Consider the following 144179-nt stretch of genomic DNA (forward strand, 5'->3'; position numbering starts at 1 on the left):
TCTGTCTAAAATAAATAAATAAATCTTAAAAAAAAAAAAAGGACAGAATTGATAATCTTGATTTTTCCTTTGCTTAGCTTCACTGTGGTTTGGTGCGGTATTGCAAACCATAGCATGCATGTTGTGGATATGGTCACGTAGTGGGTATTGTTTCTTTCTTATTGTTGTTGCTTTTAACGGTTTTATTTACTCATTTGTCAGGAGAGAGAGAGAGAGCACAAGCAGGGGGAGCGGCAGGCAGAGGCAGAGGCAGAGGGAGAAGCAGGCTCCCCACCCAGCGGAGAGCCCAATGTGGGACTCGATCCCAGGACCCTGGGGTCATAACCTGAGCTGAAGGCAGATGCTCAACCGACAGAGCCACCCAGAAGTCCCTCTTTCTTGCTGTTGAACAGAAATGAAGGTTGTCTTTTAATTCTCCTACCTCTGAGGATCACGGTTCCATACGTACCGTACTACTGCGCAGGGAAGCTGAAGCAAGGGTGTCAGCCTATGTGGGGCTTCCTTGAACTGTGGTATCGTGACAAGTTACTACAAGGGAAATATACGTGTTTGCTGAACTGTCCTGAGCTGAGCCCTTGCGGCATGAAACTTCGGGGGCACCTGGGTGGCTGTTGGTTAAGCATCTGCCTTCGGCTCAGGTCATGATCCCCGGGTCCTGGAACTGAGCCCCTGAGTTGGGCTCCCTCCTCAGTGGGGAGTCTGCGTCTCCCTCTGCCTCTGCCTCTGCTCCCCTGCTTGCTCACGCTCTCTCTCTCTCTCAAATAAATAAATACAATCTTTAAAAAAAATAAGACTTCCTAAGTTAACACTTCTAAGAAGAATCTTCCAAAATTTTATGCCTTCTCTCTTGGTTGTACCTTAATTATAGTTACTTTTAAAAATCCTTGTGAGATTGATTCACCAACAAATTCATAAGCAAAACATCATTTTTGGGAGAATTAGCCAACTCCTGAAGGGCAACTACTAGTAAAAACAAGTAAGTCAATTACAATTTACTTAAAACATGAAAAATCCATTATTTTTACACATAAAAGAGTAAAAATGGGATTTCCTTAGTTCTAAGATGTTACTATTATCAACAAAGAAAAGCCATAAAGAATAATATATATTGTGCTAACTGGTTGTTAAACTAAATTTTTAGTTGGTTATTAAGAAAATAGAGTCCTAAGTTCTGAACCCCATCTTTGCTCTATGTAAGATTTCTCTTATTTGATGATACATTTTAAAAAAGAGAATGGGGGACGCCTGGGTGGCTCAGCCATTAAGCGTCTGCCTTCGGCTCAGGTCATGATCCCATGATCTGGGATCGAGCCCCGCATTGGGCTCCCTGCTCGGCGGGAGACCTGCTTCTCCCTCTCACACTCCCCTTGCTTGTGTTCCCTCTCTCGCTGCCTCTCTCTGTCAAATAAATAAATAAAATCTTAAAAAAAAAAAAAAAGGGAATGGGGTGCCTGGCTGGCTCAGTCGGTAGAGTGTGCAACTCTCAATCGTGGGGTCGTGAGTTCGAGCTCTACGTTGAGCGTAGAGATTACTTAAAAATAAAATCGTTAAGTAAAAAAAGGAAATGGATATGGTGGTGATGAACCTAATGGTAGAATTGATTGAGTTAGACAAAATGATGTATTGTGTTCTCCATTTTTCATGACTGCAACGGTATATATATAAACGCAGAGACTTTTTTCTCCTATCTTGAATATGTTCACTTGGCACTGAAAGCCTATTGACTGTATTTCTCATCTTCCCTACACTGCCAACTTCTCTAAAAAGTGACCGATGCCGGCTCTTGCATTTCTCCAGTAGTCCGTCTTTTCTTAACCCACCGCAATCTCATAATGAAAAAATAACTATGGAGATCACCAGTGGCCTTCTGTTCACTAAATTTCCTTGGCTTTCTGTAAGACTTGTCACCTTAAACTTTTCCACATGCAGCATCTCTGACATTGTCCCTATCCTTCCTCTGGTTTTTCCTCATGTTTGCTTTGTGGGAACCATCTTCCTCTTTCTGGTCCCTATATAGGACTATTCCTTGCAGGTCAATTCTTGGACACCTTTTTATTAGTGAAGAACTGTGTGACACCACGTGACACATCTCGCAGTGGATCTCGACACCTCACTGAATTTCAAGACTCAGTTGAGAATTGCTGACTCTGAGATAAATGCTAACTCTTTCTCTATCCTGCAGGGCTCACCGCACTATTGGCCTAACTATATTCTAGTCTTTTCACAAACACCGCTTTTGACCTATGCAAGCGCTTGACCTTTACCTAGATGTGCATGCCTGCTGGCCTCATAGATGCCCTGTACATCATATCTTCATGATTAGTGGTGGTGCTGAGACACAGGTAGGATCAGAAATCAGCTGTGCAATAAATAGCTAAAAAAAAAAAAAAACAAAAAAAAAAAACTCCATAGTGTCTATCACAATACACACTGCCCAAGCTTTTTGTATTTAATGACTGGTTGGTGAATAGTACAACAGCCATCAACTTTATAAAATTGTTCTCTTTAATGAAACTATTACTGGTAATCTTTGCCAGTATAAAGTAATTTGTGATAAATCATAGTTTTTTAATTAAAGGTATGCAAAAAAAATCCATTTCCTGTAATGAGTCACGGTCAATGATTCTGCATAGATAGTTCTTTGAAATGTAGCCTACTGGGATGCCTGGGTGGCTCAGTTGTTAAGTGTCTGCCTTCTGTTCAGGTCATGGTCCCAGGGTCCTGGGATCCAGCCTTGTGTTGGGCTCCCTGCTCAGCAGGGAGTCTGCTTCTCCCTCTGCCTCTGCCCATGGCTCTTGTGCACACACTCTCTCTGCTCTTAAAAAAAAAAAAAAGAAAAGAAAAACAAGTCAGACACTTAACTGACTGCACTACCCAGGTGCCCTGGTATGATTTTTAAGAAGGAAATTAAAGTCAGGCTAAATAGAAGGGTATGTATATATGGCCAGTAGCCCTTCCCATTCCAGCCCCATCCCTTCTTTACCCTTGAGAGTGAGGGAGACTTGCAGCAAAAGAGCATCAAAATTATGCTTTGTAGGCCAGCAGAAGCAGCTGCAGGGAGTTTTTTCCTGGTTTATGGGTGCTCTACTCTGAGGAATATAAGTGTCCACTGTCCACCTCCTAGGAAGCCAGGGGTGGGTACCCCGAGGTTCTGATAAAAGGAGTGGCAGGATGGAGCTGGAACCAAGGAAGAGAGTGGAATAGTAAGCAGAGAGTGGAGGTGAGACCGAGAGAACTTTCATGTGCCCATCTGAGAAGCATGCCTTACACACTGGAAGGCAACCCAAAGCGGACAGGCAAGAAACATTTCGAACCTTTCTCAGGACTCTCGATGGTGGGTTCTCGGTTTGAATGGACACTCTCCAGTAATACCTGCACACCCTTCCGGACATAGTGACAAATTACATATGAAAGTCACTGGGAAACTGAGTGATACTGTTATCACTGACATAGGATTCAATTCAATATATATTTACTGAATGTGTACCATGTGCCAGGCAGTGGGAACCTAAGGAAACAATAATCATTGAGCCTTTGCAGCCACAAAGGGATGCTGTTAGATCTCCATATCATAGATCCCAAGGCCATGGACTCTTCTTATCACAATGGCAGTTTCACATATGTCTGTGATTGTTTCATTACTTGTCTCAGGCTGTAAGCTCTAGGAGAGCAGACAGCCCTGTCTTTTTCTTCTTCACCATCGTGTCTTAGAGCTAGGCATAGATTCTAGTATTGGACAGGCATCCAGTATTGTTGATTGAATGAGTGTTACCATGTAGTATTACCCCTTTGTGTGTGTATGTGTGTGTGTGTGTGTTGGGGGGGGGTATTATCCTGTTTTATAAGTGTGGAAACATCCACAAAATACGCAAGACCGCACAAAAGGGAGGATTCAAAAAATAGTTCAGGCTGACTCCACAACCCAGGGTCTTTCTACCACCTCGTGCTCCATTCCCGGGGTTGGAGGGACTCAGACTGGTGGGAGAGACAGACTGGAATGCCTGTACTGGGTAAATACTAGCGACACGAAAGTGATACGAACCGGAGGCGGTGAGGCAGGGAAAGGTGGGGGTCCCCAACTCTGTTTAAATCCCGCCCACCCAGAGGAAGCAAAATCGAGTGGATCGGCTTGTGAATCCTGCTTAGAATCGAAATTGAGAGAAGGTGGAAAGAGTTAGGACGCCCTGAGAAAGGAATGAGGGAGAAGGGAGGAGGAAGAGATGTCAAGAAGAGGGGTGGCGGCAGTTCCTTCTTGCGTCGTGTCTGTTGCGGCGCAGCACAATCCTTGGACCCAGCGGGGGCTGTCAAGGCGATTCATTAAATGGCACTTGGCAGCCGCGAGGCTAAGTTCACCTGCACAGGTGGGGCGTCAGCGAGCGAGCAGCTTACCAGACGGTGGCCTCATAAAATAGCTTCTCCCCAATCTGGAAGGAGGTGGAGGGGAGATAAATAACGCTTTCTTGTGGAAAAGAGCCTTAGTAAATAAGGAATGTGAGGGCTCGGAAGAGAATTACAGTGCAAGCACCATGGCTATTATCCTAATCAGGCACCATTTCAACACCTCTCCCTTCAAGTCAACCAGCCCTACAACAGGATTTATTTTCCAATAAGCGAAATCCCCGCCCGCCAACTCCGAGCCGCTTGGATGAGAGCTCTGTGGGAAACAGCAGCGACGAGGAGAGGCTATTTTGGGTGTGGGAACGCGGAGGGAGGAGGGGCGGCGCCGCCAGGCTGGGCGCGGGTGCGCGGGGAAAGCCTCCAGCTCGGGCTGCCACGGCAACCGCGTCCAGGCAACGCGCCCGGAAGCGGCTCGGGCGGCGCGCGGCGGCTCGCGCCCCCCGGGAGCCGCGAACCCGGCCGGGCCGCGCGCCGGGCCAGGCGGCAGGCGCGCGCTGATTGGACGGCGCTCCCCGCGGCGCGGGCCCGCAGCCGGGCGCCCCGCACAGCCCGCGCCAGCGGCCGCCGCACCCAGCCGCGCCGGCGAGGACATGGGCAGCCGCGGCGCGCCCGCCCCCCGCGCCGGTGAGTGCCGCGCCCCGGGGCCCTGGCCGGACGTGCCCGGCTCCCCGGCGGCTGGAGCTCCCTGGGACGGCCGGTGACCTTGGGGCAGCCGGCGGGGAGATAGGCTCGGGGGACAGAGAGAGAGCTGCGCGTGGCCCATGTGACGTGCTGCCGGCGAGAGGGTTAACTGCATGCTGACGCGAGGGGATGAAGTTGGGCACCGAACGCAACTGGCATTGCATTTTTGCGGGGGCCGGGGGGAGTTGCGCGCTAGCAAACCAACAGAAGCCGGGAGGGACTGTCTGGGGGAGCAGGGGTGGTGCACAGATTGCCAGGGGGTGGTGGTAAGTCAGCTGTCCCACTAGTCAGAGCTGAGTGACCTTGGACAGATTAACCTCTCTGCCTCCCCCTACCCCTTTCTCATTAGAAGGAGAGGCTTGGGCTCCTTGTGGTTCCACAGTGGTGTTGTACCATTGTGCTGTGAGCTGAGAAAGGGCCCCAAAGTACGGTTCTCAGATACAGGATAGACAGGACTTAATCATGGTTATTCGACAAGGGGTTTCCATTACTTGGCTCTCAAAGTGGCAAGAAATGTTAACGTTTTATGGAAGATTAGGGACAGAAAGCCGTGGGTGGCCCAGAGAGTGGCTTCTCAAGATGCCCAGGTTGAAACCTCTTGGGTGCTCTGAAAGTCATGAACAAAATCAGGGTTAATCCTCCCGAGTTGTTCTTTCCTGTAGTTAATCTCATAGGAAACTTTGTATTTGAACAGGTAAAATCAAAACCCAATAGTGGCAGGCAGCAGCAAATTAAGTGAGTCATTTCTTCAATATGCACGAGGTTGTGTGTGTGTGAGGGTGCGCGCGCGTGTGTGTGCGCGTGCCCGGCTGCGCTCACGCTCTCATCTTAAAGTCTGTGAATGTCAATGATAGAAATTATTTCATAGGAGTAACCAGAAATAATGCTAGAATGATTTGAGTCCACAGAAGTGCAGCTCTCTGGGAAGCAGGGGCAAGCATTTGCAGCTTGCTCTTTAAATAGGAGTTGGGTTTGTGAAAGTAAATAGATTCTTTACTGAGAACCATCCCTAGGGTTTGCCCATTGTGTCCGCGGTGGGGGCCTTGTCATGGAGTGTGTGTATGTGAGGAAGATACTTCTGAGACCCAGTAGGCTGTGACACCTGTTCTATTTTTAGCATCTGCTGGTGCTAAAAAGACACTCAGGCCCCTTTCTGTATTCTCAGTCCATAAACTTCTCTCTTACGAGGAGAGGGAAGGGAGGAAATGCCCTGTTCCTCTCATGTGTCCTTGGGGTTGCCTCTTTTGGCTTTCTGCTCCAAAGCCACCCTTAATAATGTTCATTCCAGTCTGATTTCATCTGTATAAAAATGTGGGTTGGGAAGAAAACATTTTCAGTGTTAATGAATAAGCTTCTGTAAGCTTGTTTACCTGATGGTTTAATAATCTTTAATGGTTTACACGTTAGAAATCTGATCGCATTCAGACAGAAATATTCTTACTGCAGGAATTCAGCCACTAAGCCCTACAAATCTTTAATGAGTCACACTTCATTACACTTGGAAACCTCGCTGACAAACTAATGCACCTTCTGTCTCTGTAGGCCACTGGCCTGTGTATGTCCAAACCTGCCTTTCAGTCTCTTGTTTCTCAAATCCTGCAGCCGTACTCCTGAATTTTCATTTTTCTGCAGCTGAGCCCATCTTCTGTCCCTCCCCTAGCACCAGAGCCTAAGTGAACAATTTCTCTCAGAATAGCCCTCTCCCGTCTCACCTGAGCAGGAATTGGATTTCCTGCTTCTCAGCGCTACTTCCAAACCATTAACCCGTCACTAACAAAGTCTTCCCTGTACAAGGTCATGCTGTCTGCTGGTACCCCGTACCCTCCTTCTTATGTTCTGGATCAGTGCTCGCCAAACCTGGTGGCTCCTTAGAGTCACCCAGAGTATTATGAAAAATGTGGCTGTTTAGACTCTTTCAAACACACCGAATGAGAATCATCAAGATGGGCAAGACCTACAAATCCTTACTTTAAAAACAAAGCCAAAAAGAAGAAGGAGGAGGAAGGAGGATGGGGAGAGAAAACAGAGTTCTGTGGGTGATTCTGATGTACACCCGGGTTTGGCAAGCACTTCCCTTGATGCTACAAAAAAGTAGCAGACAGATAAACACAAGCACCCGGCTTGGTTCTCTTCTCTACCTTGTCTCTTGCCCGTGACTTTGGGGTTTATGTGCAGGCTGTATTAACTCATTGACCTTGAACTTCCTCAAGGTCTTCAGCATCAACTCCTAGGCCCTTAATGTCCACTTTAGTTCAGCCACTCACATTTTGGACTTGGTTTATCTTGGGAATTTTTTCCACCTTCAAGATCTGGACTTCAGCCTGCTCAGCTGATTCTTCCCACTTACAGCACTGGATTTTAACCATTGTTGAGGACTCTGGTCCCTTAATTGCTTGCTGTTCCAATCCCTTTAGGGCTCCGTTTCTCTATTTGGAGTCTAGATGTTGCCAGCCATTTCAGTTCTGTCTGGAATCCTGGAATCTTTATTCTTAACATATTGGGCTTCTCATATTCCAGTCCTCCATCCAAAATCACCCTCATTATCTACTTTTTCTTCTCCCAGCCTGCCAAGTGATCTAGGAGAAAGTCACAAAGACCTGTGGACTGGTTCCATTGCAAATTTATGCTGGCCTAGGTCTTGCTTTTCTATGAAAAAAAAAAAAAAATCCATCTTTTATTAACTCTTGACGGCATTCCTTTAGAGGTTGTGCCTGATTTTCCCATTCCTTACACTTCCAGTCAGTTTCCTTCCAGCAGATAGCCTTTTGTCACTGAAGAGGTGAAGGATGTCCACGTCCTGGATTACGGCCCTCTGCCTCAATGTAAGCTCTCATTGTACCCACCTCGCCACCCCAAACATTTTTCTGTCTTTCTCTCTTTTTTTTAAGATTTTATTTATTTATTAGAGAGAGAGAGCACAAGCAGGGTGAGGGGCAGAGGGAGAAGCAGAATCCCAGCTGAGCAGGGAGCCCGCCCTGTGGGGCTTGATCCTGGGACTCCTGTCTCATGACCTGAGCCTAAGGCAGACGCTTAACCGACTGAGCCACCCAGGCGCCCCCCAAACATTTTTCTTTACCCATCTTTGTCCTTCTTTATTTCCTTTTTCTCTGAGGGGAAAAAAATGTCTACAAGTCCCCTCCCCATGATTAACCCACATATACTGCACACTGTCCATTCTCTGGACTTCTTGCCACATGTGGGAACTTGCTCTGTTATTCCCTTTCTTCAGTTTCTTTGGTCCTTCCTTACTCTGCCCAACTGTCACCCCACCATGTACGCAAGTCATCTTTCTCATAATAAAAGAAACTGTGCTAGGGTCCCAGCTCTGTCCACTAGAACTTTCTGTGATGATGGAAATATTTTGTACCTGTGCTGTCCAGTATGATTGTCACTAGCCACAATGTGACTACCGAGCAGGTGATATGTGGCTAATGTGACCGAGGAAGCCAATTTCTCGTTTTTGTTAATTTTTTTAAAAAGGACTTTTATTTATTTATTTGAGAGAGAGAGAGCGCGCGAGCACGTGCGCACATGTGAGCAGGGGCAGAAGCAGAGGGAGAAGCAGACTCCCCACTGAGAAGGTAGCTGGACAGACGTGGGGCTGGATCCCAGGACTCTGGGATCCTGACCTGAGCCAAAGGCAGACACTTAACCAGCTGAGCCACCCAGGCGCCCCAAGCTTTTGTTAATTTTACATTAGTTTCAAGAGCACACGGGGCGATGGCTGCGGTGTCTAGCAGCGGTGTGCGCCCCGCGGCTGTGTTCCGCCGTCTCGGGTTTCCCTCCTTTGACTGCCCACTCACTTGTCTGGCCCCACCCTCACCTTTGTGCTGAAACTGCTTTCTTGTAGAGCTCCCGCAGCAGTGTCCTGGTTGCAGAGTGGAGGCCTTTACTCTGTCTTTCCCTCCTTGATCTGCCGCCTGCTGCCCAGATCTCTCTCTTTCCTTGTCTCTGTGTCACTGGTTATCCACATGCAACTCCAACCTCATTTGTCTCCTGTTTCCGCCTGCTTCCAAACGTGGGATTCTGTGGGGTCCTGGCCTTGGCCTTTGTCTCTTCCTCTGCTGACCTCCTGCCTTCTCTCTGTCCCAGCTGTCAACTCACCTTGGAGCTGACTTAGTTGTCATTGGGTGGTTGCCCTATGCCTTACTGGGTGCCACGATTCACTTGTATCCTGTCCTTTGATCCCCGCTCCGCCTCTGTGAGGCACATACTCCCATCATTCCTGTTATTCGGGTGAAGAACTTGAAGCAAGAGAGAAATGAGAAGAACTTGAGTCAGTGACCAGTTGTGAAGGAGCAGACCCAGGAAAGGAATTCCGGCAATCTGACCTGAGAGCCTGCTTTCACTAGGCTTTCCCTAGACCTCCAGAGGCCTTCAGATTTGCGTTTTGAGCCTGCCATCTCCCAGATCCCATTCGAAATCTGATTCCCAGAAGCCGGACAATTTAGTCTCTAAACAGTTCTTCATCCTGGCTTCCGTAAATCACTTTCCCTTTTTAGCTTTTTATTTTGAAATAATTCAGATTTACAGAAAAGTTGTAAGAATAATTAAATAATTTGCATCTTTAACCCAAATTCTATAAATATTAACTATTTGCCCCACTTGCTTTATCCTTCTCTCTTTCATGCTCTCTCTCCACACGCGCGCGCACACACACACAGACACACACACACACACACATATGTTGTAGTTTTTCAGAGCCGTTTCAGAGTTAAATTGTAGACATGGTGCCCCTTTATCTACCTCCCCCAGTACTTCAGTGTTATTTCTTAAAACAAAGACATTTTCTTGCATAACAAGCATCCAAAATTGAGACATCGTCATTGGTTCTGTGCTGTCTCTGATCTACAGACCTTATTCGCGTGTCACCAATAGCCCTAATAATGTCCTTTCTAGTAAAAGAGGAGAAAAAGAATCTTAAATCTTTTGCTCCGTTAGTTGTCGTGCCTCTCTAGTCTCCTTTCGTCTGGATGGTTCCTGAGTTGCTCTTTGTCGTTCACGGCCTTGACGCTTTGGAAGGGTGAGGGCCGTTATTTTGTACAGGATCCTTTAACTGGGGTTTGCCTGCTGCTGCTTATGGTGGATTTAGGAAGGCACCCCACAGGGCGACATTGTACCCCTCTCAGCTGGGGTCATTCTAACTTCTCCTTGCCGCCCTCCCACATGAGGTTGGCCATTGAGTGTTGAGGTGCTCCCTGCACAGTCTCCCTCAATTGCTCACCTCCTTTCTGTTCCTCCTGCCTCCCTCCTGTTTCAGGAGTCGATGCCTTTGCACACGATCCCAGCGGCCCTCCAGCAGGAACCCCTGTGCCGGGAATTTTCACTAGTCAGCGCTTCCTCTGCTTTGCCTTCCCTCCGCCCTTCCTCATGTTGTGTTTCCTTAACTCATCCTTTTGAACGCCCAACTCAAATGCTTTTCTCGATGACCCAGTTCACACCGGTCCTGAATTCAGCCCAGCGGCGACGCAGGTACCAGCCTCTCTCCTCTCGCCTGCCGGCCTGCCTGTTTTATTGCCTTGACGCTCTGGAGTGTGGGAGCTGTGTCTTGTTCCGCACGGTAGAGGCTCCATGAGTATTTGCTGACTGGACTCGTTTCCTTGATTAAATCATCCAGCGAACCGCGCGGGATGATCTTAGAGCTGTCGGCTAGCATCTGGTACGTGATGGGGGGTGTGTGAGACCCAGGCCGTACTCCAGGAGTCAGGTAGATGGGGGTGCAAAATAGGGCCTTTTAGCAAAATGACAGGTCATTCGAAAAGGTCCTAAAGTGTTGTAAGTGGAGTAAGTGATTTTCCCCTGATGACACCTGAACCTTGTGTGTATGTGTCAAGACAAAGACATGGCACATTTGATTAAAAAAAAAAAGTAGAGAAACCTAACATAGCATATTAAAAATGGCCCATCTATTTCTTCACACCCCAAATGAGCAGCTGCATGTGTGAGGAGCAGTTTCTCAGGCTCGCATCCTCCCTGGGAGCCCTCGGACCACCTGTTTCTCTCCTCTTCATTGTCTAGCCGCCTCTCCCTCCTCTGCTCACCCGGCCGCGCTGCCTTTCTGCCTTCGCTCTTTCCCCCCTTCTCCCTGGTTTCTCCTTCTGCCCGTTCCTCTCTCTTAATAACTCTTCTGCTTTCATCCCTCTCTCTGTATGCGATACTTTACTTTTTGACTTCTGGGCTGTGGTTTTATGTTCCATGCGTTTTTAGTATAAAAGCAGGTAAAAAAAGACAAGACAATGTTTTTGTTTCTGTTTTTACTACCCAGTGGTCCTCTGTGGATCCCCCTCCCACCACCATGGCTCAGTGGTTCTTGGTATTTTAAGAACATAGCCCTGATACTAAAATGGCTTATTTGGTTACCTTCCTGGCCCACCAGGAAAGTTCCTGGGAATGTGCTGGTCGACAGTCATCAAAAGGCCTGAATTTTTCAGTCTCTGTTAAAGCAAAATTGGCATTTGAAGTCAGTCATCAGATTTTAGGGTGGTGAGTTGTTGAGATTGTTGGAATGACAGTATTTCTGCTCAAGGCGTGCCTGTGCTTGCTGGCTGTTGGTCAGCTTTTTTCTCATTCTTAAGAGAATGCTTTTGTGCAGATGACATCTTCTCTGGAAAAAGTAGCTACAGAAGTGAAGGCTGGAGATTCTGCTGCTTAGCCGAGCGGGGCTTACATACAAAGCGTGTTTATGTGGGAGAGAATGTGTGGGGGCTGCTTTCACATTATGGAATTCTTAAAATTGTTTAACCGGGAAGATGTTATTCAGAAACCCCTGGTGCCTTCAGCTTGTTTTTTGTTGATTTCAGATTTCTTTTTTCCCCATTTTTAATTATCTCTGGAAGAGCTCAGGAGTCCTCCCCTGCTCTCTCTAAAATAGTTATAAAATTAATGCACTGAAGTCAAGTTGTTACTCCAAATGAAAGAGTCTCTCATAGACTCCTGTGTGCAGCAGGGAAGTCCAGCCCCCTCCTGCTGTGTATGAGAAAAAGGGCAGAAGCTGGAGGCTGGATCTTTCTTCCATGGCCAAATCCTTAGCTTTTCAGTCAGAGATGCATGTAGGGTAGAACCCAGAAATCACAACTAGAGTTCTGTCTGCAGACAGAAGGCAGTCGTGCCTTCCTTTCAGTGGTCCTTGATGCATCTGGGGGTGTAGGTAATTTAGTAGGTAGAAAGTTTACAGCAGCTTTTAGTAATATTTTTTTTCTGTTCTAGCTGTTGCCTCTGGCAGATTCCCTTTTTAACATGTGGTAATGTGTCTTCTCTAATGCTAGAAAGAAAGTTGCCAAATATAGCTGTTGAGCATAATAAAACACCCTAAAAGTAATATTAAGACACTTCTTTTTTGGTGTGGGTGCCCGTGCACACTGCAGGGCAACCTGAAGGAGTCTGCCAAGCTCACAGCTGGAGGGGACCTTGAGTCAGCAATTGATATGTCACCTGGGCAGAGCAACTCAATAATTAAAACGATGGGCCTTACCAAATTAGAAAAACAACCAACGAACAAATATTTATGAGTGTCTGTGAGAGGTGCTGTGCTGGGCTTCACGGGGGCTACAGATGCCTGTGGTAGAATGTCCCCCAAAGTAGCTCAGCTGGGGAGACACAATCCATGAAAAGTTCAAATAACAATAGAAGATTTAAATAGTATTTCAAAATGGCTGTTATTAATAGATGGGAACAAAATCCAATCTGTCTCTGCAAGGGTTCTTCTAAAAACGTTAGCATTGTTCTAAGGTGTGGACACTGGATTAAAGCCACATCGGTGGCCGTTCCTTGGGTCCTAGGGGTTCCGATGATTCCAGTCCATTTGTGAATCCATCTGGACCCGAAGGAGCCCACGTGTATGTTACAGATTTCCTGGATCTCATCGGTTATGTAGCAATCCCTGCGCTTGCTGGCAGCCACCATCAATGTTTTGAGCATTTCGAAGTTTTGTTTGTTTGTTTCTTTTAATGGGTCAGCAATACAGCCACTCCTCACCTCAGCAGAGGGGAAAGAAAGCAAGTCTTGCAAAGTAGAATCAAGGCCATTTTCACGAAAGGCATTAGAAATAGTCGCCTTGGGACCCTGTGGAGGGATTCACATTATCACTGGAACCTAAGACTTTTGGAATGCTGTGCTCCCAGTGATGGCAGGCACTGGACCTGTGTACAACGCCTGATTCCCAGCATAAGGGCAATCCAGGGCTTTGATGAAGGCTTCAGCGAACGTACTGGGCTCAACCCTTATGATGTGCCCACAAGGGGATGGGGCTTGGGGAGTAAATCACGGGAAAATGGGAGTTGTCGTTTGATAAGGATAGAGTTTCAATTTGGGAAGATGAAAAAGTTCTAGAGATCTTTATATCTAGAGATATAAAGTTAACACTACTGTACTGCACACTTACATTTTTTAAAGATGATAAATCTTGTGTTACCTGTTTCTAACCACAGTAAAAAAAAAAAAAAAAAAAAAAAAGCCCATCAGCTTATTTTAACTAAACCATAGAATATCTTCTAACCCAGAATCAGGCTTGTCTCTTGGTTTTGATAACTGTACATGGGCAATTTCTGTTTTTTTGTTTTGTTTTATTTTTGCTCATTGGTTCATTCTTTTATTCAAGAAGTCTATATTTAGTTTTTTGTCATTGTGAAAATAGCATACTTATTACAGTATTTTGAAAATAAGGAAAAGTGGAATACAAATGTACCCATTGCCACTATTTGTATTTTGATTTATTTCTTTATGTTGTTTTAAAAAATATTATTATAATAGTACTTTTGGTACTGGAACCCCCGCCCCACTCCCCTCAGGACAGTTGAGGGACTTCTGGGTTGCTGGGGTTATGTACAATTGGAAAGAAATATCAGGGTGTGTCAGGTAAGATTCACTTGCCATTGACCTAAGGTGTCCAGAGAAGGACATTTTGGTATGAGGATGCCCAATGTCTTAGAGGCTGTGTAAGGCCTTATAACGTTCCCTCCTTTGGTGACTTAGCCAGATTTCTCCCAGGTCTCCCTCATAACCATATGCCATTTCCATCCCCAAATGTGCTAGACCAGTACATTTCTCGCAAGGATGACTCATCTAGGGGTGCTTGGGTGGCTCCGTCCGCTAAGTGCCTGCCTTCGGCTGGGTCATGATCCCAGGGTCCTGGGACCGAATCCCACGTCGGGCTCCTCTGCCTGCCACTCCCCCTGCTTGTGCTCTCTTGCTTGCTCGCTCTCTCTCCCTGACAAATAAATAAATAAAATCTTTAAAAAAATAAAAAAAAAAAAGTTTCTGTCCAGGTTTAGGGAGAGGGAGCTGTCTATTAAGAAGAAGACAGGGCGTGCTTATTTGTGCTGTTTCATTTTCTTTGCACATCATTTGGAGGGACTCCGTCAATCTGAGCCCTGTGGTTAATTTACGGGAAGCTCATGCTGTTATCAGTGGTGTCTCTTTGGCTGTCTTTATCAATCTACTACTTTGCAATTAGTCATCCCTGGCCTCAGTTGCACGGCCCTCTTCCTCCTCCTTGTACTGAAAACAAATGGTTTACCCAGACACCAGCTAGTCACATCACAGAGCGGTGCCAGCAATTTGGCACAGCAGGGGTTGGGGAATGGCATTAAAGGTAGCCGCAAGTCAAGCAAGTGTCCATTCATGGACGCAGAGCCCTGTGGTAGGTCAGAGAGGAGAGGGTAGAAAGACAGATAAGGGTGGCCTGTGTGCACAGAGGGGTGGTGGTTGTCTTGTCCTTGACCACTCTATCCACCTCCATGGGGCCAGGGTCAGGTGAGCTCCTCACCTTGGGGAAGAGGAGGAGAAAGAGAAGGGAGTATGGCAGAGGTAGACCTTAAAAATTGGCAGGTCCTTTAAACTCAAGTTAAAATGTTTGTACATCTAAATTGTGGTGCCAAGGAGCAAAGTTCTGGTTTCCAGGCTCTGATGATGGTTTTATATAGTACTGTAAATCATTTTTCAAATCTTGGTCTTTAAAAAAAAACTTAGCATTATGGCTAGTATATAAATATTTCCTATGTTACTTCATAGCCTTTGTAACCATTATTTTAAATAGCTATTGATATTCTCTTGAGTGGATGTGCCATGTTTTAATTTAACCAATAGCCATTTATAGAAATATTAACATTTAGAAAACATCACATATTATGTATGGATAAAATGCTTTAGGGCTAGAGATTTGATGAAGACTAGTTACTGTTTGAATTTCATTGTCCTCAGAAAGTCTAGGGCAAGGTTGAGTTCTGGGTATGTGTGCTGGAGATACTAACACTTTGACTTCCTTCTATCTCATGGTCTTTACATGATTGTTTGTTTGTTTAAAAGATTTGATTTACTTATTTGTCAGAGAGAGCGCACACAAGCAGAGGGAGCAGCAGGCAGAGGGAGAAGGAGAAGCATGTTCCCCACTGAGCAAGGAGCCTGATTCAGGACTTGATCCCGGGACCCTGGGATCATGACCTGAGCTGAAGGCAGAGGCTTAACCGACTGAGCCACCCAGGCATCCCTGTTTATTTTTAAGTAGGGGCGGGAAGAAGTAATTTTCTTTCTTTTTAATGATACAATGAGAAATTAAGTTTAGGAAGTAAAACGTCATACATTTAGTTGAAACCCTCTGTTTCCATATGTCTGATCCCTCCGTCTCTCACTCAGAGACAAAAATGAGTCTGATTTGGTCTCTTCCATGTCCATGCTCATATTTAGATGTTACAGATTTGGCTTATTATCTGGCATATTTTAAACCTTTATAAAAAGGTCATTAGGTGTCCATATCCTTCTTCCTCTTGCTTTTTTACTTAATACATTTGTGAGATTCATTCACATTGGGACTTGTAATGCTAATCCATTTATTTCCACAACTGGTGGTTCTTCCATTGCATGAATGTGTCATGCTTTATTCATCCTTCTGTCTAATGATGGGTGTTCAATCCACCCCCCCCAACCACCACCTACTTTTTTGCTGTTAGAAACAACACTACCTTGAGTATTCTTGTAAATGTCTCTTTGTGAACATGTTTGAGAGGGTTTTTTGGGTATTTCTTAGCAGTGGATCATTGGGTCATGGAGTTTGTGCCTCTTCAGCTTTACTAGATATTAAAGATTGCTTTCTGAAGTAGTGGTCCTGAGTCACAGTCCCATCTGGTGTTCCTGTTGTTCCATATATATTTCTGTCAATACTCCATCTTGCCACGCTTGATATTTGCCAATCTGATGGGGTGAAATGGTATCCCTTGCAATTTTATCTCTGGTGGCAAATTAGATTTATTTTTTAATCTGTTTCCACTAGCCAGCACAGAGCCAATGTTACGAAAAAACGTGTTAAAGTTCTTATTCTTTCTGTAATATATTTTTTGAGATTTTTGAAAGTAAAACATTTAGAAATGTATTAAAGGACTTAAATGTTAGATTATAAAATAAACCTTTTCCCAGTGAGCAGAACTACACCCTGTGTGACTTAGTATCAGAATCCCGGGTGACTACAGCTGCCGACTGAGGACAGGTGACTGCTACTGGACAGGTCTCTGCTGTATTCTGTTGGTTAGCAGCAAGTCACAGGTCCCACCACGCTCAAGGGGATACGGACTCCAGGAGGCGGAGATCATGGGGATCACCTTACATAGTAGTCTGTCCCCCACGATAGGTACCATGTTGTGATCATCAGGTTTCAGTGTTAAGTTTCACATTTCGGGTTTAGATGTTCAGCACCGCTATGGCAGTCAGAGACAGATTTCAGGAGACAGACTCACGCCAGCCTGGTTCCCAGCACAGTGAGAAAAGTAGCTGGCAGACTGGGGCTTGTGCTGCTTCTTGCACGTTCTCCTTTTACACACATCCACATGGGAAGCTAAATGATGTGCTCGGTGAACGTGGGCTCAGGGGAAGAGGAGTGAGCAGGACTATCTTAGTGGCTAATGTGTTTGGACCATGAGAACTTAATACATCGCTCTCCATCACAGAACCCTTCCTGTGGCCCCAGATTCTTAGGGTGTCGGAAACACTGATAAATTTTGCCTCTTCAAACTCTGCTTTTACTAGATATGCTGTGTATACTGTCCCCCTTTCTGGTTGCACATTCCTCCTCTGGTCAGAATATAATTCAGTTGATTAAAGTCAACATTGTGGGATGTCTTCATTTCTGTCATCTGTCCTTGAGATTCATTTATCCAGCAAACATTCGTTGATCATCACTGTGCCGGGTGCTTGGAATAAAGCTGTGGACACTTCAGCTCTTCACGGAGCCCGCAGTATAGGGCCAAAGACTGACCTTGAACCAGTAATCACAAATGTGATGACTGTTTGCCCTGTTTTAGTTGTGAGTGTCAGCAGTATCTTGGATTGTTCTTACAGATCTGCTGATTTCATCCCTTCTCGATTCTTCAGATTTCATTGTCAGAGTCTCACTTTATTTATTTTTAAGATTTTATTTATTTATTTGACAGAGAGAGAGAGTACAAGCAGGTGGAGCCACAGGCAGAGGGAGAGGGAGAAGCAGGCTCCCCACTAAGCAGGGAGCCCGACATGGGGCTCAGTCGCAGGACCCTGGGATCATGAGGTCATCCCAGCTGAAGGCAGATGCTTAACTGACTGAGCTACCCAGGTGCCCCCAGAGTCTCACTTTAACCTCAATTTTGGAAATAGGTTGCACTCTGCTCCTCAAACTTTTATACCACTTGCATCATCTCATGAAACAAAGGAAAGGAAAATAGGAGACCAAAAAGTTGAACTAAATCATGATTTAAAGTAACATTTCAGTGTAAATGTTCATCAGTAAGGGGCTGCCTAACAATTTGGTGTATCCGTTCACCGTAATATTATGCAGACATTAAAAATCATGATGTATCTTTATATATTTACATGGAAAGATGTTTGTGATAAAGTGCCAGTTAGAGAATGCAGGGTACACATGGTATAGAGTATGATTTTATTTTTTTCAAAAAGGAAACTGTATCCTGGAGGGAGCTCTTTAAAAAAATGTAAATCGATATATTAACATCAGCAATTTCTGAGTGGTGATTTTCACTTTATTCTTTACACCTTTATGTAGAGCTTAAGTTTTAATATTATATTAAACACAGAAGGCATTTTTCAGTTTAAGAAAAGATGTTTCTTCATACAAAATACGTGTGTTGCAAATTGTTCTTTTCACATATGTGCCTTGCTTCAAAAACAAGTGACAACATTGCTTCACTGTAGCTGTAACCTCAGCATGTGCTGATGCCAGGAGGAATAGCCTCGGCCAAATTAAAGGGTTAAAGCAGATGCCCAGTCATTCCCCCACTAGTCCCACACAGGAAACCATATAATATCTCCTTAAACAAATGAGTACTATTTGCTGAACCATTTATATAAGGTTTTATTTTTAAAAAGAGATGTATTTTCCATCAGACGTGCATTAGCCAGGGAAAGGAGAGGAGCCAGCCCTTCCTGCGAACGTGTGGAGTGCCCTAAGGCCAGTGTGGTGGGTTCCCCATACTCCTCCTGTGGGTAATGTCCGGTGAGGAAGAGGCGGAGGCCCTAGGTTCAAATCCCAGCTCCGTTCTTTCCTGGCCACGTGCGGTTGGGCCAGTTGCTGAACATTTCTAAGTCTCTTTCCTCTGGGTAAATGGTGATGATAAGAACATTCCTTCCCCGATTGAGGATGAATTCAACTAATGCACCTGAGTGTGCTCGGCGAGTGTCTGACACGGGTCAACACTTGGTGAGAGTGAGCAGCTATTCTTAATGCGGTCCCCGGCCCAACAAGCTAGGACCAGGCTGCTAAGATCCCACGGTTGGCTGGCGGGGAAGCCAGCATTCAAATAAGGGTCTTTCTGACCTCACTGCCTGCGCTTTCCATGCTAGGGAAGTGTGCTCACAGTTACACAAAGCAGGAGTGGGAGAGCCAGGGAGAGCACAGACTGGAGGAAGGAAAATGGACAGCGGGAATGGGAAGTTAAGAAAACGGAAAGGGCAAAGGAACAGGCAGGGAGAGCCGCGAGGGGTAGGAAAAGGAAGTGGAGAGGCGAGGGGAAGAGTGGGAAAAGCAAGGTGGAGGAGAGCGGAAGGCAGGAGCTCCTCCCCAGGCCCCGCCCTCCCCGGCTGAGCGTCTAGTCCCCAGACTCTTCCCTCTACAGATCCTCCCGCTGCTTGCCTTTCCGGGTCCCAGCCCCCGCCCGGTCACAGCACTGCCCCAGCACTGCCCCAGGACAAAGGCCAAGTCCTGAGCTTGCGTTAGAGCTAAGTTAGAGCACGACTCCCTCCCACCTGTCTTTCTAGACACACCTTCAGCTGTTCTCTGCTCTCTATCCTTTCCCTCTATTTTTAACTATAAGAAAATAGACTTTTTCCCCCTACCACCAGATTACAAGCACTCTTTCATAAAGTGGCCTATTTTTTAAAAAATTCTGACACTCAGCAGAACTTATCAATGCTGTATTTTGATAGTAAACTGAAAAACTAACTTAATTTTTATATGATTCGTATTTCATTTTTCAGTTAAAATTGTCATTATCAAAATCATGTATCATTTTACATTAAGTGTCATCTTACTTATTTTTTAAAAGATTTATTTATGTGTTTTGGAGAGTGGGGAGGGGCAGAGGGAGAGGGAGAGAGTATCCAATCACACTTCCCACTGAGTGTGGAGCCCAAAGTGGGGGTCTGATCTCACCATCCGGAGATAATGACCTGAGCCAAAATCAAGAGTGGGATGCTTAACCACCTGAGCCACCCAGGTGCCCCCAGTGTCATCTTACTTATAAAAATATAATAAGGATCCTCATAATCTAAATAATATAATAATTATTTTGGTTTAGATAATAGCATTTCCCTTTACTCATTTGTGAACTCCCAAACTCTATTGCTATATTGCATATTTTGGGCATTGTGATTTTTACTTTTTCTTAATTCTTTCAACTCTTCTCTCCTTGCTTTATCTACCTGTCCCTTCCCCTAACTTCCCCAAATTTTTTAAACTCACAAACTGGGGATTGATATTATAACAGCAAAACCCAGCGCAGCGAGACCAGTATACAACCCAGATCTGGCTAATAATATTGTAGGCCCAGTGGTGCTAGAGCTCAGATTTGTGTGTGTGTGTGTGTGTGTGTGTGTGTGTGTGTATTAAAGATTTTATTTATTTATTTATTTGAGAGATGGAGAGAGAGGGAGAGGGAGAGAGAGAGAACCAGCAGAGGGAGAGGCAGAGGAAGAGGGAGAAGCAGACTCCCCGCTGAGCAGGGGGCCAGACACGGGGCTCGTTCCCAGGACCCCAGGATCATGACCTGAGCTGAAGGCAGACGCTTACCCACTGAGCCACCCAGGTGCCCCTAGAGCCCAGATTTATAAACATGCAGAAACTGATGACCATAGGCAGGTCAGTCAGAATTGACAATGGGAAGATCTGGAAATGATCTTTGAGAAGTTATTTAACCCAGTGACTTATTTATTTTTAATCGTTATTTCTTTGCGACATAGATCCCATTGTTCTGGCAAAGAATCATGATACCAAGCAAGCAAGCTCACAAACAAATTCCCACCACATTTCATGAAGAGGGCACCAGTTCTGAACAGACCTCAGTGTGTGTTTGTTGTGAACTCATGCCATGTGACATTTCCTGTCCTGGAGAGTGCATAGTGCTTGGTAATGGGTTTGTTACTGAAAAGCAATCTCAGCCAATGAGTGGCGGATAGACTCCTTTTTCAGCAAGTTGATGTGGCTGGGCTTCGGTAGCTCAGGGAGGAAAATTCCAGAGGGATGAAATGACCCTCAAAAAAGGGGATTCCCAAAGTGTCCATTCATTTACAAATATTGTGTTGAGTGGCTCTTTGGGGTGTAGTCTCCATACTAAGAACTATATTTAACTAAAACATTCTCTAATACCTTCATTGCTGCAGTTTCTGATACTGGAATACAAGTCATGCTCCCATTAACAGACATGTACAGAGTCTTCTAGGTCAGCTCTATGTCTGTTACGATTTGAAATGTGCCCTGAAGGAGCATGTAGTTTAGTAGGGGAGACGGACCATTAAGCAGCTAAAAATAATAGAGTGTGATAAGTAGTATAAAAACATATCGAATAGAGTGCTGAAGAAATACAAACGAGGGAGCCATTTTATTGACTTGAAGGGCAGGTGAGGCCTTAAAGGATGAATAGGAGTTTTCTAGGCAGGCAGGGAGATGGTGTTTCCCATAGAGCTCACAGACGCAGGTGTGAAGGCAGAAGAGTTCATGACATATTCAAGGACAATTGTGGGTGGAGTGGCAGTGGGGAGGGCTGGCATTGGCTGGAGGGGCACCGTATGGGGCTGGAAGAATGGGCTGGGCCAGAGTGTGCTGAGAGCGTAGAAAGTAGAGGTGATGTTGGAGTGTTGAGGAAAGAAGGTGTGGAACAATCTCTCTGTTTGCTACTTTGGGAAATTCTCCTCATTTTCATTAGTTCCTGTCTGACCTAGCTGCTACCCAGGAGAAAGTAAGACCTCTCCTTTTTTCCTCCCTGGGTGTTTTTGTTCATAGCCATTTATCCCATTGTCTCATGGTTGGCTTGGATATCTATCTTTCTCTGTAGGCTGTGAAGTCCCTGAGGGGTCGGGATTTTGTCACATATATTTAGGTTAGTCAGCTGCATCACAGATGCCAGATAAATGTTTCTTCGATTGGGCTACTCCATAGATTAATATCTCAACTAAGGTATATTACAACTTTAAAATGGTGAAGATTCTATGATTCTAAATCTTAACATTTTCCACACTGGCCTAATTTCATGTAGTCTAAATGACAGAGATGATTATCTTAAGAACTGAAGAACTCCTTTGGCATCATAACTTGTTTGGCATGAATCACTTTTTTTCTTAAATGTAATTTGTTTAAATTCAAAGTTCTTTGTCTAGGAAAATGAAATGTTCACATTTTGAAACTCTAAAAATAACACACTGGAAGAGTTGATGCCAAAACAATGGTTTCAATCAGAAATGCTTTCTGAATCCAGCATCTGACTGAGAACTAATTACTGAATCAGATCACAGTTACTAGGCACTCATTGTTTTAAGGCAATTAACAGCAGTATTGAGAAACCTAAGTAATGAAATATTTTAAAAACCTTCCAGTTTTGCTCAAATTTCTAATGTGTTGGGATGGCCAAATGTTCCTTAAAGGCGAGATATAATATGAGTGGCAATATCTTATAATAAAATTTTAATGGATATCAATCTCATTCTCTTCGTGAGAGAATAGATAGGCTCCCCCAAATCAGATCCAATTGATCATGTTTCATTTGATTTAAGATTAATTTAGAAATAAGTGATCTTAATTTGCTGTGAAATTTGTTAAATTTGCTGAGATGAGATTTACTAAGGTAGTTTCCTACCTTACATGATTGAATAAAGCCTGTTAAAGAAACTATCTTGTTTCTGTAAAAGTGGTTTCTCAAGCTTGAAATGCAGTTGTGGGGGGAGGAAACTTCAAGAAAATCCACTTAACGGTCCTCATTGATCTGTCTAGCAAGACTTAGTAGTATTACTTTTGATTTTGCTTGATTCTTTTCTTCTTATTTGGAAACATTTGCTGTTTATTTCATGTATAGGATATAAGACATTTAATACTATAACTGATCGGCGTGTCAGCATAATTTACGATCCACTTAGTAACTTAATAATAAGCTTTAGACATCATTTAAATTCCAGATATAAACTGTTAAATAATTTAATGCTTATTTTTTCAGCAGATGTAAATTATTAAAAAGAAAATGGCCCAACGGAGCACTGCATTTCCTTCTCTCGTCACCGAGGAAAGGTATAATATATGGAAAATATGCATCTAAGGTATACTTTTCCTTTCCACCAATCCCATGAGGGCTGCTAGTGGGTGTGATGGTTATTATAAATGACACCTTGTGGCTGTTATGTTACCCAGGGATGATTTTGTTCAAGGGCAAGAGAAGTACAGTCGTGTCCCTCTCCAGCATCCAATCTGTAGGATCTGCTCAGGGATAGTGAGAAGTGGAGACTTCATAACGGCCCTACAGTACAGTTGTACTTCTGGTCATTAGGAAACTGCAACTCTGGAGGCCACTAACCCTTTTAAATCAGAAGTTGCAAATTGGGGGTCCCTAGACCAGAATTGGCTCATGGAAGCACATTGTTTGGCCTGCATTATCTTAAATACTTTTTAAATGACTTGTTAACATTTAAAAATCAGGTGATTTCACGTACAAGTCTGAATTTCCCACTATTCTTGAAATATGAGATAATCTGGAAAAATAAACCTGCATTCCCAGATGGTCGCTCGTGGATGGAGCAAAACTGTGGCTGCATGTAGTGGAGGAATGCCCTTTCCAGGTCTCCAAAGTCCCCTCCCTGTCATATCATATGTGATGGGCATCGTTCATTTATGTCACCTGCTTGACCCTTGTAGGCATTCGAGTTTGTCGTTATGTTAAAGAACTGCTGTAGAGGAGGGCATGTCAGGAGACTTTGTGAATAAGCTTGGTCTTTATAGATTTTTTTTTTAAAGATTTATTTATTTTAGAGAGAGAGAAAGCATGCACATGTGTGAGCAGTGGGGGGCGAGGGGGGTTGGGGGGTGAAAAGAGAGAGAGAGAGAGAGAAAGAGAGAAAGAAGCAGACTCCCCACTGAGTGGGTGACCCAACTCGGGGCTCTTTCTCACAACCCTGAGATCATGACCTGAGGCAAAATCAAGAGTTGAGACGCTTAACCAGCTGAGCCACCCAGGCGTCCCAGTAAGCGTGGTCTCGATAAGCTTAGATTGGAATTGGGCACACCTCAGCAGGCCCAGTTCCACCAGCCTCTTGCTTTTGGAGGTCATGGAGCCTGCTACCAGCACAGTTAAGGCTCTGGGTATGATTGTTTCAAGATGCCCAGCTCGCCAAGAAACTCTCTGCGGCAGAAACCCTGCCTCAAACCGCATTCAGCTTGTAGGGAGAGATAATTTGCATTTCCTTCTCTGGGGAAGTCTTGAATCTGGCTTTGACAATGACTTTGTCCCAATCAACAACCCTTGCCATGTGGCTTCCTTCCACAGGCGAGTTAGAACCATGCCCCGACACAGCCAGTCCCTGACCATGGCACCCTACTCATCTGTAAGTCTCGTGGAGCAACTGGAAGATAGAATCCTCTGTCACGAGAAAACAACGGCTGCCCTTGTGGAGCACGCCTTCCGGATTAAAGACGACATCGTCAGCAGTTTGCAGAAGATGCAGAACAAAGGGGGCGGTGACCGCTTGGCCAGGCTCTTCTTGGAGGAGCACATCAGGAACATAACTGCTATCGTGAAGCAACTGAATCGGGATATCGAGGTGAGTAAGGTGTGTGAAAGTCAGGGCGGCTGCCTGCTTTCCCGCACCCCGGCTCCTCCCGGCGAGGGGTCAGCGAGTCTAGTCCCTGCCTCCCAGGCAGTAATGAATTCAGACCAAAGCTTTCTGTCTGTGTGTTCTAGTGATCACCAAGGAAACAGCTTGAGCAAATATCCTAATTAAATTTATTTCAGTATTTGATAGCAGTTACTGTCAGTGTTATTTATGTTTAATCTAAATTTACCTTGCTGACTATTAAATCACTTTGTTTTGTTTGGCTCTCAATGGAGAGAGAGAAGAACTAGTCAGATAGTTTCTCCATGAAACCCTTCATATTGTTGAAGATAGCTATTAAGCCAATTACTAGGTCAGCCTTTGCTGCTTCAGATTAAATGTTTCTAGGCCATAATGATTATGTATAATACGGTTTATTACTAGAACAATTTAGGGATTTGAATTGCTTCTCAGACTTTCCTTTTATTGCTTTATTTTTTTCTCTGAAATGAGCCCAATAAAAGGCTAATATTGTCAAAATTTTTAAGATTTGTAAATTTCCTGCTATTTATTGAACAATCACAGTGACCACACGGTTTCGTTCAGGAGCTTAAGATCATTTAGGGCCTGGGTTTTCATAACTGAACACTGGTAATATCCTTCACCTGTAATTTTTAAATATGTAAGTAAGAGGTATGTGGCTAGATTAAGGAAAACCTTTGTTTCAAGTTGTGGAGATTGTATCTGCGTTATGCTTCCTGAAATTTTCAGTGTCAGATTGTGTTTATTTTTTAATGGCTCTATTGAGGAATGATTTATAAGGCATAAAAATCTACCCAGTGTAAGTATACAATTCAGTATTTTTAGAAAGTTTATAGAAAACTTATAGAATTAGAGAATTTTGCAACCATCAGTTGCAGTCACAGAACATTTCCATCACCCTGGAAATTTGTATAGATCTGTGTGCAGCCAGTCCCCACTTCTACCCAAGGCCCAAGCAACCACTAATCTACTTTCTGTCTCTAAATGTGTCTTTTCTGGACATTCCATATAAACGGAGTCCTACAATATGAAATCTTTTGCGACTTTTTTCACCTAGCATAGTCTTTCTGAGGTTCAGCCGTGTTCTAGCATGTATCAGTGCAGGCAGACCTCAGAGATATCACAGGTTCGGTTCCAAATCACCACAATAAAGCGAAGATTGCAATAGAGCAAGTCAAATGAATGTTTTGGTTTCCCGGTGCATATGAAAGTTATGTTTACGCTACACTGTAATCTATTAGGTGTACAGTAGCATTATGTCAAGAAAATGTACACACCTTCATTTAAAAACACTTTCTTGGGGGCGCCTGGGTGGTTCAGTCGGTTAAGTGTCTGCCTTCAGCTCAGGTCATGATCTCGGGGTCCTGGAATTGAGCCCTGTATTGGACTCCCTGCTCAGCGGGGAGTCTGCTCATCCCTCTCCCTCTACTCTTCCCCTCCACTCATGCTCTCTCTCTCTCTCTGAAATGAATGAATGAATGAATGAATGAATGAATAAATAAATAAATAAATAAATAAATAAATAAAATCTTTAAAAAAACCCAACAACCCCAAAACCACTTTATTGCTGTTGGGTTCTATGCTGGGCAAGGAGTCTACTTAAAAAAAATTAAAAATTAAAATAAATAAATAAATAAATAAAAATACTTCTTTGCTAAAAAATGGTAACCATCATCAGAGCTTCCAGTGAGTCGTGATCGTTTTGCTGCTGGAGGGAGGGTCTTGCCTCGGTGTGGATGGCCACTGACTGATTGGGGTGGTGGTGGCCGAAGTTGGGGTGGCTGTGACAAGTTCTTAACATAAGACAATAATAAAGTTTGCTGCATTAATTGGTTCTTGTTTCATGAACAGTTTCTCCATACATATGATGGTGTTGATACTATTTTACCTACAGTAGAACTTCTTTCAAAAGTTTTATCAACTAGGTTTATGTAATATTCTAAATTTTTTATTGTCATTTCAACAGTCTTCACAGCATCTTCACCAGGATTAGACTGCATTTCAAGAAACCACCTTCTTTGCTCTTCCATAAGAAGCAGCTCTTCATGCTTTATCATGAGCTTGCAGCAATTCAGTTCCATCTGCAGGCTCCACTTCTAACCCCAGTTATCTTGCTATTTCCACCACATCTCCAGTAACTTCCCCCCTGAAGTCCTGAACCCCATGAGGGTTACCATCAACTTCTTCCAAACTCCTGCTAATGTTGATATTTTGACCTCCTCCCACGAATCACACATGCTCTTAACAGCACGTAGAATGGTGAATCCTTTCCAGAGGGATTTCCAGAAGGGATCACTATCCATGGTAGTTCTAGCCTTATGAAATGTATTTCTTAAATAATAAGACTTGAAAGTTGAATGTACTCCTTGATCCGTGGACTGTGGCATGGACAGTGTGTGAGCAGGCATGAAAACAACATTCATCTCAGGTGTATCTCCATCAGAGCTCTTGAGTGACCAGGGTCACTGTCAGTGAGCAGTAATATATTGAAAGGAATCTTTCTTTCTGAGCAGCAGGTCTCTACAGTGGGTTCAAAATACTCAATAAACCATGTTGTAAATGGATGTGCTGTTATCCAGCCCTTGTTCCACTGACAGAGAGCACAGGCAGGGTAGGCTTATCACAATTCTTAAGGGCCCTAGGATTTTCGTAATGGTAAATGAGCATTGGCCTCAACTGCGAATGACCAGCTGTATTAGCCCCTAACAAGACAGTCAGCCTGTCCTTTGAAGCCTTGAAACCAGGCACTGGCTTCTACTCACCAGCTATGAAAGTCCGAGATGGCATTTTCTTCCAATATAAGGGTGTTTCATTTACACTGTAAATCTGTTGTTCAGTGTAGTCACCTTCATTAATTATCTTACTAGATCCTTCTGGATAACTTGCTGCAGCCTCTACATCAGCACTGTTGCTTCACCTTGCATTTTTATATTTTGGAGACAGCTTCCTTCCTTAAACTTCATGAACCAGTCTCTGCTAGCTTCAGACTTTTCTTCGCATTTTTATATTTTGGAGAGAGCTTCCTTCCTTAAACCTCATGAACCAGTCTCTGCTAGCTTCAGACTTTTCTTCTGCGGCCTCCTCACCTCTCAGTCTTCATAGAATTAAAGAGTTAGGGCCTTGCTCCAGATTAGGCTTTGGCTTACGGGAGTGCTGTGGCTGATTTGATCTTCTGTCCAGACCACTAAAACTTTCTCTGTACCAGCAACAAGTGTGTTGGGCTTTCTTATCATTTGTGTGTTCCCTGGAGTAGCACTTGTAATTTCCTTCAAAAGCTTTTCCTTTGTGTTCGCAACTTGGTTAACTGACACCAGAGACCTAGCTTTTAGCCCATCTTGGTTTTCAACATGCCTTCCTTACTGAGCTTAATCATTTCTAGATTTTGATTTAAAGTGAGAGACGTGTGGGGCACCTGGGTGGCTCAGTTGGTTAAGTGTCTGACTCTTGATTTTGGCTCAGGTCGTGATCTCAGGGTTGTGGGATCCAGCCCCGCATTGGGCTCCACACTCAGCATGGAGCCTGCTTAGGATTCTCTCTCTCCCTCTCCCAATGCCCCTGCCCCTACTTGTGCGCACGCTCTCTCTCTCAATTAAATAAATTTAAAAGAAAATAAAAAATAAAGTAAGAGATGTGCGACTCTTCCTTTCACTTGAAACCTTAGAGGCCATTGCAGGGTTATTCACTGGCCTATTTCAACATGGTTGTGTCTCAGGGAACAGGGAAGCCCGAGGAGAGGGAGAGAGATGGGGGAATGGCTGGTTGGTGGAACGGTCAGAACACACACACATTTACCGATTAAGTTCACCGTCTTACATGCAGTGTGTGGTGTGCCAAAACAATTATGGTAGTAACATCAAAGGTCACTTTGATGGTGATCACAGATCAGCATAACAAAGGTAATAATCATGAGAAAGTTTGAAATATTGTGAGAATTACCAAAATGTGGCACAGAAACATGAGAAATCCTGTTAGAAAATGGCAGTGATAGACCTGCTGAATACAGGGTGCCACAAATCTTCAGTTTGTAAAAAAAAAATGCAGTGTCTGGGAAGCACAGTAAAACAAGGTATGCCTTTAGCTTATTTCTTTTTGTTTCTGAGTAATATCCTATTGTATGGATATATACCACATCTTCCTTATCTATTCATTAATTGATAGACACTTGGATTATCTCCAGGTTTTAGCTATTGTGAGTAAAGCTGCTATGAATGAACACTTCTGTACAAGCCTGTGCGGACGTGTTTTCATTTCTCTTGGGTAAATTACTAGGAGTGGAATTCCTGAGTCTTAAAGTAAACTTATGTTTAACTTTTTTTTTTTTTTAAGATTTTATTTATTTATTTGACAGAGAGAGAGTGAGACAGCACAAGCAGGGGGAGCGGCAGAGGGAGAGGGAGAAGCAGGTTCCCTGCTAGGCAGTGAGTCCGATTCGGGGCTTGATCCCAGGACTCTGGGATCATGACCTGAGCCGAAGGCAGACGCTTAACCAACTGAGCCACTCAGGCGCCCTGCTTATGTTTAAAACATAGCCAAATAATTTTCCAAAGTGGCTATACACATCTTACAATCCCATCAGCAACATTGGAGATTTCTTGTTTCTCCACATCCTTATCAACACTTGGTATTATCTCTCTTGGATTATAGTCATTACAGGGGATGTGTAGTGGTATTTCACTGTAGTTTAATTTGCATGTCCCTGATGACTAATGATGCTGAGCACCTTTTCATGTACTTATTGGTCATTTGCATGTCTGCTTTGGTGAAATGTTTACTCAAGTCTTCCCATTTTTTAAAAATTAATTTTTAAATTGTGGTAAGATATTTACCATTTTAGCTATTAAGTATACAATTCAGTGACATTAAGTACGTTCACCGTGTTGTATGCAACCATCACCACAACCCACTTCCAAAACTTTTTAATCATCCCAGACGGAAACATTGTTCCTGTTAAACAGCAACCCCCATTCCACACCCCTCTCAGCCCCTGATAACCTCTATTCTACTTTCTGTCTCTGTGAATTTGCCTATCCTAGGTATGCCGTACAAGTGAAATCATATAGTATTTGTTCTTTCGTGTCTGGGTTATTTCACTTAGCTTAATATTGTAGCAGGTATCAGAACCTATTTTTAAATTGGTTATTTGTCTTATTACTGAGTTGTAGAAGTTCTTAAGATAGTCTAGATACAAATCCCTTATCATATATGTGATTTGCAAATATTTTCTTCCATTCTGTGGCTTGTATTTTCATTTTCCTAGTGGTGTCTTTTGAAGTACAACATTTAAAAAAATTTTTTTTGTTTTTTTATTTTTATTTATTTTTAATAATTTTTTATTATGTTAGTCACCATACAGTACATCTCTAGTTTTTGATGCAGTGTTCCATGATTCATTGTTTGCGTATAACACCCAGGGCTCCATGCAATACGTACCTTCCTTAATACCCATCACTGGACTATCGCAATCCCCCATCCCCCTCCCCTCTGAAGCCCTCAGTTTAATGAAGTCCAGCTTACCAGTTTTTTCTTTTATGGTTTGTACTTTTAGTGTTGTATCTGAAGAATTGTTTGCTTAACCCATGGTCAAAGATTTTCTCCTGTGTGTTCTTCTGAAGTTTTAGTTTTAGTTCTTTAGGTCTGTGATCTCTTTTGATCTAAGTTATTTTTCCCCCATATGGATGCCCAAGGAAAAATTTCCCATTTGTCCCTATACTGAAAATCAATTGACCACAAAATATAAGGGTTCTTTCTGGATTCTGTTGCTCTGTATGACTTTCCTACGCCAATACCCCATTGCCTCAATTAATCTCTAGCTTTACAGTACATTTTGAAATCAGGTACCGGAGGTCCTTCAACTTTGTTTTCCTTTTCAAAATTGTTTTGGCTTTGTAGCTTATTTGCATTTTCATATCAATTTTAGGATCAGCTTGTGGTTTTCTGTAGAAAAGCCTACTGAAAACTTTTTTTGTAATTATATAATTATTTTAATTATTGCATCATCATGAAAAAAATTTAAGTGTGGAAGAGTTCTGTGATAGACATTGATGAAAGTAAATCTCTTTCTTAGTTGCAAGCCTACTGGGGTTTTGATAGAAATTGCTTTGAATGTATAGGCCAATTTGGGGACAATTGCTATTTTCACCATATTGAGTCATTAGTCATTGCAGAGAACCAACTCTCGGTTTTATTCATTTTTTTCTCTTGCTTTTCTGTTTTCTATTTCATTGATTTCAATTCCATATGATTTCCTTTCTTTCTGCTTACTTTTATTTAGTTTGCTTTTCTTTTTCTAGTTTCTTAAGGTGGATGCTTAGGTAATTGGTTTGAGATCTTTAGTCTTTTCTGATAATGGTGTTTAAAGCTATACAGTGTCCTCTAAGCACTGCTTTAGCTGCTTCCCATGAATTTTTGGTATGTTGTGTTTTTGTTTTTATTCAGTTGAAAATATTTTAAATTTCCACTTGTGATTTTATTTTTGGCTTCTGTGTTATTTACAAGTCTGTTGTTTAATTTCCAGAGGTTTGGGATTTCCCAAAACTTATTTCTATTGTGGAGCTCTAGTATAATTCCATGTGGGCAGAGAACATACTTTTAATATTTTTGATCTCTTTAAATTTATTGAGAGTCTTGTTCTGTCAATTATTCAAGTCTCCAGCTCTTACTGTTGAATTATCTTTTTCTCCTTTCAGTTCTGTTAGTTTTTGCTTCAAGTGTTTTGGGGTTCTGTTGTTCAGAGCATGTACATTCGTAATGATATATAGATCTTTTTATCATTATAAGAGGTCTCTCTTTCGGGGCACCTGGGTGGCTCAGTTAAGCATCTGCCTTTGGCTCAGGTCATGATCCCAGGGTCCTGGGATCAAGCCCCGCATTGGGCTCCCTGCTCAGCGGGAAGTCTGCTTCTCTATCTCTCTGCCTCTCCCCCTGCTTGTTTTCTCTCTCTCTCAAATAAATACACAAATCTTAAAAAAAAGTAAAATGTCTTTCTTTATAGTAAAATTTCTTATCTTAAATTCGATTTTGTCTGATATTACTATAGCTATCCCAACTCTTTGATGGCTACTGTGTGCATAGTTAATTTTTTTTTTCTGTGATAATTCTCACCTAGCTTATACCTAAGTGAGGTCCTAGCGTACCACATGGTTACCAGCTTTCACTGTTCACTGAGATTCTCATACCTTTACCAAGGACAAGGTTTCACTTGAAATTGTACCCTAATTAAAATACATTTGTCTTCAGGGTTCTAAAATATCTGTACTGCTTAAGATGTTTAAAGAAAAGGATTATGTGTTTGTTATTCAGGGGATGTAGTGGGTCTTTGTTGTTTTTGTGACTGACAGTATCCACTCCAATTTCTTATCTTTTCTTTCTTTTTTTTCTTTTTTTCTTTTTTCTTTTTTCTTTTTTCTTTTTTCTTTCTTTCTTTCTTCCTTCCTTTCTTTCTTCTTCTTCTTCTTCTTCTTCTTCTTCTTCTTCTTCTTCTTCTTCCTTAGAGAGGGGGAGAGGGGAGGGGAGAGGAAGGGGAAGAGGGAGAGAAAGGATCTTTTTTTTTTTTTTTAAGATTTTATTTATTTATTTGACAGAGAGAGAGACAGCCAGCGAGAGAGGGAACACAAGCAGGGGGAGTGGGAGAGGAAGAAGCAGGCTGCCCAGCGGAGCAGGGAGCCCGATGCGGGGTTCAATCCCAGGACTCTGGGATCATGACCTGAGCCGAAGGCAGACGCTTAATGACTGAGCCACCCAGGCACCCCTAAGAGAGAGAGAATCTTAAGCAGGCTCCAGGCCCAGCTCAGAGCCTGACATGGTGCTCCATCATGACCATGAGACCATGACCTCAGCTGATGTCAAGAGTCAGGCGCTTAGGGGCGCCTGGGTGGTTCAGTGGTTAGGCATCTGCCTTTGGCTCAGGGCATGATCCCAGGGTGCTGGGATTGAGCCCCACACTGGGCTCTTCTGCTGGGAGCCTGCTTCCTCCTCTGCCACTCCCCCTGCCTGTGTTCCCTCTCTCGCTAACTGTCTTTCTCTCTGTCAATTAAAATAAATAAAATCTTTAAAAAAAAAAAAAGTCAGGTGCTTAACTGACTGAGCCACCCAGGCGCCCCTCCAATTTCTTTTGATTATAGAAACTTGATTTCCTTTTGGTGTTTACCTGTCTTCCATTGGTTTCAGACTGGATGGCTGTTCATCAGGTGCCTTATCACCTTTTTGGCTAGAGAGGATTGGAACCCATAAATTAGGCCAGAGCATTGAGACTCTTACTCCCTGGAACTTGAAACCTGAGCAGAGTGATCCAAGGAATGGAAATGGCTGGAGCATCTTCCCTGCAGCAGCTGTGCTTGCAGGACACTGGCCAGTGTTCCTGCCGCCTGGACTCTAGGGCACACCTTTTATGTCCCTTTTCAGTCTGGATCCCTGGCTGTCCTGTTGGTCGTGTGCCTCTCTCCCCTAATCTTCCCAATACATTCCATCTTTTCCCCTAAGTTAGCTCAGATTCAGGTTTCCATTGCCTGCCACCAAAGAACTCAAATGACATCAGAAGGGCATAGGAAGTTTAAAAGATCGCTGTAGAGAATATACGTGTTTTTGGAAGGTGGTGTTGGTATTTAGAATGATCTTTCCAGTTGTTTGTGTGTGTGCGTGCGCTAAAGCAGTTTTATCCCAGACGCTGAATAACTTGCCAACCCCAAGTTGGAGAACACCAACTTAAAGATTTCAATTTTGGAAAGGAGTAGAGATCTAGTAGGGGGCTGATATCTCTGCTGTAACCAAATCTAGAGAGGGAGATAGATAAAATCAAAGCAGCTGGGGATAAATCATGATTCTCACATTCCCATCCCCTTAACCAATGGCAAAGAAGTTGTTTGTTTGTTTGTTTGTTTGTTTGTTTGTTTGTTTCTTTCTTTCTTTCTTTCTTTCTTTCTTTCTTTCTTTTTTTAAAGATTTTATTTATTTATGTGACAGAGAGACAGCCAGCGAGAGAGGGAACACAAGCAGGGGGAGTGGGAGAGGAAGAAGCAGGCTCCCAGTGGAGGAGCCCGATGTGGGGCTCGATCCCAGAACGCCGGGATCACGCACTGAGCCGAAGGCAGACGCTTAGCGACTGAGCCACCCAGGCACCCCCAAAGAAGTGTTTCATAAACAAACACCCCTATGTTTCATGTCAGAAAATACTGTGACCTCTCCATTCTTTCCATGCCCAGCAGTGCCCCTGGAGGCACTCAGCTAGCTTCCCTTTGCTCATGTGGGTGGTAGGTGGACTGGAGACTGGAGCCAACCTATTCTGGCAGTGCTGTTCTCAGGTAAAAGCATAGAATGTCACTGTGCCCTTCGAAAATCCTGGACTTGGGGCACCTGGCTAGCTCATTCAGTGAAGCGTGTGATTCTTGATCTTGGGGTCATGAGTTCAAGCCCCATTTTGGGCATAGAGCTTATTTAAAAAAATAAATAAAATTTAAAAATTAAAAAAAAAACCCAAAATTTAAAAAACAACAACAAGAAAACCCTGGCCTTAGTTTTTGCTGTCATCGTAAAAGGTGATAGTGCTTTGGCTGCAACTGTGAGGCCAGGGAATAATTTCCTCTTTGGTAGCTGCTCTGTACTAATCCAGTGATCAGAACCATTTTAAAACATATAATTCCCAAGCTCAGTGGAGCCCTCAATGCTATTTGATAGTTTTTTCATTATAGGAAGACCTCCCTGCCAGCTCCTCCTTTGCCTTGAATTCCCTTTCCCTAAAGGTGTCCTGGGCACCCAGCTCTGCCACTGTTACCACAGCATTTACTGAATAGGACTGGCATTGTTTCTTTACCAGTCTGTTTCTCCAATAGATTGCGAACTCCTCAAAAAGAAAGAAACCTTGTCTGAGTCATCTGTGCATTGTCCAGCACGGCGTTTGGAGCAAAATGCCATGAATGCTTATTAAGTGAATAAATGCCCAATTCATAGTGAAGCGAGTTGCAGATTTGCTGGTAGCAGAAAGAGAAGAAGAGACCCTGAGGTCCTCTGTACTGACTGCAGCCTTCTCAGATGAGGCATCCAAGGCCCAGGGGAGTGAAGGGACTTGTCTGAGATCTCAAGGCCAGGAAGTGGCAGTGCTGAGACTAAACCCAGATTGTTAAAATCCAAAAATATGCTCCTTTTCCTCTTGGAAGCTCTTCTAGAACTCTGATCTTAGGTAGCCAACTCTCAAACGTGACAGGGAGTGCTTTTCAACCATTCTTTGCTTTCTCAGTATCTCTACCCCTTCAGGAAGAATTTCTTCATGAAAGCAGGTAATTCTAGCTTTCGTTCTCACTGCGTTCTCTCCCGCCCCATCATTCCTTTGATTCGAGTTCATTAAACTGCTTCATTACAGTTACCAGCAGACATCCCTACGAATTCAGTCATCAGTCCTGTAGGCTTTTGCTAATTATTTTTCTTAAGGTGTGTTTTTAAAATGTGATTTTTGAGTGATTTACAATGTAGTGAGTTTTAAATTTCAATTCTGCTGTTTTTCCATCTCAAAACACGTCGTATGTAGTGATTATTCTTGCCTGAACCAGACAGCACTCTTTTCCATTTACATATATTTTTGGATTTGCGGTTTTGCAAATGAAAAGATGATTTCCGTTGTAGAGAGGAAAAACTGAGTAAAATCTGATTCTGATAAAAATGTACTTTGCATGTATGAGCATTTACTTTTTATAACTGGTAATAACTATATATCATTGTGAAGTAACAGAAGGAAGATTGGAAATTTAATAGACTCCAATATGAAACACTAATTATACGGTTTTACATATATTATGAGTCTAAGCATGTTTACCCAAACATAACTAAAATTAGGAGGCTTGATGAGATATCAGAATGGCCACATGGTAGCCAAAATTTGTTAAAGTAAAACCATGGTGTAGATTAAAATTTAAAAAGTACTAAAAGGAAGTCTTTATAAGTAGTGTAAAATCGGGATGGTGGGCATTATGCAAAGACAATATTTGCATATTTAAAGAAAAGAGGTGTGAAGATATTCAAACTGTATTTAAATGATGCGAGAGAGATATTTTTGTCTGTAGATTCTTTTCCTTTTTTTTTTTTTTTTTAGTAAGCTCTATGCCCAATGTAGACTTGAACTCACAACCCCAAGATCAAGAGTCGCATGCTTTACCGACTGAGCTGGCCGGGTGCCCCTTGTCTTTAAATTCTTTTTTTTTTTTTTTTAAGATTTTATCTATTCGACAGAGATAGAGAGAGCCAGCGAGAGAGGAAACACAAGCAGGGGGAGTGGGAGAGGAAGAAGCAGGCTCCCAGCAGAGAAGCCTGATATGGGGCTCGATCCCAGAACACCGGGATCACGCCCTGAGCTGAAGGCAGATGGTAACGACTGAACCACCCAGGCACCCCTTTTTTTAAGATTTTAAAATTTATTTTACAGAGAGGGAGAGAAGGAATGTGGGGAGAAGGGGCAGAGGGAGAGGGAGAATCTCAGGCAGACTTCCCGCTGAGCATTATGCCCTATGTGGGGCTTGATCCCAGGACCCTGAGATCATGACCAGAGCCAAAATCAAGAGTCAGACACTTAACGGACTGAGCCACCTAAGTGCCCCCTTGTCTTCAGCTTCTGAATGAATTTCTTCAGTGAATTGCCTGGTTTTAAAATTATTCTTATTACTGGTTTACATTTGTTTTTCAGTTCAATAAATAAAATCTTATTGGGTATTTGTTTTGTCAAATTCTGTCTCCAAAGATGATTTTGCATCACAAAGCTAAAGCTGTAGTCATCTCAAGATGTAAAGTTCACTCCAGGCTCCTAACAGAACTATTCAAATTGAGACATACTATATCTTGTTAATACTCTACTTGGCAAGTTTGCCTTCGTAAGTCTTTATGATTCTCTGTCACGTGGCTCTGACCACAGTACACAGGAAGAAAAGTAAAATGTATTGTCAAACCTTCCAAACAGTGTGATTATTGCCCATATTTTGTCGGCAGATTCCAACGTCAAAACAGATAACTCTTGTGTGCTAGTACACAGTAGGTGCTTGATAAATGTTGAATGAAAGAACTTATTGTTTTAATGCATCCCCACCCATTGTCTCCATTGGCAGTTTGCCTTATGATGTGGACTATGTTATCAATTATTTATTCCTCGGAAACATTCCACAAATAATCGTCATCATTATAAATTTAGAAGAGGTAATGTGGTCCACTATGAATTATACATGTCTAGATTATCTGGACTGTCCTTAATTTAAGCTTTTATCAATCTCTGGAAGCTGACTCCTGATAAGCAGTCCATGGCCCTTTTGTTGGTGATAAGCTTCCCCTTCCATGACACTTGGTTGGCTTTGGAAATGGTTGAGACCCCCATGTCTGCTAAGGGTTTTCACTGTGTCTTTAGACTTTGAGGACCCAGGCAGTGGGGTCTGCTACATTGCTGGTTGGAATCTGCAGACCTACTCCTGGTTTCCATGTGCTCAGGCTTCATAATGTCTGTCTGGCTTGGGGTGGCTTTGACCTAGTTAGGTTGTGGGAAACTGTGTCACGCCCTCACTTATTGACTCAATTATACATAATTTCCTAGTTTAATAGTCTGCAAATGAGCTATCGGAGAGTTTTCTGAACTCAAGTGATAGTGCAGAGTTGGACCTTATTAGCATGTCACAGCAGAGGTGTGGACAGTCATGTTGACGTATAGCTGGGGCACAGATGGGAAGTGGGTTCAATGTGCATCTAGCACAGTCAGCAAAGAGAGTCTCGGCTGCCAGACTTCATATATTTTACCTAAACAAGGAATTTCAGCCTGCAGCTGTGATCTTGTCCCACTGGAACAGGTTTATCAGCAGAGGGACTTTGGTGTTATCATCTGTATTAGTCAGGGTTCTCCAGAGAAACAGAACCAATAGGTTATTTATTTATTTATTTATTATAAGGTATTGACTCGCATGATTATGGAGACTGAGAAGTCCTATCATCTCCCATCTGCAGGCTGGAGACCCAGGAAAGCCAGCGGTCTAGTCTGAGGCCTGGAGCCAGAGAGCTGATAGTGTAGACTTTAGTCCAAGTCTGAAGATCTGAGCACCAGAAGTGCTGAGGGCAGGAGAAGACGGATGTCCCAGCTCAGGCAGAATGAGAATGCCACCTTGTTCCTCCTTTCTTTTCTACCATGGCTCTCAAAGAATTGGGTGGTGCCTACCCACTTTGGAAAGGACATCTATCAGTTCAAATGCTGATCATTTCTGGAAACGCCCTCACAGACACACCCAGCAATAATGCTTAACCACTTATCTGGGCATCCCTTGGCTCCGTTAAGCTGACACATAATTAACCATCCCATTATCAAAATTCATTTTGTTTTAAGTCTACCCACTAGATGTGGCTTGTCACATGACTTGACTCTAGAGGGAGAAAACAGTGAATGAATGCAATTGAGCATTTGTTGATAGAGATTTTTCAGTGTAGAGTAACAAATTGGTGTTCTGCTGCCTGCCCTTGTCACTAATACATTTAAGCTTGTCCCAGGCCGTCTTCGAGGGCCTGATCACCTCTGGACACTGGCTAAATACAATCTCTGAGACTAGAATGTGGGAGACCAAGTCCTAGAACATGGAACTGAGTTCATTGGTCTCTGTTGGGAGCCAGGCATTGTTAGGAGCACTGGGGCTACAGTAGTGACTAGACATGCAAGGCCCTTGCTCTTAGGCTTGCTGCATTCTAGTAGGGTTTACAGCCAGTAAACACTAAGTAACCAAGGTAATTTCAGCCTCAGTCCGGTGGTCTGGTAAGATAGCATTGAGAGTGATTGTGGGGCTTTTTCAGGAAGAGGGTGGGTTAGGTAACATGTGAACTGAGACTTGAGTGACAGAAGGGGCCAGACAAGCCAAGGTGGTGGTGTGGGGGGAGGAGCCACACAGGGCAGGGAACATTCCAGAAAGAGGAAGCTGCAGATTCCAAGATCATAAACAGAAAGAAGCTTGGCCTATTTGGGAGCAGAAAAAGGACCAATGGGATTGGAGTATCATGGAATGAGTGGAGCAGGTGGATGGGGTGTGTGGGAATAGGACCAGATCTTTAGCCTTGGAAGTTATGATGGGAAGTTTGGAGTTTGGAAATGGGAAGCCATTATCTAATTTTAAGCAAAGGAACTTAATTCAGACACTTGGTTCTAAGGATACATTAGTGAATAAAACAGCTAAAAACCCATGCCCTCCTGTTGCTTACAGACTGATTTTTGTTTCAAAAAGATCACTCTGGCTACTACATGGGGAAAGGGTTATAGGGGAGGAACAAAAATGGAGGCAGGGAAATGGGTTGGGGGCTGCCGTGGCGGTACAGGGGCAAGGTGATTAGGATGAGGGGAGTCACGGTGGAGATGGGAAGTGGATGGGTTCTGGATGTGTTTCTGAGGTAGACCTGACAGAACTTTTGGCACGTTGAAGGCAGTGTGACTTCGTTTAGGACTTGGCAAATTTTAGGGACCCCTTGAATGTCCATATGGAAATGCCAGGAAGGCAGTTTGATATGAGGCTGGAACTCTGAGAAGTTTTAAGTCCTGTTGTGAAGATGAAAAAGCCATGTGGGAGATACTATCTTATGAGGCCCTGCCCTGTTGTTGTTGGGCCTTTCCCCAGGTGATACTGGAGTTTCACTTTCCTTTCCATGTCCTCACAAATTTGGGAAAAGTTGGAGAAGGAGAAACAGGCAGAGCTGTTTCTGTCCAGGCCAATCCTAGGCGATACTAACTTGTCTGGGGGGGCGAGGTCCGGGGTGGGGTTGGGGTTGGGCATGGGTCCATATTACCTTTGCGTACACAGCGTGGTATAGCGCTGTGGGATTCATACCCGAGCGCCGTTTCCTACGGTCTTTGGGAAGGGAGATTTTGAAAGGTAGGTCATACCTTAGAAAAAATAAATGAAGATTTGGGTTGTCACTTTTTCCAAGTGTGTCTTTGCTCTGTGAAACAGTGTTGTATGGTTTTAGGCCATGCACTTACCACTCTGTAGTCTGCTGCCACAGCTGAGTTCCCTCCCCGAAGGCAGGCCTGGGGCACAGCGCGTGATGGGCATGCGGAAAATCGTTCCTTGAGTTGAAGGGACAATAATGGAGTGTCTATGATAGAGTGGGATGTAACCTTTTTAAAGTGAACACATCACTTTGATACATTGCTCCAGAATGACAGATTAGGGAAGATTACTAGCTGTACAGGGGGTTTGTTTTTCCAAGGCTTCATCAGAGAATTCTCTGATACCTTCTGTTTTCACATAACTTTTCAGTAACATGAATATTGCATTAAGTTTTGATGTAATTCTTTTCTGTATTATTCAAAGAAAACACTTATAATACAATATCTTATTCATCTGCTTAAGAATTCTGGAAGTTAAATGGGATTTTCTTATTTGTAAGCATTAAAACACACACATTCACACACATTTTTTTCTGGTTATAAAAATAATGTAAGGTCTTTGTGGAAAATACAAAAAAAGGAGGAAGCAAACATAATCCCCCTCTAGAGAGTAGCAAAACGTTAATACTCTAGTATTATTTTATGTGTATCTTATACACAGCGGGAATCATGCTGTATATTTATTTTGTACCCTTTCTTTTTGCTTGATATTAAATTGTACACATTTTCTCTTATTTTTAAAAGCTCTCCACGAACTTCTAACTGGTTGTGTAATAATGTATAGATACCTTGGAAAATACTGGGTATATCTTACTAGGAAGATATCTTTGTGTATACATTTTTGTCAGTTTTGTTATTATGTCCTTTAAGATTAATTTCAAGAGCTAGGGTTACTGGATCAAAGGTTATGAACATTGTGAATATATTTTGATGGCTCACGTCCCAGAAAGATGTATCAGGAAGGGCCAACTATACATCTTTAATTTTGACATACATTTTAGTATTATAAATTAAAAATATTTGCTTTTTTAATAAAAGAAAATGGTATGCTTTTTACATTTTCCATAGTCTTTATTAGAGGAAGTTTAAGTTCACAGCAAAACTGAGCAGAAAGCAGAGTTCCCAGACTCCCTTTCCCCATACTTACAGAGCATCCCCCATTATCAACACACCACAGTGATGCATTATCATGGTATGACTTTCAGTTTCCGTTTCTTTGCTTACTAGAAAGATTGAACCTTTTAAAAACTGTGTTGTTTAATTATTTTTAACACCCCCTTTTGTGGGTTGCTGTTCTTAGTGATTTCTTGACTGAGAGACAACTCAGATGAAATAAGATTGGTTATAGCTTTTGTCATTTCTACAGCGTCTGATTCAGTGTTCCTCTAGGGGTCTGTGGGCCTTGAACTTCTGCCTTTCTGGGCCCGTACTCTAGCTTTGGCTCTCTGGGGGCGGAGCCCAGGGATTTGTGTATTTAACAAGCCACCTGGGGTTTCTTATGAACCTTAAAGACGCTTAAGAAACCCTGGTCTTCAGCCTTATAATAAACAAAGATTTGAAACATTACATATAAAAAGTACGTACTACACTCTATAAGGAATAAGCGTTACTTCCTATGAAAGGGAACACCAGCGCCTTCTCATCAGTGGGAGAGTGTCAGCACCACATTAGTCAGATCTGAAGTTTTCTTACAAGGATGTGTTCAGATGACTAACGTTTTGTCATTCACAGGTATTGTAGCTGGTTTGCATTCTTCTTAATAGAGCTTTCTTCATTCAGAAAAAGCTGGAAACTATAGCAAATAACAGATAGGTCTAGCAGTTCCAAATTCCTTTCAGTGAAATATTTGTTTTACTGTCACTCCCCTCTATACTGGCTCCAACCGGGTTTCCAATAAGGAAAACACAAAGGCTTCACATTGCTTATTTCTGCTTTTTACCAGGGAGTTTGAAAATCCTAAAATAATGTATGTAAGTGCAGTTGTCTGCATACTTAAAAAAGAATAGTTGAGAAAAGGCAGCACAGAAACAAGTTAGGTACATCTGTGTGCAAGTCTGTACGCTGTGCTCTGCGCACCAAAAGTGTGGCTGCCCTCTGTCACCATGCGACGCTCTTACAGTATCATTGACCGTATTCCCAATGCTGTGCCTTTAATTCTCGTGATATACTCATTTCATACCTGGAAACCTGTGCCTCCCACTTGCCTTCACCCATTTTTGCCCATCCCAGCCCCCCCGTGGCAACCATGTTTGTTCTTTATTTATGGGCCGATTTCTGCTTTTTATTTGTTTGTTTGCTCATTTGCTTTGTTTTTCCACTGTGAGGACACAGTGAGAGGGAAGGCAGACAGCCATCTGCAAGCCAGGGGGAACCCCCCCCCAAAACAGACCATGCTGGCACCCTGATCACAGACTTCCCAGCCTTAGAACTTCGAGAAATAGATGTTTGTTGTTCATAAGCCACTCAGTCTGGCATTTTGTTCTTGTAGCCCCAGCTGCCTAAGACAGGATGCTTAGGAGATCTGGGTACAGCATAAAATTTCTCCCTTGAACTTAAATTTTTAAAAGTCAGGGGATGAGCTAGAGGCAAGGATGATTACTTTCGTGAATTGACTTAGTTGCCCACAAGGCAAAGTGGAAGAGATGCTGGAACATCAGAGCCAAATATGAAGAGAGAGAAACCATGAGGGGAAAGATAGAAGACTCGGGGGACAGATCTAGGGCATGTGAACAACTGGAATTCCAGAAGGAGACACACAGATGGAGAAGAAACAATAGCTACATAGAAGAATAACCTGAGACTACAGGTTGAAAATTTCACTGAGTTCCAGGTAGAACTGAAATAAAAAAAAAAAAATCTGATAAAACTGAACTCCAAAATAGAGGAACAAAATCTTGCAAGCTTGTAGGTATAAAGAGCCAAGAAACGTACAGAGGAACAAGCACCAGACCTATCAGTCTCGAAGTTGATTGGGAGGAAAGGCCTTGAAGTCAAGAATTCCATACCCTTTTCAGTTGATCCCCACCCTTCAGGGTGAGGGAAGGAGAGTTATCGACATGGCAGGGATTCAGAGTTTTCATCCAAGCGCCTGATTTGAGGAAAGTGTTAGGGAGTCTACACAGGGACCCTGAGAGAGGGGAAAACGAAAAGGAGAAGCACAAAGGTAGTCAGTGATCCGTAAAACAAGACCTATAGTATTTCATGTAAGTGGCTATTGAAGGATGCCTGGGACTGGGTAACAGAAGCACTGAAAAAAGGAGAAAAAATTATTGAAATAGAAGCGACATTTTACAAGCAAAATTCTAATTATAACCCAACTAGAAGTCCCGAGTTATTTTAGCAAAGCCTAGTTGGGGTGAGGGAAGAAAAGTAAAATCCTTTCCAGTAAGCCATCTGGGTTGGAGGGTGAAGGAGGGAGGGCATGAGGGGCACTGAGTGTCTCTTGCAGAGGAGAGGGGAGCCTCTCAGGATCAGAGCCTGGAGTAGATGTGTGTGGTTATGGATGTGGGGAAGGGAAAGGAGCCATTCACGTAATGGCAATGGCCAGGAACATTCCCCAGTTCACAAGGGGAGGGAGGACGATGAATGGAAACCTGATTAAAGGGGTCAAAATAAGGAAAAGGAGCGTGGAACCAACCTAAATTGTCTATACGAAGCGAGATGAAAGGTCAAATGGAAACACAGAGGGCAGTGTCATAAGGGACAGCACCATCTGTGGAGCCAGGGTCCCTAGTTCAAAGCCCAGCTCAGTTCCTTAGTAACTGTGGCTTTGGGCAAGCTACTTAGTATCTTAGAGAGTTCACCTCCTGTGAGATGGAGATAATAATAGTACCCGCTTCAGAGGGTACATGTGAGGATTACATAGGTTAGCATACCTACAGCATGCCTGGCATCCAGCTAGACCAGGCAGGGGTTTGCTCTGTCATTAATAGAGCGTGGTCACCACGCTAACGTTAGGCGAGAAGAAGCAACATTAAAAGCTCTGCATCAGAAGAGAAGGTTATGGTGTAATGGTTATGCCCACTTTTATGACAGCTCTGTATGTGCCAACTAAGACGGCAGCTAAATCCCTAAAGTGGAAAGTGTTAAAAATGTAAGGAGAACTTGATGAAAATATTTTACAAGGGGAGAATTCATAAAACGGCTTTCACAGACGGAGAGATCTACCAAAAATAAATAAGAGCTGGAGAGCGTGGATAACGGAATCAGCAAACTCAATCTAACAGACAATATTGAACCTTTTGTTCCTCCAGCAGTTTTTTGCATGGAACATTTAATAAACAGATGCCACAAAGCAAACCCTAATACATTCAAAAAATTAAATATATCACAGAATGTATTTGTGATCCTAAGCCAGTAAGGTGGAAATAAATAAGAAAAATGACCAAAAACTTGACTGCTTGAAAATGAAAAAACACAACTCTAACTAATCCATAGATACCTCAATATCCTTAGATCAAAGAGGAATTCAGAACTGAAAACCATAAAAAGGAAAGCACTTCACACCCAGCCTATCGACATAGCAAATACTGTTGTAAATCAAGTCTTCATCATGGAGGAGACATAATGTAGTTAAAGGAACTCAACGCTCATCTTTTTTTTTTTTTTAAAGATTTTATTTATTTATTTGACACAGAGAGAGACAGCCAGCGAGAGAGGGAACACAAGCAGGGGGAGTGTGAGAGGAAGAAGCAGGCTCCTAGCAGAGGAGCCTGATGTGGGGCTCGATCCCACAACGCCGGGACCACGCCCTGAGCCGAAGGCAGACGCTTAACCGCTGTGCCACCCAGGCGCCCCTCAACGCTCATCTTTTAAAATTACTAAAGGAGTGAATAAAACCAAAAGGAAGCAAGAAGACTGTAAAAATATGAAGCTGACATTAATCAAATAGATGAAAATGTTTAAGCGCTTGAACAGGAAAAGATATAAGAAATCATGCGCTTTTTCTTTGCAAAGGGGAGGGAAGGTGGTGGTGGTGAGGGCCGTGCAAAGGACAGAATAAAGGTGGAGAAGGGGAGGGCAGAAGGAAGGCATGTAGGGAAGAGTAAGGAAATGGAAGAAACGTCCGATGTAGCCTTGTGCTTTTGAGTGGTCTCCCGTGACCTAGGACTCAGGTTCTCCGGTCTCTCTGTCCGTCCGTCTGTCTGTCATGTTTCAGCTCACCCTCTTTCCTGCTTTGAGCAGGCAGCATGGCAGCGGGGTTACAGTGTACGGTTCCGGAGCCAGGCTGCTGGGTCGGTCCTGGCTGGTCACTTGCCGTCCATGTGACTTTGGGTGTATCCTATGAGCCGCTCGTGCCTCAATCCTGGCCCGTAACCCGAGAGCATGGACTGGATTTGGCGCCTGGCGGTGTGCAGTGCAGCACCAGCCTCCTCTATCCGGTACATGCTCAGTAAACACCAGGGGTGTCCTCACCCTCCCCACCTCCATCCATCCTTAGAGGATTTCCCAGGAAGGATGCTCCACGGGGTCATGCTTCCGCCGGGCCACCTGATCTTCAAGCAGTTTAATGCCTTTCTAAGAGACGCCATTCTGCCTCTCCAGCGTAAACACTGTTCTCAGATAAGCACTAGAAGATCAGCATTTGCTGTCTTCACTGTATGCTGGGCATTGTAAGTGCTTCCCATGCGTTCTCTCATGTGACATTCACAGTGCCCTGAGAGTACAGTCACCGTTACTATGAACAGATGAGGAAAAGGAAGCTAAGAGAACTTACGCACTTGCCCAGGATCACACAGCTAGAGGAACTGAATTTGGACCTGTTTGTCTGACAACTACTGCCCATCCCCGTCCCTGCTTGCTCTTGATTTATTGCTTCCTGATGGATTTAGGGAGTCTTCCTTTAAAGCAATGACTTTTGAAAAACAGCCTGGGGTGGTAGAAAGAGCTCTGAACTGTGTAGCAAATGTCCAGGGTCCTAGTCCTAGTCTGGGCTTTGCCCCGTCCTTCAGGAGCAGGGGGCAGGTTGGGGGGGGGGGGGGGGCCTCCACCAAGTCACGTGACATCCAAGTCTCAGGGTTTTTAGTGGCAGATTAAGGGACTGGGTCTGGGTGAGATCTCTGAGGTCTCTCTAAGCCCCTGGTTCTCTGAACACATGGATATCAGGTGCCTGTTAAAAAGGAGCCGCTTATGAATGGAATTAGATGTTCTTATTTTTGCCAAAGTATAAAATGCTTTTGTGACAGCAAGTACATTCTCAGATGACCCTCTTGGTGGTTTTTTGTGTTGCCCAGGTCCTCCAGGAGCAGATCCGGGCCCGGGACAACATCAGCTACGGAACGAATTCTGCCTTAAAGACTCTGGAGATGCGTCAGCTCTCCGGTTTGGGGGACCTTCGGGGAAGAGTGGCAAGGTAGGTGGTTGGATGTGTGCGACTGTATCTATCAAAAGCTGTTTTTCATCAACTCCATTTCACAAAGTATCTATTCACAAAGCCCCAAAGCAAATTCTTCACATTCTGCTAGTACATCCCCTCCTTTGCCCGTGAAATCTAAGGTAGAAGTCACACCTGATCATGAGCATGCAGGGATTTCTTATGTTGTGTTCGGCGAAGGAAATGTTGGGAGAGCGCAGTCAACCCGTCTAATCTGGCAGGGAAATACTATGCTTATTGACTCCAAGAAGACAAAGTTGAGACTTACATTTTGTGTGTCTCTTTTAAAATTTTCATTTTCTTTGTAATTTGTTTTTATTGTATTTTCTGAAAATATTGGTCTGTGATAGATTGGAGACTTAGAAAAAAGATCTTTGACCTCAGATGGTAACAAAGGCGCTGCTCCAGCCGCTTACTACTGAAAGCGTGCTCTGTGGACCAGCAGCATTGGAGTGACCCAGGAACTTGCAGGAAACGCACGAGCTCTGAAATATTTATGGGCCTCTTCTGCCCTCTGCTGCTGTTAAGAGTCAAGTACAAGTCTACGCGGGAGCTGTGGCGCCGATGAGCAATTGGAATCAGGCTGAGGTGAAAATGAGGGTGGCCTGTGAAGGGTTGGATGGAAGAAAGAGCAGGACCCACAGGATCCAAAGCCTCTATGGGGCAGAGGAGCGTAGTGTTGCGGGTATTTGTGCAGACAGCACACGAAGGACCTTGAATGCTGGGCGTGTGTGTTTGGGGCTGGTGGATGAACATCAGTCTCCTGGCACAGGGCTCCATGGATTGAATGTAGGTCTAGTTGTGTGGTTTTCTCTTCTCATCTGGGTCAGCTCCTGTCTTCTTAGTATGACCCTTGGTGATGAACCCCCCGGTGACCTTATCTCTCTCACCTCCAGCACTGTACTTTTCAGCAGTGATCAGCTGTTTGTTATTCCCTGAATGGGCTGTGCTCTCCTATCTGTGAACTTTGCACATTGTTCTTACACTCAGCATGCCTTTTCCCCCTTTTTTCTAACTTCTGGTCAGCCTTTCAAGTTCAGCTCAAATGTTGCCTCCTCCAGGAAGTCTTCCCTGATAACCCACTCTCCTGAGCTCCCCTGGCATTCTGTTCTATCGAATCTCTCTGTTTTCTTCACTTAGGGGCAGAGTACCATATCTTTTATTTTTGTAACGTGTGTGCTTAGAACAGTCTCTGGAAAACAGTAGATAATAAATGTTTGTTGGGATGAATTAATGATCTAGAAAACCACCATAACAGGACTGAAAAACTTGAATCCTTTTTGTGGAGGTTGGCTTAAAAGCAACCCCATTTTTTAGTACCTCCCAGAAGAGTGAGGGGTTAGAAGGGCTTCAGAGCTACAGGGCAGAGCAGGGACTTCTGGGAAACTTTGAGCATCTGCCTGTGCACTTTAGTTGCAGATGAAGATTAAGTGGTGCAAAATATGGACGAGGCCTGCACAGGGCATGGTGTGGAGTGAACACAGAACGCGAGGGAACATTTATGACCACAAGGCAGGCCGTGAAAATAGCCTTGTGAAGCTGGTTCCAATTACAAGATGGAGAGATGACCTTGAAACACTTTCAGGAATTTTACATTTTTCCCGTGCGGTTTCTTACTAACAGGTTCCTTCTCTGTAACAGACACTTTACTCTGAAACAATCACAAACAGTTGTTGTGAGCACCCCCTGTTTTTGCTTTGTTCTGTGTTTCTACTAGCCTTTCCCCTGGAATGCTGATGAGACTGATTGTTGAAATCAACTTATGTGAAAAAAATTCGTTGGGGAAGTTTTGGCTTTCTTGCATTGAATTGGAAGAGCATTAACTTTTTTTTTTTTTAAGATTTTTTGTTTATTTATTTGAGAGAGAGAGCACACGGGGGAGAGAGAGAGAGAGGGAGAGAATGAGAGAGCACAAGCAGGGGGAGCAGCAGAGAGAGAGGGAGAGGCAGGTTTCCTGTAAGCAGGGAGCCCGATGCAGGGCTTGATCCCAGGACCCTGGGATCATGACCTGGGCCGAAGGCAGACGCTTAATGGCTGAGCCAGCCAGGCGCCCCTAAACTTTTCTTTTTAAGATTTATTTATTCATTTGAGAGAGAGAGAGAGAGAGCATGTGCAAGCAGGGGAGGGACAGAGGGAGAAGGAGAGAGAATCTTAAGCAGACTCTGGGCTGAGCACAGAGCCTGACGCAGGGCCTGGCACAGGGCTTCATCTGACGACCCTGAGATCACGACCAGAGCCAAAGCCGAGCGTCGGAATGCTCAGCCGGCAGTGCCGCCCCAGCACTCCAGAGATGTGAACTTTTTAAGTGATGGTCTTAAGTCGCTAGGCTGCTGTATTGTTGAGGGTTTATTTAGCACTTATGGATCTGCTGGTGAAGCGACTGATAGGAAGCGGGCCCTGCGGCTTCCCCTGGGATTCCGCGTGGACGGGAGAGACACCCTTGCACCACTAACGGTGGCGCCCTGAACAGCGCTGTCTCAGAGGTTTCCCATCCCCCCCCAAAGTGGAGCTCAGGGAGTTCGGCTTTGCCATTCCTACCGGAACAGTGGCAGTTACCTGGCCTGCTTCTTCGTTTTCCAATGCTCAGCAGCCACTTCCAGTTTCTTCTGCAGCGTCTGTTTGCACGGCGTCAGAGCCTTAGAGCAGAGGCACAAGGTCCCTCAAGGGCAGCAAGTCCAGATGTACAGGAAAAAGTAGGTAAATTGGACATCATCAGATTTAAAGTCTTTGGCTTTTATAAATAATGCTGCCACGAACATTCACATACAAGTTTCCGTGTGGCCATATGTTTTCATTTCTCTTGGATATATATACCTAGGAGTATAATTATTGTATAATGTGATGACTCTATATTTAACCTTCTTTTTTTTTAAAGATTTTATTTATTTGAGAGAGAGACAGAGATGTAAGAGAGAGCACGAGTGGGGGGTGGGTGGGGAGAGGGGGAAGCAGGCTCCGTGCTGAGCAGAGACCCCAACATGGGACTCGATCCCAGGACCCTGGGACCGTGACCTGAGCCGAAGGCAGACGCTTAACCGACTGAGCCACCCAGGTGCCCCTGTATTTAACTTTTTGAGGAACAGAACAGCCAGACTGTTTTCCGAAGTGGCTGCACCATTCTATGGTGCCGGCAGCCCTATGTGATGGCTCTGATCTCGCCCCTTCCTCACCAACACTTGTCTCTTTGATTAGAGCCAACCTTGTCCGTAGGAAGTAGCGTCTTGTGGTTTTGATTTGCGTTTCCGTAGTGACTAATGGCGCTGAACATCATTCAGCGTGCTTATTGCTCATTCGTACGCCTTCCTTGGAGAACTATTGATTCAGATCCTTTGCCCATTTTTAAGTGGATTGATTGTCTTTTTGTTACTGAGCAGTAGGAGTTCTTTATATATTCTAGATTCGGTTCTCTTATCAGACATCTGAGCTGAAAAAGTTTTCCCCCTTTCTAAAAGTTTTCATTTTCTTGATGGGGTCCATTTGGTCCTTTTAAAAAATTATTTCTGTCTCTTTGTTGATATCCTCTCTTTGATGAGACACTGTCATTATACCTTCCTTTACTTCTTAAAGCACGTTTTTTCTATTTCTTTGATCATCCTGCGTTTATAAGGGCTGCCGTGAAGTCTGTGTCATTTAAATCTGACACCTGTTCCTTCTCACTGGCAGTTTCTTTTCCTGCTTTTATTCTGTGTTCAGTTCACATTTCCTGGTGATTTTGTGTGTCTCATAATTTTTATTAAAAACTAGACATTTTAGGGGCGCCTGGGTGGCTCAGTCATTAAGCGTCTGCCTTCGGCTCAGGGTGTGATCCCAGAGTCCTGGGATCGAGCCCCGCATCGGGCTCCCTGCTCTTCTGGGAGCCTGCTTCTTCCTCTCTCACTCCCCCCGCCTGTGTTCCCTCTCTCGCTGGCTGTCTCTCTGTCAAATAAACAAATAAATAATCTTTTTAAAATATAATTTTTTTAAAAAACCTGGACATTTTAGGTAATATATCATAGCAATCCTGGATACTGACAGCCCTTACCCCCTGTTTGCTTTTGTTGTTGTTTGTTTGTTTAGTGACTTGGCTGGGTTAATTTAGTGGTGTCTGTTTCCCCTGCAATATAAAGTGTCCTGTGCTCAGTCACCCTGGGAAGACAGTGGTTTTAGCAAGACTGTCTTTGACTATCTCTTTCCCTGATCTTTTATTAAGCTGGTGGCCTCTGCAGGTATCACACCCAGATCTTAGGCTTCATTAATTGCTGTTAAATTGTTCTATTGGTTTTGGGTTTTTTTTTTTTGAGATTTATTTATTTATTTATTGGGGTGGGGAGGGACAGAGGGAGAGGGAGAGAGAATCTCAATCAGTCTCTGTGCTGAGCGTGGAGCCTGATGCAGGGCTCAATTTCATGACCATGAGATCATGATCTGAGCTGAAACCAAGAGTCGGACACTTAACCGACTGTGCCACCCAGGTGCCCCTCTGTTGTTTTTGACAATACCCTGTGACATAAATTGCTCTACTATCTGATTCAATTCAATTATTGCTTGCCTTTAAGGGCTTAATTATGTATATAAACAGGAATTATTCTGTATATAGGTGATTATAATATGGTATATGAACAGCTTAATGTTTTAAATGTCACTGCCTTTGGTGTGCTATGCCACCATGTCACAAACTATAAGAGACGTTCTGCTTAAGCATGTTGCCTGGTCAGGTCTGTTGCTCGACCTTTGGGACTCCGTTGCTGGACTTCTGACCATGTCCCCACCATTGATCTGATAACCTGGAGCTTCCACACGATGGCCACAACCAAGAGCTGCACCTGGGAGATAGCTATCTAAAGACCTGAAAAGGGAAATTTTGGAATGACTACATTATTGCTTCACCTATAATGTAACATTGGGATAAAATAGGGCAACCGGCCCGATTCATTGTGAATTCTTGTTTCACTAAAGCTGTTGAGCCATGAACACAGCTGTATTTAGAACCCTCGGGCTGTCTTTCATGAGTGTTTCTTTTTTTTTTTTGAAAAGACAAGAATGATGCCTTCAATTCAATATTAGCTAAGATAGCTATACAGCTTCCCCCTTTTTTCTTATTTATCTATTTATTTATTTTGAAATAATTTGAAACCTACAGAAGATTTCCAAGATTCACAAGTGTTAACATTTTGTTCCATTTACTCTATTCTTTCATATGCAAGTTTTTTTTCCTGAAATATTTAAGAGAAAGGATAACTTTGTTTTTAACATAAGAAAACCAGAGTTGATTCCATTGTGTGTGTTTTCCGATGGCAGGCTTTGCTATCCTACCCTGCACTCCCCCCCCAACCCCCACATCGGTTTGTCCCCTTATTTATAAAGGTATAGAAGTGAAATGTACTGGTAATAAACAGTCAGAAACACTATGAAATATATAATGTAAACAATGAAAGCTCACCAGCCCCTTGCTCTGTTTTACTCCTTACAGGTAACTAATGTTAGCAGCTTGCTGTCTATTCTTTTAGACTTTTCTCATACATAGTTATAAGATAATAATTTATCATCATAGTAATATGACAACTTGCAGCATAACAATTACCTAACAGTGTGATTTTAATTTTACAAAGTATTATATATATTATTCTGCAACTTCAGTGCCCCGCATTGCAATATATTGAGGGCTTTCTTCGAGTACACACTGATCTAGCACGCTGCTTACCTGGGTACGGCGTGTCCTGCTACCTGGGGGTGCCATAATTTAATGTATGTAACTAGTCCTTGGTGTTAATGGAAATTTATGGTGTAGTATTTGTGTTTCCAAATGAGAAATAATATTGAAGCCAAGCTATAGCTAGTGAAAACCAGTGAGCCATGAGTGTCAGGATCATTTTGGGACCTTTCTGAATGCCTTTTTCAACCTTAGTCTGTCCCTCAAACAGATTTGTGAAGATAATGAAACTGGTCTAATGTAGTCACATCTGACAGTTTCTAACTGGTATGCTGTGTTTGGATTGGAAAAGAAAGCCTTTCAATAATATTTTTTTATTTTATGGTATGTTCAAACCTCAGATGGCTCCAAATAGGATTTAAATAATATTTTGCTAAAATATTATGAACTCAAAAAAGAAGGGTCTGTATTTGGTTTTGTTTTTTAACCATCATTTGTGAAATGGGGATGATTTGTGAAGACAAAATGAAGTAATATGTATCAAGGATCTTGCACAGTGTGTGCTACATAATAAATATTCTTTATGTTCATCCATTCACAAATATTTATTGAGCCCCTACTACATGCAAAGCAATGTATTGGGCACTAGGGTTTTTGTGGTGAAAGGGCAGGTATCATCCCTCTTGCTTGCAGTTTATATTCTACCTAGTAGGGGAGACAGACATCAAACTTAGTGTAAAACAATTATTTAATTTCACTTATGATTTGAATAATTTATTTGTAGATGTTTGGAGTTTTCTATAGAAATCATATAATTTCTAAATAATGACAATTTTATTTCTTCTTTTCTGATCCTTGTGTCCTTAATCTCTTTTTCTTGGCATTTTGCAATGGCTAAACCTTCCAATACAGTGTTAAGTAGATGTTGTGACTGGGGGCTTCTTTCTCTTGGTTTTTACTTTAATGGAATTCTTCCAGTGGTTTTCCATTTGAATGATAATTGCTCTAGTTTTTTTTTTTTTTAAAGGTTTACTTAATTTAAAGAGAGAGAGAGATGCACGAGCAGGGGGGAGAGGCAGAGGGAGAGGGAGAATCCCAAGCAGACTCCATGCTGAATATAGACCCTGACATGGAGCTCGATCCCAGGACCCTGAGATCATGACCTGAGCTGAAACCAAGAGTTCCTCACTCGCTGACTGAGCCACCCAGGCACCTCTGCTCTAGTTTTGTTGTTGTTGTTTTTTTAAATGTAGATTTATCAGATTAAGTAAGTTATCTTATATTCCTAATTCACTAAGAATTTGAATTTGTATTGGGTTTTCTCAAGTTTTCTCTGCATCCGTTCAAGTCAGATATCCTTCTCTTTTGATCTGTTAATGTGTACTTAGCAAGGTGGGTAGATTTATTAATATACAAAAGTCAGTTTCCTTACTATAAAACAATAGCAAATAACTAGAAAACATACTTAAAATAAAATGAGGGAATATATAATAACCAAGTAGAAATCTAACAAAAATTGTTCAAGACCTCTATGGGGAAAATTTTTAAAAATTTGATCAAGAAATAATAAGAAAACATAAGTAAATGGAGATAGATACTATATTAAAGGGTAGGAAATCTTAATATTTTTAAAGATATCAGTTCTTTCAAATTCATTTTCAGAATCAATGACATCCCAGTTAGTATCCCAACAGAGTGTTACATTGAACTTGAGAGGATGATCCTAATGTTTATATGTAAGAGTTAAGGGTCAAAAATATCCAGGAACTTCTGAAGATGACCAAGGAGGAGAGAATTGCCCTACCTGATAGCAAGATTTGTAATGAAACTATGTGCTCGTGGCTTAGGGATAGAGAAAGTGAATGATAGAATGGGATAGGGAATGCATAGATTGAACCACAGACGTGTGGGACTTTGATATGTGTCATAGATGGCATAGCAGATTAGTGGAGAAAAGAGCGGTTGCTCAATGAATGTAGCTGAAAAATATATTATCCATGTCAAAAAAGAGTAATTTTTTTCCTACCTCATACCAGGTACAAAATCAGTTCTGGATAGGTAAAGGGCTTAAATGCTAAAAATAAGACTTAAAAACTTTCAATAGAAAAATAAAGATGAATATCTTGTAGACCTTTAGGTATGGGAGGATTTCTTCTTAACTTAAAAAGCATTGATGGATTTGATTATATTAAAATTTAAAACATTGCTCATCCAAAGACCCTTTAAAGACGAATAGGAGATGTTACAAATTGTGGAAGGTATTGGCTGGTAAAGGGTTAGTGTTAAGAACATATAAAGACTTCATACAAATTAATAAGAATAACACAAACAACCCAATGTAACAATGGGTAAGAGAAGTGAATGACATTTACCAAAGCAGAAACATATATGGTCAATAAACATGTGAAGAGATTTAACATTGGTGGTTGATGTGGAAAAGAAAATTCAAAAACACAACAAAACATGTTTTTTTTCACCCAGTTGACTGGCATCTGAAACTCCTGAAAATGCCAAGCATTTAGAGAAGATGTAGCTTTTAAGAGCTCTTGTGCATTGCTAGTGGAAGTATGAATTAGTGGGGTCTGATATTGAACGTTCCCATATCCATGATCCATCAGTTTCTGCCCAAGAGAAATTCTTGTACCCCGAGGGGTCCTGTTCACAACAGCATCATTCACAATAGGAAAACACTGAAATAACCCAAAGTGTCCACCAATGGGAGTATGGGCAAGTAAATTGTAACAAACAATAGAATGTTATTCTGTTGTCAAAATGAACGACCGTGGCATACAGCGATATAGATGGATCTTAGCACTATAATAAGTGGGAAGAATAAGTACCAAAATATTGCATATGACATAATGCCTTTTGTAAAAGTTAAATTCAACTAAAACATACATACACATACTTTCAAGAAATAACACATGCTATTTTATATAAATATGTATGTACACACATCCATATTTACATATATATGTACTTACATATGGGTATGTCTGCAGTTAATTGTCTTGTTTAAAAATTCAATTTAATTTTAATTCCAGGATAGTTAACATACAGTGTTATATTAGTTTCAGGTGTACAATACAGAGATGCAGCACTTCCAAACATCACCCAGTGCTCATCACAGCAAGTGCCTTCCTTCATCCCCATCACCTATTTTACCCACCACCACCCCACCTCCCTTCTGGGAACCATCAGTTTGTTGTCTATGGTTAAAAGTCTGTTTCTTGGCTTGTCATTAATTATCTTAATAGGAAAACAAGGGAATGATGACACAAGATTTAAAATTCTTACTTTCATGGGAGCAGTTATTAAAAATAATTAACTGAATAAAGTGAGTCATGCATGGACCAATAATGAGAGTCTATTATGAAACAAGGAGTAGGAAATCCAAAATAATAACAATCATAAAAAGTTTTAATTACAAGAAGTTCAGTAAAAGAGATACGCGGGGCATTCTCCGAGTGTATAATTGGTGTGCCTGACCTCCAGGGGCTCTGGGAAGGCTTCCTTAAGGAAATGACTTGTGTGCTTAGCTCTGAGGGATGAATACTAACTAACCAAGTGAAGAGGTCAGGGAAGAACATTCCAGACAGAGAACAGCATGGGTCAAGGCCTTGAAGTGGGAAGGAGTGAGGTAAGTTCAAAGCCCTGGAATATAATCAGGGTGGCCAGATGAAGAGGGGAAAAGGGACAGAGATGTGTGAGATGATGCTGGAAGTTAGAGGGTAGGGAGCAACCCTGTTGGATCATTTTAAAGGATTTTGGTCTATATTCTAAAATAGTAGCAAGTTAAACAGCAGGTATTTATACAGATCCAGAATTGTATTTAGTTTGCCTTTTTTTCCCCCCTCACAGCTTTGTTTCTTTGGGGTTAATACCCAAAATACTTTTACTTACCCCACTTTGTATTCACTGAACACTAGATTGAAAGGCACAGAGAAATGTATTTATGTTTGAAGATTTGGGGTATATCCTGCCATGTTGCCCTATAGAAAGCTTGTAAAACTTATTTTTCCACTAGTAGTATGTGATATACCTTGATTCTACAAACTTTCTCCAACACGGGGCATTTACATTCCAAAAAGATTTCCAATACAGAAGGAACAATGGCATATTATTGCTTAATTGTGTATATTGTACTACGGATATTGAAAAAATTTAAAAGCATATATGCAGTTTTGTCAGATTGTTTAAAATATTTTTTAGAAATATTTTAAGTATTTAAGTCAATACTTACAAAAATAATTTGTCCAGTTAATTTTTTTTCTTTTACTTCCAAAAAGGATTATAGCGTTTTAACAAAATGAGTTAAACAAGTCGTTCAGCTTCAGGTCAATGCGAGTCAATACCGAGAAAAGACTTTTGAGGTTGGAATAATTGAGCTGGTAGCTAACTTTCTTCAGAGGCTACAATAAATTAAATTTACCAATAATCTTCTCAGTTTGTTCATGATTGTTTCTTGCACCCCATTCCTTTCTCTTGGTGCTCTTTTTTTTTTTTTTAAGATTTTATTTTTAAGTAATCTCTATACCCAATATGGGGCTCAAATTTACAACCCGAAGATCAAGAGTCGCACGCTTCATCAACCGAGCCAACTAGGTGTTCCAGGGTACTCTCTTCTTTTTACTGAAGTCCATGATTTAGTGACTCTTTCAGTATGGGGTTTGTGGGCGATACATTTCTTAATCTTTGCATATCTTAAACTATCGCTGTGTTTGTTTTGCATTTATTCTTGGATGATATGTTATTTACCCTCAATCCTAAGAAGATGTCCCTCCATCTGCTGTCTTCTGATACCTACTGTGTGCTGTCAGCCTTTGGTAGATTACCTGTCTTTAGTCTCTGGTAGCTTTTAAGATTTTATCTGTATCATGGGTTATCAGAATTTCACTATGCCCTATTTAACTTTTACTTACGCCACTTTGTATTCACCGAACACTTGAAAACTCGTGTTTTTCTTCAGTTTTAGAAAACTGTCAGCACTCGTGCCTCAGATAGGCCATTCTTTCCATTTCCATCTTTGGGGACTTCTCAACTCCTCTTTCACTGATGTTAACATCTCTTTATTTGTCCTCCTTGCCTCTTAGCGTTTTTCCATGTTTTGAATCTCTGTCTTGGCTGTGTTCTGAGTGAGCTCCTTGCGACTGCCTTCTAACTCACTGACTCTATCTTCAGTCATGTCCAGTCTAGAGTTATTCAGGTCTGTGAAGACACTGTGGTTTACTTCTAGGATTTCTCATTTTTCTCTTATTCACTTGTTCTTCTTTCCTCTCTGCCTATTTTTATTTAATAATTTAGAGTTTTCTTGATAGATATTAATCTTTGATTTTTTTTTTTTTGGTATCTTAAACATATTTCTTTTAAACTCATTTGATCCAGGTATTTTGTTTGTTTTTTTGAGCTGTCCATAGCTGGTGGAGCCCCACTCAAGTCTCTGGTTTTGGTTACCCTGGTTCCTGTGTTCTGTCACAAGTGGAGGCAGTTCCTGCCCCTCTTGCCCTGTGGAAACTAAAACTTCTTACTTCTGTTGGTTTTCAGATATAGGAGCCTTTCAAGCTTACAGCACCAGCTGTAGGAAAACATAAGCTTTGCTCCATCTTCTGCACCATCTGTCTGTTTCCTACTTTCTCCCATACTTTTTTTTTCCTCCCATTCTTTTTTGTCCTTTTGGATTTATACCTTTCTTATTCACTGTAGTCATCTCAATACGTTTTCAGGAGGGAGCCAAAATGAGGGCATGTGTTCAGTCCACCACGTTTAACCGACAAAACAGTAGTAGTTTACTTTGCAACATTTCAGTACAAAATGATTAATAAATTGGTTAAATCTTGTAGCTTATTAGAAAGTCTAACTAAGCACTGACATGCCCTCTAATCTTTATTCATGGCTTATAAACTATAGATCAATATTTAATTTTTTCAAACTTCTAGAGGGATATATATACTTTAACCCTTATCAATTAATACCCTGTTTTTGATAGTTGGTTGCAAATACTTTGTATGATTTAGTGAGTGAGATCCTTTTCAGTATCTAAGTCATTTAGGGAACAGTTTACAAACCTTGTTGAGGCCCCAGTGCAGATGCACAACTTAAAGAATACATTCCCAGTGCGTTTAGGAAGATTGAAGACTGCTGATTCACTGACTGTGAGCGGTCACAGGTTTGTTCTTCAATCTGTGTGTTTATAATGACTTGTCAGCAAGTTCCCAATCTTCTGAGCTTATTTGTCTGAGTCAGGGGATAATGAACAAGAACAGAATGTCAGATAAGATCTCCATCAATAACAGAAAAAATATACATGTAAGCTGAACGACATTATCATGGTAGTGGCATGGGAATCTTTTTTTAAATTTCTACATTGCATGGTATGTGTAACCAAAGAGAAAATTTCACATTATGTCCTCATTTGATATAAGTAGCATGTGACACAGAGTGCTCATTCTACAAATACTTATTGACTGGATGAGTGAATTATGAATTGGGGTTCCAACTCTAGCCTCTCTACTTCTGCTTTATATTGTCTTGAACCTGACCTCACTTTCGTGACAGTGACTCTACCCACATTTCTCTAGCTCTGGGTTCCTTGTGCTCCAGCCTCATTTCTGCTTCATGGGGAGCCCAGGGAAAGATGGTAGGCTAGTGCATATTCCATGAAATTGTAACGCATTCTTTGTACATGGGTGTTGATTGAAATATTTTCATTGTATAATTTTCTTTTTCTTTTTTCTTTTTTTGGATTTTATTTATTCATTTGAGAGAGAGAGAGCACAAGCAGGGGTAGTGGCAGGCAGAGGGAGAAGCAGACTCCCCGCTGAGCAAGGAGCCCTATGTGGGGCTGGATCCCAGGACGCTGGGATCATGACCTGAGCCAAAGGCAGACACTTAACCGACTGAGCCACCCAGGAGCCCCTGTATAATTGTTTTTCTGATCATAAAATCATATATACTTATCATAGTAAAGTTATACAATTTAGAAAAGAATGAAAATTTAAAAAAGAAATCACACATGATCCAGAGGTAGTTGGTTAATATTCTGTTTGCTTCCTTGTAAAATTTTAATGACTATGTATGCATCAAGGTTCGGTCAAGAAAACAGAAACCACTCTAAGTATTTTAGCAGAAAGGGGTTTAATCCAGGAAATTAGAGTTTGCAAAACCATTGGCAGATTTGGGCAAGCAACGTGCAGGAAACTGCTGTTGGCTCCCAGGAAGGTGGGATGTGCAAGAATCACAGAAAGGAACCATTGGTACTATTAGCTGTGCGTAACATGGAAGGAAGTGATTTGCAGGATTGTGCCTGGGGGTGGCCATAAACCTCACATGGGCAGTTTACCATGGGTCTGCATGCCCTGCCAGGGGAGCGTAAGTGCCTCTCACTGGCGGGATCTAATTTAGAACCTGGCTGGCAAGGTTGTTTGGGAAGTATGGTGTGTGGGCTTCTGCCCCTTTGATAGAGAGAGCATTCACAAGAAGCAAAAATGTTCTATCAGTTCTGAGCAATCCATTTATATAACCCTTTCCCCTTGTCACCAGTCCTCCAATGTCTTTCTTCTATGGCCCTCACCATTAGCCATGCCCATGAACATCTGGCCATGTTTTATTCTAGGCAAAATGAATCTGTAGATACATTGTTTGAACTTCTGCCAACTGTGAGGATTTCCCTTCCTTGATACCCTTGAGGGCCACTCCTGAGTGGGCTTTGAAGTGTCAGCAGTCTTCTTCTAGAAGGTGTCAACGTATTGGCACCTTCTGTCAACCAGGCCTGACTCTTCCTCCTTTGGTCCACCTGGTCCTCAGGAACTCCTCAAGAGGCCAGATGTGTGAGTTGAAGGAAGGTTGGCAGTAGCAAGAGTATATGCCATAACGTCTGGGCTCATGCAATTTACTTATGCCTTTGGGACCTATTTAAGCCTGATGTCTCCGTATCCCTCCGCCTTGAAGATGGCGTGCTGCTCATATGCCCCCTTTATAGCTTGGTGCTCATGACGGACTGACCAGGTCGTATGGTTACTTAGTGTCCCATGCTTTGGCATGTAGTTTCTACCAGAGCCCAGGAGCAAGCCAACGGCTACTCCTCAGAGCAGGATGACTGGGTTGGAACTTTGCTCCGTATTCCCAGGGGGCTATTCTGTGACTCTCCTATTAGGGTTTGACAGCGGTCTCCCACACAGCTTCCCTGCCACAGATACTATGAGAGCCATCGGAGCTGCCAGGTTGTCAGGCCCAAGGAGCAGAGCAGCTTCACTGCAGCTGGGACCAGCTGCACAGCCTTCTGCTGCTCTGGACCCCACTCAAAGCAGACAGCCTCACAGGAGATGTGGTAAAAGGCTAGGAGCAGTACTTGCAGATGTGGTTCCCTCCAGGATCCAAACAAGACCCAAAGAACTTGAAAGGACGGAGGTGGTACCAAACAGTGACAGGTCACATCCTGCACACTGTATTAGCCTTTCGTCGCTGGGCTGTCACGGCACGTGCAGTTTCATACTCATGAGCATTGTAAAGCCTTTGCTACTTTGATGGTTTCATTCCCTACTCTTATTAAGCAAAATCCCTGTGGCTTAACTTACAAACCATAATGAGGGCAGCTCTCTATATTCCTGTGAACTTCTGAGTAAAAGAATGAGTCAGAGTACAGTTTCTTGGAGTGGGGTCATGCCTTTTCCAGTATGTCAAGAAGCTTCAGTGCTTGTTTTGAAACTTTAATAAGAGTTAGCTTTGTTGTTTGCCTGGACAGATGTGACGCCAGCATAGCCAGACTCTCTGCAGAGCACAAAACAACTTACGAGGGGCTCCAGCACTTGAACAAAGAACAGCAAGCTGCCAAACTTATCTTGGAAACAAAAATCAAAGATGCAGAGGGACAGGTATGGCCGATTTCAGGTAGCCTTTTAAAAGTAGGTAATTTGTTCTTAGTTAAGAATCACGTGGTGTTGAGAAACCAGCCCGGGCACCCAGAATGTGCATATCTTTTCCTTACTTCCTCCTCCCTCTGTCTCACTGCACTGGCGCTTCATGGGTATGGCAAGCAAAGCACTGAGAGTTTTTGGTACAGTCCTACTTTTCAAGATTCTTTCCCCCTATTCCTGAAACAATGAGTATATTCCAGAAATTCTAAATTATAGCTCCAAACCTACTTCTTGCATAGGTAAGTGATCAGGCTTTCTTTTACACGCCACTTTTGGTTTTGGTTCAGGAAATAGTGGTTCGGGCCTCGTGGTGTGTGATACCTCATCACAGTCCTTTGTGGGAAAGGATTCATACAAAGCTAGGAGGTAGGCTGGCTGATGAATATTAGAGTATTTCACCTTGAAATCCACAGATCCATTTCATAAAGCGAAACCCTTGGCATTTCACTGTTTGTTTTTTGGCCACTTAAACATTTCCCTTTGCCATAAAGGGATCTGTCTTCTAGGATTTGCCCTACAGTATCTGCCCTGCCTGCTATTCTTCAGGTAAAGAGAGACCATTCCAGTAAAACGGATCTGGTCAATTTATTGGTTTCAAAGTACTTGTGTCCAAAATATATTCAATAAAGATCTAAACCTATTTACGTGAAAAACACAGATATTATAAAGCCATGAAAATAAAAACCCCACAGCAAAACAACAAGTCCAATAATTTTTTTCAAAGAATGAGTGAAGACAGAATTATCACATCAGGAAATAAATGCTTAGGAAATATTATGCTACCCAGTAGCCCAGCCAAGTAAAATATGTATAGAAATCCATAAAAAGAGACATACTTTTCCTTTGTTTTGTGTCTAATAAATACTTGTTCCGTGAATTTCTAAGTAAGGAACATTGACCATCATAACTTCTGCAGCAACTAAATGCATTTCATTTAGGACTAGTTTTATATTAAACTTTAGTAGAAAGACAAGAGAAAGGGGTAGGTAGTGAAAAAAAGGAGTTGGAGGGATATAATTTACAAAATCTGTTTTTCTGGGGATTTGACTTGATATGGAGGTAAATCTGGGACCTTCGTGGCATTTATAAGTGATAAGAGGTCTGTTCTCTATGACTGGCAGCCACATTTGTGGTAAAAATTCCAAGGTAAACAAAACGAAACCCTGTGTTTTGTGCCAGCAGGTGGACATAGTGGTTCTGGGGAGGAAGTAGGCTTGCTGATCAGAGAACTATAAAGTTAAGGACTCAGAGCCTAATGAATATTTTGGCAGTGCTCCTGGTCCTGACTTTTGATGAGTGTGTCTGATAGGATTTGGAAGTGGAAAGACAAGGTGAGCTCTGAAATGAATTGATTACATTTTATTGAACATTAATGTTATGGACTAGAATATGGCTTACTAAATGTTATCTGAGGCTACCTCTGAAAAGATTAGATCTGATATTACAAGCCAAGCTTCTTTCCCAGATTTCTCAGCTTTTGAACAGAGTGGACTTGTCGATATCAGAGCAAAGCACCAAACTGAAGATGTCTCACAGGGACAGTAACCACCAGCTTCAACTTTTGGATACGAAGTAAGTAGTCACCTTGCAGACCTTTTTTGGAGGGTTGAAGTTCTTGAGAAGCCTAATCCATAGTCCAGTTTTTTGCCTCTTCATTTTTATTTATTGCACAAAACAAAGAGAAAACAGTAATGGAAGTTAAGAGGAAAAATTTCCTTGTAGCATATTGCCACTTCACATTCCTTATTGGTTGTAGTAGTTGGTTTATAATCTGTCTGGTCATGCCGTAAATAGATGTTGAGCGCTGGCCTAGGTGCTGAGCATCCGGAAATTAAGAAAAATAGACTCTGTTCCTATCCTTGTGGAGCTTGTAGTCTAGGGAGAGGATGAGCATTCATCAAAACATGACTCGAGTGAGTATAAGCTGTATTATTACTAATGGTGACCATTGCTTTGAAGGAAAGGAACATGGTTGTGGTAGGCTGAATAATAGTCCCCCAAATATCACCACGTCCTAGTCCCTGTGAATATGTTACCTTATCTGGCAAAAAGGAACTTTGCAGATGTGATTAAGGATTTTAGCATGGGTAGATTACCCTGGGTTATCAGGGAGACCCCATGTAATCCCCAGAGTGTCTGTAAGAGGGAGGCAGGAGGGGCAGAGTCATGAGAGAAGAGCACGTGATGATGAGGGAAGAGATAGGAGTGATGCACTTTGGAGAGGAGGAAGGGGCCACAAGCCACGAAACACAGGTGGCCACCAGCAGCTGAAAACAGCAAGGCAGTGATTCTCCCCTGAGAGCTTCCGGAAGGAACCACCCCTGCTCACACCTCGACTTTCGTCCAGTGAAACTGACTTTAGACCTCTGACCTCCAGAACTGTGAAAGAATAAGTCACCAAGTTTGTGGTAATTAGTCACCACAGCCACAGGAGAGTGAGTAACAGAGGCCTGGTTGTGGGGCCTCCTTCCTCAGGAGGCAATGCTTGAAGTAAGAATGAATGGAATTCACTAGGTAAAGAGGGAGGTAAAAACATTTGGGACGGAGGGGTGCGGCATCCAAGAAGCTGCAAGCTGGCCCACAGTGGCTGGAACAGAGAGGGAGGGAAGCGAGGGCTGGGGAGGAGGCAGGGCTGTGGCAGGGCCTCGTAGACCACATGCAGGGCTTTTGTCTCTTGCTTTCCTGAAATAAGGAGCCGCTGGAGGGTTTGAGGCAGGTGGGGTGAGAGAATAAAATTTGTATACTATTTTTAAATGGCCTTGGTGGCAATTGGAAAATGAATTGGGCTGAAGCAAAGATGACAACATCAGTTGGGGGCATTATTGCAGTAGTGTAGGTGGGAGGGCTGTGCACTGGGGTCACTGTGAGCTATCCAGTGGGTACCCTATAATGGGTTATACTTTCCCATGTTGTTATATTGACGCTTTAAACTGTACTTGTCCACGATGAAACTCATCATCTGCCCTGTGCTCAGTGACAAAGACATCCATCTTTTCCTATCACGAATCTTCATGAGCTTGGCATTTTCCTGCCAAAGCAGAGCCAGTAGTCACTATATATGTGTATGTGGTGTATATGTGTGTGTGTGTGTGTGTGTGTGTGTATACATATATATGTATATATTTGACTTTATATATTTTTAAAAGATGATTTCAGTGTGGAACTGTGTTAGAGACTTGTGGAAATTTTAAATTAATCATTCTCCTGGTTTTTACATCTCATCGTACCATATTTAATGCTGTTGCAGGATTGTTGCTGAGTTAACAGGAATTCTCTTATGGAAAACATGTTTCTTTTCCTCTAATTGTCTGTATTTATATAATCGTTGAGTTATGTCACCACTTCTCATAGATCCTACAAGCTTGCCAAGTACAGAAAAATCTCTTCAATCCTCTTCCTCCCATTACAGAGGAAAAAAATAAACATTTTGTTATTTTTTCCTCTCTAAATTACTTCCTTAGGAGGTATTACTAGTCAGCGACATGAATATCTTTATTTTCCTTCCTACAATTTAAAGTCTAGAAATTTAGACACAAAGGCTGTTCACAGGGGAGAGGGGATGAAGCATGGGGCCAAAGGTCAGACTGGGGACCCAAAAGGTGAACCCCTGGTTGGGTGAACTAGGGAAAAAGCCCATTCTACAAAGAGAGCCTAAGGAAACTCACCTGCCTAAATCTTGGCTCTGGGTAGAGGGATAAAAGACATTCCTTGAAAATTCAGGACCACAATACAGCCTTTATTTATTTATTTTATTTGTTTATTTTTACAATAAGCTCTACACCCAACAGGGCTTGAATTCACAACCCTGAGATCAAGAGTCATATGTTCTACTGACTGAGCCCGCCAGCTGCCCCCACAATACAGCCTTTATATTGATTTAGAGCTAGAATTCACATTACCCAAGCAGCTGGAAGAAAACCACAGTGGATAATTTAATCTCAGAATAATCCTTGGTGGTGGCCTGAGATTCATGGCGTAAGCAAATGCAGATACTCAGTCTTCAAGGCTCCCCACAAACAGATGAAGTTCTAAGGAACACAAGTGCATAATCGGAAATTGTAAAACAAAACAAGGAAAAAAGCCATGTAAGTGATAGAAGAAACAGGAAAAAGCGAATTAAGACATCTAAATACTGCATATATGGGAATTATTGGATAAAATAAGTGTATGTGTATGTACAGACATTTGTATGTGATGTAGTGTGAGTACACACACACACACACACACACACACACACACGTATTTTGAAAGTATGACTAAGGAATGAGAGATTATCAAAAATGATCAGCCAGAATTGAAAACAACCAAAAGAACTTCTAGAAAATATAATAATCGAAAATAAAAGCTGTAACCTCTGGCCCCTCCTGATTAGGGAGCCTGAATAGTGACCCCAGGCGGCCTTGGAGCCCACCCTACAATACTTCCCAGCTGCAGAGCCCAGTCTACAGCCCCGCCTAGCAAGTGGAGCCCAGACTACTCCTACTTACTTGTTGAGCACTGCCTGCAGCCTTGCTCAAGCAGGGAGCCCAGCCAATAACCCCTCCCCAAAACAGAACATAAACTGGGGCCCTACCTAACCATGAAGCCCAGACAGTGATTCTGCCTGATCACAGAACACATCCGCCAGCCCCACCCAACTGGTAGGTACAGCTGCTGGCCCCACCTGACCAGGGAGCCTGGCTAGTAACCTCCCTCAATAGTGTAGCACAGCCAGTAGCCTGCCCAGTTGTGGAGCATAGCCTGAGGCCCTGTCTGATCATGAAGCCAACTGAACTTGGAGTCTAGCCGGTAGCATAGCTTGGGATCCCACTGGATCAGGTGCAATTGTGGAGCTCAGCCTGCAGCGCTTAATCATGGATCCCAAACAGCAGGACTGCCCAGCCAGGGAACACAGTCTGAGACCTCAGCCAACCAGAGGTAATTGTCCAGTGCAGTTAGTGGCTCTGTTTGATCATGTAGCCTAGCCCAGCAGCCCCATCTGGCCAGGGAGCCCAGCCAACAGCCCTGCTTGAATGCAGAGCCCAGCTAGAGAACTGCTCCCATCTGACTGGGGAGCCCAGCCAGTGTTTCCCTCAACCCCATGACCTCAGAGCATAATCGGAAGCCCTGTCCAACTAGAAACCTAATAGACATATATAGAATTTTGCATCCAACAGTAGCAGAATACAAATTCCCCTTAAGTGTACATAGAATATTCTCTAGGATAGATCATACGTTAGGTCACAAAACAAGTCTTTTTTTTTTTTTAAGGTTTTATTTATTTATTTGACAGAGAGCACAAGCAGGTGGAGTGGTAGGCGGAAGGAGAGGGAGAAATAGGCTCTCTGTGGGGCAGGGAGCCCAACTCGGGGCTCTATCCCAAGACCCTGGGATCATGACCTGAGCCAAAAGCAGATGCTTAACCTGACTGATCCACCCAGGAGCCACTCACATAACAAGTCTTAATAAATTTAAGAAGATCAAAATCATATCAAGTACCTTTTCTGACCACAGCGGCATGAAAGTAGAAATCAGTAATAGGAGGAAAATTGGAAAATTCACAAATATGTGGAAATTAAACAACACACTCCTAATCAACAGATGGCTCAAAGAAAATCAAAAGGGAAATTTAGAAAATCTTGAAATAGATGAAAATGGAAACACAATGTACTGAAACTTATGGGATGTAGCCAAAGCAGTTTTATGAGGAAAGTTTGCAGTAATAAATGCCCACATTAAGAAAAAGGAAAGATCTTGAATAAACAATGTAAATTTATACCTCAAGGAACTAGAAAACAAAGAACAAACTAAGTACAAAAATAGCAGAAGGAAGGAAATAATAAAGATTAGGCCAAAAATAAATGAAGTAGAGCATAGAAAACAATAGGAAAACAATGGGAAAAATTAAACTAATTCTTGGGGTTTGTTTTTTTTTGAAAGATACACCACATTGACAAAACTTTAGGCAGACTAACCAAGAAAAAAAAGAAGACTCAAATAAATAAAATTATAAATGAAAGAAGAGACATTATAACTGATACCACAGAAATACAAAGGATCATAAGAGATTACCATGAACAATCATATGTCAACAAATTGGATAACCGGAAGAAATGGATAAATTCCTGGAAACATAGAACCTATCAAGATGGAATCAGGAAGAGACAGAAAATCCGAACAGACCAATAACAAGTGAGGAGATTGAATCACTAATCAAAAACCTCCCAACAAAGAAAAGCCCAGGACCAGAGGGCTTCATGGATGAATACTACCAAAATTTAAAGCAGAGTTAATGTCAATCATTCTCAAACTCTTTCAAAAAATTAAAGAGGAGGAAACACTTCCAAACTCATTTTATAAATCCAGCATTACCCTGATACCAAAGATAGGCCAATATCCCTGTTGAACATAGATGTAAAAATTCTCAACAAAATGCATAGCAAACCAAATTCAACAGCAAATTAAAAGGATGACACACCATGATCAAGTGGGATTTATCCCTGGGAATGCAAGGATGGTTCAATATATGCAAATCAATAAATGTGATACAGCACATTAACAGAATGAAGGATAAAAAATCATATGATTATCTCAATAATGTGGGAAAAGCATTTGACAAAATTTGATATCCTTTTCATGATAAAGACTCCAACAAATTGGGTATAGGAAGAATGTATTTTGACATAACAAAGGTCACATATGACAAGCCCACAGATAATATCTACTCAGCAGTGAAAAGCTGAAAGCTTCTCCTCTAAAATGAGGAATAAGTCGGGGGTGCTCACTCTTCCCACTTCTGTTGAGCACAGTACTAGAGGTCCTAGCCAGGGCACTTAGGCAAGTAAAAGGAATTAAAGGCATCCAAATCAGAAAAAGAGAAGTAAAATTATCCCTGTTTATAGATGGTGTGATCTTATAGAGAGAAACTTTAAAGACTACATCGAAACATTGTTAGCATAATGAATGCATTAAAGTCGTGGTGCTCTGAGGCAGTCTTCCTAGTCCGGCAGGGCTGCAGGCTGAGCTCCACAGCTGGGTGGGGCTGTGGGCTTGGCTTCCTGCCCAGGTAAGGCCCAGAAGCTTTTTATGGTAGCATGACCCAGGAAATTGTTACCAGCCACTCTTCCATGTGTCCCATTGCCTGAGTTGGTCATATGGCCACACCTAGCTGCAAGAGAGGCTGGGGATGTAGTCTGTGGTCAGGCAGCTGTGGCCCCAGCTCACATCTGAGGATTTCTTAATAGGAAAGAAGAGGAAAATGGTGGTCATTTTATTATTACTGTTATTATTTAAGTCATGTGTTCCTTCCTACTTTTATTCCATTTCATAATAAAATGAATACAAAAGTAATGACGGGAAGGTAGCAAGTGTGGAGTTTTTTAAAGGTATTTGGAAAGGGTGAGGACCAGAGGAATGGAGGGTGGGGTTTTTTTTTTCTTTCAATTTTCTTTTTGGTTTGAATTCGGAAATATCGTATGGGGCAAGAGCAATTTAGAGAATATTCGAGAGAAAGGCAGCCAGGCTCTAGTCCTGGAAGATAACAGGGAGAAGGAGGAAGAGCCTAGGGAAAGAGAAAAGGCTGGAAGGGTGTTTTCTGAACCAAGAACACCGGGGAACCTGTGAAGGGACAAGATGAGCACTGGGCGTGGCTGTCTGTCACTGTGACGCCTTCACACCCACCCCATCAGCTCTTCACCAGTAGGAAGTATTATCAGGTGCTTGTCTGTTGTATCCTCCTTCCCTGCCCCCCACCCCTATCCCCAATTTAGTGCTAAGGGCAATTCTAAGGGAAGGTAAGCTTGTAATGTTGAGGGAGCCAAGGTTAACGCTGACATATTTATGAGAATCTGATAGCCAGAGACTGAGATTGTGTGATGTAATTTTACAGTTGTTATACATCTAACTTGCTGATTTTCTTATTTTAGATTTAAAGGTACGATTGAGGAACTCAGTAATGAGATTTTATCTGCACGGAATTGGTTGCAACAGGAGCAAGAGCGGATAGAGAAAGAACTTTTACAGAAAATTGATCAGCTTTCCTTGGTTGTTAAGGAGAACAGTGTAGGTATTGATGTATAGCATAATATAGTAAAGTTATTGGGCGGGGCCTGCAATGTTTGCGAGTAATCCCTAGCAATTTAGCATTGACTGATTTAGCACCACATTATGCCGTTCAGTTATTTCCTGTCTTAGAATCCTTTCTTTCTCTGTGTTCATTATAAAGAGAGCACTTGAATTGGTTTTGGTTAACAAAGGCAAAGTAGAAAATGTTGGCACCTTCAGCTAAGATGAATTTAAGTCAAGACCTTCATGAACCAAATTGTCCACCTGCATTTCTAAATAAAACTAACTACAGGCTTCATCCTAGTGTGGGTGAATTTCATCATCTGGAAAACAGCATTGACTAGGTTTCTCCCGTTAGGCCCCTCCGTCACACTATAACCACAGGATGTCGAGTCACGGGGCAACATGTCAACAAAATCTACCCTTCTCGTCTCCATTTTTCTTCTCTTTTTACCCCGCTCTCCCAGAGAACGAAGGATTGCAGAACTGTCAGGAAAGCCTTGCATGTAGAATGTTCAAAACCAGTAGGCTCTGAAACTGGTATTTGGCAAGCAAATATTTTTTTTGGTTTGGTGATTTAGCCTGACCATCTTCCTCTCCCTTCTCTTTTCTTGCACTCCTTCCTCCTGTTGGACTTGGTGGAGCGGAAGCATCTGGTGCAGTCTGCCTCTCTGACTCTGCTGTCTCTCAGGGCTGAGACTGCATTGTCCAACATCAAGAGAGCTAGGTCATGCAATAGCCCACTTACCACTCAGTGTTTATAGTCTTGGCCTCCAAAGCTTACCCGCAGACACAGATTCCCATAAAAACCAGGCATGTTGGAAAGAAAAGAAAATATTTAATATTTCAAATATTTCTGTAAGTGTTCTCCTGTATATTATCAGATCTACTGATTGATTTACTTAGATTCATACTACATTTGTAGGCTTCTGTGTCTTTGGGTGACTATTTTTACATGTGGGTTGGTTAATAACTTAACAGTAAACCCCACGATAATAGTAGCTTTAATAAGATAGCATCTTATTTCTCCTTCACAGAAAAGCTGTTTGGGAGTAGGGAATGTAGGGCTGATGTGGTAGCTTATCAGTCCTCAGCAACCCACAATTCTTCTGGCTCAGCTCTCTGCAGTTCTAGAGAGTGACCCTTGTCCTTATAGTTCAGTATGACCACTAGTGCTCCAGCCATCATGTCTGAATTCCAGGAACAGAAGGAAGACAGAAGGGGTGAGGATAGGCCTCAGCTGCCTTTTAGCTTTTCCTGGAAACTGCCGTACACCCTTCTACTTACATCTCATTGGCCAGAACTTCATTTTTTTTTTTAAAGATTTTATTTATTTATTCAACAGTGATAGAGACAGCCAGCGAGAGAGGGAACACAAGCAGGGGGAGTGGGAGAGGAAGAAGCAGGCTCATAGCAGAAGAGCCTGATGTGGGGCTCGATCCCAGAACGCCGGGATCACGCCCTGAGCCGAAGGCAGACGCTTAACCGCTGTGCCACCCAGGCGCCCCCAGAACTTCATTTTTATGCCACACTAAACTCAGGAGACAGCAGAAAATGTAGTCTTAATTCTGGTTGAGCTTACAACCCAGCTGAAATTCAGGGCTCTGTTAAGGAAACAGGAGAGAATGGATGTTTGAGCGAGCCAACAAACCACCTTTGCAATTCTGTTCCCTGCAGATTGTTGTTAAATGATACTATGACTGATACGGGTGCAGGACAGACTTTCCTTTTGGAATAACCTGGTGCAATTCTTCTCATGGATCTCAGGGAGCCAGCGAAAGGGACATGGAGAAGAAGCTCAGCCAGATGTCAGCCAGACTTGACAAAATAGAAGAGAGTCAGAAGAGGAACATGGAAGTGCAGAGAACAAAACAAGAAGAGGAGAAAGTGCATGGGCGCATCAACAAGCTGGAGTTACAGATGAATGAGGACATGAAGGAAATGAAAGCAGAAGTTGACGCTGGTAGGCCAAAAAGCAGAAGGCTCTCATGGGTTTTTTCTTTTCTTTTCTTTTTAATTGTTAATCTTTATTCCTTTTTTAAAATGTTTCTTATTTAAATTCAATTGATTAACATATAATGTATTATTACTTTCAGAGATAGAGGTCAGTGATTCATCAGTCTTACATAACCCAGTGCTCATTACATCACAAGCCTCCTTAATGCCCATCACCCAGTTACCCCATCCCCCTACCCACTTCCCCTCCAGAAATCCTCAGTTTGTTTCCTATGATTAAGAGTCTTTTATGGTTTTTCTCCCTTTCTGATTTCGTCTTATTTTTTCCTCTCTTTCCCTATGTTCATCTGTTTGAGATCAGTGAGATCATATCAGTGAGATCCACATATCAGTGAGATCATATGATAATTGTATTTCACCGATTGACTTATTTCACTTAGCATAATACCCTCTGGTTCCATCCATATTGTTGCAAATGGCAAGATTTCATTTTTTTTGATGGCTGCATAATATTCCAGTGTGTGTGTGTGTGTGTGTGTGTGTGTGTGTGTGTGTGTACACACCACATCTTCTTTATCCATTCATCTGTCAATGGACATCTGAGCTCTTTCCATAATTTGGCTATTGTGGACATCGCTGCTATAAACATTGCGGTGCAGGTGCCCCTTCGGATCACTACATTTGTATCTTTGGGGTAAATACCCAGCAGTGCAATTGCTGGGTTGTAGGGTAGCTCTGTTTTCAACTTTTTCAGAAACCTCCATACTGTTTTCCAGAGTGGCTGTACCAGCTTGCAATCCCACCAACAGTGTAAGGGTTCCCCTTTCTCCACATCCTTGCCAACATCTGTCGTTTCCTGACGTCTTAATTTTAAACATTCTGACTGGTATGAGGTGGTATCTCATTGTGGTTTTGATTTGTACTTCTCTGATGCCAAATGATGTTGAGCATTTTTTCATGTGTCTGTTGGCCATTTGTATGTCTTCTTTGGAGAAATGTCTGTTCATGTCTTCTGCCCATTTCTTGATTGGATTATTTGTTCTTTGGGTGTTGAGTTCTTTATAGATTTTGGATACTAGCTCTTTATCTGATAAGACATTTGCAAATATCATCTCCCATTCTGTTGGTTGTCTTTTGGTTTTGTCGACTTTCCTTTGCTGTGCAAAAGCTTTTTATCTTGATGAAGTCCCAATAGTTCATTTTGCTTTTGTTTCCCTTGCCTTTGGAGACGTGTCTAGCAAGAAGTTGCTGCAGCCAAGGTCACAAAGGTTGCTGCCTGTGTTCTCCTCTAAGATTTTTATGGATTCCTGTCACGTGTTTAGGTGTTTAATCCGTTTTGAGTCTATTTTTGTGTATGGTGTAAGAAAACGGTCCAGTTTCATTCTTCTGCATGTGGCTGTCCAACTTTCCCAACACCATTTGTTGAAGAGACTGTCTTTTTTCCATTGGGTATTCTTTCCTGCTTTGTTGAAGATTAGTTGACCATAGAGTTCAGGGTCCATTTCTGGGTTCTCTATTCTGTTCTACTGATCTGTGTGTCTTTTTTTGTGCCAGTACCATACTGTCTTGATGATTATAGCTTTATAGTAGAGCTTGAAGTCTGGAATTGTGATGCCACCAGTTTTTTGTTTTTTTTCCCCCAACATTCCTTTGGCTATTTGGGATCTTTTCTGGTTCCATATGAATTTTAGGAATATTTGTTCCAGCTCTGTGAACAAATTTGATGATATTTTGATAGGGATTGCAGTGAATGTATAGTTTGCTCTAGGTAACATAGACATTTTAACAATATTTGTTCTTCCAATCCATGAGCATGGAACGTTTTCCCATTTCTTTGTGGTCTTCCTCAGTTTCTTTCGTGAGTGTTCTATAGTTTTCTGAGTACAGATCCTTTGTCTTTGATTAGTTTTATTCCTAGGTATCTTAGGGGTTTTGGTGCAATTGTAAATGGAATCAACTCCTTCATTTCTCTTTCTTCTGTCTCATTGTTAGTGCATAGAAATGCAACTGATTTCTGTGCACTGATTTTATATCCTGCCACTTTGCTGAATTGCTGTATGAATTCTAGCAATTTTGGGATGGAGTCTTTTGAGTTTTTCACATAGAGTATCACGTCATCTGCAAAGAGTGAGTTTTACTTCTTCTTTGCCAATTCAGATGCCTTTTATTTCTTTCTGTTGTCTGATTGCTGAGGCTAGGATTTCTAGTACTATGTTGAACAACAGTGGTGAGAGTGGACATCCCTGCCATGTTCCTGACCTTAGGGGGAAAGCTCTCAGTTTTTCCCCATTGAGAATGATCACTGTGGGCTTTTTGGATATGGCTTTTATGATATTGAGGTATGTACCCCTCTATCCCTACACTGTGAAGAGTTTTAATCAAGAAAGGATGCTGTACTTTGTCAAATGTTTTTCTGCATCTTTTGAGAGGATCATATGGTTCTTGTCCTTTCTTTTATTTATGTAGTGTACCACACTGATTGATTTGCGGATGTTGAACCACCCTTGCAGCTCAGGAATAAATCCCACTTGGTTGTGGTGAATAATGTTTTTATGCACCGTTGGATCCTATTGGCTAGTATCTTGGTGAGAATTTTTACAACCATGTTCATCAGGGATAATGGTCTGTAATTCTCCTTTTTGGTGGGGTCTTTGTCTGGTTTGGGACCAAGGTAATAATGCTGGCCTTATAGAAAGAGTTTGGAAGTTTCCCTTCCATTTCTATTTTTTGAAACAGCTTCAGAAGAATAGGTATTAATTCTTCTTTAAATGTTTAGTAGAATTCCCCTGGGAAGCCATCTGGCCCTGGATTCTTATTTGTTGGGAGAGTTTTGATTACTGCTTCCATTTCCTTGCTGGTTATGGGTCTGTTCAGGTTTTCTGTTTCTTCCTGTTTCAGTTTTGGTAGTTTATATCTCTCTAGGGCTACATCCATTTCTTCCAGATTGTCTAATTTGTTAGCATATAGTTGCTCATAATCTGTTCTTATAATTGTATTTCTTCAGTGTTGGTCATGATCTCTTCTCTTTCAGTTATGATTTTATATATTTGGGTCCTTTCTCTTTTCTTTTTGTTAAGTCTGGCCAGGGGTTTATTGACCTTATTCTATCAAGGAACCAACTCCTAGTTTCATTGATCTGTTCTACTCTCTTTTGGTTTCTATTTCATTGATTTCTGCTCTAATCCTTATTATTTTCTCCTCCTGGGTTTAGGCTTTATTTACTGTTCTTTCTCCAGCTCCTTTAGGTATAAGTTTAGATTGTGTATTTGAGACCTTTTTTGTTCCTTAAGAAAGGCTTGTAGTGCTATATACTTCCCTCTTAGGGCCACCTTTGCTGCATCCCAAAGGTTTTGAACAGTTGTGTTTTCATTTTCATTTGTTTCCATGATTTTTAAAAATTCTTCTTTAGTTTTGTGGTTGACCCATTCATTCTTTAGTAGGATGCTCTTTAGCTTCCATGTATTTGAGTTCTTTCCAAATTTCCTCTTGTGATTGAGTTCCAATTTCAAAGCATTGTGGTCCAAAAATATGCAGGGAATGATCCCAATCTTTTGGTGCTGGTTGGGACCTGATTTGTGACCCAGTATGTGATCTATTCTGGATAATGTTCCATGTATACTCGAGAAGAATGTGTATTCTGTTGCTTTAGGGTGGAATGTTCTGAATATATCTGTGAAGTCCATCTGGTCCAGTGTGTCATTCAAAGCCCTTGTTTCCTTTTGATCTTCTGCTTAAGTGATCTGTCCATTGCTGTGAGTGGGGTGTTAAAGTCCCCTGCTATTATTGTATTATTATCAATGTGTTTCTTTAATTTGGTATTAATTGGTTTATATAATTGGCTGCTCCCATGTTAGGGGCATAAATATTTACAACTGTTAGATCTTCTTGTTGGATAGACCCTTTAATTATGACATAGTGTCCTTCCTCATCTCTTATTACAAACAGGCTTTGGTTTAAAATCTAATTTGTCTGGGGGTGCCTGGGTGGCTCAGTTGTTAAGCATCTGCCTTTGGCTCAGGGCATGATCCCAGAGTCCTGGGATCGAGCCCCACATCAGGCTCCTCAGCTGGGAGCCTGCTTCTTCCTCTCCCACTCCCCCTGCTTGTGTTCCCTCTCTTGCTGGCTATCTCTCTCTGTGTCAAATAAATAAATAAGATCTTAAAAAAAAATAAAATCTAATTTGTCTGATATAAGGATTGCCATCCCAGCTTTCTTTTGATGCCCAATAACTTGATCAATGGTTTTCCACCCCCACTTTCAATCTGGAGGTGTCTTGGGTCTAAAATGAGTCTCTTGAAGACAGCATATGGATGGGTCTTACTTTTTTATCCAATATGATACCCTCTGTCTTTTGATTGGGGCATTTAGCCCATTTACATTCAGAGTAGCTATTGAAAGATATGAATTTAGTGCCATTGTATTACCTGTAAAGTCACTGTACCTGTATATTGTCTCTGCTCCTTTCTGTTCTATGTTACTTTTGTGCTCTCTCTTTGCTTTAAGGATCCCTTTTAATATTACTTGCAGGGCTGGTTTAATTATCACAAATTCTTTTAGTTTCTCTTTGTCCTGGAAGCTTTTTATCTTTCCTATTTTGAATGACAGCTTAGCTGGATAAAGTATTCTTGGCTGCATATTTTTCTCATTTAGCACCCTGAATGTATCATGCCAGTCCTTTATGGCCTGCCAGGTCTCTGTGGATGGGTCTGTTGCCAGCCTTATGTGTCTACCCTTTCAGGTTATGGACCTCTTTTCCCAAGCTTCTTTCAGGATTTTCTCTTTGTCTCTGAGATTTGCAAATTTTACTATTGTATGTCGGGGTATTGGCCTATTTTTATTGATTTTGAGGGGGGTTCTCTATGCCTTCTGGACTTGAATGCCTGTTTCCTTCCCCAGATTAGGGAAGTTCTCAACACTAAACTCCTCTTCTGTTATTCCAATTATTCAAGTATTGTTTCGCTTATGGTATCATTATCTCTCATATTATCTGCTTGTGATCCAGGAGTTGTTTATCTCTCTTTTTCTCAGCTCCTTTTTCTCCATCATTTTGTCTTCTAGATCACTAATTCTCTCTTCTGCCTCATTTATCCTGGCAGTTAGAACCTCCATTTTTTATTGTATCTCATTAATAGCTTTTTTGATTTCAACTTGATTAGATTTTAGTTCTTTCTTTCCCCAGAAAGGGATTTTGTAGTGTCTCCTGGGCTTTTTTCCAGCCCAGCCAGTATGTTTATAATTGTTATTCTGAATTCTAGTTCAGACATGTTACCTACGTCCATACTGATTAGGTCCTTGGCAGTCAGTACTGCCTCTTGTTCTCTTTTTTGAGGTGAGTTTTCCATCTTGTCATTCTGTCCAGAGAAGAACAGATGAATGAGAGGACAAATTACTAAAATGGCAAAAACAACCCCAGAGAAATATACACTAAACAAATCAGAAGTGACTGGAAACCAAAAAGAAAAAAATTTTTTTTTTAAAAAAAGACAGAGAATATAATCAGACAGGTAAAAGAACAGAGTAATACACTGGATCCTGTGTATATTTTGATCTCTCTATTAGACAGCTAGATCCTAAAATTGTAAAGAAAAAAAAATATATGTACAAAAATAAAATTCAATGCAATGACAGGATAGAATGTAACTGTAAAAATGAAAATTAGGGAAGCCTGGGTGGCTCAGTCGGTTAAGCACCTGCCTTCGGCTCAGGTCATGATCCCAGGGTCCTGGGATCAAGTCCCACATCAGGCTCCTTGCTCAGTGGGGAGCCTGCTCTCCCTGTCCCCTTGCTTGTGTTCTCTCTCTCACTCAAAATAAATAAAATATTTATCAAAAAAATGAAAATTAAAAGACAAAAAAAAAAAAGAATATAAACAGACAGGTGAACAGAACAGAGCCCTATACTATATTCTGAGTATATTTTGGTCGGTTTATTAGAAGAAATTACATCCCAAACTTGTAAAAAAAGAACTTATATACATACACTAATAAGATTAAATACATTGAAAGGATAGACTGTAACTGTAAAGATGAAAATTCAAACAGACTTTAACAAAAAAAAAAAAAAGAAGAAGAAGAAGAAGAAAGAGAGAGAGAGAGAGAATATGATCAGATAGGTGAAGAAAACAGAGCCATACACTAGATTCTGGGTGTATTTTGGTCTGTTTGTTAGAAGAAACTGCATCCCAAAATTGTCAGGAAAGAAAAACATATATATACAAAAATCAAATTAAGCACAATGAAAGGATAAAAATGTAACTGTAAAAATGAAAATTAAAAAAGATTTAAAAAACAGAGTTGATAAAATAAGAAATTGGTTGAGACTCCTGGGTGGCTCAGTCAGTTAAGCGCCTGCCTTTGGCTCCGGTCATGAGCCCAGGGTCCTGGGATCAAGTCCTGCATCAGGCTCCTTGCTTAGCGGGGAGCCTGCTTCTCCCTCTGCCTGCCACTCCTCCTGTTCGTGCTTGCTTTCTCTCTCTGACAAATAAATAAATGAAATCTTAAAAAAGAAATTGGTTGAAAAAGGAAAGAAAAAAATTAAAATTGAAAGACTAAAGTATTCGTGGAAAAAAACCCCACAATTCTATATGCTATATTCCCCTAGCACTGGAGTTTTGCAGTTCTCTGTGATTAGTAAACTTGGTCTTAGTCGGAAGTTCTTGCTCATCTTCTGGGGGAGGGGCCTGTTGCACCGATTCTCAGGTGTCTTTGCCCTGGGCAGAATTGTACCACCCTTGCCAGGGGGCCAGGCTAATTAAGCTGCTTCTGATTGCTCTATGTGGCTTTTGCTCCTTAAAGACTTTCTGCACGGCTTTAGAAGATGAGAATGAAAATGGCAGTCTCCCAATCTCCAGCCCAGAGCTAAGAGCTGGAGGCCCCACTTCTCAGTGTGCCCTCAGGGAAGAGCAGCCAGTCACTCCTGTCCCCTGGTCTCCAGCCGCACTCCTTGCTCACCCAGCCTGTGACCGAGCATTTCTGTCTCAGGCACCCGACCCTGTTTCCAGTCTCCGAGCCCGGCAGACTCCTGCGGTGCACACCCACGCCGCTTCTCCCAGTGAAGGAAGAGGGGTCTCACTTCTGTTTGCCACTTCCTGGGCCCCTGCTGGGAGAGCAGTTTCCCAACTGTGCCACGGTTTGTGGTGCATAGCAACACCCAGCTGAGAGCCCACTCCTGGGTTCTCTGATTGCAGCCAGCTTCCCCGCTCGGATGCCCGGGAACTCTGCCACTCAAGCACCTCAGGGATCCTGAGACCACATTGTCCCACCTAGGATTCCACCCCACTTCGCCGCCTGAGCACCTTTCAGGCAGGCACGTCCCTCACCAGAGCAGCATTTTAAAAGTTCTGATTTTGTCCTCCGCGGCTATGTCACTTTCCGGTGCCGGCTGATGGAGGCTCCCTCCCCGTTCTATCTTCCCATATATCGCCTCGGACTCACGTCTCCGCACCTCCTACCTTGCAGGAAGTGGTCGCTTTTCTATTTGTAGAGCTGCAGCTATTCTTTCTTAGATCTCCGGTTGAGTTCGCAGGTGTTCAGCGCGATGTGATAGCTATCTAGCGGAATTCCTGGGAGCCGTCGAACTCGCGCTCCTCCTCCGCCAGCTTGGACTCCTGCTCGGGGTCATTTTCAGAGGGATCTGAAAGCCAATTAACGAGCGCCCCCCTGGCTAACGGTCATCACAGTGAAACGTCCTTAGGTGGTTCTCTAAGTAGCTGTGCTGTGTTGAACTGACGTGTCGTTTCAATTCCAAGTATGTGGCAAGCCACCACGAGGGACAGGCACACAAATGAAAACTGCTCATTTTGCAACCGATGTGCGCTTTCTGTAGTGCCATCTGCGGGTTCGTTTCTGCGCGTAGCCACGATCAGTATGTCTCCGAAATGAACCTCTATCTTTGAGCGGCTTTGGAAGGCTTATTTCATGCTGCGGGCAGCACGCTGCCAGGGCAGCGAATGATTTTCCCCCGCGCAGAAGTCAGCAGGGCCCATGAATTCGCATATGTTTAGAAGAAAGTGGTAACGCTGATGTCCAGGTCTGAAGTACTGTTAGACTTACACTGTGAGCTTAGGAATACAGTCCTGGACCCAGTAAGTGGAAGTTACTTGAAGACAGATTTCAACTCCTCACGAGGCAGGTTATCCTCGGGTGACGGGTCCTAAGAAGACACTGGTGGCTTTGTGAGCCTGAGAGCTCTTTGTGACGGAACGTATTCAAGTGGAGGCTGCTTGGTTATGGTCGGCAAAGACAAGACAGGCTTACGGCGTGACGAGGGGCACTGCATTATCTCCTAGCTCCTTCCAGTTCTATGGTTCCATAATTTTCTTCTGCAGAATCTACTTTGGCCACATGGAAATAAAAGTAGTTCGTTATCCCAAGAATAGCTTTGTAGTCACCACCAAAACTTGACTAGTTTATGTAAGTAGAAGTCATGGGGACATCTGGGTGGCTCAGTCGGTTAAACGTCTGCCTTCAGCTCAGGTCATGATCTTGGGGTCCTGGGATGGAGGCCCGCGTTGGGCTCCCTGCTCAGTGGGGAGTCTGCCTCTCCCTCTGCCTGCCCCTCCCCCTGCTTGTGTGCACATGCTCTCTCTCTGGCAGATGAATAAAATCTTAAAAAAATAAGTAGGCGTCACAATTAAATGTATGCATTGAAGAACTTGTGAAGATAAAAACAAATTTCCTTTCTTTGGGGCTATTAGTAGAATATGGTATGTGAATATTTCATCAGAGTTTAACTTTGCATCATTCCCTCGGGGGGTTTGTTCCCTTCTGTTCAACATGCCATTGAAGTGGTTAATATTCAGGGGCGCCTGGGTGGCGCAGTCGTTAAGTGTCTGCCTTTGGCTCAAGGCGTGATCCCAGCGTTCTGGGATCGAGCCCCACATCAGGCTCCTCCGCTGGGAGCCTGCTTCTTCCTCTCCCACTCCCCCTGCTTGTGTTCTCTCTCTCGCTGGCTCTCTCTCTCTCTCTGTGTCAAATAAATAAATAAAATCTTTTTTAAAAAAAGTGGTTAATATTCAGTACCTAATAAGAAGGACATATGAGCTTTTTAAAATTAAAAGATTTACTTTTTCTTATTCCAAAAACAATATATTTCTTAATGGAAAATAAGAAAACACAAAATATTTTCTTAAATCCTCATAACTTCTCTCACCCAGGGGTCATCTTTATATGTATCATTTTATACATATATGTGCTTTTTCGAATCAAAGCTCATATGCCATACATGCTGATTTGTCACCTGCTCTTTTACTTGTTGTCTCTTTCTGTTCAATAAGAACGTTATTTCTAGTAAGTAATATTTATTCTTTATATGACATGAATTGTCAGTAGAGGAAATTTTCTGAGAGAAAATTCTTTTTCCCCCTAAAGATTTATTTATTTATTTTTAGAGCGAGAGGGAGAGCAAGAGTATGAGTGGGAGGGGCAGAGGGGGACAATCTCGACAGACTCTGAGCTGAGCCTACAGGTCCACACAGGGCTTGATCCCATGACCTGAGCTGAAATCCAGACTTGCACCCAACCAACTGAGCTACCCAGGTGCCCCTGAGAGAAGATTCTATATTTACTAATACAGACAAGACCTTTTACACGTGTATTTTAAAAACGCATAGAAATACAGAATAACATGAAATGCTTTTTTGATGGGGAATTTTTTCTTTTGTTTTGCTTTTTATTTTGAAATTATTTCAGATTTAGAAAAACTGTAAGAATAGTCCAAAAACTCTGTGCATCTTTCATAGAGACTAACCAATTGTTAACATTTTGGAAATATGCTTTATCTCGTGTGATGGGAGTATGTGTGTGTGTGTGTGTAAATACAATTTTTTTTTCCTAAGTCATTTGGGAGTAAGTTGGAGAAGTCATGATGCTTTTTTAATCCTTTATTATTTCAATCTATAAACCCTAAGGACAGGGACATTCTCTTAAATAACTATAGTCCAGGGAAATAGTGACGAAAAATTTTTCAATATTCAATTTTCCACTTCTTTAGAGCAGACCTTCCCGGTCTAGGTTCTATTCCAGAAGCATACAGCATGGTTCGTTATCATGTTTATTTAGTGTCTTTTAGTATGAAGCTGTTCCTCAGTGGTGTTACATCATGATAGAATACAGGCCAGTATTTTGTGGAATGTCAGTTTGGGTCTGTTTGCTTCCTCTTAATTAGGTTCAGGCTGTGCATTTTGGACAGAAATGCCACAGAAGTGGTGTGTCCCTCACTTATCAGGGAACCTTATCAGGAGTATGTGATGATGTTGGTTTCTCCCGGTATTGGTGAAATTAACTTTGATCCCTTGGTTAAAGTGGTATCTGCCATATTTCTCCATTTTAACAGTTCCCTTCCCCCTTTGTAATTAGAAAGTAATCTGTAGGGAGATACTGTAAAACTGTGTAACTATCCTGTTCCCTCTCAAACTTTTACTCCAGTAGTCTTAGCATCTACTGATAATTTTTGCCCAAATCAGCTGTTACTATGTGGCGTAGAATTTGACACAGCATTGTTTTTTAATATTAACTCTTGTGAAATTTACCTCTTTTTAAGGGTTTACAGCCATCTATGAAAGCATAGGATCCCTCAGGCAAGTTCTTGAAGCCAAGATGAAGTTGGACAAGGACCAGCTGCAGAAGCAAATCCAGCAGATGCAGAAGCCGGAGGCTCCCCTGTGAAGGGAGCTGGGACAAGGACCTCAAAAGTGGTTTTGCCAGTGGGGCGAGAGCTGCATACCTCCGTAGCCAGGCTGTCACTGCATTCAGGAGTGTTCTATTCATGGCGTGCATGTGCCAAGCAATGTGTTTTCATGGGTCTAAATGTTTACCTTGGGTCTCGAAAACACTTTCTTTTAAAGTATTAAGTACAATTTTTACCACTTTATTCCATCTCTCTAAATTCAGTGGAATATCCTCCCTGCCCCTAGATTTGGAAAGGCTTTTAACCCCTTCATTTTATGAATGAAAAGACTTAATGACTTTCCTTCAATGCTTGACGCTCTAGCCAAGACTTTACTATTTTGAAAAATGTCATGGTGATTTTTTTTTTTAATTAAGAAACTAATGAATTGTCACAGGAATGTGTTGCTCCTCACCGTAAATTAAGAGAATGTCCTGGTAGATTAGGATCCAACCTTTTAGTCCATATTTGAATTTTATTATTGTTATCTGTGCATTTCTTATATGGTTATCTTCTTGTAACTCTTCTGTCTTTTGTAGGGACAAGGGATTTAACTTTTGGAAAACCACCCCCCAACCACCATTTATGTAATGAAAATAGCTTAAAGATTGATAACTGCCATTTACACTGCAAATTAAAATGGAAACTTAAGGCAATTATCTAGATAACGCAAGGCACAATATCCGCATCGACCACCTACTTAAACCAGGTTTTAATATTGAAAACTTTTTTCAATTATCCACAGCCTGTATAGTGATAGCCATATCTTTAATAATGGAATGGTGGTTAATAGTCTGTTTATTGCACAATTAATTGTTAATCATAATAGGATGTGAGAATTTTTCAGGCTTTATGATCTCCTCTCTAACTGTTTCCAAAATTGGCACAAAGTGCTAAGGTTTATATACACTTATTGTAACTGTATTCTTGTGCCTTGGTTTTACCACGTCAATGCAATGTATCCTCTAAAAGTTTTAGGACAAAATAGAAGGCATGATAATACATCAGAATTATGATGTAAAAATGGGATCCTATGTAATTTTTAAATGTTCTAAAAATTTTATCACTGTTAAGACATTAATCATTCAGTATTATTAATGAAATAGAAATTCATACTTTTGTATGGACAGAGAATCAAATTGATATTGCATTTATAACGCTGTCAAGAAACTTTCATTTTGAGCAGCTTTGTAGATGATGGGTGTTTTCTTTTCAATCGCCATATTTGATTAGTCATGGAAAATTGGTGCCAGTGAAATTGTTCACCTGTGTTCGTATAAACCCATGGTGAGACACACACTGTTCTAAACTGTGAGGGTGCCCAGGAAAAGGAAAACAGTTCTTTAAAAATTAAAAAAAAAATGTTTTTTGTTTGCCAAGGACTCAGGAAAATTAAAGCATTTTCTATTTTTAGGATAAATCATAAATGAAATATGTAACTGGCTATTACTGTTTACCCATATGAAATAGGCTGCTGAAGTCCATAGTAGTTTACCCTCAATGGCTGGACAAAAATTCTTTGAAAATTTGGACCTGAGAAATCCTATAAGGAATGTGTCATCCAACACATTGTTCCTTAATTTTATCACAAATCTTTGCCTCTCTCTATAGGAAGACGATTTCCCCTTAACAATGAAAAATCAAAGGTGAACGCTCTTTTGCAATCAGAAAGCGAATTTGTTTTTGTGATCAAGTAAGTGCATCCAGTACAGTTTTCTCTGCTGAAGCACAAGCCACAGCACAGAGAGCTTTGCCCCCTGCAGCATCTCTCTCCTCTGTGGTCCCGGGGGGAGGAAGGGTCCACAGGCGCGACTCCTGGGGAGAGGGGGCCCCGGGGGCCAGCTGGACTCAGGTTGAGGGCTGCATGAGCAGGTGACGGCTGGCTGTCCACTGAAATTGCCCAGGTGCTTCTGATGCTGCCCACCTTGTGTCCTGAGCTCCCGCAGGGGTTCCCCACCCTGGCAACATGCCGGAATCACCCGGGGAGTTCGAAGAGCTACTGATGCCCGGGCCGCCCCCCTAGGCCAGCGGAGCCAGCACCTCTGGGAGGTGGGACCCAGGCATCTGTAAGTAACCAAGGCCCCCAGGGGATTCCGAGGCTGCCGAGGTTGTAAGCCAATGAGCTACAGCGTACGCTTATGACCAAAGTCTAAACGAGGATCAGCTTCCGTGTTCTTTCCTTTACCAGAAATTTGCAATAAAAGGAATAAAATTTCTAAATAAACGTGGTGTATGAATTTTAAATTTAAAAGTATTTTGGTGAGAGGCAATGTACTGGGAACTGGAAAGTCACGGGGAGCTGCTCCGTCTGGGGGTGTCTGAGGCCGCAGTGCCTTCTCGCCTCTGGGCTAAGGCCAGCTGCCAGTTGCTAGTGTGTGCTGGGCCCCTGTGCTGCAGACTCGGTGCGTGTTCACTCATGGCAGTGTAGCAACAAGTACTGTTCGCGTCCCCATTTTACAGATGAGAAAAATGGGTCACCTAAAGGTTGGGCAACTTGCCCCAAATCCTGCAGCTAATACGTGGGATCCGTGATTCATTCACACCAGGCAGCCTACTTCCACAGTCCAGGCACCTAACCAGTATGCCACTATCCTACCTCGAGAGATAATCCTTGCTTCCCGCCTGACTTGCCAGGCCACCAACTGCAGCCCCATCTCCACAGGACCTTACAGCTCCACCATTGGAGTCACTTTGCTTTTTAGTGTCCCAGTTCCAAACACCTACGAGAGACCCCTCAGTAGCTTCACTTGGGTCAGAGGTCTTCCTCTGGTTTATCAGTGTAGGCACGGGACATGAGGCCAGTTGGTGCCACAGGCCTGAGGGGTCCCAGGCATTGCAAGCCCTGTGCTGGGGCTGTCCTACTCAGGGGACTGCATTTCTATGCACTGGGAGATGAGTTATGTTAGGTGACTGCAGAGCGGAACAGAATGATTCCCTCTAAACCATGGTTATCCCACTTGGCTCTCAGCCTGAAAACACCCACAAACCACTCATGACATCCTGGAAACTCAATGGTAACTAGATGGAGTTCTTCTGTCACTGTCCTCTTCTAGCTGTGTGATCTTGGGCAGTTCTCTTAACCTTTCTGAATCTCAGTTTTCTCATCTGCAGAATGGAAATTATAACTGTTTAAAAGAGGCAGCTAAGCTCTAATTTTCAAAATGCTGAAGTAGTTCATGCAATTTTGGGTACTGAGTGGTCAAATATGGGGAACGGGAGGGGAGATATTGGTGGTGTATCATAGCAAGTAAATGGGAAGTTCATGTTTTGGTTCAAAGCATCCCATTCCCTGCTGGGATCGTTTATGGGAAGTGACTCTGACCTCCAAAGAAAGTGGTATCCCAGCCTGAGACACAGAGGAGCAGTAGAGCCTGGATGAAGAGATAAGTGGGCAGGACCAGAATGGGGACAGTCCCTGAATGTGGGGAAGCTCTGGGCAGATTCTCAGGCTAAACAGGCTCATCCCTGGAGCAGGCATGGCTTCCCTAGGACTAAGTCTGGGATGAGGTGCATCCACTGAGGGGCCTGTGTCGAGAGGGCTGTGATGGGTGGGGTCAAACCCCGAAGGTGGAAGCAATGAATAAGCAAATGTATATCCATATAATGGAGTACTGTGCAGCTGTAACAAGGAAAGGAATTCTGACACATGTTTTAGCGTGAATGAATCTTGAGGACATTTTGTTTAGTGAAATAAGCAAGTCACAAAAAGACAAATGTTGTATGATTCCACTTGTATGAGGTACATAGAAGACTCAAACTCATAGAAACAGAGTAGCATGATAGTTGCCAGGGGCTTGGGGGTGGGGCAGGGGATGGGGTGCTAGTATCAAATGGGTACAGAGCTTCAGTCGGAGAAAAGGAAAAAGTTTTGAAGATGGATGGTGGTGATGGTTACAAACAATGTGAATGTACTTACTGCATTTGATGTACTTAACGACACAGAACTACACATTTAAAAGTGGTAAGGGATGCCTGGGTGGTACAGTTGGTTAAGTGTCCTATCCTTGGTTTTGGCTCAGATTGTGATCTCAGGGTTGTGGGATCGAGCCCTGTGTTGGGCTCTGCACTCAGTGGGAAGTCTGCTTAAGACTCTCTCTCCCTCTGCCCCTCCCCTCTGTGTGCTCTCTCTCTCTCTCTCTAAAATATATAAATCTAAAAAAAAATGGTTAAACTAGGGGTGCCTGGGTGGCTCAGTCGATTAAACATCTGACTCTTGGTTTTGGCTCAGGTCGTGATCTCAGGGTCATGGGATTGAGCCCTGTAATGGGCTCGGCACTCAGTGGGGAGTCTGCTTAAGACTCTCTCTCCCTCTCCCTCTGCCCCTTCCCCCACTCTCTCTCTCTAAAATAAATAAATCTTTAAAAAAGAGATATGTGTGCATTTTACTTTGTACCATAATAAAATGTTAATAATATGTTACCATTTTTATTTTTTAAATTTTTTAAAAAAGATTATTTGAGAGAGAGAGAGCAAGAAAGTTGGGGGGGCAGGGGGAGAGGGAGAGAGAGAGAGAGAGCAGCAGACTCCCCACTGAGCATGGAGCCTGACACAGGGCTCAATCCCATGACCCTGAGATCACGACCTGAGCCAAAATCAAAAGTCGGGTGGTCAACCAACTGAGCCACCTGGGTGCCCCCCAAAAAATATATATCTTACAAACAACAAAACAAAACAAAAGAAGTGGATTCATTAGCCATCCAGTTGAGCCTTCAGATGAGACTGCAGCCCTAGTAGCTTTACTGCACCCTCCTGAGAGATGTTAAATCAGAGGTACCCAGCGAAGCCATGCCCACACATCTGACCCACAGAAACTGTGAGATACTAAGTATTTGTTGTTTTAAATTGCTACATTTTGGGGCAATTGGTTATATGCAGCAATAGAAAACTAATGCACTGGCACTGGGTAATCTTTTCTTTTTAAAGATTTTATATATTTATTTATTTGACAGAGAGCACAGAAGCAGGGGGAGTGGCAGGCAGAGAGAGAGAGAGAGAGAGAGAGAGACAGAGAGAGAAGCAGGCTCCCTGCTGAGCAGGGAGCCCAATGCAGGACTTGATCCCAGGACCCTGAGATCATGACCTGAGCCAAAGGCAGACACTTAACCGACTGAGCCACCCAGGCACCCCTGGCACTGGGTAATCTTGACAGAACTACTTTGTGGAAATGTGTATTTCTTGTGGTACGAATTATATGTTCACATATATAATCTCATTTAATACATTTTCTGAGCAGGACATGATCTTAACTTATACTGAATGGCATATATATCTTATCCCATTTAATCTTTGTAATTAGCCTATTTGGTGTGTACTATTATTTCCATTTTGTGGATGGAACAGAGAGGGAGAAGTTGAATGTTAACTAATATTACAGTTGACTCTTGACTAACACAGATTTGAACTGCACAGGCCCACTTACATGTGGATTTTTTTTATAAATACAGTACTGTAAATGTATTTTCTCCTATGGTTTTCTTAATAAAATTTTCTTTTTTCTAGCTTACTTTGTTGTAAGAATACAGTATATAATTCATATAATTTACAAAATAGGTGTTAATTGACTATGTTATCAGTAAGGTTTCTGGTTAAGTTTTGGGGAAATCAAAAGTTTTATGCAGAATTTCAGCTTTGTAGGGGGGGTGGGGGAGGGTTGTTGGTGCCCCTAATCCTCTGCATTGCTCAAGGGTCAACTGTATATAGAAGCTGGAAATGAAACAAAGCTCACACAGCTAATTAATGGAGTTGCGGGGATTTGAATCCACATCCACATCAAAGTTTAGGCTGCCATTCTGCTTCAAGAAAGTCAACACCTGCACATAAGGTGATTTGTTCAATATCTAACAATTGTTTGGAGTCAGAATAATGGTTAGCTCCGTTGTTCTCAAAGTATCCCTAGATCAGAAGCATCAGCATTACCTGGGGGCTTGTTAGAAATGTAAGCTGACAGCCCCGTGCCAGACTTCCTGAATTAGGAACTCAGATGAGCTCAGCAATCGGCTTTAACAAGTCCTGCTGATGATTCTACTGCAGGTTAAATTTGAGAATCTTGGATCTAGAACTGCACCGTAATACAGTAGCCCTTAGCCCATTTAAATTTAAATAGCATCAGAAATAAATTTAAGAATTCAGTTCCTCGGTTGCACCAGCCACATTTCAAGTGCTCAAGAGCCACATGTGGTTAGTGGTTATGGTATTGTCCCATGCAAATGCAGAACATTTCTATTATTGCAGCAAGTTCTATCTGACAGCCCTGGTCTGGAGTTCTTGGTTCTTTCAACTGATGGTTCTGTCCAAACTCTGTACCTTTATCTGTCAGCCTAGAATGAGATTTGGACCTGGAACTTTCCTTCTGTCTCATCCCTTCAAGCTTGTGTCAGTTGTCCTTGTTAGAGATGATTTTGCGGGTCTTTAGTTATAAGGTTTTGTCTTAGCTGCTGGTTCTGATCAGTAGATGTGGCTTCTGGGAGCACTGTCTTGAGAAGGATGGGGAGGCTGGTGCCAGACGCAGGGGAAGAGCCACAGTGTGTCGGCCAAGGGGCGGGACTGTGTGTTACATGTCTGCCAGGTTCGCACCCAGACGTTCAAGGCATGTGCCTGGCAAAGGGTTGTCGGCCAGGCGTCCTCTTCAGTGATTCTGAGGCTCCCTAGTGAGAGGGACCCATCAGGCCTGGGACTAGGGTGAGGCAAAGTGATGCGCTCATCTTGGAAAATTAAAAGGGATGCCAAAAACTCTGTAATTAAGATAATGCGTTAGCACAATATTTTTAAGATCAAAATTAATGCAAAAAAATTGCATGATGAACAAAATTTCAAACCTTGAAGACCAGATTCAGCTATATTGTGTGCAGCCATTGTGGAACTGAGGCCAAACAGAAAACCGTGCTCCTAAGTACACGTTGCATGTAATTTTAAATTTTTGGCGTTTTGTTGTTGTTAATATAGATTTTTAGAAATATTGCATTAACATATTATTTGTCTTGATGACAGGATTTTGGCTACTCCCCTCCTTACATTTAGCAAATTTGAAGAGAGTGCCTTACTCACCTCATCCTAATGGCTGCCCTGCCTCGATGTCTAGAAAGTTGGAGCTCAATTCAATGCTCGGTTATTGTAATTAGCTTATCTCCACAGTGTCTGATTGCTTTAGATAGTCTCTGGTCTGTTTTTAGCCCTAATTGCCACGCTTTGTTTAATTTTCAGGCTTGTGACTTAATTCTTCCTGGAACTAGGTTGGTACACAAATAAAGAAAAGCTCTGACTCCTCTTTGAGGAAGGGGCGTGCCAATCTCTGGCGCCACTGGGCCAGACCCTGGGATCCGCTGGCCTTTGCTGCCCCCACGTGGATGGAATAGAAACTTCTAGGGAATCTCTTTCAGTAGGAAGAGCCCATAACCAAGGAGCGCCTCAGTGGAAAGGCCCTTGGAGGTCGCGGCCCTCAACCCTCTCGTTTTGTGGAACAGAAAACGGAGTGCCAGGAAAGCTAGAAGTGGGATTGGCGGGATAAGTACGGTAATACGATAGACAGGCTGTAACCGTAATAGTGATTTAGTACCAACTCTGCATTGGCTGGGCCATCGCAGTGCATAAAACAGACCCAAATTTCTGCCTTTATGGGATTTTAATTCCAGGGTGAGGTGGGGTGGGGGAGAAGGTAAGCAAGCAAGAAAATACCAAGTATGTCAGAGGATGGTAAGAGATTTGGAGGAAGATACAGCAAGGGCACAGGGTAGGGAGTCCCGGCGGGTAGATACTGGTGGAAGAATTTACCTACATCTTACCATTTCTAGGAAGTAATGGTACATTTAATTCAGGCATTCAGGGCCTGTCTAGTTGCTAATGCTTTGTCCCTCCGGCTACACGGCTGGTAGGGGCTTCCTGCTGTTATAACCTCTGAACGTCTCTCACCGTCCCTTGCTGGCTCCTTGTTCCCGCACCCTGGGTGACCAATTCCCTGTATTAAATTCCCTGTTTGTACTACCTAGCGAGGTTTCTGCTTTCCTGCAAGGACCCCAACTAACGTAATGCTTAAGGAGAGTAAATTGCACCTGTGGTTATCATGCTTGGTCCCCACGTCATGCTTGTTCTTCCCCGGGTGCCGTGTGGCTCCTTGGAACTTCCTGGCTTGGGCTCTCCCATAAACCGACACCACGTCTACTACTGGCTAATGTTTTTTGAGGATGTCCCACATTGTGCTAGGCACCAATCCCCATAACTACCAAGAAGTCCCGGATAGAGCAGCCCCTTTGTCCTTACCCTAGGCCCCTGCTGGGCCATCGGCACCTCCCAGGCCCTCACTTGGGCCCTCTAGAATTCGACCAGAAGCTCACATCTCAATAAAGTGGTCATTAAAAAAAGCACTCAAAGAAATAAAAACTCCCATTTAAAAATGTAATAAGAATGAATGTGTGGTCCTGCTTTTGAGTTCAAAACACAAGTGGGCTGAGGTAGACCGCTGGCTGGCCTCCTTCTTTTAGGGGACAGTCTCTGGTTTCTCTGTCGAGCTAGCCTCTTCCCAGGGGTCCCGTTGGGAGTGTTATTCACAGGGGCACACAACCCCCGCTGAGCCCGCTCAGACTCTGGCCTGGAAATCTGAACCCTGAGTCGAGGAGTGCATGGAGCTTTAAGGACTGTGTCATTCATGGGACAGCACTTGAGAGTTTCCAGCTGATGTTCCTGGAACTGGCCCCATTCCTGCGCTGAGTTTTGGGCACAGCCTTCTCATATACTTTTTTCTGCCTGGGTTAAGCCAGAATCCGTTAAACAGGAGTCACTTACAAAGGGAAACCTCAACGGATACAAGGCATCAATGTGGCTTAGCAGGGGCTCAGGCAAAATGTTCAGGAGTTTTAGCATCAAGGTTAATAACAGCAACTAACCATTGCTGAGCAGTTCTGTGGGGCTGGCGCTGTGCTGAGAACGATATATGCTTTTTCTCATTTAATTCAACCTTAACCATAATTGTAGGAGGTAGGTACTAATCTTGGCTCCATTTTATACATGAGAGAACAAGGCACAAAGAAATTAGGTAAATTTTCTGAGATCATGCAGCTAATAAGTATTAGAATCAGAATTCGAATCTGGGTTTACCCGACTCCAAAATAGAGCTCCTAACCATTGCTCTGTATTGCCTCAAAAGGAGTCGGCATTGTGGATGGTTGCCTACGGCGAAGAGGACCTCCGGCCATGACCTGAGGAGCCAAAGACCACAGCACATCCTTGCCTTTCTCTGGGGGTGGCCTCAAGGGTAGGCCTCCACTTGAAATGCTCCGTGGCAGGGGCGCCTGGCTGGCTTGGTCGTGAAGCGTCTGCCTTCAGCTCGGGTTATGATCCTGGGGTCCTGGAAGCAGGGAAGCCTGCTTCTCCCTCTGTCCCTCCCCTTGCTTGTGTTCCCTCTCTTGGTGTCTCTCTCTCTGTCAAATAAATAAATAAAATCTTTAAAAAAACAAAAGAAAGCTCTGTGGCAGAGCTCTCAACCCTGACTGCATACAGCAATCACCTGGGGAGCCTTGAAACTACTGATGCCTGGGGGCTCCTGGGTGGCTCAGTCCACTGAGCCTCCGACTCTTGGTTTTGGCTTGAGTCATGATGGGGGGGGCGGGGGGCAGGAGATTGAGATTGAGGCCCGTGTGGGGCTCGGTGCTCAGCAGGGAGTCTGCTCCACAGTCCTTCCCTCTGCCCCTTCCCCTACTTGTGCTCTCCTTCTCTCTGTGTCAAATAAATACATCTTTAGGAAACACAAACACAAAAAAACAAAAAGCTGCTGATGCCTGGATCCCATCCTCTGATATCATTGGTCTGGGGTGCTGCTGGGTCCTGGGATTGTGGGCCAATTTCCCAGGTGCTTCTAATACGCGGCCACGGTTCCAGCTTGTTTTTCTAACTTTCAAGGGGGATTCTATAAACCTGTGGCTCCTGTTGGAATGCAGATTCTGATTCAGGATAGCTGGATGGGGCCCGAGAGTCCTGTTTCTAGCAAGCTGGAGGGGATCCCGAGTCGAGGGCCCATCCCAAGCGGAAGTCCTCCTCGTCTCCTTGGTGGCCGGTGCCTCAGCATGATCTGGAGCTTGTTAGAAACTTGGACTCCTGGGCCCCACCCAGACCCGAGAGGGAAGGGTGAGAGCCCAGGTGAGCTGTATGCACATCAGGGCCTGAGAAGCCCGGGAGCGCAGTGCATATTTGGAGTGCGGCGAGCTGGCAGGGCAGTCAGCGCGGGAGCGCCGGCAGCATGGCGGAGCTGGAGCTGTTCAGCTGGGACAGCAACGAGGAGGAGGCGGGTAAGTGCCTTGACCCTGGGAGGGCCGCCCCAAGGAATGGGGCAGGGCACTGCTCTCTGAGTGCCAGAGGAGAAGCTCGTCGCTCGGGGGGACTCCCGTCTGTCGTCGTGGTGGACGTGGGCTATGCTTCCTGTCTCGTCAAGGAGGACACGCTCCCCTAATCACGGCAGAGGGATTCGAGCGGTGTGAGGGGTCGATTGTCAGCTCCCTCGTTATGCTGACCTTCAGAGTCTGGACACCTGAAGGGGCAGGATTGTCGGGTCACCTGGGGCCGTAGTCCGAGCCTATGGAGCTGAAAGGAGACCCGTTTTGAGGGACAAGTACACTGTCTTGGCTCAAAACTGACGAAAACGAACCTTCTGGGGAGAGAGGCCCCCAAAGGGGAGCTCGGTATCTTATGCAAGGGTATGTGGGAGGAGATTTTGGAAGCCCCCAAATCCAGCAGAGGCAGCCCTGAAGTTCTTGGGCTCCCAAGTTCCCTCGCATGTCCTGCGGTGATGATGTGAGGCGACAAGCTGTGCTGGGGACACAGGTGGGCTAGGAGGAGTGAGAAAGCCAGTGCTGACCCCGAGATTGGGGGCGGGGCGGGGGAGGGTGTTCATCCTGCACCAGCGGGGGGTGGGGGGTTCGGCTTTCCTGGTGCTGGTCCTTGAGACAATTCTGGAAAGGGCAGGGGGAGCAGTGGCACCCTAACTATCTTGTGTGGAAGGACTAGGGTCCAGTTATTTCAAGCACTGTGGGCTCTTGTGAGTTTAGAAAAACTGGCTGGCTCGACGGGTCAGAGCGTGACTTTCTAGATCTTCCTTCTTGGGCTTTCTTTTGTCCGACTCTGTTCCCCTATGTCTGTGTCTGTCGGTCTTTTGTGCCAGGTGGCTCCCCAGACTTTGCAGCTTCCATCATGCTACAGCATGTCCAGACCCTCGGGGGCCGGGGGCCGTGGCCTCGTTCCTGGCTCCCCTAGACCAGGTGGAGACCTTGGGCGGGTTACACCCTTTCATCCTGAGCAGACTTCGATTACATAGCAAACACCTGGGAAAACTCTTTTTTCTGGCTCTTTCTGGAAGCACGCAGTCCTCCTAGGCAACTTTGCAATTTCTTTATTTGGTAGAGGGAGACCTTCCCAGAAACCATTGTGTGGGGTTTCCACGAGCCTCAGGAGCTTCCCTTGCTCTCTGTCAGGGGGCTCGCCTAGGGCTTTCTCCCTGGCCTGTGTTTTGGGGTCCGGGTAGCGCATGGAGGGCTGTGAGAGGTGGGGGCAGGTTTCTGGGGCCTTACCTGGAACAGGGGAGCTTCAGACAACCTGAACCAGCCCCTGGAAAGGCAAGCCAGGCAGAAAAGCAGTGAAACGTGCAGGAGCAATGGAGCGGTGCTGGCCTGGGAGCTTGGTTTTCCCGACTGGGAGGAACTGAGGGGAGGCAAAGGGAAGCCACATCAACTGAGTGACCCCCCGTTGTGAAATGTTCTATGTCCCCTACATTTATCACCTCATTTAACCCTCATAAGATGCCAAATTTAGAGGTGAGACACTGCCTCTCAGAGGAGACGCAGCTGGCCCGAGGTTACCCCCCCCAGCGTGAGGCAGAGGCGGGTGCTGGGGGCACTCTCCACCTCACACTGATGCCCTCCCAGAGGCTCGGGCTCCTGGGGGTGGGGGGGGGGTGTCACTTTCTGCTCCAGAGCCTTACTTAACAGCTGGGACACAAGGAACTATTTTCCTTCCATACCAGACAAAAGGCTATTGTTCTCTAGGCCCATGACCTGTTCAGGGCACTCTGGTCTTTAATAGATTTTTTTTTTTTTAGCTGGCTCTTCTGATCCTAGGAAGCCTGTCTTGCTTTCAGTTACCTTCCAGTTGGTTTTGCTGCTCATCTGTCTTGGAGGGCTCACCAGGAAGTAACTTTGCTCAAAGCAAAGTGTTCCAAAGACCTTTTTTTTTTTTTTTTTTAATGCCTGAAATGACAGTTCCCTTGTACCTGCCACTTGAGTATTTTCCAGCCAACAGTTAGTTGGTGTAGCCCTCCTCATGGGGGTGTCAGTCCCCCTCAGCTGAAGCAGACTGGCTTCTCAGGGTTTTCTTCCTTCACCTCGGAAGGGGAGGAGTCCCTGTCTGCTCAGGGACCATTCTTGGCCTGGTTCTTCGGTTTATGCTCTCAGCTCTGCTGACCATTAAACCCCACTGGCTCGCCCTGAACACTCCTGCTATTTGCCAGGGATCCCACCCACCACAAAGTCTATAAGAAATTCTACTTATAGGAAACTTCTTGAAGAAGCTACAATGTTTTTCTAAATCAGGGGATGATTGTAATGGCTTGTTAGCTGATCTCCAGCAGGTCTGAGCAGGCCTACTCCTTAGGTGATGTCATGTCTCCTCTCTAAACCCTCCAGTGGCTTCCTCTGAAGTACCTACAATGATCTAACAGGTCCTGTGTTTTCTGCCCTACCCTCTTATCATTTCTTCTCTCCCTTTAGAGCTGCTTTACTCACCTGTGCTTTTTGCTGTGCTCCCCTTAGCTTGTGTGCTGGTCTTCTACCGAGGCAAGCCCCTCCCTACCTCAGGGCCTTTGTACTTACTGTTTCCCCAGATAGCCATAGCTTCCTCCCTTTTTTTCTGGTCCGTGATCAAATGTGATCTTCCTCAGGACTTTCCTGGCAAGCCCATAAATTTTTCCTCCCTCTGGCACTTCCTCCCCCCTTCATTTTCCATAACCCTTACCCTTCCAATAGACCACTTATTATCTACTGCCTGCTCATTTCCATAAGGATTTAAGTTTCCGAGGCAGGATAGGTTATTTGCTCACTTGTAGAGAACACTGCCAAACTTAAAAGGTGTACGAAAGTATCTACTGAATGAGTAAGTGAATGACCAAGTCTGCAAGGCAATGCCTTTGGGGCTGGTTCTGCAACAAATACTTTTGAAGCTTCTGGGGGATTGAGGCCCCAGGCCCCTCCTAGAGGCTTTAACTTTAAAACAACAGCAATAACCATCACAAAAACCCACCTCCCTAAACCAAAGCCCTCTCTGGGGGTAAGACTGGGTGTGCCAGGCTCACAGATGTCTGAAGCCTGGACTTGTTAGAATTGCTGTGGACAGGTGCCTCTGCGGAGAAATGCCCATGGTCTTCCTTGAGGGCTCTAAGTATTTCTGTGAAACTGTCATTTTGTCTGTTCTAAAGACTTTGTTGAGGGGCGCCTGGGTGGCTCAGTTGTTTGAGTGTCAGACTCTTGGTTTCAGGTCATGATCTTAGAGTCGTGAGATTGAGTGCCCCCCCCCCACCCCAATCAGGCTCTGTGCTCAGTGTGGAGTCTGCTTGTCCCTCTCCCTTCCCTCTGCCCCTCCCCACCCCAAATACATAAAATATTAAAAAAAAAAAAAAAAAGACCTTGCTGAGACCTCATGCATGCATTACATACCAGTAGAAATTTTTCTCCTGTCAGGTATGTGTGTTTCAAACCTATTTTATTTTATTTTTTAAAGATTTTATTGGAGAGGGAGAGCACAGAGGGAGAGTGAGAGGGAGAAGTAGACTCCCTCCTGAGCAGGGAGCCCAATGCGGGGCTCAATCCCAGGACCCTGAGATCATGACCTGAGCCAAAGGCAGATGCCCAACCAAACGAGCCACCCAGGTGCCCCACTGTTTTATTTTTTGAATCAGACCCTAGGATTTGTGTTACTCATACTTCGTGGGTGGCTCCCCCCCCCCCCCCCAGTTAAAAGATTTAGAGTTGGATTTGTGACCTTCTTAAAGGCCTAAAATTTTCTGGTATGCATTCCTGATTCCATAGTATGTCCTGTCCTTCCTTTGCTGGTGCTTTCTTACTCCTTCCTAATTTGTTATTTAGTATATTTTGTATACTCATTCTTTTTAGGATAAGCACGGGTATAAGTAAATAGAGAAACGAACTGAACACTAAGGCTTCCTGAAATTAAACACATCTAGAAGAAATACAATAGTTTCCTTCCCCCCTAACCCCCCACCCCAACCAACACCCTCCAACTGGAGACTGGGAGAGAAATACATTTCGGATCTAATAGGGAGGGAGGTGAAATTGGAGAGAGCTGCTGAGAGCGGGGTGGCGCTCTTCCTAAAGCAGAATGAAATAGCTCTTCAAGAATTAGATTCCATCTTGTATTCTAGATGATCAGACCTCAAGCAATACAAAGAGTATCCTGCACTGACCTGGCCAGACAGGTGCCAGTACAGTTGTGTTAAAGGAAGTACGGCTTCTGCTACTTGGGTGTGAGAGGTATCTAAGGGTCCTTTCTCCCGCTCCTGACATTTGCATGACTCAGATAAGAGTGGGGACCCTGCCCCGCAGTGGCGGAGTTTACTACCCAGCAAGACCGTCACTCGTTGACTTAGTGGCCCTCCCACTGGTCCCTTCTCAGACACTTGGCATCTGTGGTCTGGACAAATATGACGGTATGCCTGAGCCACCTGCTGGATAAGCACAGCTGGGAAATTCCCAGCAACTCTGACAGTAGGGATGGAATCCCAGTGGTGGTATCAGAAGAGGGGTGGTAACTACTTTAATCTGACTCCATCTACCAGGGAATGCCTCCTGTCTCCCAACTTTGAAAACTTACCATATGCGTAGAGTCAATGTTTAACTTCACTTGCTTCATCCTAATATCTGTTCTACCACTTGTATTTTTGTGTGTGTGTGTTTACTTATTACAAGAATGTTCCATCTCCCTCTGGGGGGGCTGTAATCCTAAACCTTGAAGGGCAGTTGGAAGCCCTTTATGACAATGACTACATGACTCATGCCTACCGGTAAACTCTTATCAGTGTAAGTGAATGATTATCTCTTCTGGCTGGTTCTCTTTCTGCTTTCATTACATGCATATCCCTCCAATATTAAAAAGCACCTTTAAAAAGTGCATAGCCCACCTGATGTGGGGCTGCGAGTGAATGGTCCAGAAAGAAGTCTTGAGACCTTTTCAGTGCAGAAACGTGCTTTTATTTTAGCACGGGGTCAGGACCTGTGAGCAGAAGGAGCCTCGTTGGGATTGTGAGGAGCGACTGATTATATGCTTTTTAGTTGGGATCAGGGATAGTATAAGTCTCTAAGGAATTTGGGAGCAAGGCTTCCAGGACCTTGAGGGGCTAGCTGCTGTTAAGGTTATTTACTACTGTCTAGTAAGACCTTACTCTTGAGACCTTTCAGCTTAATATCAGTGGGCCATATGTTTGAAAGATATTGCTAGCCTATGTTGGTAGTGGAGGGGGGGAAGTATACATGGTTATCAGAAGGAAGTAACAGTAACCAGAGCAAAGCTATAGTGGTGAAACATTGAAGTCCTTACGGGAACTGTAGAGTGTTAGAATCTGTAGGACTTGAGAATCCTGCCGAGAGACTAGGAGTCTTAGTAAAGTCTGGCCTTTGTTCCTTTGTTTTCCATCCTTCCCCTTTCCCCCAACAACTCTGACCCTTAAATCTTGAAGGTTGATGAGGTTGGAAGGTCTTATCTCTGTAACTTCTTCCTGCTGAGTAGGGGCATAGAGCGGTCCCTACCGCTGTTGGTCAGTTGAGAATTACTTGTATCTAAAGTTAACATGAGGACAGTTTCCTGGAATAGCAAGGATCCTCTGTTGGCTTGAAGGTATGGCAGTGAAGGAGTTTCGGTACTGGAGAGACTTTGGAAGGGGGGAACCCAGCAAAACATTTGGTGAATTCCTCTTTTCGAGGTCCCCAAAATATCCTGAGTTTCCTGCACATGCCAGGAAGTGACATTCTTTACTCACCTTATGAGGCTGCTGGGAACTCTGGAAGCAAGGTATCAGGCCAACCTCTCCAAGGGCCTTCATTGGCTCCATAGAGTCAACCTTAATTCCTTCAAGCCGTCTGGTCCTACCGGCGTCTATGCATGTGTCAAAGAAGACCTTCCAGTAAAAGCCTTAGTAAAGTAACCAAGGTCTCCAATGGTGTCCTGTTAAACAGAGAACAGAGTCTTATTGAACTTTAACAAATAACTGTAGTTGCCATGGATGAAAGAATACTCAGTTTCTGAATTTCAGAGGATTCAGGTAGGGAGAAAAGTTAAATGTTTCAATTTGCTCACAAAGGAATATTTTACCCTATTTTCCATATATTCTACATATCTTACTCTGGAAGAGCAAATATTAGAGAACCAACAATGTTTCAAATCAGAATTTAAAAAAACTATCTTTTTCAATTTAATCAGTCCCATGTTGTTATTTGGTTTGAATGCAGCCTTCCCCATTAATTCTGGAAGTTTTTATTCAGCTTAGCTTTATGATCTTAAATATATCCAATGCCTGCATTTGTCAAAAGTTCTTTTGAGAAATCTCCTTGAAGATGACACACATTTTGCAAGAGCATCAAAACAATTGTAAATGACAGAAGACTCCAAAAATGGCCACAGTTAGAGATCTGATACGAAAATTCATTATAATATAACCAGCAAGGAGATCCGGTTATTTTGGTGGTACATAGCATTGCAATAATCAGAATATCAAGTGATGGCCTTATACCAGGGCATATCAAAACTTTAGGAATTTTGTATATTTTCCAGAAGAGTTACAGCCTTTACCCACACAATACAGGCTAAGGCTTATTTGACCGTGCTTTCCAAGTAACTTAACATACAAAATAAGCCTAATTAGTCAAAAAGACTTTATTTACAAACCAAATCTCTGAAGTTTGTTAAAACCCTCAAAGTTTTAAAGTACATGCCTAAATAGGATTATAGATCATTATAAAATAAAACCTAGTTATTTAAGGTGACAGACCCCAAAGGCAAATGGGTTATATGGTTGTTAGCAAAACCTAGCTTCTTTGTTTAATTTTTGTTTTTTAAAACTTAGCTCCTTTAATATTGAAGTTTTAACTTTCTCACTTTTTTGGGTGGCGGGAGGAAATGAGGAGGGAGGGGGGAGGGACAGAAGGAGACGGACAGAGAGAATCTTAAGCGGGCTCCATGCCTGGCACAGAGCCTGATATGGGGCTCGATCTCACAACCCTGAGATCATGACCTGAGCTGAAATCAAGTTGGATGCTTAACTGAGACACCCAGGCGCCCTGAAGTTTTAAGTAATTGAAGACCTAATAAAGACAAAATATAGAAACTTGAGTCTTCTGGGTGACAAAAGAAAAATATCTTTTACAATTTCTTATCAAGTGCAAACCAACAACACAAGAGAACTTTGTCTATTTAACAAAGTAAAGCAGAATTTCAATCTCCTAACCACGTACCTTTAAAAATCCATTTATTTCACCCTTAGTCCTGACTATGGGGTGTCCTGATCGGTTAGGGGTGGCAAGCAAATGTGGGGAGCTCTGATCAGGTCAGGCTGGCAGCACAGGTGGTGAAAGCATTCACCCAAGATGACACGAAAGTGATGTTTATTGACTACACTTCAGGGGAGCAACAGGACAGCATGCCTGCAAGGAGGCAGTGGTGAGTGGCCACAGCTGAAGGGCAGAGTGAGGTGGTATGGGGACGTATGGAATCCCTTCCCCCGCTTTCGGGGGGGAGGGGGTCCATCTTAGGAACTGTACCTTGTCGTAGTTGGTCAGTTAGGGCCTATGACTATTTCGAGGTGGGTCACTTAATGAGCCTGTCCCCATTCAGCTCGGTTGCTGTGGGCCCTTTTACCTTGCTCCACATGGACCACATAAAATTCATTTCTAAAGCTTTCCTTTCACGGCACTTCTACAACTTTCTTTTGCATTCAGATTTTGTCCTAAGCCTTTTTTTCCCCATCTCAACAACCAGCCTCATTTTAGGACAGAACTACTTTTTCTCTCAACAAAGTGTATTCCCATTTCTTAGGCCTTACTAAAAACCCATCTTGTGTATAGAGTTGCTTTCCTTTTGCCATCAATCCTAATTATGTTGATCAGAAATTTAAATCTTAGTTTTCACTGGAGACTAGGGTTTCTAAGTAGTAATCGATTGTGAACTGTTGTACCAGAATTCTTTAGATTGCAAATTCATAAAGTTCATAATTTCTAAAAACGACTTTTTCCTTCGTACAGTCTTTTGACAAAGCCCAAAGCATGTTTGCCAACAGACCCAAGTGTCCGCTTCTCTGCAGTGGGAAGCCCAAAGCAGATAAACCTTACACTAAGTAATTAATGTTCCCATATCTTTTCTCATTAGGAAAAGACTTAGATATCCAATGTTTCCAACCCATCATCCAAGTAAAATTTAAAGTTTCAGTCCACCGAAGCCTTTGACAGCTACTTTAACAATTACCCATGAAAACTTCGAGACAAAATTAACCTTCATTTTCAGCCATCTTCTGTTGACAAATTGCGAGAGCTAACACGAGCTCGTTGACCTTCAGTACACGTGGTAAAAATAAAATTTTTATTGTTAACGTTGACAACTCCAAAGACTTGTCAATCTTAAGCCAACAAACTCAAATGTGTTTTAATATAGACTGTATTGCACCTATGCCGCTTAAAAGCCAATCGGTTTGTTCCTCGTAGTCCGTTTTTACTCGGGGCACCAACTGGGGGGAAAGTTCAGGGCCAGGGAGGGGGTGTTCTTTCACTATCTCTTGAATGTGAGGAGTAGGTGCTGATGATGCTGGGGGCACCAAGGATGGCACAGGAGCTCGTTACGGAAGCTGCAGCCAAGGGCACAGAAACTGGAGGGGAGAGGTGGAGGCAGAGGAGGTGAGGTGCTGCCAGCAAGGCCGGAGGCAGATAAAAGCCTAGACAGAAGACCGAGGTCTCCCAGTCCTAAGGCTTCTTAGCTTGGACAGACAAGCAGATGCACATTCTTTTTCCAACAACGAAAAGTGCAAATAGGCCGTCCATGTCAGGCTGGAGAAGACTGGGAACTTCCCTAAAACAAAAGGAGTTTTGGCAGCTGCTTGGGAACATTCCTTAAAGTCCCCATCCTGGGGTAGAGTAACCATAGACAACTGCTCTAATCGTCATAGCCATTAACCTGGGAAATGAACGCGCCCCCCCACCCCGCCCCCAACCTTCCAACAAATGTTACCTGGGTCTAGGAGGAGGAGGAGGAGGCCTATTTAGGTAATCCTCATCCAATATGTTGGGAGGGAGTTTATTAGCCTGGCTAGTGGCCAAACATATTCTGCAAGAGGCCCTTAGTTGGGATCCTGCTTTAGGGCCATGAAGGCCTGGACATAGGGTACTTCAGTCCATTTGCCCTGTTTCCTGCGGAAGAGCTCGAACTGATAGAGTAAAGCTTAATGTCCCATTAGTGGGCCATTTTTCCTCCTCTCCTAAGGAGTACTGAGATCATACAGTGTTACAAAAGAAAGTGAATCTTCCCCCCGCCCCCCCCTTAAATCTGGCAACCTGAATTGTTTCCAGTGGGTTAAAAGGCATCCCAAGAGACAGTCCTTGGGAATTGAAGAAGGTTCATTACCAAGAAAACGTTCCTCTGATCCTGCCCCAGACTCCCGGGTGGCATCCACACAGGATATGTCAGGGATTCCTAGCATCAAAGCAACTGAAGGCATCCCTTGAATGAAATGGCTGTGAACACAGCCTTGTCTTGGAGGAGGGATGCCAGCGTCCCCCAACTTACCCATCACATTCTAGACTATCTATGGGTGCTGACAAATGGACCAAAATACTGTGCCGTGCTGAGAATGACCTGTTTTTTTCCTCATGGAAACCACTAGAAAAGTTCTACAAGGGGAAATTACTCAATGTTGTAATTTAAGTAGTCAATAGGGGACACTGATGGAAAATAGTAAAGATAAAAACCCATGGTGGTCTAAGCAACATTCAAACACATGTAGTCTTTATCGTCAGGGCCCTAGGAAATGGCCCCTGGTTGGGTTTTAATTCAATCAGGCATTGGTTTTGGCCGGCTCTGAGCAGAGGCTTCACAGCCAAAATGGCTAGACCAGGGATGTGGAGGGGATCACCCTGGATCGCTGAGGAGGAAATCTCACACAGGAGTCTTGAGATTGGCAGCTGTCCTATTACGTGGTTGTCCTGTGCCCAAGAAAGACCGATTTTTTTTTTTTTAATAAGAATAGGAATAGAGAGGGCATCAAATGTGTGGGTCTCCTTACCATTCCAGGCAGGGTACTAGCTTCCAGTCAGAAGGCAAGCTTTCTCCTCCCCCACAGAGTAGCCACGGGCTGGAGGATTGCACCCTGAGCCATTGACATGAAAGTGTTCTAATAAGACTGTACTTGAAAAGCCCCTGGAATGAAAGTAAATGGAGAGGAGAGGGAGCCATTCACCAAGTTTATACCGAGGTTTGAAGTCCAGATGAGAACACTGGCCCCACGTTGGGCATCAAAATGGTGTGGGGCCGTGAGCAAATGATCAAGAAAGAATTCTTGAGGCCTTTTAGGTGCAAAAAGGTGCTTTTATTATAGCATGGGGACAGGACCTGTGGGCAGAAAGAGCTGCACTGGGATTGTGAGGAGTGACTGATGATATACTTTTTAGTTAGTGGGGGTTAGGGATAGTGCAAATCTTGAAGGAATTTGAAAGCAAGGCTTCCAGGACCTGGAGGGGCTAGGTGCGGTTAAGATACCAGTGGGCCATATGTTTGAAAGATGATTGTTTTTTTTTTTTTAAAGATTTTATTTATTCGACAGAGATAGAGACAGCCAGCGAGAGAGGGAACACAAGCAGGGGGAGTGGGAGAGGAAGAAGCAGGCTCATAGCAGAGGAGCCTGATGTGAGGCTCGATCCCATAACGCCGGGATCACGCCCTGAGCGGAAGGCAGACGCTTAACGACTGGGCCACCCAGGTGCCCCTGAAAGATGATTGTTAACATATATCTTGGGTGGGGGTGTTTACAGTTGTCAGAGGGAAGTAACCTTAACCAGAGCAAAGCTATAGCGGTAAAACATTAAAGGAAGTCCTTGCGGGAGGGTTAAAATCTGTATCCCTTGGGAATCCTCCAGGAATCCTAGGAGACCACAAGCCATAGCCTTTGTTCCTTTCTCTGCCATCATACCTATCTACCTTTTCTTTGGGAAGGCACCTAAGCAAACTAGTTCAACTCCATATTCTATCTCCCTGGAGCCAGAAATTAATAAACATTTATCCATCCCCTTCTATGTGCCACATCCTATTGTAGGGCCTGGGGATACAAGAGTGAACAACATGAACTGTCCTTGCTCCCACGAAGTAAATTTTGTAGTGGGGAGAGATGGGCAATAAATAAGATCTACGGTGAAAAGGACTATGGAGGTAAATAAACCAGGAAAGGGGAATAGGGAGAGTGAGTGTGTGTGTGTGTGTGTGTGTGTGTGTGTGTGTGTGTGTGTGTAATTTGAAAGTGGGTGACCAGCAAAGATTCCCCTGAGAAGAGAAGAGAAAATGAAACAAGACAAAACTAGAGAGGAATACAAACCATTAAGAGACTCTTCATCTTAGGAAGCAAACTGAGGGTTGCTGGAGGGCTGAGGGGTGGGGGGGGACTGTGGTAACTGGGTGATGGACATTGGGGAGGGTATGTGTTGTAATGAGCACTGGGCATTATAAAAAGCCTGATGAATCACAGACCTGTATGCCTGAAACAAATAATACATTATATATTAATTGAATTTAAATAAAAAAAAAGTTCCTCTGAGAAGGTGACATTTGGGTAATGACTTGAAGTAGTGAACCAAGCAGACAGGTGAGGATGAGGCTCAGGTCATGGAACAAGTGTGTACAGAGGCCCTGGGGGACGGAGGTGTTGGTGTCCCAGGAACAGCTAAGAGACCCATGGCTCCCAAGAGGGGCAGAGAAGTGTGCCAAGAGCTGTTGAGGGAGGCAGGTTATGTGAGGCCTTACTGGGCCTTGTAAGGAATTTGGCTTTGGCTGAGTTCGTACCCATTAGAAGGTCATGAGCAGAGGAGTGACGTGCCTGTTTTATATTTCTGCTTGTTCCCTATAACTGCTGTATGGAGAACAGCCAGGGTCAAGGCCAGAAGCAGGGAGCCCCATTAGGTGGTGGCGTGGCTTTAACGTGGGCATGTAGAGGGGGTCCGCCGAGCTCTCTCTGGCCCGCATGGCACCCTTGGATGGTGGCTGGTCTACTTTTCAAACCATCAAAAATACTAGACAAAAGTTCTAAATTGGGTGGTTCTCATTTAATTTTAGAATAGAGTTCAATAAAGGGATATGTGGTTCTATTTGGAATGATAAAAGTACTATTGGTGAATTTACATTCTGTAGAAGTGTCTTATAGACATTTTTTTTTTGACTGCTTTATTTTCAACTAACTCATGAGGTATATACCATTATCCATTTTAACTTCTTTTTAGCAAAGTAACGCACAAGATAAGCTAGAAATCAGGCAGAACCTAACGGAAAAGGCGAAACAATTCTCCTTGCTCCTGTCTGCCTTGTCTGAGTCCATGCATAAGCTCTCTAGCACGTAAGAGTATGGAGTTTCTATCCTCCACACAAGCGGGATCAATGCAACATGTTTTGTTCTGTGCGTGAATTCCTTCACTTCCTGATTGATCCTTGGTGCCCTTGCCATACTCCAACACTGGATCTATCCTCCATCTTTGTATTGTCTACACGGAATTCCAAGCTATGGATGTGTCTTATTTAAAACATTTAAGTAATCTCTACATCCAACATGGGACTTGAACTCACAACCCCCCCGCCCCCCAGGAGTCGCACCCTCCACTGACTGAGCCAGTGTGGCACCCCTGGATGTATCCCATTTTAAATAAGATCTGAATCTTTGGAGATAGAGTTAGTGTCATTTTCTCATCTCATAAGAAACCTGCAGTTCCGAGAGGGTAACCCCATGTTTTGTGAGTAAGGATAAGTACTAGGTCCAGGTCTTCTGTCTCCATTCTTATTTCTACATTAACCAAGAGCATTAGAAGTGAGAGGAACAGTGAGCAAGTACACCTGTTCTCAGAATGGTGTGGAATGGGCTGTTAGACTATCAATGAGCCACATGGGGAAATCTGTGGCCTTTCCTGATTGCCATCCTCAGGTTCCTGACGGTAAATGATCTTTTATCTACTCACTTTCTTATGGGAAACCTCTTACATCAGGGGAGCAATTAAGCTGTAAGGTTTGAGATCCCTTAGAGCAATTCCAATGGTCACAATCCTGAGCCACTCCCCTGTTTGAATTTCTATTTGTCATTTCCTCAGTCGGATAAGATGTGCGGGCCATGGTGGCCTACCTTAGCAAAAGCGAAGGGCATGCCGGGCCAAGAAGGTCTTTCCTCTTCTTATACATTTTGTATTTTCAAAATCGGATCCTAACTTTTCTGATTCTAAGAAGTGTGTGTTCATTATAACACATGCATGAATATACTACATGTGTATATAAAATTTTCCATGTAATTCTTCTAGCGTAATGACCTCCTACTAAACACATAGGTCCGTCTTTCCAAGTGTGTTGGTGTGTCTGCCTGCGTAAGTATGTATAGGAGTGTTTCTTCTAAAGATGAATTGTTACTCATATTCTCCTACCCCTGTCTTGATTGACCACATGTCATGGCTATTTCCATGCTGTCTTATTGTTTCTATGCTCTACTTTATTTTTTAGACTCCAAATTACTGTTAAAATGTTCTCATGACTTCATAATCTGTTATAGTCTGGAAGTACCATAATGTATTCATGGCTATTTCAATTTTTTACTCTTAAAATAGAATCCTAATAAAGAGCCATGCATACATTTTAAATGTTTGATGATTTAATTCCAGACCAGACTTACAGGCCAGAAGTCAGGGGAGCCAGGCTTCCTTTCCAGCTCTGCGATCTTAGCTGTGGCCTTGCTCTGTCATGTGATATTAGGCCATTCTCTTTACTTCTTGGGACCTTTTTACCCAATTGCATGAAAAACTTTAAAGATGTCTGTAACAGAGCCCTTGCTGTGTGGATGGAGGCTGGTCACAGAGCACCATGATGACTGAGCACATCATGTACCTGGTCTCCAAAAGCATTCCAATGCTGGAGACAAGCAAGTGGGGTCCTTCCCACCATCTTCCCACCCCAAAGACCGGTCTTCTTAAAAAAAAAATTATTTATTTGACCGAGAGAGTGAGAGAGGGAGTGTGTGCACAAGCAGCGGGAGCAGCTGAGGGAGAGGGAGAAGCAGGCTTCCTGCTGAGCAGGGAGACTTGATGCAGGGCTCAATCCCAGGACCATGAGATCATCACCTGAGCTGAAGGCAGATGCTTAACCAACTGAGCCACCCAGGTGCCCCCAAAGACGAGGTCTTAATGGGAAAGGATGACAATTCAGGAATGGGATTAATGCATGGAGGTGGGAAAGTGGCAAGAGTATTTGGGGACGGTGAGGAACACAGTGGGCTAAGAAGTTCAAGTGAGTTAGTGATGAAATTAGAAAGGCAGTTTGGTAGGATCTTGAATGGGTCAAGAAAAGGAATTTGGACTTGATCCAAAGGCATAGAGAAGTCCTGGAAGAGGAGGGTGGGGTTGGGAATGCCTGTAACCAATGTGCCCATTCTGTGACCTGTGGTTTGTGCAGTAAGTAAAAGGGGTGGAGGGACAGCAGGGGGAGGGAGAGAAGGAGAATATTTGCATTGATGGGAAACTCTGGAGTATAATTACTGGAAGGGCACATAGAATCAGTTTGGCCAACTCCTTTGGTTTGATAAACTAATCTGGAGGGTTGAATGACTTTGATAAAAGGCATATGGTTGTTGGCACTCATTGCTGTGGTCACATGCCTGGGCCACGTGACAGAGTGATACTCTAGCCTCATTGTCCTGTCAACGGTCTCTGCCTCTCTCTCTCTCTCTCAAATAAAATCTTAAAAAAAAGGGGGGGGGCAACCTGAGCCACAATACCTATCAGAGAGTAAGGGTAAAGGGCTAATGTCCCAATACGGAAAGAGCTAGAAACTGAGAAGAAAACAAAGTCGAAAGATATGTGAAGAACATGAACAAAGAGTTCACAGAAAGGAAACAAAAGCAGCTCTTAAACATATGGGAAGTTGGGGCTTAACTTTACACACAATAAAAGTAACACTATGCTGAGATGCCAGATTGGGGAAAAAAAAAAAATCCCAGGTTGAACACCTGTTGGCAAGGCTGTGGGGAAATAGGCATTTTCGTATGCAGCTGGTGGAAGTGCAGATTGGTTCCACACGGAGGATACCAAAGTTAGAAATGTACACACTTTGTTACAGCAATTCAGTTTCTGGGGCTTTATCCTACAGGGTATGTGTGCTTGTATGAAATTATGTATATGCGAAGTTATTCGTTGTAGCATTCTTTTCCTAGTGAAGGTTTAGAAATGACCTGAATACACCTCGGTAGAAGATTAGCCATGGTGCATAGATACCGTGGGAAACTATGCAGTTGTAGATTTATATGGAAAAATGAACTTGTAACTAGAAGACAAAATTCAACAAATGTCAAGGTGGAGAACAGCAATATAAGCGATATACTTTTACCTTGTGTAAAAGGGAGGTAGGAAGGATATATATTATGTCCTTTTATATGCATTTAAAAAATTTATGGAAGGATATATAGGAAACTAATAAAAGTGTCATCATATCCGAGGATGTGGGAAGTGGGTGGCAGAGGAAAAGGGTGGGTGGCTGCACGATTTCTCACTGTATACCCTAACTATTTCTACCTTGAAACATGGCACATATAGAAAAGAACAGACCACATAATGCTCTGCTTAAATAAATCCTAAAGTGAACACTGAACCCATCGTCAAGGTCAAGACCTAGGACACTGCACCACCCATAAGCCCTCTGGTCATCACCACTTCTCCTGGAAAGGTGACCACTATCCTGATTATGAGGACGATCACTGCCTTGCTGTATAGTTCGATCACCTTGGTATGCATCTCTAAATGTTGGTGTTTGTCGCGTTCCTGGATTCATAGTTTACAAAGCCTCCTGTAATGCATTTCTTTGCTTAGATTTCATACATGTCGTGCGCAGCTGTGATTTTTGTTGCTGGGTGGGCGATTCCATGTTGTACAGATGCTACACTTTACATATCCATTCTACTGTCAGTGAATGTTTGGGTGGTTCCCGGTTTGGGGCTGTGATGATATGATTTCCAAGAACTAGTATTTGGTTGTTCAGATGACCAAAAATGTCTTTCTCCTAAGTATCTGGTCTTTGTCTCGGGTTTTGGCACATAGCTCCTAAAACACTTGGAATTTCCTAACTGATAGGAGCGTCTTTTGCTATAATATTTATTATTTTTTTGTCCTCAGTTCTTGAAATCACTTCAGAGCCATAAAGGTGAAATGAGTGTCTTATTGTTCATAATAAACCCATTTTTACTACAGTGGGGTTTATTAACGAGGTGACTTTTGCAAAGCACTGGAGCTGGGCGCCAGGAGAACCAATCACGAATAGGGGGTTGGGACTTTCAGTCCCACTCCGGTGATTGCCAGGGAGGGGAGTAGAAGTTGAATTAATCCTCAGTGGCCAATGACTTGACCAATCATGTGTAGGTAATGAAGCCTCTGTTTTTTTTGTTTTGTTTTTGTTTTTGAAAGTGGGTTCTGTGAACTCCTGGGTTGGGGAAGCTGAACACTTTGTATGCCACTGTGTTGGGCCCCAAACTCTATAAGGACAGAAGCTCTTCTGTTTGGGACCCACCCTATGTGTCTGTTCACATGGCTGTTGATTTGTACCCTTCTAGTATTCTTTATAATGACCCAGTAATGTAGTGAGTAAATGAATGTCCTGAGTTATGTGAGCCAGTCTAGCACATCTAACCCAAAGACGATGTTGTGGGAACCTCCCATCTGTAGCCTGGGCTTTTGATTGGCATCTGAAGTGGGGGTCAATCTTGTGGGACTGGGCCCTCACCTGTGGAGCCTGACACTGACCCTGGGAAGACAGCATCAATGTTACCGAATGATCCGCTACCTCAGGAAACGAACACGTGATTTCTGGCGTGCTGCCATGGCCAACTTTCCCATGGAGGAATCCTGAGGTGACTGGACAAATTGAGAGCACAGCTCCTGCCTGGGTTTGCTAACAGTGTTGCCCAACAAACTTGGGTAAACTCCTCACAAGAGAAGCTAATAACTCGAGACAAGGGCTTGGAAAAGCGAAAGGGAGAAATTTTGGGTGCCAGTAGCCAGGGGCGGTGGCAGGCTTCAAGTCTTAACACCGACCTCTCTACCCACAGGATGGACACCCAGAGTTTCCTAAAGAGTTTTTTTTTTGGGGGGGGGTACCTGCAAGAGAGCAGGCAGGGAGCACATGATCATGGGTGGGGGGGGGTCAGTATATGTTCAGCCCATAATCCTAGGCAGGGAAGAGGGTGTGTGGGGTGTGGTCTTCTAGGGATTCTGTTGTTATCAGGGCTTTTCTGATGTGGTTGGGATATTCCAGTCCTTGCAAAATACCTTCATTAGTGCCTCAAAGTGTGGTAAGAAATAAGCACAATGGGTTTTAGAGCATGAGTTAAACAGTCTGATCTATTTTTGGTTTTAGCTACTGAGGTCTATAGTTGAGCAAGAAGGCTCCCTGACATCAGAATGAGTTGAATTGTAGGACACCCAGCTGGTGCTGGAGAATTGTTTGGTGGTGTGGGACACCCCTTCCATACACATTAAAATTGGGTGTGCAAAACTTACAGGGACTATGAAAGACAAGGCTCCTGGAAACACTTTTGTACATGTATCTTGGTATTACATACACACACGTCTGTTGCTTATATACCTGGGCGTGGAACTGCTGAGTCAGCATGAATAGCTTGTGTTTCAGTAGATCCTGCGGAACTGTTTTCAAAGGGGCCATACTGATTTAAAGTCCACTAGGGTAGGGAGAGCTTGTTAACTTCACATCTTCACCAACACTTGGTATTCTCAGTCTTTCAGACTTTGGCCATTCAGCAGGTCTGTCAAGCTGGTTTTAGTTTGCACTTTCCTGATTACTAATAAGGCTGCACACATTTTCATGTTTATTGGCTATTTGGATATCCTCTACTGTAAATGTCTTTTATCATTTTTCCCCTTTTAACTTTTTTCTCTCCACAGAAATGAATGTTTTGTTATTTACCAACACCATCTTCTCCTCTGTGACTAGTCTTCATCCTCCGTCTTTCTCACTGTTGCTCACTTTAATTGGTAGCGTATTATGCATACTGTTCTACACTGGTCTTCTTTTAAAGATTTTATTGATTTTTTTTGAGAGTGTGAGCAGGGGGGAGGGAGAAGAGCGGGGGAGGGTAAGATCCCAAACAGACTCTGTGCTGAGCATGGAGCTCAATGGAGGGCTTGATCCCATGACCCTGAGATCGTGACCTGAGCCAAAACCAAGAGTCAGATGCTTAATTAACTGAGCCACCCAGGCACCCCTATACCTGTCTTTTATCTTATTTATTTAAATTTAAATTCAATTTAATTAACATTTACTGTATTACTGGTTTCAGAAGTAGAACTCAGTGATTCATCGGTTGCATACAACATCCAGTGCTCATTACTTCACATGCTCCTTTTTTTAAAGACTTTATTTGAGAGAAAGAACACAAGCAGAGGGAGGGAGAGAAAGGGAGAAGGAGACCCCTTGCTGAGTGTGGAGCCTGATGTGGGGCTCAATCCCAGGACCCTGAGATCGCTACCTGAGCCTAAGTCAAACACTTAACCAACTGAGTCACCCAGGCACTCAAGTGTCCTCCTTAATGTCCATCAGCCAGTTACCCCATTCCCTTACCCACCTCCCCTCTAGCAACCCTCTGTTTGTTTCCTGTGATTAAGAGTCTCTTATGGTTTGTCTCCCTCTCTGTTTTTATCTTATTTTCCTCCCCTTCCCCTTTGTTAATCTGTTCTGTTTCTTAATTCCATGAATAAGTGAAATCATATGGTATGTCTCTCTCTGACTTTCGCTTAGCCTAATACCCTCTCGTTCCATCCACATCATTGCAAATGGCAAGATTTCATTTTTTGATGGCTGAGTAATATTCCAGTGTGTGTGTGTGTGTTCACATCTTCTTTATCCATTCATCCATCGGTGGACATCTAGGTTCTTTCCATATTAAGCTATTGTGGACATTGCTGCTATAAGCATTAGGGTGCATGTGCCCCTTCAAATCACTGTGCTTGTATCCTCTGGATAATACATAGGAATGGAATTGCTGGGTCATAGCTCTATTTTTAACATTTTGAAGAACTTCTGTACTGTTTTCCAGAGCGCCTGCACCAGTTTGCACTCCCACCAACAGTGCAAGAGGGTCCCCCTTTCTCTGCCTCCTCGCCAACATCTGTCATTTCCTGAGTGGTTAATTTTAGCCATTCTGACTGGTGTGAGGTAGTATCTAATTGTGGTTTTGATTTGTATTTCCCTGATGCTGAGTGATGTTGAGCATTTTTTTCATGTGTCTATTGGCCATTTCTATGTCTTCTTTGGAGAAATGTCTGTTCATGTCTTCTGCCCAATTTTTAAAAAAGATTTTATTTATTAGAGAAAGAGATATGAGTGGGGGAGAGGGCATAGGGAGAAGCAGGGAGGAGCCCAATGTGGGACTCAATCCCAGGACGCTGGGATCATGACTGGAGCCAAAGGCAGATGCTTAACCAACTGAATCACCCAGGTGCCCCTCTTCTGCCCATTTCTTGATTGGATTATTTGTCCTTTGGGTGTTGAGTTTGGTAAGTTCTTTATAGATTTTGGATATTAGCCCTTTATCTGATAGGTCATTTGCAAATATCATCTCCCTTTCCGTAGGTTGCCTTTTGTTTTGTCAACTGTTTCCTTTGCTGTGCAAAAGCTGCTTATCCTGATGAAGTCCTAGGTCATTTTTGCTTTTGTCTCCCTTGCCTCTGGAGACATGTCTAGCAAGAAATTCCTGCAGCTGAGGTCACAGAGGTTGCTACCTTTGTTCTCCTCTAGGATTTTGATGGATTCCTGTCACACATTTAGGTCTTTCATCCATTTTGAGTTTCTTTGTGTATGTTGTAAGAAAGTGCTCTAGTTTCGTTCTTCATGTTGCTGTCCAGTTATCCCAACACCAGTTGTTGAAGAGACTGTCTTTTTTTCCATTGGATATTCTTTCCTGCTTTGTTGAAGATTAGTTGACCATAAAGTTGAGGGTTCATTTCTGGGTTCTCTATTCTGTTCCGTTGATCTATGTGTCTGTTTTTGTGCCAGTACCATACTGTCTTGATGATTACAGCTTTATAATACAGCTTGAAGTCCGGATGGATGATGCATCCAGCTTCGGTTTTCTTTTTAACATTACTTTGGGGGTCTTATTTGGGTCTTTTCTGATTCCATACAAATTTTAGATTGTTCCAGCTCTATGAAAAATGCCAATGGTATTTTGATAGAGATTGCGTGGAACATAAAGATTGCTTTGGGTAACACAGACATTTTAACAATATTCTTCCAATCCGTGAGCATGGAATGTTTTTCCATTTCTTTGTGTCTTCCTCAATTTCTTTCATAAGTGTTCTATAGTTTTCAGAGTACAGATACTTTACCTTTTTGGTTAGATTTATTCCTAGGTATTTTACAGGTTTTGGTGCAATTGTAACAGGGATTGATTGCTTGATTTCTTTCTTCTGCCTCATTGTTAGTGTTATAGAAATGTAACTGATTTCTTGGCATTGATTTTTATATCCTGTGACTTTGCTGAATTTCTGTATCACTTCTAGCAATTTTAAGGTAGAGTCTTTTCAACCTGTCTTTTAAAGAATTATCCTTCACCAGTACATAAAAGTCTCTTCCCCTTTCTATAGAGACATGGTGTTCTATGAATTTACTATAGTTCATTTAATTTTAATTAGACCCCATTGACATTGAAGTTCTCTTTGCTAATGCAAACAATGCTTCAGTAAATATTAGTATATTTTTATTTGTATTTTGTAGGGTGAGTTCCTAGAAGTAGCATTGCAGGTCTGAGTGTAGGTGCATCTGTAATTTGATCATTAGTGTCAAATCTTTCTTCATAGAGGCTGCTCGTTACCTGAGTGCTTATTTCTGTGGTCTCACCTGTGGGTCTGTCAGACTTTAATTATTTCCTGTTTAATAGTCAATAATGGTGGCTCCATGTAGTAAAAACAACCCCAAAACAACAAAATAACCCCCCCAAAACCCAAAACTTCACTGAGGTATAATTGACCTCAATAATGCACATAGTGTAGAACCTGATAAATATTGACATATATATACACTTGTGAAACCATGACCACAATCAAGATAACCTCTCCATCCCTGAAAGTGTACCCCTGTCCCTTTGTACTTCCTCCTCCACTCCCCAACCCCAAGCAAACAAGGATGTGTTTTCTATCACTATAGATGTCATTTCTAACTTGTCCATTTACCTGGTGTTGGATGTTTGGGTGGTTTCCAATTTTTATCTACTTCCTTTAAAAGAATTTTTTGAGAGAGACTGAGAGAACATGGCAGAGGGGGAGGGACAAGCAGACTCCCAGCTGAGTAGGGAGCCCGATGTGTGGCTCGATCCCAGAATCATGACCTGAGCTGAAGGCAGACACGTAACAGACTGAGCCACCCAGGTGCCCCACCAATTTTTATCGATTTCAAAAAAACCTATTAAGCATTCATGTACACATTCTTGTATAGACCTGTATTTCCCTATATCCCTATATATCCCTTTATAGGATAGATACCTAAGAATGGAATGGCTAGATTACATTATAGATGTATAACTTTTTAAGAAAATGCCGATTATTCTCCGAAGTAGTCCTACTACTTTTCATTCCTACCAGTAGAGTATGAGAGTTCCAATTTCTCCACACTTTAAAAGTACTTGGTATGGCCAGTGTTCACTTTGGCCATTTAAATAGGCATGTAATACTTTTTACATTTCTGTAGTGACTAGTGATGTTGACTATCTTTTCATATGCTTTTTTGACACTTGTAGATCTTCATTGCTGAAGTGTCTATCTGAAACTTTAGCACATCTTAAAAATTATGTATTCTTATTGCTTTGTTCTAAAGTTTCTTGATGTTTTCTGACTACAAGTTCTTTTCAAATACAGTCTTTGTAAAGCTCTCCCTCCAGTCGGTGGCTTGTCTTTTCATTCTTTTAACAAAGAGCAGAAGTATTTAATTTTGAAGTCCAATTTACCAATTTTTTTCTTATGTTCTTTTGATGTCCTATTAAAGACATTTTTGTTTAACCCAACCTCACATTTTTTTAGGATTTCCTCTAGACATGATAGTTTTAGATTTAACATTCGATAGTCTAGATTTAACATTAGATTTTTGAGTTGGAGCTATGTATGCAAGAATTTCATTCATATGGATATCCAGTTGTTTCCGGATCATTTATTGAAAAGACCATCCTTTGTCCAGTGCATTAGTTTGGCACATTGTGTTTTAAAAACTCAGTTCATATGTATGTGAGCTTTTCTGGACTCTATTCTGTTCCATTGATCTTGTCCATCTTCATGCCAATGTTTGGTTTTGATCACTGTCGCTTAATGATAAGTCTCAAAATCAGACAGTTTAGCCCTTCAACTTTGTTCTTTTTCAAAGTTGCTCTGGCTAATCTTAGTCTTTTTCCGTGAATTTTAGAATCAGCTTGATTTGATTTCCACAAAAGGCAGCTGAGACTTAGATTGGGAGGGATTTCATTGAATCCAGTTATGTGGAAAGCTAATGTTAACTGGTGCTTTTACCTTTTTGCTGACAATCTTAGGACCTTAACATACTTTGAGTCCATTTACATCTCACCTGACTTATGTGCTTATTGGCAAATATTTTTGTTATTTATGCACTTTAAACCCCATGAGCCATTGCTATTTTTATAGTTAGATTCATTTCATTTGTTTTTGTTCTTCCTTGTTCCTTCCTTCACCTCTGTGCTTCTACCTGGGATCAAATTCTCTAGCCTGAAATCATTCTTTAATGTCTTTTAGTGTAGCTGGCTCTTTAGCATTTTTACTGTTTGTCTAAAAATTGTTTTTACTGTTATTCTTGCAGAGCTGGTTTAGTGTCCACAAACTCCTTTAGTTTTTCTTGTCTTGGAAACTCTATCTCTCCTATTCTGAATGGCAGCTTTGCTGGATAAAGTCTTCTTGGCTGCATATTTTTCCCATTTCGCGTTTGAATATTTCCTGCCACTTTCTTCTGGCCTGCTAAGTTTCAGTGGACAGGTTCACTGCTAAACTTATATGTCTCCTCTTGTAGGTTAAGGACCTTTGGTCCTCAACTGCTTTCAGAATTCTCTCTTCATCTTTGTATTTTGCAAGTTTCACTATGATATGTCATGGTGTTGATCTGTTTTTGTTTTTTGAGGAGTGTTATCTGTGCCTCTTACACTTGAATGCCTGTTTCCTTCCCCAGATTAGGGAAGTTCTCCATTATAATTTGTTCAAATAAACCTTCTGCCCCCTTCCCCCCTGCTGCTCTTCTTTTGGGACTCCCATGATAAGATATTTTGCTTTGTGGAATTGCTGAGGTCCCTAAGACTACCTTTGTGATAATTTTCTTTCCCTCTTCCATAATTTCTATGTCACCTATTCTCTCCTCTGATTCTTCAATCCTCATTGTGATTATATCCAGTTGGTTTTACATCTCAGTTTTAGCATTTATTTCAGCCTAATTTTAGGTCTTTTTTTCTGCAGCAAGTGTTTCTCTAGCGTCTTTACTTTTTTCAAGACCAGCTAGTAATCTTAGGACTGTTCTAAATTCTTGTTCAGATCTATTGCTTATATCTGTTTTGAGCTAGTCCCTCACTGTGATTTCTTCTTGACCTTTCTTTTGGGTAGAATTTCAATGTCTTGTCATTTTGGCTAAGTTTCTGTCTTTAGTGTGTTTTGAAAGCTTGTTATGTTTCCTGCACCTGAGAGTAATGCTATATTAAAAAGGGGTCATATACTGTCCAGGGTCTGGCACTTCAAGAAGTGTTTCTGGTGTATGCTGTGTGCGCTCTGCAGTTACATTTTGGCTGCTCTTTCCCACTGGTCAGCCCTCTGCAGATTTCCTCCTTTCTTGCAGTGGGGAGAGTTTGGATATTTAACTTAAGTGTCCTTTGGTTTGTTCTTTTACAATGAGCCTGGAAAAGAAAAAAAAAAAAAAAAAAACCTGATCCCAAAAGAAAAGGGATGAAAGCAACCAATCAAAAAACTATAAGCCTGATTCCAAAGAAAAAGAAAAGGTGGGAGAGAGAAACAACAAAAACAACAACAACAAAAAGAAGAAACCTGATCCAAAAAAAAAAAAAAGAAAGAAAGAAAAGGAAAGGAAAAAACCAACCAACCAACAATTAGCCTGATTCCCATGAGTGGGGGTGGGGAAGTAAAGCCTGGTCCTATTTCCACCAGAACTGCAGGTGATGCTTTGAAGCACTCTACGATCAGTAGACTTGGTGTATGCAGGGTGCCGCCTGTGCTGGTCTTTTGGGGGAGAGGCCTGCTGTGCTGGCCTAGAGTCAGACCTGCCCCAGTAAATATACACTTGCCAGGCAAGTGGTGGGGGTTTGGTGTAAGTGGCTCCTGCCTCCACTGGGGGCCACTGTGTTGTTCTCTGAAGTCCAACCCTGTTGGTGGCAAGGAGGAAAATTGTGCCACCCCACTCTCTTGTCCCTGGACAGTGGATTGGACCCCCCCCCCCAGCTGTTCAGGAAGCCCTCAAGAACAGTGAGGACCACCAGCAGACTTGGTGCCACAGCTCTCCTGCATTTTATCCTTGTGCACAGCTGGGATTCAAAACTCCAAATCTTTTTTTTTTTTTTAAGATTTTATTCATTTCTTTGACACAGAGACAGCCAGCGAGAGAGGGAACACAAGCAGGGGGAGTGGGAGAGGGAGGAGCAGGCTTCCCACTGAGCAGGGAGCCTGATGCGGGGCTCGATCCCAGGACCCTGGGATCATGACCTGAGCCGAAGGCAGACACTTAATGGCTGAGCCACCCAGGTGCCCCCAAAACTCCAAATCTTAAGGGACCCAGGACTGCATGGACCCACTCTTCTCCAGAGTAGAGCCTCTCCACACTGTGTCTGGTGTCCTTTGTCCCCAGAAAACGGACCCACACCTTCATGGGGCGCAGAGTCTATGGTGTGGCCCAGCGAAAAGCAGTGACCAGGTTATGCACCTCTGCATGTGCCTTTGTCCCTGCTGATGAAAGGTTGTTTCCTGGTGACTTCAAGGTCTTTTGTGCTTGGAGAGGCGATACATACTCTTCCAAATGCACTTCAGGAAGAAGAACATTCTCTCCCAGCACAACCCAGGAGATCCCTGCCCTGGGTGTGCATCCCAGGCCAGTGCCCTCCTTCTCCCTAGGAACACACACCACAGCTCTGCTTTGACAAAAATTACATGCTTCCAAAACCTCAGAGTTTGAGATGCTCATGCTGTTTGCAAAAAAGCTGACTCTTCATATTCCTCACTCTCCTGTCTGTGGCCTGGAGAGGTTTTCCCTTTGTTTGAACACAACACTGTGTGCTCTCAGCCCCTCTCTCCCTCTCCTCCATGACACCACAGTTTCTCTCTCCCCCAATTCACTTCCATGCACTTTGACCCTGCTACTGTGTCTCTCCAGCTATAGGGATCCTTCTCCCAGTCTTCAGGTCAATTTTCCGGATGTTCTAAGTGATCTGACCTCAATATAGCTGTGTTTGAGGGTCGAGGAAAGCCCAGGGCCCTCATACTTCTGCACCATCTTAATTCTCCCCCCCTTTACTTTTATTCTTGAAGGATAACTATACTAGTTATAGAACTTTAGTTTAGCAGTTATTTTCTGTCTGAAGTTTGATATCTTTATATTCTCTTCTGGTTTCTATCTTGTAGGTTCAAATGTTCTCAGTCTAATTGTTTGGAAGCAGTAAGCCTTTTTCCTCTGGTTACTTCCAGATTTTAGGATTTTCTGTTTGGCTTTGGTTGTCTACAGTATTCCTATTATGTTTAGAGAAGGGTTGTGTCTAATTTTGCTTGGGTTTGTAAGGCTTCAAATCTGCATAGATGATGTCTCCTACCAGTTCTGGGGAATTCTCAGGTAATATTTTGTCAAATGTCACTTCTACCCCGTTTTCTTTCCTTTTCTTCCGGGACTACAACTAAACACAAGCTTTTTCACTGTATCCTTTCTCTTAACTCTTGTCTGTGTTTTTCATCTTTTGACTCTGTGCTTTTTGATTCTGAAGATTTTCTTCAGAACTGGTGGTGATCTGGAGTCTGTATCAGCTTTCCAGAGCCTGTTAAATTTTGTATTTAGGAAATTTGGTGAGCTGGTTGATAAACCATTGGTGACACTTATGCTTCATTTCAAGTTTTTATACTATAGAATTTGGCAAACACTGTAAATTAGGGATTCCCCTACTAATTTCTACTTACTAGCATAGCACTCTCAGTACATTGACCTGTACATCCAAAAAGGCTAGGAAACCAGATATGGCCTGGTTTACTGAAAATTCTAATCAGTGGAGATATTCTGTGTTTACTACATATGGGTGATTTGCTTTTAAAGAATGAACCCATGATTAAAGAAGGGCATTACACTAAAATTACATAGCACACAGCTTATCTTTATTTGAGCTTGATTATGCACCACAATCTTGATGACTAATATCAACTATAATTGTACAAGCTGTAGCTAAAAATGGCATAGGAGATTGAGTTGAATAAGTTCTGATCTAATGACAGGCCTTTTTTTTTTTTTTTAATTCCTAAAAGTGTTCGCATTTCACCTTCTCATTAGTATCTTAAAAAGATAGACAACATGGTTTGGCAGTGGCAGTGGGGGAGGAGGAAGGAGGAGAGAAATATTACTTTTATTGTAGATAAATGAGAATGTGCCAGCTTAATCAGTATTCTGAGCTGATGAATTTCATGATAACAAAAATCCAAGTATTATCATGCTACTGATATCATTGATGCCAAATGAACTTGAGTTTTGCAATTTCCTGAAAGTTGAAAAATAAACCACTTTTCTTAAAGATTTATTTATTAGAGAGAGAGAGAGAGAGTAAGCAGGGTGAAGGGCAGAGGGAGAAGCAGACTCCCTGCTGAGCAGGGAGCCCAATGCAGAGCTCTATCCCAGAACTCCAGGATCATGACCTGAGCCAAAGGCAGATGCTTAACTAACTGAGCCATCCAGGTACACCCACTTTTTTTTTTCCCCCTACGTTGGAAACATCTTTGAAGAGTACCTTAGGGAGCTAACCTTCCTGGTCTTCAATGAAGACAGCCATGGGCATTTTTTCTGCCACTTTCTTCTTTGTTTTCTAAGGACTCTTACTTGCGTGACACTTAATTGGCAAAAAGTGCCAACCTTATCTAATATTACTATTTGTTAAAGTATAAAGGGTACTCCTATCACCTGCCATTCCACAGTGATGTTTTCTTTCTCCTGATTAAGTATATGTATGAATGTGCATTGTGCATAAGAATATAGATACTTGCATCAGCATAAGGACTTGCATAGTAAATGTACCAACTTTTTCTAAGTGTACCAATTCTAAATTAACTGGCAATAGCATATACTATTCATACAATTCTAACTATTTTTCTTAAGTATCACGAAGTCTGAGTTTAAGGTTTTGGAACGCTGAAACTAAAGCTACTTCTGAATTACTTTCAGCCATTAACAACTCAAGGTGTCCCTCCCGCCCACCCCACACCCCTAAATGCCTGTGCTTGCAGTCTCCATCTCCTTACCACTTTTATAAATAGAAAGTATAAATTTAAGAGAGAGAAAGTATATCTGCATTTTCTGTTTGCCATAACTCATAGATCTGGTTTTTATCCTTAATTGAATTTCTGTGTTACAAATTAAATGGCTTCTCTTGAAAGCCACCTGGATCCTTTAAATAGACATTCAGCCCTCAGTGACAGTCCTTCAAGATCTTTCTAACCCCTCCAGTCTGAAAAGAACAGGTAACTTCTATTTGCATTGCTAGGTAATCTTCTGTGTATCCAGTGAATTTTCATTTTAAAATTATCATTACTGAGAAGAATACAAGTGCCTAATGTGAATACAATCATGAGGAAGCCTCAGACAAATTCAAGGTGAGGGACCTTCTACAAAATAACTGGGCTGCCCTCTTCCAACAAAAGTCATTCAGCATTTCCCCAGTCTTTGCACTTAAGATGAAAGACTAGACCTGTGCCAACTAAATGCAGTGCCTGATCCAGAATTTTCTCTTGCTAATGGCTTAAAACAATTAGCAAAAAGTAAATAAGGTCTATAGATGATAAAAAAAAAAAGATCTAAGCATTGCCATATTCCGTTTTCAGCTGAGAATTGGCAATTCTGTTTTCAAATTGGTTGGGAGCGGTGGGGAAGGCTTTTTACCTATGCGGTCAGACCCAGCCCCTCCCTCCTCGCTCAGCTTGTCTCCAGGCTGGGCCTCAGCCATTTCAGACTCTGTGCTGGGAAGGGTTGGACCAGGCCACAACCAGGGTCCTGTGTGTGATAACCTGTCCAAACTTGAGCCTTGTGTCCTCACGCCAGTGACACAGCAGCCTCTTCTCCACAGTGGCTGTCGATAGCAGAACATTCTGCTTAGCCTCAAACTGACAGCACTGCAACTGCTGTCAAAATGAGAGGAGGGACTACAGGAAGAGAGGCTGGCCACAAACCTCTGCCTCTCTTCCCCAGGAAGGGGTGGGGGGAGCGCGGCAGAGTTCTATACTCAAAAATTAGCATTGTATCAATGTTAGGCTTCAGATGTTGGTAGTTGTACTATGGTAACTTAAGAGAATGTTCTTACTTTTAGAAAACATAAATCAAAGGTTTTAGGTATAAAGGGCACCATGTCTGTAACTGACCTTTTAATAGTTGAGAAAGCAAACAATACTCGGGTAATCTGTGAAGAGTATAAGGGAAATTTTTGCTTCCCCCGACCCCCAGCTTTTCTGTAAATTGGATTAGGTCAAAGTTATAAGGAAAACTGCATTATGTGGTTTCTTTGAAGATATTTTAATTTGGATTCTTCATTCTTTCCTAAGCAAAAATGCCACTGTGAGGCGTCCCCCAGATAGGTGACAGATGTAGGAGCACCTGTGCTGTCCAGCCAAGTTCCCCCATGTGGAACAGTGACAGCCATCCATGCCACAACCCACCTCTTTGCCCAAGGGCTACTTGATGTAGGCTGTAAAGAGATAGTCCTAGATGCTGAGCACCTACTTTATGTCAAGCATTTCTCCATTCAAAATACTTCTGCTTTAAAAAAAAATAGTTCTGCTTTGGGGACTAAGTGTTTTAGAATTAAGGAAATAGGGCACTGATATTGATAGACCCTGATGATACAATGGCAGGAGGAAAAAGTTTGTGCCAAAAAGAAGGCCTAGGTTTCTCCTAAAAGCCATCAATGCCATTTACTAAAGGGACACCTGGAAGAGAGAAGTGGATTTGGTTGGGGGAGGAGGTGCTGGTTAATGGAGGGGATATCAAGAACCTAACTTTAGACATTTTAAGTCCTAGTGCAGGAGACCTCTGAAGACCAAGGAATATATAGATCTGAATTCCAGAGGAGAGGGACTGGATTTGAAGAAGTGTGGCCCCCACCCAGTCCCAGAACACTTGGGATAGGTGTAGGTGTGTGTTATGAAACAAAGAGTGGGGCAACCGCAGTAAATGTCCTTTTTTTTTTTCCCCACAAAAGGTGGGTTTTCACAGGTTCAGTACTAGGGCTGAGGTTATGTGGGTGACCTAGTCCTTCCCTCCATCCTTGGCTCTATACTGAAGCCTAGGATGCCCTTTGGGAGGCCTGAAGGGAGATGGTCACAGGAGTGAGGCTGCTCAGCGGCTTTGGCGGTTACCACAGAGCTGGATCTTGAATGTCGACCTTGTGCTAGAAGGCAGGAGCTCAGTCCCTGTTAGTCACGAAGGTCACTGGATACTGTCCCAGACTGTACCTATGCAGATATTGACTTACCAGAAGGGAGGATAAAGGATTCTATATAACAATTTCTATTTCTTTTGAAAGTAAAATGATGACCTTTGCTCTTGTCTTATTACTGCTTCCAGTTAACTCCAAGTCAACCTAATGATAACTCTAATTCCCAGGGACAGATGGGACTGCAAAGCACACACACAAAACCCAACCTACTATTTTTTTTTTTACACTTAATCTGGACTCAATATCCTATCACTAGAAATGAGTAGAGCAAGAACTAAATCTGAAAGAACGGACTTGATATTCACTCACAGATAAAAACTTGTAAAAAGTTTCAAGAACTTGGGGCGCCTGAGTGGCTCAGTCTGTTAAACATTTGCCTTTGTCTCGGGTCATGATCTGAGTCCTGGGATTGAGACTCGAGTTGGGCTCCCTACTCAGTGGGGAGTTTGCCTCTCTGCTGCACCCCCCCCCCCCCCGCCGCCGCTGCTTTTTCTCTTTCTCCCTCTCTGTCACATCTTCAAGAAAAAAAAAAAAAAGCTTCAAGAGCTCACTTAGGGTTCCAGATCTCCTTTTCCAGGGGCGTGTTCAGAGAAGTCACTTCTGCCTCCATTCTAAGAAACCTACTGGGCCATCGTTCTATCCATGCATCCCCCCCCCCCACATTTCCCAGCTCCCTATTAGGTAGGTTGTGTAACCCATTCTGGCAATGAAATCATTAATGGCTTAAGCACTTAAGAACTGTTGGGGGATCCTACAACTCTCCCTTCTCTGCCGCAGAACTATCAACCAAATTGATCTGATCATAGGGTACTCTTCTTAACAGCAAAATATACATACTTTTTTTTTCTTTTAAAGATTTGACAGAGTGTGCATGTGTGAGTGTGCACATGAGCAGGGGGAAGGGCAGAGGGAGAGAATTTCCAAGCAGACTCTTTGCTGAGCACAGAGCCTGATGCGGGGCTTGATCCCAAGACCCAAGAGATCACTACCTGAGCCAAAACCAAGAGCTGGATGCTCAACCCACTGAGCCACCTGGGTGCTTCAATATACATAAAGTTGTACTTAAAGCACCAAGACAGGCCATATTCTGGACCATAAAACGATTATCAATTTAAAGGAACTCAATGTTAAAGTTTATCTTATCACAGTGAAATTGGAAATCAATAACACTGGGGTGGCTGGCTGGCTCATTTGGTGGAGCACATAGCCCTTGATCTTGGGGTTATGAGTTCAAGTCCCACGTTGGGTGTAGAGCTTGTTTAAATATTTAAAAAAATAATAGCAAACATCTGGAAATACTTTAACACTTCTAAATAATCCTTATACCAAAGAAGTCAAAATGAGCAACTTTTGATGTAAATGCAATCATAGTAAATTGATGTATCTGGAATGTAACTAAACCTGTATTTAGAGGAAATTTGTAGCACTAAACCTCTGTGTTAGCAAACAGAAAGGTTTCAAGTCAAATTCTGCTTCCACCTTAGACTAGAAGAGGAACAGGGAATGAAACTCAAAGTATGCATAAAGATGGAAGTACCATCAGAGCAAAAGTCAATAATAGAAAAGAGAAATGAGAGAAAATCAAAAGCCAAAACCTGGTTCTTTGAGAAGGTAAAACTGATAAAACTCTAGACTGGTCCAGAAGAAAAAGACCTGAGTTACCAATATCAGAAATGGAAAAGGTGGCATCAGCACAGAGTCTACAGCTAGTAAAAGGTACTAAAGGAGTATCATGAACAACCTGATGCCCAGGAGTTTGACAACTTAAACAAATGAATACACATCTTGAAAAACAGCTCACTTGAGAAGACTGATAACCTGAATAGCCCTAAATCTATTAAAACAAATTTGTTGTTTAAAAACATAAAGGGGCACCTGGGTGGCTCAGTCATTAAGTGTCTGCCTTCGGCTTGGGTGATGATCCCGGGGGTCCTGGGATTGAGCCCCACATCAGGCTCTCCACTCAGTGAGGAGCCTGCTTCTCCCTCTGCCTGCTGCTCCCCCTTCTTGTGTTTGCTTGAATTCTCAAATAAAACTTTAAACACACAGACACACACAAAGGGGTACCTGGGTGGCTCAGTGGGTTGAGCATCCCTCAGTCAGGTAAGTGTCTACCTTCGGTTCAGGTCATGATCCCAGGGTCCTGGGATTGAGTCCCGCACTGGGCTCCCTGCTCAGAGGGGAGCCTGCTTCTCCCTATCCCGCTTCCCCCTCCTTGTCGTTGCATGCTCTCTCTCTCTAACAAAATCTTAAAAAACAAAACAAAATGAAACAAAACAACACATAAAAACAATCTCAAAGCCCAGATGATTTCACTGGTGAATTCTACCAGAACTTTTCTTAAATTTTTTTTTAAAGATATTATTAGAGAGGGAGAATAGGACTCCCTGCTGAGCACGGAGCCCGGTGCAGGGCTTGATCCTAGGACCTTGAGATCATGACCTGAGCTGAAGGGCAGACGCTTCACTGACCGAGCCACCCAGGTGCCCCTCTACCAGACATTTAAGAAATAACATCTGTACACAAATTTTCGGAAATTGAAGAGGAGGCAATACTTGCCATTTCTATAAAACTGGCATTTCTGTGATGCCAAAGTAAAGGGAAAGACCTTACAAGCGAAAACTACACAAACATCCCACGTGAACATAGAGGCAAAAATTCTTAAAAGGTTAGCAAAACAAATCCAAGAGTATATAACAAGGATACTATATCGAGATCACGTGAGATTTATCTAGGAATTCAAAGTTTAACATTATAAATATCAACACATTTCAGCACATTAAAAGACTAAGGAAAAGCCAGATTATCTCAATAGAAGCAGAAAATGCATTTGACAAGATCCAATGTCCATTCCTGCTTTGAAAAAACTCTGTGGAGTGCCTGGGTGGCGCAGTTGGTGAAGTGCCTGACTCTTGGTTTCTGATCAGGTTGTGATCTCAGGGTCCTGAGATCAAGCCCCGTCTTGGGCTCCGTGCTCAGAGTGGAGTCAGCTTGAGATTCTCTCTCCCTCTCCCCCTTCTACTTGTGTGCATGTGCGTGCACACTCAGTCTCTCTCTCTCTCAAATCTTTAAGCAACTGTGCACTTACTAGGAATCCTCAGTCTGACAAATTGTTTTAAGAGAGTGCTAGAGCACACTCAAGCATGAATGGGGGCGGGGTGGGGGTGGGGGACTGGGAGGTTGGGAGGGGCAGTGGGAAAGGGGGAGAAAGAGTCTCAACCAGGCTCCATGCACAGCCCAGAGCCTGACACAGGCCTCGATCCCAGGACCCTAATCTCATGACCTGAGCTGAAATCAAGAGTTGGATGCTTAACTGACTGAGCCACACTGGTCCCCCCGTTTGCAAATGACATATTTTTAAAGATTTTTATTTATTAGAGCGTGCACACACAAGCAGGGGAAGGGGCAGAGGAAGAGGGAGAAGCAGGCTTCCCGTTGAGCAGGGAGCCTGATGAGGGGCTCAATCCCAGGACCCTGGGGTCATGACCTGAGCTGAGGCAGACTCCACCGACTGAGCCACCCAGGGGCACCCAACAAATGACATCTTAAAAAAAGAAAACAAAAAAAACCCCCCAAAAAACTATAGCTAATATCATACTCATGGTGGAAGATTGAATGCTTTTCTCCCAAGATTAGGAGCAAGGCAAGGGTATGTGCTCTTATTGGTTTTATTTGACGTTGTACTAGAGAGTGGTATTGGGGCGAGGGCGCTTTCAGAAAGGTGCCCTGGTGTCTGAGCGGCATGGACCGTGAACTAAATGCTAAATGGTGGCTGATCCACAGATAATGAAAATCAGGCAGCAGGCAACTGTGGTAGACCTCACAGATCTTAGGTGTAAGGACAAGTGGGGGTGACCTTTTTGACTCTTCCATCCAATGGAGAAATGTATCTATAGAGAAACTATTTTTGGTTTCCTGCTTCTTACGTATGAACAATTACTCTATCTTTAACGTCTGTGAATAGATGAATGCAACCCTGGAGAAGTAAATGAGTATACATGTGTTCAACAGACATTCTCTGAGGACCTGTGTGATACCTGTAGATATATGTATGATAATCTAATACTTTAACAATGTTGATATTAACGTGATTAGTATCAGTAATATTGTCTGACATCTACCACGTGCCGGATTCTGGAACTGCACTTAGTAGTCACAAAATCCTATATGAAGTACATAGCATTATCTTAGAGGTGCAGGTGCTGAAGTTGATAGAAATGATATCATTTGCTCAAGACTGGGGAGAGGCCGAGATGCGAATCGAACACAATTGCATCTGAGACCCAAACTGGCTTACCGGTGCTACTCAACATGGCCTCCTCCGAGCCTGCTAGCAGCTTCACTGGGATAGACTCCAGCCCTTGCTTCTGGTCACGCAGAGAGGCAGGGGGAGGGAGAGAAGAGACGACTGAGGTGTCTGGGAAGAGTTGGGTCTTAGATTCTTTCCTGACTGGACTTTCACTGACCGTTCCTTGCTCCTGGTTAACTGAAGAATTCTTGCCCAACACAGGGGGCAGCTGTAATTTGAGAATTCTTTCAAATCGTTTCTTTGACCCAGAAAGTGAGTGTTGCCCATTCTTTGGGCAGGGAGCAGGCTACGCCAGATTCCCTGACTTGAGGAAAGCTTGAAGAAATCCCATGATGCAAAAGAAGTTACAGTGAGCTGGCTAAGGGGGATGCTGGCAGGAGGGAGCCCTGGAAGCTCAGAGGAATTCCAGGCAAGGGCCTTCCGTGGACCTCCCTGGCTCCCTCGCCCAACCTGATCCTTCCACCCTTGCCCTGAGAAGCCTGGCTGTTGTCATTACTCTCATTCTTCCCTGTGGGCTCAGCTTCTTCTTCTTCTTCTTTTTTTTTAAATAACTTTTTCACAGCCCCCCGACTCCCCACAGTTCTTGCAGGCCGGAGCTGGAAGGACAGGATCACCTGCGCTCTCCATTTCTGCTTTCAGACAGTGATTGGCTCACCCCCTCTGAAGCCACTACCAGCCAGCCATATTGCTTGCTGCTCATACCTCCACATCTCTTCTGGGTGCCTTAATCATCTTGGCTCTTGGGGATCGGGTTAGCCCAGCATTCAGTTTCTGATCATCGTCCAGGGTGTCCCCAGGGTCCAGAAGGGTGATTCATCTGGTATCTGACCTCACTATGTCTTCCTCCTCTCCATCTGATTAGCAGCCCTTTGGGGCAGGTCCCCTTGCAGAACACAAAACTACACGGAAGTTCCTTGCTGCAAGGGTGACCTTTTACCTTTTCTGTCCCCCTCCCCCGTCCACCTGCTCTACAGTAGCCTTTCAACTTGTGGTTCCTCAGCTCTTATCTGCCCAGTGGCTGTCTCGCTGGCCTCATTTGTCTCCCGTCCCAGTGTGGGTGGGGACTGTGTTCCAGGATTTCTCTGCTCTCACACTCACCCTCTGTTGGTCTCCCCCTTGCTGTTCTTATCAGGGACCCCGTGGGGTTTCCCCGCACAGGTTAAGGCAGCCGGAAATGTCCTGCCCGTGTGCACACGAGCTGTTTAAATAGCACTGGCCAAACAAAACCTAGAGCCGCGTAGCTCGACGTCATCGCAAAGTTATACGATGGATCTTTGGCCAGACCCCGCATGTTTGCTGCTGCTTTTCTGTCCCCCTCGTCACTCCCGTGGTCTCCCCGGCCGCTCGGAGCGGGCACTTGCAACCTCACCCTCCCTGTGCCACCGCGCACCCCATGAGCTCGCCTTGCGCTGCTTCTGAGAGGACTGTGGTGTGAACTGGACGCCTGAGTCCTCGCTGTCCTCCTCTTCACCAAAAAGCCCTCCTTCTCTGTTGTGTCTTAAATTCTTCCCTAACCCCTGAATCTGCCACAGTCTCACCCAAGCATCCTCATCCCTGAACGCAAATCAAGCCTCTCTCTCTCCTTTTCCCCTCAGCGTGCCTGTTCACCAACGTTGCTGGCCCTTCCATTCAGTGTTCCTTTCATTCCGGCTTTTACTATCCTCTGTTTTTGTGGCTTGAATCTCCTATTTTAACTTCTCAAATTACAAGGATTTTTGATCAGTTTTGTATATTTTGTTTACCGCCCCCCGCCCCCAGACTAGAGGATGGGGTTTATCCTTCTGCCAGAATCCCTGTGCCCGGCTGGAGCCTACCGAGGTCGGGCTTGAGACCACAGGTGAGCACAAGGGTAGTGCAGGACAGGATCACATCCCGGAGCAAGTTACCGCAGGAACGGGAAACAACGTGCCTGTTAACCCGGGACCCTCACAGGACAGGAATACCGCGACTTGTAACAGTTGTCAAACGGCTCAAGTTTCTATACTGACTGCTTTTCACCATCAAAGAAGAGGGAAGAATGAGTCCTATTGTAGTAGTTGCTTAGAGGATCTCTGTGGTGGGAATAATTCACAGCATGTTTGGAAAGAATGAACTTGTAAATGTGTCGGGGAGGCAAGTGTGTTGAGCTGGAGAAATGTTAAAAAAAAAATTAACAGGTGCGCATTGTGTTCAAATCAAGAAATGTAAATATCCTGGATAAACAGATATATTTTTTTTAATGAAAATCAACTTATGTAATTCTATGATTCAATAGATTTTTATTTGAGTTCCTATTATGGGCAGGGCGCTGCTCCAGGCACTAAGGAAATAAAACAGAGTCCCTGCCCTTATGGTGAAGGGAGGCCTGGCTAAGGAAAGGACATTTGAGGAGAGACAAAAATGAAATAAGGGACCAAGCATGACAGTGTATGGAGCAAGAGTATCCAAAGGAAGGAAAACTGTATGTGCAAAGGTCCTGAGGCAAGAGATGCTAGAATGTGTGACGAGTAGCAAGGAGGCAAGTGAGCAAGGAGTAGAATGTGGAGAGGAAGGATGTTGTTAAAGATCTAGCCACAGGTGGGCCAGTTGGGCCTCTCGGCCAGGCTGGGGACATGGTGTGTGAAAGAACTTTGAAAATCCTAGGTGCTGCTAAAAGGATTTAAATATAAGTAACTTGTTGGGTTATTTGATATTTCAATAAAATAATTGTTTTATTCTGTTTATCTTACATAACAAAGTGAGAGACTCACTCCCCTGATATGACACCATGGGCAGGTCACAAGACATATCCCTACAAATTTCAGCAGTACATGACAATCTCTGTCACATGGAAGGTTTCTGATTATTATGGTTGTTAAGTGAACATATTCTTCCTGTTACTGTTTGTCCTTTGACCTCACTTGTGTTTTTTTGCCATACTGAAATGTTTCTTTTTCTTTTCCTTTTTTTTTTTTTTAAGATTTTATTTACTTATTGAGAGACCTTGCGTATGAGCATGAGCTGGGGGAGGGGCAGAGAGAAAAAGAGAGAGAGAGAGAGAGGGAGAAGCAGACTCCCTGTCGAGCAGGGAGCCCGATGCGGGGCTCGATCCCAGGACCTGGAGATCACGGCTCAAGCAGAAGTTAGATGCTTAACTGACTGAGCCACCCAGGAGCCCCTGAAATATTTCATTTTTATACTGTTATATCTCAGGGGGTTTTGTTTTATTTATAGCATCTGTGTTTCTTATCTTTGAAAGACTACTTTTCCCCTTAATCTATACAAATATCCTCAATTTTTCTATATTTAATTTTAGCACTACCTTCATCTAACATGGAATGGTTCTTATGCAAATTAAAAATTTTTATACTAAGTTTTAATCAATTTGAATTTATTTTATATGTTATGAGGTATGGATATAATTTGTCTTCCACATGGATAGCCAATTATGTCAGATATTAAATAAGTCTCTTGCTGGATATATTGACATGTACTATTCAAAAGTGAAAAATAACGAAGTTTGAGTTTTCTTAAGGCCCGAGCTAGCTGCACACTAGAAAATCTCAAAACTGCTTCTGAGACCTTGCTAAATGCAAGGCCCTGTGAATGATATCAATGGGGATAAGGCATGCTTCCCTCTGCTGAAGATGGGGTACACACATTCAAGTGGCCCTCTTCCTCACCTTCTTTGCTGGGCTGGTCAATTAATAACTCTAAGCCTCTGTTTTCCCACCTGTAAAATGGGAATAATAACTTCATAGGATTGCTGTGGAATTAAATGAGTAAGACACTTAGCAATGTCTACTCCATAAAAAGCACTAAACAAGCATTAGCTAGCTAACACTTAGAGCAGATCTTATTAGTTCCCTCCATATTCTCAAATTCTGAGAACACTTAGCACTCAGTAAGATTTGCTGAATGACCAAAGGGTGGTGTCTCTGGGATCCTGGTTTATCCACTGCTTCTCCGACATCAGAAATTTCTTCAAAGGGAAAGAGTAGAGTTAGATCTCAAAACAGATCTCATTTATAATAACTTATAATTTATAATAATTATAAAGTATAATTTATAATTATAAATATTATTTATATAAAATTTTATTTATATATTATATGCAATAAATATAATAATTAATATATAACAATATATATTATATATAATATATAATAATAATATATAATAATATATATAAAATATAACAAATAATATAAATATTTATATAAAATAAAAATTATAAATAATTTATAATCATAAATAATAATTATAATAATTCATAATTTATAATTATAATATAATTTATAATTATAAACAATAATTTATAATTTATCATTATAATTATAATTTATAATAAACATCTATAGAACATTTACTTTAGCACAGGTACTGGTTGTGCTGTTCTAAGAACACACACACACACATATATATATATATATAAAATTTATTTCAAGATTTTACTTATTTATTTGACAGACAGCGAACACAAGTAGGCAGAGTGGCAGGCAGGAGAGGGAGAAGCAGGCTCCCTGTTGAGCAGAGAGCCCAACTCGGGGCTTGATCCCAGGACCCCGGGATCATGACCCAAGCCGACAGCAGACACTTAACTGACTGAGCCACCCAGGCACCCCATACACACACACACGCACACACACACACACACAAATTTTTTTAATCGTGATTTGACAACTTTATGTACATTATGCTATGCTCATCCCAGGTGTAGCTACCATCTGTATTACAATACCACTGATTATATTCCTATGCTGTACCTTTCATCCTGCAACTTATTCATTCCATAATTGGAAGCCTGTGCCTGCTGCTCCCCTTCACCCATTTTGTCCCCCCATCCATCCCCTCGCCCCTGGCAACCACCAGTTCTCCGTATTTATGTGTCTGCTTCTGCCTTGTTCGTTTGTTTTGTTTTTCAAATTCCACATATAAGTGAAGCCACATGGTATTTGTCTTTCTTATTTCACTTAGCTTAATCCCCTCTAGGTCCATCCATGCTGTTAGGAATGGCGAGATTTCATTCTTTTCTATGGCTCAGTAATATTCCATTGTGTATATCACAACTTCTTTACTCATCTATTGATAGACACTTAGGTTGCTTCCATATCTTGGCTACTTTAAATAATGCTGCAGTAAACATAGGGGTGCATATATCTTCTCAAATTAGTGGTTTTGTTTTCTTTGTAAATACTCAGAGGTGAAATTATTGGATCCTGTGGTACTTCCATTTTTGTTTTTTTTTTTGAGGATCCTTCATACTGTTTTCCACTGCGGCTGCACCAATTTGCACTCCCGTCAACAGTGCCCCAGAGTTCCTTTTTCTCCACATCCTTATCAACACTTGTTATTTCTTGTCTTTTGGATTTTAGCTATTCTGAAGTATGGAGTTAATATCTCATTGTGGTTTCGATTGGCATTTCCCTGATGATGAGTGATGCTGAACTTCTTTTCCTGTGTCTGTTGGCCTTCTGTATGTCGTCTTTGGCGAAATGTCTGTTTGGGTCTTCTGCCTATTTTTTTTTCGTTGTTTGGTCGTTGTTGTTTTTGATGTTGCATGAGTTCTTTATATATTTTGGAGATTAACCTCTTATCAGATATATGATTTGTAAATATTTTCTCCCATTCAGTAGATTGCCTTTTTATTTTGTTGATGGTTTCCTTTGCTATACAGAAGCTTTTTAGTTTGATGTAGTCCTACTTCTTTATTTTTGCTTTTGTTGCTTTTACTTTTGGTGTCAGATGTTAAAAAAAAAAAAAAGTCATTGCCAAGAACTGTGTCAAAGAACTTACTGGCCTATGTTGTCTTCTAGGAGTTTTGTGTCTCACATTTAGGTCTTTAGTCATTTTGAGTTTATTTTTGTAGATGGCATAAGATAATGGTCTAGTCTCATTGTTTTGCATGTAGCCGTCCAGTTTTCCCAGCACCATTCATTGAAGAGATTGTCTTTTCCCCATTGTGTATTCTTGCCTCCTTTGTCATAGATCAATTGACCATATTAGCATGGATTTATTTCTAGGGTATCTATTTTGTTCTATTGATCTATGTGTCTACTTTTGTGCCAGGACCATGTTTTGATTATTATAGCTTTATAGTATAGCTTGAAATCTGGGATTGTGATACCTCAAGCTTTGTTCTTCTTTTGCAAGATTCCCTTGGCTATTTGCAGTCTTTTGTGGTTCCATATAGGTTTTAGGATTATTTGTTCTAGTTTTGTGGAAAATACTATCAGTATATTGATAAAGATCGCATTGAGTCTGTAGGTTGCTTTGGTTAGTATAGACGTTTTAATTATATTAGTTCCTCCAATCCCTGAGCATGGACTATCTTTCCATTTGTTTGTGTCATATTCAATTTTTTTCATCAGTGTTTTATAGTTTTCAGAGTACAGGTCTTTCACCTCCTTCATTAAGTTTATTCCTAGCTGTTTCATTCTTTATGGTGCAATTGTAAATGGAATTGTTTTCTTGATTTCTCTTTCTACTACTTTGGTGTTAGTATATAGAAATGCAACAGATTTCTGTGTATTAATTTGTATGCCATATATATTTTTGTCTAGGTACTTGTTCTGCTCTAAGGGCTTCACGTATATCTTTTATCATAACTCTACGAAGTATGAACTCATTCTTGATGAGAAAGTAAGGCACAGAGAGGTCAAATCGCTCATCCAATGAAGTCCTACTGCTAAGAAGTAGCAAAGCTGGGGTTTGAACCCAGGCATTCTGCTCCTTTGCTACTGCCTGTACCAGCATTGCACTGAGCAAGCAGGGCATGCACTGCAGTGGCCCCTCTGAGGCTAGGCTCTGAAACTCCTGCAGTTGCTCCATCAGAAGGAGTGGCTTCCTCACTAAATTTAGTCTTACCTAATACTAGCCCTTAAATAACATAGAATGGCTTCTTAGTGGTCCAATGCCTTCAACTCAGGTTTGTGAGGCAGAGTTTACTGAAACTAACATATGACGAGTAATACCAACTTCCTTCACCTGAGAGTATCAAGGTCACCTCTGTGTTGGAATATTTACTTCTTTCTCATGACCTTTATTTCTCCTTTTGGCAGAAATAAACATCATTTCAGAAGTTTCTATAATCATATAAGTAATATTTCCCCCATTTTATAGATGAAGAAGCTGGAGCTTGGATAAGTTATTCCCCAGCAATTGATTAAATCAGATGACATTTTGGCCTGGAGAAATTGTGCTGGCAGGGCTTAGACTGGACTTACAGGAAGGCTACGTTGTGGAGAGGAAGCCCAGTATGCCCAAGGGCCAGTGCCAGGGTCATCAGCTGGAATAATTTAGGATGGCATAGTTTATTCTTTGGGGGTAGGGATGGGGAAGAATTCTTGAAGCATTGTGGGAAGTGGCAATGCGTACGTGTTATAATTTATTATTTGACCCAGAGATACCTGTTCATCTCTTTTCTCGTAGACAACAAAAGCACATTAAATATATTAACTTATTTGCTCAAGGCTGTGAAGTGCAACATCTTAGTTTGTCCAAAACTCTTAGCCAGGCCAAGCGGATGGGAACTTTAAATAATATTGTCTCAGAAACCTAGAAAATAAAATAAATGGAGAAATTGTAATCCCTGAATGACCAAACTTAGCATTTTCCTGCTGGTAGATTTTTACTGCTCTAACACAGTAAAATTTAAGACCAACCAGTCAAAGAAATTGTTATGTAGAGGACAAGTCCTCCATTCCTGTTAGCTCCAAGCCCCTCATCCCCACCTGACTATGCAAACAAGTAGGTGAGAAAGATATACTCACTGCCCAAAATCAAGTCTATGAATAAGGAAGATGGGCTACAGGACATCTTTGGGCTGGGATCTCATGCTGTCATTCAAATGATGTTTACAAAGTGAAAAGGGCAGACTCCATAACTGTATGCATACTATGACTTTTTATTCATTAAAAAAAATACGGAAGTAGACCAAGGTTTTGTTTTATGAGAAGATGAATAAAATTTGTCCTTAATTGTCCTGTTTTAACAAGCCTCTCTTTTCCTCTCTCTCCCTCTCACCTATCTATATTTAGATATATTGCCACCCAGACTGTAGTTCTTGGACATTGAGCTTCTCTCCACCTCTACCATAAAAGGTTAAAAACAACATCCATACCAATTCAGCATGCATGATCTTAAATTTGACCCTTTAGAGTTTTTTTCTCTTTTTATTACAAACCAAAATGGAGAAAACCACTCATTTTCTAGAGTTTTTTGGGCTACAGCTTATATGTGAATTTCTTTTTTTTTTAATAATATTTTTTAATTATACTATGTTAGTCACCATGCAGTACATCCCTGGTTTCTGATGTAAAGTTCCATGATTCATTAGTTGTGTATAACACCCAGTGCACCATGCAATACGTGCCCTCCTTACTACCCATCACCAGCCTATCCCATTCCCCCACCCCCTCCCCTCTGAAGCCCTCAGTTTGTTTCCCAGAGTCCATAATCTCTCATGCTTCATTCCCCCTTCTGATTACCCCCCCTTTCTTTATCCCTTTCTTCTCCTACTGATCTTCCTACTTCTTATGTTCCATAAATGAGAGAAACCATATGATAATTCTTTCTCTGCTTGACTTATTTCACTTAGCATTATCTCCTCCAGTGCGGTCCATGTTGCAGCAAATGTTGAGAAATCATTCTTTTTGATAGCTGAGTAATATTCCATTGTATATACGGACCACATCTTCTTAACCCAGTCATCTGTTGAAGGGCATCTTGGTTCCTTCCATGATTTAGCTATTGTGGACAAAGCTGCTATGAACACTGGGGTGCATATGGCCCTTCTCGTCACTACGTCTGTATCTTTGGGGTAAATACCCAGTATTGCAATGGCTGGGTCATAGGGTAGCTCAATTTTTAACTTTTTAAGGGACCTCCACACTGTTTTCCAGAGTGGCTGTACCAACTTGCATTCCCACCAACAATGTAGGAGGGATCCCCTTTCTCCACATCCTCTCCAACAATTGTTTCTTGCCTTGTCAATTTTTGCCATTCTAACTGGCATAAGGTGGTATCTTAGTGTGGTTTTGATTTGAATTTCCCTGATGGCTAATGATTTTGAACATTTTTTCATGTATCTGTTAGCCATTTGTATGTCTTCATTGGATAAGTGTCTGTTCATATCTTCTGCCCATTTTATGGTTTATTTGTTTCTCGTGTATTGAGTTTGAGAAGTTCTTTGTAGATCTTGGATACCAGTCTTTTATCTGTAGTGTCATTTGCAAATATATTCTCCCATTCCGTGGGCTGCCTTAGTTTTTTTTACTGTTTCCTTGGCTGTGCAGAAGCTTTTTATCTTGATGAAGTCCCATAAGTTCATTTTATCTTTTGTTTCTCTTGCCTCTGGAGATGTGTCATGAAAAAGGTTGCTTTGGCCGATGTCGTAGAGGTTGCTACCTATGCTTTCTAGGATTTTGATGGATTCCTGTCTCACATCGAGGTCTTTCATCCATTTGGAGTTTATTTTTGTGTATGGTGTGAGAGAGTGGTCAAGTTTCATTCTTTTGCATGTAGCTGTCCAATTTTCCCAGCACCATTTATTGAAGAGACTGTCTTTTTTCCACAGGATGTTTTTTCCTGCTTTATCAAAGATTAGTTGCCCAAAGAGCGAGGGTCCATTTCTGGGTTCTCTATTCTGTTCCACTGGTCTATGTGTCTGTTTTTATGCCAGTACCATGCTGTCTTTGTGATCACAGCTTTGTAGTACAGCTCGAAATCTGGCATTGTGATGCCCCCAGCTTTGTTTTTCCTTTTCAACAGTTCCTTGGAGATTCGGGGCCTTTTCTGGTTCCATACAAATTTAAGGGCTGTTTGTTCCAGTTCTTTAAAAAATGTCCTCGGTATTTTGATCGGGATAGCATTGAAAGTGTAGATTTCTCTGGGTAGCATGGACATTTTAACTATGTTAATTCTTCCAATCCATGAGCATGGAATATTTTTCCATCTTTTTGTGTCTTCTTCAATGTCTTTCAAGAGTGATTTGTAGTTTCTAGAATATAGGTCCTTTACATCTCTGGTTAAGTTAATTCCGAGATAACGTATGATTTTTGGTGCTATTGTAAGTGGAATGGATTCCCTAATTTCTCTTTCTTCAGTCTCATTGTTTGTGTATGGAAATGCAACTGATTTCTGAGCACTGATTTTGTATCCCGCCACATTACTGAATTGCTCTATAACTTCTAGTAGTTTGGGGGTGAATTCTTTTGGGTTTTCCATATAGAGTATCATGTCATCTGCGAAGAGAGACATTTTGACTTCTTCTTTGCTGATTTGGATACCTTTTATCCTTTTTTGTTGTCTGATTGCTGTTGTAAGGACTTCTACTACTATGTTGAATAATAATGGCAAGAGTGGGCATCCTTGTCGTGTTCCTGATCTTAAGGGAAAGGCTTCCAGCTTTTGCCCATTGAGAATGATATTTGCTGTAGGCTTTTCATAGATGGTTTTTATGAGATTGAGGAATGTACCCTCTAGCCCTACACTCTGAAGTGTTTTAATCAGGAAAGGATGCTGTATTTTGTCAAATGCTTTTTCTGCATCTATTGAGAGGATCATATGATTCTTGACTCTTGTTGATATAATCTGTCACACTGATAGATTTGTGAATTTTGAACCACCCTTGCATCCCAGGGATGAATCCCACTTGGTCATGATGGATAATCCTTTTAATGTACTGTTGGATCCTATTAGCTAGGATCTTGTTGAGAATTTTGGCGTCCATATTCATCAGGGATATTGGTCTGTAATTCTCCTTTTGATGGGGTCTTTGCCTGGTTTGGGGATCAAAGTAATTATATGTGAATTTCTAAAGGCTGCATTGCACTTTGAAATGCATAAGTGATTTCCCTCTCAGTAGATGAGCTTCCAGACCTCAAGAATATAAAATTAATTTCAAATACTGTGCAGCACATCCTCCTTTTTCCACAAATCCATATCAAGTAAAGTCTTCTCTCAAAAGAGAAAGTAGTTTATTAAACAAGATTACTTAAATGCTGAATATAATTCCACTTTTAAGCAAAGTAACATTCCAAAACTATTTGCTTAAGAAAAAGCAAAAGAAACTTAAGAAGTGTAACAGAAGGAATATAGGAGAAGAAGCTGAGCGACCTGGATCCTAGTCCTAACTCAGCCAATAAAAGTCTGCATAAGCTTGGGCAAGCCATCTAATAAATTTGTGACATCCCACCCCCCATCCCCAACCATAAAATCTAGAACCACCAGAAGGTAAATCCTTGAACTCTGTACTGACTCCACCTGAGTTACTCATAGTCAAGTCTTCACTCTTTGTATTCCTTCCTGCATGACGTAGGAGCTGCTCAGGTCTCTGCCATACTAATATAAAAGCAAAACCAAAGCACTTCCTGATAGGACATTTCTCCCCCTCCTCCACTTCACAACTGACCTTTCTTTGGAATTGCCTGCACACATCCTCTACTTCTCTACCTAACTTTGACCCATTAACCTACTCTCAAATAATCCACTGCATCTCCTCTTCTTAAGGTTACCTATAAACCTTTCAGACTTTTCTTTTGTGACTTCCCAGCAGCATTTGCCAGTGTTGACCCTCCCCTCCTCCTTGAAATGCCTTCTCTGGGTTTCCATCACATCACAATTTTTTGACTTCTTTTCTTAGAAGTGTCTTTCAAAGATCTCTTTGGAGTTCTTTTTCCTGGCCCTTCTTCAAAGGTTAGTTCCTCAAGGTTCTGTCTAATGCCATTTCCTCTCACTCATACTCTCCCTGGGTATTCTTACCCAGTGACTCTTGTTTCTAGAATTCCTTTCCAGGTCTGTTTCCTGGACTCCAAAACTGTATGTTCAACCACTTACTGAACATCTCCATTGGATTTTCCATAGTCATCTCAGACTCAGTATGTCCAAAACTGTGCTCACCATCTCTCCTACAGATGTTGACCATCTTCTATGCAACTTGTCTCAGTGAAAGGCATTGCCATCCATCCAGTAACCCAAGCTAGAAATGTAGGAGTTATTTTTGACTCTTTCCTTTCTCATACCCAGTTGATGACAGGTCCTGTCAATTCTTCCTCTTGAATATCTCTATAATCTTTTGTCCATTTTCCTCCACCTGTAGGAGAGGAAGTGTAAATGGTGAAGAGAACGTGGGTGAAACATGGTTCTGTTGTCACTGCTATATGGCTCTGGGCAAATTCTTCGACTTCCTTCTGCCTTAAAAGTAAACAGAAATAGTAATAATGCCTTGCTTATGTGCTTGCTCTGGGTGTTGAAGAGGAAATAGTTTCCTCTGTCCATCAAGATTCTTCCAGGTAGCCCAAGAATCAAATTGATACAAGACAGAGTAATAGAAAAAGAGTCGAATTACATGCACATAGAGGCTCAATAATGACCAAGGCAAGCAGTTTTTATACTTTTTAGACAAAGAGGCAATAAGTCCCTGGGGCATCGACAGGATAAAGAACATTTATGTTTAGTGAGCTTTAGTTAGTAAGTAATTCTAAGCTTTAGTTAGGAATTCTAAGCAGAATTTGGGCTGGGTTAGTAAATTAGTAAAGCCTAGCAACGTTGTTTATATAGTCTTCTTGGCTCTGAATTTCCTATCCCTGGTGATAAAGGTAGCTCTTTATCTCCTGGTACAAAAGGGGCACATTTCACATGGGAGATTTACTTCCTGCTTTCTAGAGGCAGAGTGGGGTGGGGGGGGTCAGCATGCTCTTTTTGATTGGTGTCTTAAGTAACTTTTACCTAAAATAATATGCCAAAGTGGCACATTTTGAAGCAGCCTGCCCTTGGCCCCTCCTCTGAAACTTCCCTGGAAGTTTTATACCTTAAAAGTTGAGCCAGTAGATTATTTTGTCTTGCTGAATCAGTCCTGATGATATGTCTGTTCAATCAAACTCATTTTAGGAGGTGGTGGTGAGTTATGTTCAAAGTTATCTTACCTGCTTAAGTAATCAGGTATTAAATAAGAGCCATTTCTATGGAAACAAAAGAAAAGCAATGGCTAATGATTGGAGCAAATTATAAACCAGTTTTTGAGTTCTGAGGGCAGCCAGTAAAGACTTCTAGATGTCATGGTGGAGGCATCCTCAGATAGAATGAGGGCAGGCAGTGGCAATCTGACAGATTACCCTGGTTTGTAGTTTAAATGTCTCTGGTGATCTTTTTGAGTGGTCCACAGAGCAACAGTCATGAAGATTGCCTGTATGTGAGCTCTTGTGATGATTTCTCTCAAGTTTATATGAAGTCATTCATATTCTGTTTGTAGGGCTTCAGGAAAAGGGCAGCCTAGATCTCAATGATTCCAAGTCAAAAGAATGGGAGAAAATTGGAAATGTTAGTTTGGAAAGCCATAGCCAAATATTTGAGGAAACCAGAAGAATTCAATATCCAGTCCAGTTTATAGGCAGACAACAAATCCTCAATGACCATCAGAACTAGAATCTAATATCCACAAAGTTGTGTTGCAAACATACATTCTCTAAAATCAACTGTATTTCCTCTGAAGAGAACCAAATTAAGACCAATTTCAGTAAGTCTGGCCTGATATTTAAAGTGCAGTAAGTATATTGATTGATCATGTAGACTCTTTTAAATCCGCTTTGCCAGAACTTTTCATAAGGAATTTCTAACATTGAACTTTTAATAGCCCCACAAGGCTAAAAATGTAAGCCAAATACTTGCCATCAGACTTTCTTCTGCAATACCTACAGATTTGGGTTAATTCCTCTTTTCTCAAAATCCCCCAAATAATCCTGCACCTGCTGGGAAGTGACGTTCTTTACCCCAGTAAAGCTGCTAGAGACCCTGTGTACTTCCTAGGTGACTTATTGGCTTTATAAAGTCAACCTTAGTTTCTTAAAGCTGTCTGGTCATATTTGAGTCTATGTACGTTCTCAAATACAACATTCCAGTCAAAGCCTTGATGATATAACCAATTGTATTTCTAATTGTGTCCTGTTACAAGAAAAACAGATTTAAAAAAATTACAGTATGTTAGTCATCACATCCTTAGTTTTTGGTGTAGTGTTCCATGATTCATTGCGTATAACACCCAGTGCTCCATGCAATGCATGCCCTCCTTAATTTACCCTTCACCAGGCTAGACCATCCCTCCCCCCAAACCCTCAGTTTGTTTCCCGGAGTCCATAGTTTCTCATGGTTCATCTCCTCCTCTGTTTACTCCCCCTTCATTTTTCCCTTCCTTCTCCTAACGATCTCCCTTCTATTCCTTATGTTCCACAAATGAGTAAAACCATATGATAATTGTCTTTCTCTGCTTGACTTATTTCACTTAGCATAATCTCCTCCAGTCCCATCCATGTTGATGCAAATGTCAGGTAATCATTCCTTCTGATGGCTGAGTCCATTGTATATATGGACCACATCTTTTTTATCCATTCATCTGTTGAAGGGCATCTCGGCTCCTTCCACAGTTTGGCTATTGTGGACAATGCTGCTATGAACTTTGGGGTGCATATGGCCCTTCTTTTCATACATCTATATCTTTGGGGGGTGAATACCTAGTAGTGCAATTGCTGGGTCATAGGGTAGCTCTATTTTTAATTTTTTAAGGGACCTCCACACTGTTTTTCAAAGTGGCTGTACCAACTTGCATTCCCACCAACAGTGTAAGAGGGATCCCCTTTCTCCACATCCTCTCCATTTGTTGTTTCCTGCCTTGTCAATTTTTGCCATTCTAACTGGTGTCAGGGGGTATCTCAATGTGGTTTTGTTGTTGTTGTGTTTTTTTAATGTTTTTTTATTATGTTAGTCACCATACAGTACATCCCTGGTTTCTGATGTAAAGTTCCATGATTCATTAGTTGCGTATAACACCCAGTGCACCATGCAATACGTGCCCCCCTTACTACCCATCACCAGTCTATCCCATTCCCCCACCCCCCCTCCCCTCTGAAGCCCTCAGTTTTTTTCCCAGAGTCCATAGTCTCTCATGTTTCATTCCCCCTTCTGATTACCCTTCCTTTCTTTATCCCTTTCTTCCCCTACTGATCTTCCTAGTTCTATGTTCCATAGATGAGAGAAATCATATGATAATTGTCTTTCTCTGCTTGACTTATTTCACTTAGCATTATCTCCTCCAGTGCCGTCCATGTTGCAGCAAATGTTGAGAACTCGTTCTTTCTGATAGCTGAGTAATATTCCATTATATATATGGACCACAGCTTCCTAATCCAGTCATCTGTTGAAGGGCATCTCAGTTCCTTCCACGATTTAGCTATTGTGGACAATGCTGCTATGAACATTGGGGTGCATATGGCCCTTCTCTTCACTACGTCTGTATCTTTGGGGTAAATACCCAGTAGTGCAATGGCTGGGTCATAGGGTAGCTCAATTTTTAACTTTTTAAAGGGACCTCCACACTGTTTTCCAGAGTGGCTGCACCAACCTGCATTCCCACCAACAATGTAGGACACATTCTCTCCAGCAATTGCTGTTTCCTGCCTTGTTAATTTTTGCCATTCTAACTGCATAAGGTGGTATCTTAGTGTGGTTTTGATTTGAATTTCCCTGATGGCTAATGATTTTGAACATTTTTTCATGTCTGTTGGACATTTGTATGTCATCATTGGAAAAGTGTCTGTTCATATCTTCTGCCCATTTTATGGTTTGTTTATTTGTTTCTCGCGTATTGAGTTTGAGAAGTTCTTTGTAGATCTTGGATACCAGTCTTTTATCTGTAGCATCATTTGCAAATATATTCTCCCATTCTGTGGGCTGCCTTAGTTTTTTTGACTGTTTCCTTGGCTGTGCAGAAGCTTTTTATCTTGATGTAGTCCCACATGTTCATTTTATCTTTTGTTTCTCTTGCCTTTGGAGATGTGTCATGAAAAAGGTTGCTTTGGCCGATGTCCTAGAGGTTGTGGCCTATGTTCTCCTCTAGGATTCTGATGGATTCCTGTCTAACATTGAGGTCTTTCATCCATTTGGAGTTTATTTTGTGTACGGTGTGAGAGAGTGGTCAAGTTTCATTCTTTTGCATGTAGTTGTCCAATTTTCCCAGCACCATTTATTGAAGAGACTGTCTTTTTTCCACTGGATATTTTTTCCTGCTTTATCAAAGATTAGTTGCCCAAAGAGCTGAGGTTCCATTTCTGGGTTCTCTATTCTGTTCCACTGGTCTATGTGTCTGTTTTTGTGCCAGTACCATGCTGTCTTTGTGATCACAGCTTTGTAGTATAGCTCGAAATCCAGCATTGTGATGCCCCCAGCTTTGTTTTTCCTTTTCAACAGTTCCTTGGAGATTCGGGGCCTTTTCTGGTTCCATACAAATTTAAGGACTATTTGTTCCAGTTCCTTGAAAAATGTCCTCGGTATTTTGATCGGGATAGCATTGAAAGTGTAGATTGCTCTGGGTAGCATGGACATTTTAACTATGTTAATTCTTCCGATCCGTGAGCATGGAATATTTTTTCCATCTTTTTGTGTCTTCCTCAGTGTCTTTCAAGAGTGATTTATAGTTTCTAGAATATAGGTCCTTTACGTCTCTGGTTAAGTTAATTCCAAGGTAACATATGGTTTTTGGTGCTATTGTAAATGGGATGGATTCCCTAATTTCTCTTTCTTCAGTCTCATTATTCGTGTATAGAAATGCAACTGATTTCTGAGCACTGATTTTGTATCCTGCCACATTACTGAATTGCTCTATAACTTCTAATAGTTTGGGAGTGGATTCTTTTGGGTTTTCCATATAGAGTATCATGTCATCTGTGAAGAGACACAGTTTGACTTCTTCTTTGCCAATTTGGATACCTTTTATACCATTTTGTTGCCTGATTGCTGTTGCAAGGACTTCTAGTACTATGTTGAATAATAGTGGCGAGAGTGGGCATCCTTGTCGTGTTCCTGATCTTAAGGGAAAGGCTTCCAGCTTTTCCCCGTTGAGAATAATATTTGCTGTAGGTTTTTCATAGATGGCTTTTATGATCTTGAGGAATGTACCCTCTAGCCCTACACTCTGACGGGTTTTAATCAGGAAAAGATGCTGTATTTTGTCAAATGCTTTTTCTGCATCTATTGAGAGAATCATATGATTTCTGAATTTTTGTTCCTGGATAAAATCTAAGACACTGATAGATTTGCGAATGTTGTACCACCCCTGCATCCCAAGGATGAATCCCACTTGGTCATGCTGGATAATCCTTTTAATGTACTGTTGGATTCTATTAGCCAGGATCTTGTTGAGGATTTTGGCATCCATATTCATTAGGGAAATTGGTCTGTAATTCTCCTTTTTGTTGGGGTCTTGGCCTGGTTTGGGGATCAAGGTAATATTGGCCTCATAGAATGATTTTGGTAGCTTTCCTTCTGTTTCTATTTTTTGAAATAGCTTTAGGAGAATAGGTATTATTTCTTCTTTGAATGTTTGGTAGATTTCCCCAGGAAAACCATTCGGGCCTGGAGTTTTATTTTTTGGAATATTGTTTATCACTGACTCAATCTCTTCATAATTAATTGGCCTGTTTAAAAAATCAATTTCTTCCTGTTTCAGTCTTGGTAGTTTATAGGTTTCCAGGAAGGCCTCCATCTCTTCCAGATTGCTTAATTTATTGGCATAGAGCTGTTGATAAAAGTTTCTAATAGGGGCACCTGGGTGGCACAGCGGTTGAGTGTCTGCCTTCGGCTCAGGGCGTGATTCCGGTGTTGTGGGATCGAGCCCCACATCAGGCTCTTCCACTATGAGCCTGCTTCTTCCTCTCCCACTCCCCCTGCTTGTGTTCCCTCTCTCGCTGGCTGTCTCTATCTCTGTCGAATAAATAAATAAAATCTTTAAAAAAAAAAGTTTCTAATAATCCTTCCAGTTTCATTGGTGTTGCTAGTGACCTCTCCTTTTTCATTCATAATTTTATTAATTTGGGTCCTTTCTCTATTCTTTTGGATAAGTCTTGCCAGAGGTCTGTCAATTTTATTAATTCTCTCAAAGAACCAGCTTCTAGTTCTGTTGATCTGCTCTACTGTACTCCTGGTTTCTAATTCATTGATTTCTGCTCTAATCTTGGTCAACTGCTTCCTCGTGCGTGGATTAGGCCTGTCCCTCTGTTGCTGTTCCAGCTTCTTGAGGTGAGAATATAAAAACTGCATTTTAGATTTTTCTATTCTTTTGAGTGAGGCTTGGATGGCTATGTATTTCCCCCTTAGGACTGCCTTTGCAGTATCCCAAAGGTTTTGGACTGTTGTGTTTTCATTCTCATTGGTCTCCATAAATTGTTTAAATTGATTTTTGATTTCCTGGTTTATCGAATCATTCCTGAGCAGGATGGTTCTTAGTCTCCAAGTGTTTGAGTTTCTTCCAAATTTTTCCTTGTGGTTGAGTTCCAATTTCAAAGCGATGTGGTCTGAGAATATGCAGGGGATAATTTCAATCTTTTGGTATCAGTTGAGACCTGTTTCGTGTCCCAGAACATGGTCTATTCTTGAGAATGTTCCATGGGCATTAGAATAGAATGAGTATTCTTTTGTTCTGGGGTGTAGTGTTCTATATATATCTGTGAGGTCCAACTCGTCGAGTATGGCATTCAAAGCCTTTGTTCCTTTACTGAGTTTTTGCAAGGGTGTTCTGTCTATTTCTGATAGTGGGGTGTTGAGGTCCCCTACTATTAATGTATTTTTATCTATATGTCTCTTTATTCTGGTTAAGAGTTGGCTTGTGTATCTTGCTGCTCCCCTGTTGGGGGCATATATATTTATAATTGCCATCTCCACTTGTTGGATACATCCTTTAAGAATAATATAGTGCCCTTCTGTGTCTCTAACTGTAGTCTTTAGTGTAAAATCCAATCTGTCTGATATGAGAATTGCTACCCCAGCTTTCTTTTGAGGTCCATTTGCGTGAAAGATGGTATTCCATCCCTTTACTTTCAGTCTGAATGTATCTTTGGGTTCAAAATGAGTCTCTTGTAGACAGCAAATGGATGGGTCATTTCTTTTTATCCAATCTGCAACCCTGTGGTGTTTTATGGGAGCATTCAGGCCATTTACGTTGAGACTGAGTATTGAGAGATATGATTTTAATGATGCCATGTTGCCAGTGAAGTCTTTGTTTCTATAGATTGTGACTTTCTGTTCTGTATCACTCTTGGGGCCTTTTTACCTTTATAGAACC

The 144179-nt window shown here is 42.6% G+C and overlaps 1 protein-coding gene across 5 annotated transcripts; it reads left to right on the plus strand.

Annotated features, from left to right (window-relative positions):
- The first annotated feature begins 4890 nt into the window (after positions 1-4890).
- Positions 4891-86337, plus strand: FAM81A (family with sequence similarity 81 member A). 5 transcript variants are annotated; one of them, XM_045783300.2, is made up of 9 exons: positions 4891-5022; positions 22755-22825; positions 24075-24357; positions 45490-45608; positions 59999-60128; positions 61636-61742; positions 68075-68210; positions 69981-70176; positions 80709-86337. In XM_045783300.2, the coding sequence occupies exons 2-9, from the start codon at positions 22779-22781 to the stop codon at positions 80831-80833; spliced, it is 1143 nt and encodes a 380-aa protein (XP_045639256.1). In that variant the 5' UTR covers positions 4891-5022; positions 22755-22778; the 3' UTR covers positions 80834-86337. The 5 variants fall into 5 exon arrangements, with proteins under 5 accessions (XP_045639256.1, XP_045640785.1, XP_045639983.1 ...); XM_045784829.2 differs by having other exon boundaries at positions 4892-5022; positions 24075-24348; XM_045784027.2 differs by having other exon boundaries at positions 4898-5022; positions 22758-22825.
- The last annotated feature ends 57842 nt before the right edge of the window (positions 86338-144179 follow it).

Source organism: Ursus americanus, chromosome 36 (genome assembly GCF_024610735.1).
Source record: "Ursus americanus isolate L20-20 chromosome 36, mUrsAme1.1.p, whole genome shotgun sequence".
Lineage (NCBI taxonomy): Eukaryota > Metazoa > Chordata > Mammalia > Carnivora > Ursidae > Ursus > Ursus americanus.

Bases quoted from the DNA above. Each gene is read 5' to 3' on its own strand.
- FAM81A (XM_045783300.2), top strand. From the start codon at position 22,779: ATGGCCCAACGGAGCACTGCATTTCCTTCTCTCGTCACCGAGGAAAG. The intron at 60,129-61,635 runs GTATGGCCGATT...CTTCTTTCCCAG, and splicing joins TCAAAGATGCAGAGGGACAG to ATTTCTCAGCTTTTGAACAG. The intron at 70,177-80,708 runs GTAGGCCAAAAA...CCTCTTTTTAAG, and splicing joins GAAAGCAGAAGTTGACGCTG to GGTTTACAGCCATCTATGAA.